Source organism: Tamandua tetradactyla, chromosome 21 (genome assembly GCF_023851605.1).
Source record: "Tamandua tetradactyla isolate mTamTet1 chromosome 21, mTamTet1.pri, whole genome shotgun sequence".
In the NCBI taxonomy this organism is placed as follows: domain Eukaryota; kingdom Metazoa; phylum Chordata; class Mammalia; order Pilosa; family Myrmecophagidae; genus Tamandua; species Tamandua tetradactyla.
In genome coordinates this window covers 11,063,545-11,207,723 of record NC_135347.1, presented here as the reverse complement: position 1 = coordinate 11,207,723, position 144,179 = coordinate 11,063,545, and positions in this window count along the sequence as shown.

Sequence of the window (144,179 nt, the reverse complement as noted above, 5' to 3'; positions counted from 1 at the left end):
CTCACCTCACACTGGTGAAGAGAGACCATCTATACTGTGTGGTTTTTATCCACCTCAGAGCAATGGGGCTCACCACTGAGAATTCCTTTCTGATAAGCATCTATGGCTACTTGAGTTTAAGATCTAGCCAAACAATACTTAAAAGCTCCCCACGGCTTTTCATTACACTTAATAGCTCCCTGTGGTTTTGGGGCAGCACATAATAGAAAAGGAGAGGGGGGATCCGAAGGCCAGAGGATGGCAATTAGTTTGTGTTTGTGACATCCTAGAAACAGAGGCAGGGCTAAGTGAGATCTGGGCAATAGGCATTAAACAGGTGTCCATGATCTGTCTCCCTAATAGTTTTCTGCAGGCCTCAAGGTAGTATCAAGTAAGTCTGCCAGGAAATGTATGCTTTTGACTATCATGGTATCAAACACATCAGTTTTGATTAGATGGCATTCAGTTAAGGCTAGGAGATCCAGATTAGAATATCAAGCTATATACAGGTTCGCTCAAGACTTCAGATTTAACTGGAAAATGCATCACACATACCGCTAATCCAACAAAAACTACACGATACTGTCAGTAAAAGGATTTTTAAAAAGAAAAACCTGAAAGGACAAGGAAAACAGGAGAGGAAAATATCAATACACAATGTTGGAAACCAGAGAACATTTGAATGAATGACTATTGACTTATGAATAGTCACTACAGACCAAAGAAAACAAACCCAGCAGTGGGGGAGGCCAGGCACAGGCACATTTGTGCTATGGAAGCCTGGATATGTTCCAAGTATATCTGATAGTAAAAGCAGGCAATGCTGACAGTGAGTGTTCTGTATGAATGTCCCTCAGATCACACCCCCACCCCTTAGGAGTCGTTTTCTTCCCCTTTCCCCTTGATCACTGGAAATTTACTTTCTAGAGGTTGGCAGAGGTATTTCAACCTCAGGAATGCCAGTTAGAGGTTAGGCAAGGGGATCGTGTTGGAACAGGAGGATTTATTAAAAGACAACATATTAGATGGCGGAGGTCTCTGGCTTCCTTCTTTTACTAGGCTATTTAAATGCTGGCTAATCAAGTTACCTCTAGAGCTAAAGAACACAGAGTGTTCTTGCCTGTTTTTATGATGTTTTGTTGGGGCACAGCCACATACTTCACAATGTCTTAGGCTACTTTTGTGCTACAATTGAAGAGTTGAGCAGTTGTGACAGAGATAATTAAGCCTAAAATATTTATACTGTGTCCTTTTACAGATAAAGTTGACTGACTCCTGGACTAAAGGAGGTTTTTCAGGGAAACTGACTGGGCCAAGAGATAAGATCTACAGATAATTATTATTGGAGTTCCTGAATGAAACAATCCAGCCAGCTCATTTTAAAATAAGGACCATCAATGAACAAGGGTCGTCACTGATGCACTCAAAGTATGCAAACATCTTTGCAATGCTTTCTTTCAAATGTGAAAAAAACAAACAAAAAACAGCCATGGATTAGTAGAAATGTACAGAAAACTTCTAACATGAAATATAAATATTAGACAGAACCAAAAATAAATGAACGAAAAGAAATCAGAGTAAAGAGACTCATAATAGAAAAAAAATGTTCAAAAAGAAGAGACAACAATATTACTATACAACTATATAATTATATATATAGCATACATACACTCATACATATACAATCACATATATGTACACAAACACACACACATATGGAATGCCCTCAGAGAACTAAAATGCATCCATTAAACAAGAACAGGAGTTAAACAAAAAGAACATCAGAATAAAATTTTCTTGAAAATTTAATGCATAATAGCAAATAAAACAATCAAAGAAATTCTGGAAGATAGAGTTAAAAACATAGATAATAGAACAACAAAGAGTAAACTATCAAAGAACTACTTCAAGAGAATTTGCTAAAACTAGAACACAAATATTTCCAGATTGGTCAATGGCGTGCACACCACAATGTAAGAAAAGACTTATACTTGGGGCCTAAATACAATATCCAATTAATAAGCAAGTCTCAGTGTTTGGAACTGGGCAGTGATTATATAGTACAGTTTAGAGAAAAGGCTAATATACATTCCATATAACCAGTTCTTGTTCTATCTGATCATCAAGTCTTATTTATAGCAATTCTCTCAGATTTTCTTTCATAATGATTTCTACATTCCCAGGCTCGAAGCTTCAAATCTACTCTAATGGCTCAACAATTCATGTGACATTTAAGGATGTGCAATGGTAGTAGTACATTCCCTGTGATGGTATAGTTGTTTGGGCCCAAGTAGTCACAGCAATTCTGAAATTTCTAAAAATAATCCAAGAAAGTCCATTTGACCAAAGTAGTAATCTTTTGGGAATATGTCTTTAAGCTTTCATATGAAAATATATGTAAAGTTTATCTTTCTTTTCTGCTTTTTATAACCGACAGGATGAAAATTCAAACCATAATGTTTAGTTGATTTTGTTAGTGTTTATATTTTAGTAGGTAATGGAGAATTTTTCAGAATGAAATTAGAAGTGTGTGTTGTTTGTATGAGAGCTCAGTGCCTGGCTCTTAGAGTGTTATCAATCAGAATTTTTAAATTCAGTAATTGAAAAAAGGGTGGATTATATTCATGACTTTAAATTCAGTGAGAAATGAAACAAAACACTTCATGTGTTCATACTATTTCCACCTCAAACATGGCTTAAAACTGACTTCATGTCTTCCAATTTGTACTTAGATGCATTGCCAACACCACGACCCTCCCATGTCTAAAATTAATTCAACAAATATCTGCTTACACCAGTTCATAGTCCTGACCTGTACCTGACCTTAATGGATCTACCATCTTCACAAACAAAAGCACATTTTAGACATAGTGTGACGGTGGCTCAGTGGCAGAGTTCTCGCCTGCCATGCTGGAGACCCGGGTTCAATTCCCAGTGCCTGCTCATGTGCAGGTGGGGGAAGCACATCTTAGGTTAAATTTGGACTCTCCCTCTAAACTTTTTCTTTGCAACAATTCAAGTTTTAAATCCTGTTGAATTAAAATCTTTTTCATATCTACCTCTTCCTCTCTACTTTTTTGGCACAGCTTGCACAGTAGGATCTTTAAAGTTCTTTGTGTCATGAGCTTCTGCCAAGGATATCTTGTTGGCTAACTGGATAGAGTCACTCCTTTGCTCAAAACCTTTGGGTGCTAATTGTTATGGTGTGCTGTGAAATTTATTGGTTTTTGTATCTATGCTAGTCATCATCATCATCATCATCATCATAATCATCATCATCATAATAACCTTTGGGTATTCCCAGGGCCTTCTGAAAAGTTCAAGCTTTTTACCAGGCTGGACAATAATCATGTGAGCTGACGCTGGTATGTAATTCTAGTTCTGTTGTACATTTAGACATGCACAAACCTGCGTGCACACATATACAGTCAATTAAGAGTCCTTATGTTAGTTGACTTTGCCTTGCTCTTCCATATATCATTTCTTCTTGTAAAAAACTCTTCTCCATTTCTGTTACACTCCTAGCTCTCTTTCAAAGGCTCTGATATAATGTGAAGATTGCACATTGGTAGGCTGCTGTTCAAACGTGGCTTTAGATACATTTTGTTAAACTGATTATACATGCACACATATGTGCACATAATTTATATATATTTTATAGCATCATATATCTCAAATTACACTATCTATATCATATATATATATATATATATATATATATATATATATATATATATACATATAATGGCATAAGTAGTCAGCATTGATTTTTTTGAGAAGGTGGAATAAATAATGAGTCTTCTCTAAAATATATTTTCGATAAACTTAATTTGTTGTTTCCGTCAAAATGAAAAGTATGAAGATATAGTTCAAGTGAGACCACTGACATACACAAGAATCATTTGGAATTGTTGCTAGATGCATATAATGAATATTTCATTTTTTAACCTTCCACAGCTAAATAACTAAACTTGCTGTTCTTCCAACTCTGTATTTGTTAGCCTTATTTGCATGTGTGTTTTCCTCATATTTTCTGAATTTACCTTAATGGAATGTTTATTTGGACCCTCATAGATCCAGGCATATAGAAATACGTTATTATTTGATATAAGTGTCTATCATTGCTTCAGCCTCTCAACACACTTTTTGCTTCAAGGAGCAAAAACCAGACTTCATTAGTGGTAGAGTGATTTTCCCAAAGACAGATAACTATGGAATATCATGGAATCAATCGACTAAACCCAAATTACTTAGAGGATTTTAAATTTGGCAGCATTGCTCTTCTTTTCAAGCTGGATAAAACACATAGTTTAGTCTGATGGACTCTTCTTCTCAGATTTGTTTAAGAACAGTTTAAGCTCCTGGCTCCAGGGAATTAGAAAGAGTGGACAAGTATTCCATAGATTGGCTGACTAAAATATTGCTATTCAAACAGAATAAAAATTGGCTCATGGATTCCTTGAGAATTGAAAGTATAACTCCTGGTAGATTAGAAGCTATTCTTTATTATTTATCTTGGAGAAGAGAAGCGTAAACAACCCCTCTACTCCTTATATTTGCACTTTCCTTTAACCTTCTAAATACTTTTGCTTTTGTTTTGCATACCTCAGCTCTGATGAAATGAATATATTCATCAAGAGAATTAAAGTGTAGTTCTTGCATATTAGTCTAATAAAATTGTCAGGTCTAATTAATAAAAAGAATGTATCATTTACAATCATTCAGTGATCCATTGATAGAAATAGCAAGGCTGTCTTCATTTTTTGAATACCACTTAGTTAAACTGAGAATCTTTCTACGTGTTTTATAATTATTTTACAAACTATTTTAAATTACTGTCATTTTTACCTCTTCAGTAGAGTTCACCTCTGTCATGTCTACATGACTGTGACAAAATCAAATGAAACTAGAAGATTTAATTATATTCACCACTGAATGGCTTTGTCCTTGAAATGTGGTAAATCAGATGGTGTCTTGGTTTGAAGGAAAAGGTATTCTGTATTATTCATTACATGAATGTATTAAATAATTAAAAAGAAGAAATTTTGCCTTATGACAATCAGCAAGGACAGGCAAATATGTTCAATTTGGGGTAAATGCCCCTTTCTACTCCCTTAGACTCCCAAATATTTCTGCTAACCCAGTGAGATGGTGGGGCTAATTTGCTTTCCTGTTTCTAGTCACTTTCTAAAAACTCTAAGCCAAAACCAATCTTCCTTTTACCTCAATTTTCTCCCTGCAGAATAGGAAATCATACAAGTTTCAAGAAAGAAGTAAAAATCAATTACTTTCAAATTGTGGGGAAAATTAAAACAATTAATTTTGATATATCTGTGTATATATATACCTATTCTTTTCACCGTGAATTTTTAAAACATTAAAAGGTTAGTGGTATTATTCCCTTGTTCCTGTGTAAATAAAAATATATAGCTTTGGGTGGGCCATGGTGGCTCAGTGGCAGAGCTCTCACCTGCCATGCAGAAAACCCAGGCTTGATTCCCAGTGCCTGACCCTGTGCAAAAAAAAAAAAAAAAAAAAAAAAGAGGGTGCAACCTCAGTCTCATTAAGCAAGCTACTAATTCATCAACACTTAGCTGTAATTTAATGATGTTTTAATTCATCTACAGTTAGCTTCTTCTAATAACGGTTAGTGGGCATGATTAGTAATCCTCTGTTAGTTTTTCTTTATCTTAGGTAAATTTTTATTGAACAGTAACACACCAATAGAAAGGTACACAAATCATAATTATACATTTGAATATTCAAAGTGAGTGCATCCATATAACCAGTTCCTGAATCAAGAAGTAGAACATTATCAGCAATCTTGACATTCCTTCATGCCCTTCCCAGGCACTATCCTTCCAAAAATAAATACTGCCCCGAATTGTAATGAATCCATTTTTTTCTCAGTATGTTCACATACATTGTGTATAATTGTGTCTTTGGTTTTTATATCACTGCATTCTACTCTCCATGCTATTGTCCAAAGCATTAGTTCTTCCATTCTAATTGGTGTAAAGTGTTACGTTGTATGAATGTTGGGCAAATTATTTGTTTTATTTTTCCTTCAAGGCTACTAGAGGCAGTGTTGCCATAACAGGATTAAAAATGTTTTCCTATTGGGGGTACACCTAGGACCGGGATCACTAAGTCAAATTGCATGCATATATTCAGCTTGGTGGATGCTGCTGATTGGTTTTCCAAAGTGATTTTTGCAACTTTTATTCCACCAAAAATATATGAGAATCCTAGCTGATCCATATCCTTGTCAGCATTTGGCTCTGTCTACCTTTTTTGTTTCAGTCATTCTGGTGGGTATGTATAGGTATCACATTGTGCATTAACTTTGATATATTAATTAAATAAAGCCATAAAACTTCACTTATGGCTAATTAAGTTAAGTACCTTTTCACATATTTATTTACCATTCTTGTTGGTTTTGTAAGAAGTTGAGCAAACCAAATCTCATGCAGATGGGTCCTTTGCAGAGTGTGATCTACACTGAGATCAAAGGATCTTTTTATGAGACTGAGACTGTACTAATGGGCCTGAAGTCTACATACCATGGGGAATAAAACTGTTAAAGAAAAACAATCCTCCCATGCCCCTGAACTCTTTCCATGCCTATCCTCAAATTCTAGAAAAAGCAGATTGCATCAGGATAAGGCAAGGATTGAGTAGATATAAAAGATGTGCAATGGAGCTAAAAAAAATCCTGTCATGGCATTCATAATTTTTCCAGTGGAATTTTCCATGGAAAATATGTTTAACCACAAAAATTCCAATCCAACCAATGACATAAAAAGCAAAGGAACAGCGATCATACTACAACACATCATTCCAAGTGGCAATTAGGAGAAAGAGAAGTGACAGAAAGCATTCTGTGAGCCATGCTGAAGGAAATAACCCACCAAATATATCAGCTAACAATGACTGTGCTAAAAGGAACTCAAACCCAGTGCACATTCAAACTGTTAGGACTTCTGGAAAATAGAAAGGACCCCCAAACAAGAAAAGACTAACACCAGAGACAGATATTTAATAAATGGATAACAGCATCAAAGATTGCAATGAAAAAACAAACAAAAAAAATCTATATTCTTGGGTACATTAGTTCTGGCTCTTTAGAACTTACTTAGCAAAGAGGGTATTTTAGTTTCCTTGGCTGCTCAAGCAAATACTATGAAATAGGTTGGGTTAAACAATGAAAATTTATTAGTTTAAGGTTTTGAGATTAAAAGAAAGTCCAAATCAAATCATCATTAAGACCTTCCTTCCTGAAGCCCAGTATTTTGAGGTCCTTAATTTCTCACATGTTATGTGCATGGTGGCATATCCTTAGCTTATGTGCAAGGTGACATATCCTGGCTTTTTCTTTCTCTTTTGAATTTCATCTTCTTACTTCCAGGGGCTCTCTTTCTGTCTGGCTGAATTTCACTCCACTTACAAAGGACTCTGGTAATAAGATTAAGACCCATCCTGATTGAGGTAGGTCACACATTCTTAACTGAAGAAACTTCATAAAAATTTCCTATTTATAATAGATCCACACCCACAGGAGTGCGCTAAGTTTCAGAGCAGGTTTCAAACCACAACGGAGGATCTAGAAAATCATATCAAGGTAAGCAGTATTTAGGGATTTTATAGACACACAAAAACACATAGTTATATCTTATATTTGAAACAGATTTCATGAATATAAAACCATCTTGAGCATGAGAGGAAAGATATGCAAAATAAAAACCTTGAAATGATTATGTTCTTTAGACAAATCATTTTCACATTATTGTAAATGCAGGTAAACTTCTAAAATGGCCTCACTGAAGATGTAATGAAGGCAGTAAATTAAAGAAGTACAAAGGGAAGAGCGATCGTTGGGTCAGGTAAGTTGAAAAGTGAAGGAAACCGTTCTAAGAAGCCAGTATCCATTGAATATTTTTTTGTGTTCAGCATTAGGAAATAAAGCACATGGATGGAGGAAGTGTGGAGAGGCAAGGGGGAGGAATCAACCAGGCAACAGGGTTTGTACTAAGTACTGGAAGCATCCTGTGCCCAGTGAGGGTCCAGTGATGACATAACGTAAACATGGCTGCTGTGCACTCTCTGCTCTCTGCTTGTCTACCCAGTGATTTCTAGGAAGGCAATGTCAAGAGTTAGAAATGGTTAATAAATGTTAATAAATATTTTAATTAAAAAAGCTGCCTAGTTTTCTTTATTAAACATGACTATACAACCAAATTGCCTATCTTTTTGTCTTCTGAATGGATACCTCTTTTGACATAGTCAATGCTCTGGTTATACCTCTATCATCTCTAATTTGCCATTTTCCCCTCCTTGCCACACCCTTCCCCACTTCTCTTTTTTTAGAGCAGCATGCCCCTCTGCATTTGTTTTCTCCAACCTGGGTGGGTGGGATGGAAGGGCTATTTCCTTATTGGCATGCAGTCAAGCATTTGTGGCATGCCACAGCTGAAACAGTTGATTTTCAAATCGCATGTCAGTCTCATTTAATGTGATTCCTGCATGAAACTGTCCACGCAAAGAGACACATTATATATTTTATTTTATTAATGGGAAATAAAGGGTTTTTGGGCTCTAAAATAACAAATGCCGTGTTGTGGTTGCTCCCTGCCTATTGAATAGTTTATTGAGAGCATAGTTAAATTAACATGAGCTTTGTCACAACACTTTATTTTTGGAGCAGGATTCAGGATTTGGTTGACTTTTTTCTCTTTATTCCTCCCTTAAATGCATTTGCATCTTATTAAGCTCAGCTTAAGTTTAACTCAATTAGTAACTTGGACATGACATAGCACCTTTTTTTTTTATTTATGAAAGAATTCAGGCCTGAGAAATAAATGTTCGGATCCAATGAAAGATTGCATGGTGTTCAATTTGATAACTCTCTGAACACATTATATGAAAGAGAAAAGCTGCCGTGGTCTCCGTGTTTGTGAGAAAGCTGGAATGGCAGGACAGCTCACCTGATCCCTTTTGAAATTGTGTATTGCTTATTACTTCATCATACCACTGGGAACTTCATAACCTCATTCATTTTATATTCTGTCTTGCCAGATAAAAAGGTAGAAAGACAATGAAAATAAATCGATTGAGCCATGAGATATGGTCATCTCTTTAAATTAGGTAAACTATGAAAAACTTAATAAGATAAAGGTTAGTATATCAGGGTATAAAGTAATATAAGCCTATCTTGAATTACTCAACTCTGCCACTTGCTAGTATTAGATGGATGATTTAAAACAAGTTTTTTTTCTTTATAAAATTTATTTTCCAGGCCTATTTTCTCAAATGCACAATGAGAATAATAATAACACTTCTCCTGTGGGTTCGAGGGTAGGAGACTAAAGTGAAAACCATGCATAAAAGATTTTAGAAGAATACTTCACTTAATTTTAAATATTATTCTTATTATTATTGAGGATGTTAGAGATAATAAGGTATCTGTTATTGATAACAATGGGCAGGTTAGCACCTACCATCTGATTAGCTGGGTTCTACCGGGTCAATTCTTCTGTTTAGCTTGATCCATATAAATCACTATTCTATGACATAATGTAATACCCTAAATGTACCTACTAAGATATTTTGGCTTTCTGGGCTCCTTTAAACAGGTAAGTTTAGCTGCACCTCTCTTACTCTTACCTTACTCCTCTAAAAGGAATATTATTAAGCAATAGTTTCTGAGCTACTATGTCTGCTTAGGATGTCAATAAAGACTAGAGATCAATGTACAACATCAAGGCAAAAGTCCAGATTTAATGAATAAATTTCCCAAGCATGAAATTCAAATAGGCTCATCTGGATGCCCCGTAGAAAACTCCCAAATAGAATTGCAGCAAGCAGCTTCAGCAGGAAAATCAAGGTCTGGCAGACACTGCTCTCCATGAGGGGTATCTGACAGCAATCGTGAAGCCTGGAATGAGGACTCATTACAGGAAACTCTGAGTGTTGCCTCAGACATTACCACTCTGGGACCCCAGACGTCCTGAGGGAGAGTCCAAATGAATACATCTGGGATGTAATAAGCCAAACCATGGAGATTCTGTACTAAAATAAATAAATAAATAAAATAAAATAAATGGAATGCAGCAATGCTGGAAGTAAGCCAGAGGTTACCGTAAGGCATGAGCATATCATAGAATATGGGTGTTCTGTATGGAATATGGACGTCCCCATATGATGAATGACATATGGCCAAAACAGAAAACTCACTTCCCCTTTGACATAAAGTTCCAAGCATCTGCACATGGGAGACATTTCTATGAAGGGAAAAGTGCTCAAGATTAGAAAACAAAGCAACTGAGAAGTTGATTTTGATGAAAAGAGGAAATGAGTTAAATAGGTTATAGGCTGCTTATTAAAGACAAAAAGACAGACGAAAATGATGAGAAATCTTGATGTTTTACTTTCCAATATCCCTAATATCTAGAAAAGTTCCTGAAACATAGCATTCCATAAATATCTGATAAGCAAATGAATCGCTTTCAAATACAAACATTACTATAAAGAAGGTATCACTGTTCTCCAGAGGAACATTCGATCCTGAGATATTTTAGTGCTTTTCTTTAGAGACTTGATCAACAATTAAAGAGAACAGACTCGGTTGTTTCCTCTAGGTCTGAGATGAAATTTATGTGCCCTCTTAATACACAAGAGGAAGGTGAACTTCCTTATGATGCTGTTGAGAAATGGCTTCTAGGGGGAGGAGAGTTATAGGCATGTGAACCAGCCCATGTGATTGTGTCAACATTTGTCGTCAGAAGCAGGAGCTTTTCATATAGTAAAGATCATAAGTTCTGCAGAAAGAATTGGAATCTGTAAGCATGCACCCCATCTGCCACTCAGAATGCTGCTGTTGCTCACATTGGGATATTTAAATGAAACTTAATAAGTTACTTCTGTATATATGAGGATTTGGGGCTTTGTCTTGAAGAACTTTAGCAGTAGAATTACAGTGTGGGTCTTGGCTGATTTTTTAATAACCGAAATATATTCACTGAATGGCTGCAAACATTTAATGTGGTATGCGCTTGAACAAAACTTTAACAAATTGCAAGAAAAGATATATGTTTTCCATATGGAAAGTCGGAAATGAAAAAGCAATGTTTACGAACCAATACTGCCATGTTTAAATAGTTGTTTCTGGAAAAATAAATCCAATATTCTAACCCTACAGAAGAGATCAAAGGGAAAACTGTGGAAACTGTTGCTGTCTTTGACAGAGCATCTGCAACTACAATGAAAAAAAAATAACTTTTATCAAAAGATAAGGATGTGTAAATACCAAGGCTCACTGAAGTGTCCATTCAGTGATATTTCTTTTAATAGTCTGAATTCTCTCAGAATGTATACTCACAGAACTTTGGGCCATGATGATGGAGACTATTTTGAAACCACCCTGCATTCTCTTGTCAGAAGTAAGTAGATATAAAATACGGAATAAGTATAAGTAGTTATAAAATAGATGACTGAAAACCAATCTTACTAATGTGTGAATGGGCTGTCATTTTACCAGATGAACTTCTGCTCCTATTTTAGTCACTTAGAATTGCTAGTCCATTAATTTCATGTTTAATTTCAGCTTCTTATTGGTTGAGGCTATTTTTCAATCCAAATCCAAGATGAGCAATAAAAATCATTCATTCCCATTCTGAGTGCTTACTATATGCAACATATTTTCTAAATGTTGGATCAGCATTAAATGCAACTATTAACTTATTGCGATAATATGGAGGGAATGCAGCATGAAAGAGCCAAACACACCAGACCATTTCAAGTTTTACAAATTACATGAAGGTCACATGGGCCTACTATTGGAGCTTTATCTTCCATTCCCTGTCCCACACTGGGCAGGATAGATTCAAGCCACTCGCTCTTCTGCTTCTTTTCTCTTTTAGAAGTTATCAGCATCCTCTTAGTGACAAATCCCTTATTCCTCTTGCTTTCTTGTTGAATTTGTCTATTTGTTCATTACCCTTTTTGTTGATTCCACCATCCTGAATTGCCTTCATTCCCCTCTATTGCTCTGACAATTTCTTTGCTACCTCTTGTTCCTATTCCTTATATTTAATTTAATCTCCCATAAGTTTATTCCTTCAACCAGCCTTTCCTCAATCTTCTTTTGTCTGTCCCACACTTATTCCTTCTTTTAAGGAATCAAACCCAATACCTATGCCTCTCACTCCTCCATTCTTACGGATCAATAGGAATTTTCTCTGTGAATGATCTGTCAGCAACTCAAATCTGACATGAACAAAACTTTATCCTTGCATATGTTAGTCTTCCATTTCTCATCATAATCTCCATTCCTTGAAACTGCTGTCCTAGTCAGACATGCTCAGAGCCTTACTCTTTCCTCCACTAGGTCTGATTACAACTTTAGTGCAACATCTTGCCAGATAGTAAGGAACTAAAATGCACATCCTTACTTTGTTTTACATGTGTCATCTTTCCTTTCTGTTACTACTACTAATAATCTAGTCAAGAGCTATCTTCTCTCTCTCTCATGAACTTTTAAAGTATCAATGGGAGAATTAGTGTGATTCCAATTTCTTCTATGAAACCACATTATCCACAATTGTAAGAAAAATGCTTGTTAAACTACCCATAATCACAGAACTTTCAGTGGTTTTCACATACCTACAGAATAAAGTCAATGTCAAGTTAGGTACAACCATGAAAGGAAGACTAATTCCAAAGCAAAAAAGTATCGGATTAGATGAGAGGGAGGCTGGAGGGGGATCAAAGCTAACAGCAGAATAAGAGGGGCGTAGAGTCAGCAAGAGGATGGGAGCAAGATTTTTTGGGAAATGCCCGGTCAGAAACATTGAAATACAAGCAAAACCTGTCAGAACCAACTTCAGAACTCTGGAAAACTATCAAAAATTAGGCAGAAACTGAGAGAATGCTCTATCAGGAAAAAGAAAATACAAAGTTGGTAGGAAAGCTGCAGGGCACTTTCAATTGTGTTGACTCTGTCACCCCCCACCCCAGCACAGCGTGACAGGCTGTGAAATATCAGTGGCTCAGTGATCTGCCTTCACAGTGCAGAGGTTTGTTTTTCCAGTATAGGTCCCTGGTGCCTGTTTATAGCAGACTTCACGTCCAAATGTGGTGGGGTTGTATATCTGCCCCTCATCGCTGATTGAATCAGAGTGCTCATTTGGACTCACTAATCCAGAATTTACCTGAGGCAGAGCGGTGGTATAGAGAGGAGGTAAAGAAGTGAGAAAACTCACAGGTACTTGTGGCAAAAAAACTGAGGTTGATACAAAGAGTAAGTTATTAAATGAATGAACCTTGAATATGTCATGTTGCGTAAAATAAGCCAGACACCAAAAGAACAAATGTTGTATGGTTTTAATAATACTACAATCTAGAAAAGGCAAATGAATAGAGACAGAAAGTAGATTACAGGTTAATAGGGTCTGGAGTGGGTGGGTGGATATTGAAATTATTGCTTAATGGATATGGTAGTTAGATTCAGGTGTCAACTCAGCCACATGAAGGTGCCCAGCTCTATTGCTGTGGACATGAGCCAATGACATGTCACTGATTACATCTGCAGTCAGCTAGGAGGCGTGCCTGCTGCAATGAATGATGTTTGATTTAATTGGCTGGAAGCTTAAATGAGAGCGCTCAAGGTAGCATAGCCCAAGCAGCTCAGCATACCTCATCTCAGCACTTGCAGCTCAGGCCAGGCCTTTGGAGATGTAGAAAGAAATAACCCTGGGGAAAGTTGTTGGAACCCAAAGGTCCAGAAAGAAGGCCAGCAGAGATTACTCTGTGCCTTCTCATGTAAGAAAGAACCTTAGTGGATAATTAGCTGCCCTTCCTCTGAAGAGCTATACATTTTTAACCAAATAAATCCCCTTTTATTAAAAGCCAATCCATCTCTGGTGTGTTGCATTCCGGCATATTTGGGACCAGAGAAATGGGGTATTGCCACAGTTTGCAAATACCAGACATGTTGGAACAGTTTTTTGGATGGATAAGGGGAAGATTTTTGGAGAAACTGTAAAAAGAATGATGGAGAAGTCCTGGAGTGCTTGAAGAGACTGTTGATGTAAATGGAACCACTGCCAATCTGGACAAAGGGGGACACAAAAGGGACAAATTGGAATTTATAGAGTAAGAAGCATAGAAGCTCAGGTCTGAAGCCAAGAAACCTCATAATAGTGGACCCTCCCATACACATGGAGAGCGTGATTTTGCCCTGAAGGTTGAGGATGAGTCTACCACCTCATGGTAGAAGAGTTGTGCCACCTCAGGCCTTGAGAAAGGTATATCACTCTCTTTAGGGACTTGGGAGAGGCTGGCTGCCACCATATGAAGGAGGTAAGCATGTGCCCTGGAAATGGCAGAGGGCCCAGGTGTGGCCCCAATACTTGGAGATGGTGGAGCTGAAAAAAAAGGTGATCTCCTCAATGTCCCCCAAGGTTGATTTGGAAAGAGGCAGGCCATTGCATTGGCCCTTGGAAAGGGTGGTCTGCCACTTTCTAAAGCTAAAAGACAAATGACTTTCAGACTTAAAAATCCAATGGACTTTGCCCTGAAGGTTTTCAGAACTGTTTGGGTCTTGTGATTCCTGTGTTCCTTCCAATTTCTCCCTATGGAAATGAAAACCTGTATCCTGTGACTGTACTCCTTTGTATATTGTCACCAGATAACTTGTTTTGAGATTCATAGGTCCATAGCCAGAAGAGAATTTTTGCCACCTTAATATCATTTAAGGTGATGTGAATAGTTGCCAAGTTGACAAGGGGTGGACATGTGGTTGTTAGGTTCAGGTCAACTTGGCCAGGTGATGGTGCCTAGTTCTGTTGCTGTGGCTATGAGCCAATGGCATGTGAACCTCATCTGTTGCTGATTATATCTGCAGTCAGCTAGGAGGCATGCCTGCTGCAATGAATGATGTTTGATTTAATTTTCTGGACACTTAATTGAGGGAGCTCAATGTAACACAGCCCAAGCAGATCAGCACTCCTCATCTCAGCACTCGCAGTTTAGCCCAGACCTAAGGAATCACCCCAGGGAAAGTTGTTGGAACCCAGAGGTCTGGAAAGCAGTCCAGCAGAGATCACCCTGTGCCTTCCTGTGTAAGAAAGAACCTTAGTTGAAAGTTAGCTACCTTTCCTCTGAAGAACTATACCTTTTTATCTAAAAAAATCCCCTTTTCTTAAAAGCCAATCCATCGCTGGTTTGTTGCATTCCAACAGCTAGCAAACCAGAACAATGGATAAAGAGTTTTGAGTGATGAAGAAGTTTCAATAATGTCTGGTGATGATGGTAGCAAAATTTTGTGAATGTAACTAACTTCACTAAGTTTTATAATTTAAAGTTGTTAAAAGGGAAATTTTGAGTTATATATATGTTATCACAATAAAAAGTTATAAATAACATAATAGAAAATGTTCTCCTTTAATAATTCATAGTGCTCTAGATATGTGGTAAGGTATCGTCAAATTACATAAAGAATCATGATTTTCTTATTCAGATCACTATTCTCCTCCTAGACAAGTTCTTCTTTGCCCTCTTAATATCATACTATAAATATATTTACGTGCATATGTATTTCAGTTTGCCAAGACTGTCAGAACGCAATATACCAGAAATGAGTTAGCTTTTAACGATGGGGATTATTAACATACAATTTACAGTGCTTCTGTAAAGAAGAAGTCCATGATAATGTCCAACTCAAGGCATCTGTAGGATGATACCTGGACTCTGAAGATAGGCTATAGTTCTCTCAGACACCTCTGTCACATGGGAAGGTATATGGCCAGCATCTACTGGTCCTTCTCTCCTGAGTTTCTTTCTTTCAGCTTCTGACTTCAGTGTCTTCCCCTCTGTTTTCTCTGGATCCTCTCCTAACTTCTCTGGGGCTTATCTCTGTGAGCCTCTCTTAATTTCATCTCTTAGATACTGTTGTGTTTTACTCTTTTATAAAGTATTCCAGCAAAATGATCAAGACCCACCCTGAGTGAGGCAGGTTGCATCTCAGTTGAAATAACCTATTGAAAGGTCCCACTGACAATAAATCTGCACCCACAGGAATAGCTTAATAGAACATGGCCTTTTCTGGGGTACATAACTTCAACCTACCATAATATATATAAATGAATCAACTGCTTATGGACTATAGGATATAATCAATGGTGTGGCTGGGACATGAGACTGGGAGAACAAGTGAAGAGTTTTTGGCTGTATAAGTCTTGGGGTGGCCTCTGAAAGTCTGAGCAGCCCATTCATTGGACCAAGTCATGGTCTCATGTATCTCTAAGTATTACCAGGTGTCTTTTTGTCTTTGACTAGTTGTGACTGCCTGGAAAGGGAAGTAGTGTGATTGAGGGATGCATCACTTCCCAATCAGTCATCAAAGCTACCTACCCCCCAATATAGTCTAAGTTTACTGAGGGCTAGACTGGAACCTCTGAGTTGTTGGAAAGAACATGGAATCTGGTCTCAAAAGATTTTGATTTGAGAATCATCTCTGCCACTTCTGCATTATATAATGCACCTTCAATAACATCTGTTTTAGTTTACTAAAGCTGTCAGAATGCAACATACCAGAGATGGATCAGTTTTCAATAAGGGGATTTATTAAGTTAAAAATTTATAGTTCTTCAGAGGAAAGGCAGCTAACATTTATCTGAGGTTGTCTGTTACATGGGAAGGTACATAGCGATGTCTGCTGGCTTTCTCTCCTGGCTTTTGGGTTCCAGCGGCTTTCCCCTGGGTGATTGCTTTCTGCATCTCCAAACACCTGAGCTGAGCTGTGAATGCTGAGATGAGGTATGCTGAACTGCTTGGGCTGAGTTGTTGAGCTCCCTTCTGACCTATCTCTTTTAAGCCTTCAGTTAATTAAATTAAATCTTACCTACTGTGGAAGGCACTCCCTTTAGGCAACTGCATAGATAAATTTCAAATGCTGATGATTTAAGTACACAGAAACCAAACAATGGGGCATCATCACTTGGACAACTGACACCTGAACCTAACTGTCACATGTCCACCCCTTGTCAACTTGGAAACTATCATCAGTCCTCCACAAAATGCAGTAAATCTTCCCTTATACAAAATGCATTCATTTTATTATAATATCACAAAAGCCTTAAATCATTTCAGTAACAATACAAATACAATACAATGTTAAAACCAGTACAAAAATATCAACAAAGTCAACTATAGCCATAGTCTGTTCTAAGGTAAAATTTCTTTTTTGGCTCTGCACCTGTGAAGCTCAGAACAAGTTACCTGTTGCCAATATACAAGAAGAGACAGTCATAGGATACATGTTGTCATTACCATAGGAAGAAATCTAAAGAAACACAGGGGTAGGTCACTGGAGACAAACAATTTTGAAAACCTGCAGGGCAAACTCCATTGGATTTCAAAGTCTGAGAATCATTTATCCTTGGGACTTTAAAAAGTGGCAATCCTACACTTTCCAAGGGCCTATATGGTGGCTTTGCTTTCTCCAAATGCAACCTTGAAGGACATTGGGGAGACCACCTTTCTCTTGGCTCCACCTTCTCCAAACATCAGGGTGCTCCTGGGCTCTCTGCCATCTCCAGGGCACACACTCAACCCCTCCATATGGTGGCAGCCAGGATCTCACCAATACCCAAGGAATATGCCCCACCCTTTCCAAGGTCTGAGGCGCTTGACTCTTTCACTGCAATGATGTGCAACGTGGTCCATCCTCTGCCTTTGGAGCAAATTCACTGTCTCCAAGTATTTGGATGGGTCTGCTCTCCTGGCCTGAGGTTTCTTGGATTCAGACCTTAGCTTCCATGATTCTGTCTCTGCAAACTCCAGTGTATCCCTTTTTGCCCAGACTGGCAGTAGTTGTGAGAACTTTCTTAATAAGCCTGGAAGTATATTGTGAATGATAATATGCTATACCAATATTACTTATTATGCATATCCTATACTGCACTTTACCCAATGTCTTTAATATATGAGGAAGCACTCAATAAATGCTTGCTGAACCAAATTGAATTTTAAAGCTTTAAGGTGAAATGGAAAATGTTTTAAAACAAAATTTTGAAAATTTTTTATATATAAATGATTCCCAAAATTGAATATCTACTAATAGGAAATTGTATTAGCAGTATCTCAGTATCTGAAAAGTTTTGGGGGTTAACCAAAATATACCTTCATCATTTTTATTTGATTTATCAAGAAAATAGAACATAGGCTTGATAGTATTGCCTTGGGATCCAAAAGATAGGAAGAACAAGTTTATACAACAGACAAATTGAAATCGAATGAGGGAAATGGAAATCACTGAGGAGAGATGGGCAACATATATCTTCAGTCTAATGAAAACTGAGTGCACTTTCCTGCTCTCACATCTGTGGGGCAAGCAAACATCCAAAATATCAAGAAATTGTTTTTGTTTTAGAGAAATGTCAATCTCAATATGAAGCAATAATGCTTTCTGAAATTAGATCAGACCTACTTATACATCGTTTGAAAAGAAAGAATGAGATTAGTTTCAATGTTAGGCAATCCAGATTTAGTCTTTATAGAAACCATAGAATGAAAATACTACTATCCCCCAGAGAAGACTTCCTCATGACACTTAAGAAATAATTTTTAAAGGAACCCAAAGTAATGCTGGCTGATTGCCTAGGAGATTTGTGAGGTATTTAGAGCATAAGATGCGTGTTTCCGTGCAGAGGACCTCTGAATATGTTGGTCATTAGATTTGTGGGTCTCCACCTTATCTATGATTTTCACATTTCAGGGCATGAGAGGCAACCTCATGGTCACAGAAAGCAGTGGTCTCGTGGAGAACTGTGGTGAAGAGTTCTAAACGGCTTCTCAGGAAGCAAATCTTGATGAAAGAGTGAGAAGTAGGGAAGAGCAGGACGGACCTAATAGCAAAAATAATAATGGCTAGAATTTACTAAATGCTTACTATCTGCTAGGCTATTTTCTACCTTCTTTACTCTATTACTCCATTGGATACGCCAAACAAAACCTATGGGCAGGGATTATTAATATCACAATTTTATAAGCCTAAAAGTGGAGGACAGTTAAATATCTGGTCCATGGTTTTTTATAGATCACAGTTTGGTTGGGTCCAAGTACTTTGGTTTTCAGTGAAAAGTCAAGACTTCATGCTGCCCTATGAGGATATGGAGGATGGCAAGCTGTGTATAGACTGGCATGTCAGAAAATAACCTGGGAAAGCCTGTAAATAACATGATGAGTTTGGGTCTGCATGATCAGGTGGAGACATGAGTCTTAATGGACTTCCCCTGTTAAAGAAATGCAAGTCTTCCCTGGCTTTACTAGCCTGGAAGTACAAGTGGAATTATGGTCTCCAGTATATATGGTAGGCACCATAGGGTTCACATTTGGTCCAGCAAATTCTCTTCAATTTTCTGGAATTCATGGGTGGAAAGAAAAAATATGTCTATGTTAACATTTTATTCTAATTTCCTTGCCAGCATCTCATCAAAGCTGCCGTCATGATTATACATCTTGTGGCTTAAACCTTCTCACTTTAGTTTTATTTCTGTCTTCCTATGGTGGAAGAATCATGGATAATTGGATGATCAAAATATGTATCAGGGTGGTGCAATGGTGGCTCAGTGGTAGAGCTCTTCCCTGCCATGCCGGAGACCCAGGTTCAATTTCCAGAGCCTGCCCAGGCCAAAAAGTTATATATATATATATATATATATATATATATATATATATATATATATATATATATATATATATATAACTTAATAACTGATACTCAAAATTTAATAATTTAGCATTTATAAGCTTAAAAATCAGGTGTAGAATCTTTGGAAAGAGTATCACTTAGTTCAGGGTACTGAATTTTGGTAAACAGAACCTCCAAACATATCCATAAATTGAAAGCAGGGGTTTAAAAACATTTGCATCATTATTTTCACTAATTGCTAAGTGAAATTTAGAATTTCCTTGAGTAATTAATGTTATGCAACATGCATGGTATTATTTGCAGTATATATGAATTTGCCACCAAGAAAAGGTACAGATATTCCCCTCAGAGAGGGGAAGGTAGAATAAACAAGGAAGCTGACGAAGACAGGCTGACCTTATAGTGCATCTCTAACCGTTGTTTCCTTATAATATTGTGGGGCCCATCTCTGGTGAAAAATGCAAAGCTGTTAAATATGGAACTATCTTCTCATCACCCCTCACATGTCAAAACCATATTCCCCATCCATGAGTTTTCTCTGCCACCACAGGCATGAAGTAGCCCTAGTCCTTGTAAAAAATTTTCCTGATCCTTTCTTCATACCATGATGCAAATGAGTCATAGTTTGAAGTACTGATTACTAAACTTAACATTTTCAGAGCAACGGACAACTTCAGAATTCTAGTGGTGCTTGTGGAAATCCCTTCTCAGAATGTTCAAAATGCATACAACATTTAAAAATAGAATTCTAAAATAATTTATATTGAAAACACTTATCAAAACCTTAAACAGCAAAGTTGTAATGTAATGTATACCTTAAATGAAGATTCAGTAGTAGAGTCTAATAATTACTGTAATTTCTAAGCTGTGGTAAGGATAAACAATATTTCCCCATGTTTGCAATAGTTGTAAAGGGATAGAAAATATCTGTACCTTTTCTTGGTGGCAAATTCATATATACTGCAAATAATACCATGCATGTTGCATAACATTAATTACTCAAGGAAATTCTAAATTTCATTTAGCAATTAGTGAAAATAATGATGCAAATGTTTTTAAACCCCTGCTTTCAATTTATGGATATGTTTGGAGGTTCTGTTTACCAAAATTCAGTACCCTGAACTAAGTGATACTCTTTCCAAAGATTCTACACCTGATTTTTAAGCTTATAAATGCTAAATTATTAAATTTTGAGTATCAGTTATTAAGTGGGTAAGTACTTGTCGAAGCAATTTCCTTTTTTCCCATTCCTAGGAAGAAACTAGGGTACCTACAGTATTTAAGTAAGAAACTAGGGTACCTACAGTATTAAGTGTATATTCCTGAAATTCCTTTATTTCTCACCATTCCTCAGCAAAGAGGCAGTCAAATTTACAAATGCTATTTACATAGGGTAATGCAACTAAAATTTTATCTCTTGCTCAAATTAATAATATCCAAGTGACTATCTAGTCACGAGCCAGTAAGTGAAAGGAAGACACAGGTCAGCCAATTATGAAGTAGCATTGTCTATGCATAGAGGAACTTATAAGGAGGACATTACAATGCACATGATATTATAGAGTGATCTTTATCGCCATCCATAATTCAGTTCCTTCCCTAAACATGAATATATCATTTGGTGAAAAGAAAAACACATTTTTTTATTGCACATATATTTGGTTTTACTAATTTATTTTTATATCGTATAAACCGTATTTATATAAGTCTTTTTGTCAGGGTGCACAGTCCAGGAATCAAACCCTGGTCTCCCGCATGGAAGGTGAGCATTCTACCACTGAACCACACATGTACCCCTATATATTTTTAACTTTAGTCATCAACAATACATTTTTGATATCATTTCATGTTAGTACATACTTATCTACTTTTCTTATGGTATAGATTTTGCAATCATTCTTTCTTGTGAACGTATTTTTTTTTAATCAATATTTTTACCAGTATGAAAAATGCAGTAGGGAACATCTGTTTGCAAACTTACTTGTGCTCACATGCTAAAATTTCTATAAGATACAGACTGATTAAAAGGTATGCTGTTTTATGATGTATATGTATGTGCATGTGTACGGGTGTGTACCTCCAGTTATTAGAGACACCGACAAATTGCCTTCCAACATCTATAGATTTATACTACTATCAGCAATATATAAGAGTTACAATTTCCCCCATACCCTTACCAACACCTGACTTTATTATATGAAAGGCCTTTATTTCTGTAGTCAAATATTACTGAGATGCAAGGTTAAAATAATTCCCTTGTTACCAAGAATTCCAGGAAGCTCTCTTTCCAGATAGACAGATTCTCTTAAATTCATTCATAAGTGATGACAGAAGCCAGATTCCACCAGTAATAGCAAATATAAACCAGAAATTCAAATATAATATTCTAAACTTCAGTTTTCAGTCTGGAAAGAGAGAGGGTAGGGAGAGACAGAGAGAAAGACCGTGAAAGAAGAACGATGAGAAAGAAGGAAACTAATATCAAGGATATGGAGTTACACATCACATTCTGTGATACATGCTGTGGCAGGTGGATGATGGGGGTACAAATCATCGTCTCTGACTTGAGGAAGGTCCTAGTCTAGGGAGAGAGGATATTGGAAATTTATAATTCAGCATAAGTGCTAGAGTAGTGGTGCTGTAGAAACACGAGAAGGGACGTCTTGCACTCTAGGAATCTTGTTCTCCACAACACAATGAAGAAGGCATGACAGAGGTGCCAACTGACAGCAGCCATACTTGTCGAGGCAGCTACCATATTGACTTAATACCTACAGTGAAATTCTCATACAGCACAGCAGAAAGGCTGTTCTTATAACCCATTCAATGCAACAACCTAATATCTCAGACTATGTCATAATGAGTTCCTTTGGGATTTGGATAGGATTGATAAGGGCCAACGTTCTTATTAATTCTATATGCTAAAAAAGCACTTCAAGGAGAAGGTCCTGATATCTTCAAAACATAGAGAAAGGCAAAACATCTCTGAAAGATTAGTACTAAAATGGCAAAGGAGGCAAATCAGAAATATTTTTCTTTGTCTGTTTGGTGGTGGTGGTGGAAGATGATTCTTAAAATAAGCGAAGAAGGGATATATGCACCTGCCCTGCACCTGCCCTGCTGAGGCTGAATGTGAGCGTGTGGAAGTGGGCTGGGGGGAAGTGGGGAATATACTTTGTAGACATGGTGAAAAGATGACAAGGGAGGAGTAGGATGGATGCGTATGTGCTTATGTATACTCATGTTTATGGAAAACATGTGCCCACTGCCAAAGCCTCTGGGTACATTTGCATAATTAAAAACATTGCCTAATCAACACACTGGAAAAACAGCAATAACTAGATAGAGTCCCAAATATAAACTACTCTGAACATTATCTAGAAAACACAAGTTCCTAGTGAACTCTCTCAGACAATACACTTAGCAGAGTCTTAAGACGTATTCAGTGCCTTGAAGGTCAGAAGACTTTGCTTTTTGACCAGCATAGGTATGGTATTTCATACATATGTATTTCATAATGTGAGAGCTTTCACTAGGATTAGCCTTTCAAATGCAGAACTTTCCCCTAGTGGTCTCTAAATTCAGCAGGGCTCTTAGGAAAATAAGTGGTTTCTCTGGTTGGTAGAATAAACAATACTTTCCAATTGCACCCAGAAGCACTTGGAGAGCATGGCTGCTCTGTTTCCGTAGTGCTTGTGAGGCATCCAAGGCAGGGGGAATTTCAGAGAGCCAGCTGCTGCCACAGACAGCTGGAAACAGTCCTTCTCTCTCTCTCCCTCTCTCTCTCTCCCCTCCTCCTATCTTTTTATCTCTCTCCAGCCTCTCACAGGGGGCTTATGCTCCTCTACTCCAGCTCCACTGTATCTTGTGAAAGGTCACTTCTACTTTCCACTCTATATGCTTTCCCAGTTCCCAAACTCTTAAATGTCTTGGGTTGTTACATGACTCTATTCAAGCACAGGCACTAGTTTAATTCATGAAAGAATTGCTGATGGAGAAGAAGAAAAAGTATTTGTCTATCTTCTCCCACTTGCATATTCTGAGGAGAGAAGTGCAATACAGGGCAAAGAAGGTTCATGCAGTATTTGAGTTGTCTGAGGCAATAATGACCCATTTACTGTCTATCTGGGGATGCTGCCTGTCTTGTTGTGTCCACAATAAATGTATAATTTATGTAGACACAAACCAGGATGCAACAAAAATGCAACAAAATGTATCATGTCACTTCCCCTTTCTTTACTGGTTATGAAGCAGAGTCTGGCACCTGACTGAGTCAGAGTGGAGGAATCTTTCAACATAAAATAAATATGTTATTGAAGTTCCAGATGTATAAGTTAAAATGTAAGGGATCAAAAATTACAACCTTGCTGCTTGCATTTTTTGTTATTTTTGCTTTAGCAAGAATGTATTGGCTCACAGTTTTGGAGGCTATAAATCCAATATCCAAGTGTTAACAATGCCACTGTTGCTCCAAACTTTATAGCATTCTGTTTTTGGCAGTCGTCTATCCCATGACAGTCTCTCCATCTGGCTTCTCCAACTTCTGGCTTCTCCTTCTGTGTAAGTTGCCTTTGCTTATAAGGACATCTATCATATTGGATTAAGGCTGAACTTCATGTAGTTTGGCCACATCTTTATGAATAATATCATCTTTAGGGTTCTATTTACAAATGACTTCACACCCACTGTGGGGGGTTAGAGCTTGAACATATTTGTAGGAGAAACGAGTTAATGCTCAACAACTACGATTTTACCTTGAAACAATTTTATCCTTTAATATATATTTAATTCTTTTCTTTCAGACTCAAGAAAACTTCAAGGAAAGTATTCAAACTCAATTGATATAGTGTTAATCCATTATTTTCATGGTTTCATAAAATTGCATACTTGTGTATGTACCATCATTTAATAAACCATTTGCCAATGGGTTTTGTTTCCAATGTTCAGCCACTGTAACTGAGACTCAATAAACAACCTTGAATGCATGTCCTTACCCAGTGGTGGTAAGGAGTAGACTATGATGTCAAAAGGTATACATACTTTGTAATGGCTTTCTAGGTTGTAGAAATACTGACTATTTTGTTAGTATAAGTTGCTTCTTATTCATGGGGTTGGGTGTATAAAAGGCAGTGATCCCACAGTTTCTGATCAACTCCTATCCACTGGACATCTCTCTGTGTGACGCTGCCAAGTCAATCTCAGGCTTGCATCTGTGACATACAAGGGAGGAAACAGGAAGACATCTATATAGCTTCACCTTTATCTTGTGTTTATTTCTTGCACTGATTGTTAGCCACTTAGGGAGCAAACCAAAGGAAAAGCAATTTTAAACTCAGCCCCAGTTGGCATTCTTACACACACCTGATTTTTTTCTAAGAGAAGTTGCAGGTTTACAGAAAATCATGCATAAAATATAGAGTCGTCATTGTGACAGCATAAAATAAATTATATTTGATGATGCCTCATCCTCCTGCCTGGCTTAGTCAAAAGTTTCACTTTTGAGCAACCACTGTAGCTAGCCCTGCCCTGGGTATACCACAATTAGCAAGGTCTGCACCCCTACGTGGACTGGATGATGAGATCTGCCCCTACTTCTCCAAATAGCCCTTTCCTACTTCTGCCTTGTAGTGCCACATCATTAAATAGCAGAGCAGGGTCTTTTGTATGGCTTGACTGATGAGAAGCTGCTCTCAGCTTCTCCAAACAGCCCTTGTCACTGCTGCTTTTCACATCATATGGTTTGAAACTTGCAATCCCCAGTATCCATGGGAAAACCTTTCCCTATCCTATGTGTCACAATAAGGCAAGAGCCCAGAACCCTCATGTTCTTCTCCTCCTCCACAAGCCCCCTTAGAAAGAGACTAGGTTAGGGAAGCCCAGCAGAATCCTCTGCTGCCCTCAACTTCCCTGTCCTTCTCCAGACCCTTTGATCTAACAAAGCTGTCCTTGCATGCATTCTCGGGTGGTTGGCTATCTCCGTGCTTCATCAGCCAAAGAACTTACAGATAACACCCAACACATCCATGTACCAGCCTATTGTTATATTATGAACACCTGGCATTGGTGTACATTTTTTACAATTGATGAAAGAACATTTGTATAATTGTCCTATTAAGTGTGCACCATCGTTTACATTAGGATCCACTGTTTGTGTTGTACAATCCTATGCTGTTGTTTTTAAATTTTTATTCTGGTAATACACATATAACTTAAAATTTCCACTAAAATTTGACCACATTCGAATATATAATTCAGTGCTCTTAATTACATTCACAATGTTGTACTACCATCACACCATCCATTACCGAAATGCAATTAATTAAAGCTTAATTAAAAACATTGATCGCCACAGAAATATAAGTTGTTCCCCAAGGAAACAGTTTCCTAAGTGGAGCTTTGGACCATGGAAGCATTTGCTGGCTTTGGGTTTTCGGGTCTCTTTAGTCCTGACTGCAGCTGTCTGTGGAATAGCCTACATGCTAAGGAAGACCGAGACCTTGATGTCATATGTACACAGTGCAATAAGCATAGGTACATAAAACTGTAGATTTCAGGAAGATTAAAACTGTGTAAAATATATTAAAGAGAAAAAGGACACTTTCCCACAATTATACCCCATACACTCCTGTTTTCATAGTTTTGTTTTCTCTGCCACTTGCAGGGTAGGAGACTCTGGTCATGGGCTGAATAGCAGGGCATAAATTTACAACTTTAAGTCTGTCAAGTTCAGCTTCAATTCAGCCCTGCCCCATTCTTCTACATTTTCTCATTTACATCCTTTGTGTACATGCCCCTATCATCCATTAAATTTTAAGCTTCTGTGAAAACCTTGATCATATTTATATTCATCTTTGGGTGTCTTCCAACTGAGCCCTTATCACAGTATTTTGTACCCACCAGTTCAATAAATATTTGTCAAAGTTGAAAATAGAGTCAGTGTTTCCCAAAGCAAGCTACAAAACATGATTATGGACTGTCAACAAATTAAACTCTTCATCTTAAAAGTAGTATAATCATTTTTCACTTATATAAAACCATACAACCCACACATCAGTTCTGCAACTTCAGTGTTATTGATTATGACAGGTAAAAATGAGAATAAAGATTTAAAAAATATTAACAATAATATATAAATAGTAAGATGGGTTTTATGTGAAACTGGCAAAATTGTGATAACTGAGCAATATTTGTTGTTATCTGAGTTTTAGTGGTAAAAAAACAACTATTAGAATTGAAGTCAATTCCAGAACAGGGAGCAGAATTCACTCACAAATGATGGGTGCTTGGACCTGCAATTATTCTGAATCTTGACTTCTCCTCAAGAAAAGTAACTGTTAGTGCTAAAGTAGATGGCCTTTCCTGGGCCTATAAATCCAAACATAAGAACCTAGGAGAGTGTTTTCATATGCAAATTTAAAGTGTCATTTCTTGTTGCATTGTTTTGTTTATTCTCTAAGCCACTTCCCTTTGTTCGTTCTGAATTTGTATGGCAGGCTCTGATTCGATTTACTGCTCACCACAATATAATCTGTCTCTTTATTATTTAGGCCTAATGTGGGGATAAACTTAATTTTGGGATCCAGCAAGTCAGATTTTGAGATGCTATGGTTCCCCAGTTAGTAATCCAACCAACTTTCAATGTCCTTCCAATGTATGTGAATGTCAATGCTTTATACAATTTTTCAGCTGTAGAGATTGAAGCTTCAGGTAATACCTTTCTCTTGGTAAATAACACATTTTATATAACCAGTTTATGCTCCCATATATTACTGATAATATCATTCTATTAATGTTTTTGAGCACTTACAGTCTTGTTTCATCAATAAACACAGATTCATATTGCTTCCATGAGTTCTAAAGTAGTATATTAACTCTAAACAAGGCTTATAGTAAGTATAATTGAATTATAAATCAGAATACATATTAGCAGAGACACCACATTACTGGAAGCCCATGCAAAATGCAATCGATGACAATTAATAGTATATTTCCCTTTAGGACAATCTCATCTGTCCGACGGTGAGGTTTTATCTGATCTGCTGCTTTCTTATAAGTAACTTTCGGAAAATGAGATATTTTGAATAAAACTGCATATATTTTTCTTAAATTTGTATCTTGTTTTTCTATCTTTAATTTTTTTAACATGCTACTCTGCAGTGTCTGTTAGTATGGCTGATCATAAAAGTTTCCCTTTATTACATTTCAAGTCTGTTTAAACTATAAAATTAATAGATAATTATACTTCATTTTTTGCATGAAATGACATGAATTAGAAAAGTCTAATATAAAATCTAATTGCTCTAGTACTGCTTGAAACTGGCCTCTGGGAAACGGTATTTGAAGATATCAGTGAGACATAAATTCAGTTGAAATTGGTGTGTCCCTCAGGTCAGCCCCTAACTTACCAATTTTTCTTCAGCGATAGAGTGTGTCACCATGGAAGTATGTTCAGAATCAAATTTATTCTCCTAAGCAGATGAGACAGCAAATATTTTATTCATCTAGGTCAATTGGCATGATCTAAGCAAAATGCCTTATTAGATGAAATGTTCCCAATTACTCAGTGGATTAATACAAATCCGTTTATCTGAATCTACAGCTGGCAGTGTAAACCTTTCTGAGTTCATTGCTAACACTCTAGAAAAGAAGGTCACATTGCTGACGGGGGAAAAAAAGAAGAAGAATGATCAGTGGCACAGTTCTTGCAGACCAACAAGGCACTATGTCAACTAAAAATCCTATATCCCAGAAGGGGTTGGAAGGGTCCTCCTAAACAGCCAGTGACAACTAAGAAAGCATTACTAGGTCATTTGGAAAGACTTTCCTGAGTATCCAAAATATTACATGCTACCTCAAAACTTATAGACCAGCAACTCAGGGTCCCTAAATAGTCATCTTTTAAAAATTAATTTAAGTGCCTTAATTGTCCATTTCACTTTGGTAACAAAAGCACAGTCACAAGAAAAACATAGTTTGTTTAGTGTCTACTGTCAACCAGCCATTGCATTAGGCATAATCACATATATTTTCCAACTGAATCAACCTAATGACCATATGAATAGGGGGCTATTATTCACATTTTTTAGATGAGAACACTGACGCTCACAGAGACTAAGTGATACTTCCCTGGGATACAGAACAAATAAGTAGAATAACTGAGATTCTAACATGGACTCATGTAGCTCCAAATTCCATTGTCTCTTGATTATATTCCTTTTCCCAAAACACCATGAAATTGCTGTTTTTATTAGTCAGAATAAATTGAAGATAGGTAATTTCATATTATTCAGACAAATAAATGTGGAGTAGTCAGACTTTTGGTGATGCAGAGAACCAGATATGAGTTCCTGTGCTTGCATGGCACCTTAAAAAGAGCTTTGAGTTTGGAGGCTCACAAAACCTCAGTTAATAGCTTTGAGGAAATTTTGAGAGATTTAGTAGTATACATTAAACCATGAAATAGGCTAATGCTTCCCCGAATTTTACAACCGATCACCTGGGACTCTTGCTAGCATGCAGTTTCTGATTCTGTAGGTCTGGGGTGAGAGGCCTAAAGTTCTGCATTTCTAGGAACTCTCCAGTTGATGACAAAGTTGCTGGTCGGGGAACCATGCTTTGTGTAGAAGGGAATAAGCAACTATTCTTAAAAATGAGAATTCACTCTTCAAGAATAGCCTGGTACCCTTAATGGCCATTTCCAGTCTGCAAATTTGCTAAGACAAATCTGTGCTATGCCTGGCTTTCCCAAGCACAGAAAGGGGAACTTCACAGGGATAGGAACAAGTTGCTCTGACTCTCTGAAAGAATCATCATAGCACAAACCTTTCCCTATCATAGTCTCTTCCAGGCCTATATAAGTAGGAAATATTTAGAGAAAATCTTCCTTCATCCTTTATAGATACCACTTATGCTGTGATAGATGATGCTAGTTAGAAGCAGTGAGGAAAGAAATTCCAATGATGGTTAAACTAGGCAAATGAATTAATGAGCAAGTAATTTTGGGAAGCTGTGTTATTCACTCAATAATGATAGTAGTGTGAAAATGTAGCCTAATTATGATTATAGTTACTTTGCAAAGACTGTAGATTACTATCTTTCTCATTGGCTTTTGATGAATAACAAAGCACTCTGAAATGCAGTGGCTTAAAATAATAAATAGCCAATATTGCTGAGAATTCATTAGACTGTTTAGGCTGGATAGACTGGGGCTGGGTAGTCTAAGGTGGCCTCACGTCCACGACTGAGACTTGAACTCTGTCATCTCAATGGCAAGGATCATTCTCTATGAGGTCTCTCCCTAGCAAAAGACAAGGGTAGGATTCTTCAAATGGTGGTCCCAGCATTTCTAACAGCAAGAGAGGGCAAGCCAGTGTGAAAGCCCTTTGAAGCCTCTGCTGGTATCATGCTTGCTTATGTTTCATTGACAAAACAAGTCACAAAACCAAGCTGAAATTCAAGGGGAAGAGACATGGACTCTCAAACTTGGTGGAAGAAGTTATAAAATAAGGTGGCCATTTTTCTAGTTTATCCTATTTTGCTCTCTAGCTACATTAGTCCCACTCTGCCCACACATAAAATAAGCTTATACCCATCTCAGGATCCCCAAAAGTCCCATTCAATTATGTCATCAAGTCTGGATGGAGATGAGGCTCTTTGGGTGGAGTTCTTCTTAATCTAGAAATCTAGGAACTAAAATGTCAAGTTATCTACACTCCACACATTCAACAAATAATGTTCAGATAGGGATAGGATAGCTACAATAGAGTATCCTATTCAAAAAATTAGAAAAAGGGGAAGCATATCATTCTCTGCAGTAACAGTAATAGTCACCAATCTAAAGCAATTCTGAAATCCTACCAGGCACACACTATTAGGCCCTGCTATTCTGACGGCAGAGAATATTTCCTGATTAAGACCCAATTATGATTTTTGGAAGTGGCTCCTCAATTCTGCCATTCTGTACTTGTTCTTGGTTCTGGGTTTTTACTTTTCTCAGTTAGAAATCTTTCCTTTTCTGTAAGAAATGGCCTACATTTGCAGATGAGTAATTTTCTTGCTTGTACATAGAAAATTTAATGTCATTGGTTTATTATTTCATTTTGACCCTTAGATCCAAGGTTAGTTTTCCATGAATCTGATTCAGACCCATTCCATACCCCAAAAACCACATTCTCAATTCTTTTTAAGATGAACCATCTTCTACTTTGGGCTAGTTGCCAATCTATAGTACAACATTCTTAGATGCTTAGACCTTAATCTACCTCTAAGTCTTCTAGAGGACTTCAACAATGGATCCAATAATTTGCATTCTTGATTTGGTCTTGCCTCCAAAACAAATTCCACCACAAGAATTTTTTTGATTCCCTTTCAGAATGAGGATGAGAGACAGTTTTCTTTCCCAACTAAAAAATTCCTGCCATTTCCCCATTAAAATACACTTACAACCTGAATTTTATCTTCTTTAGCAGTCATCCTCCATTTTATAATACATTTTATAATAAGCATGACATATGCTTGTACTGACACTTTAAACATTCTGTCTAGAGATTTCTTTAGTCAAAACCCCAAAGTTAATTAGGTATACTTTCTGTCTTCCAAGTTCTTATCGACAGTAGTTTTGCCCATTGTTTCACTACTATTCAGTGTGGGTTGGTTTTTTTGCTGTCCATTCTAGATATTTCCTTGCCATTTCTCCAGACTTCACTAGGAGTTTCCTACCCATTTATCTAGCTTTTAATAACAATTTATCACTGCTTTTCTAGCTGCTGCCTGCTTCTCAGTACCACAGCCAATGCCACATGTTTTAAATTTTCTGTTTAACAGTTCCCTACTTCCAGCTATCAATTTCCTTCTTAGCTTTTGCAGTATTACAAATGACCCCCAAACCTTGCAAATTAACGCAATAAAGATTTTCTTTTAAAAATTCTGTGGATTTTCTATGCAATTATTTTAGTCTTAGATCTCAGCTGGGATGGTTGGGAGGCCCTGAATATATGGGAACTCTTTCCACATGGCTCTCATTCCCAGAAGTCAAGTCTGGGCTTCTATCCATCATGATCTCGGAATTTCCAGCATCAAGACAGAGTAAACCCCAAAGTTTCCAGAAATAAACTCAGCTTGCACCATATTTGCAAATGCACCATTAACCATTTCAAGTCACGTGGCCAAGCAGATATTTCAGGGAGTAGAGAAATAGAGTACCCATCTGATGATTGGAGCTCAAAAATGTTGTGGCATATTTACTTCTTATGAAAGTACCACTCTACTTCCCAAAGTACCATCATTTTAATTTAGTAAGAAATTATTTGGACAAAGAAATAGAATTATTTATTTAAATTGAATATAATATTAGAATTGGCATTTTGTGGAACTCATGCATATACACAATATATACATACTATACACATATATACATACATACAAATATATATATACTCATATATATAAAGTTTGTGCGTCTGTGTGTATTCCTATATCAGATACTTCCCCTCTAAAAAGCGTGAATATCTTATCTTCTTTAATAAACCATTTTGAATTTTTTTCTTCTTCATTCTATTTTGCAGTTATGATAACGCTGTTTGTCTCAACGCATTTTGTTTGACAGAAGGAATGTTAAGATAGAATTTACTAATCAAAACCATACTATTTATTTACATATATAACAAACTCTTTTTTACTTAACAAATTTAACTATGTTTTCTTGTAATAAATAAATAAATTCCTCGGTTGTTTTTAGTACATGGTCACATGTACATTGCAATTTTTACAGTGTTTTTTGTTTTAAGAACATTGTTCCTATCAATGGCACAGTATTTATTTCTGCATGTAAATTTTAATTAGGTACCATGCTAACAAACATGGAATTGAGTTTGTTTCCCCTAGTTACCAGACTTTTTCTTGAGAGGTCCAGTTTTAATTATACCTTAAAAATATTCCAGGAAAACCTAAATGATAATTTTATGTGATTGGGGCTTTTCCACCTAAGAATTTCAGCCAATTGCTTAGAAAGAGTAGAGTGTACATGTAATCGTGAAGTTTATTAAATACTCTGCTTAGGTCTGGAACATTTAAGCATGGAGATAATTTGACAACATAATTAAAAAGTAGTAGCTGCAGTTTTTCCTTTGTTCATAGAAACTCATATTACAATTTTTCTTATATAATAACACTTTAAATAATCCAAAAGTTACTTATCCAGTGATTACAATTATGTTAACTATAATAGAATGTCAGTAAGAAAAGGGGGCTCTAAAATGATGTACCCTAAGACCTTTCTCCAAGTCCTGAATTCCCCTCTAGTACTTATTTGCTCTATTTTTACCAAACAAATTATTCAACAAATAGTTTTCTGATACCCAATCCATATTAAAGGGGGGTTGAGGATAAAATTCGGAAGACTAGAGCCATGACCTTGTCTTCCTTGTCTTCAGTGAACAGCAGAAGAGAAAGACAAGTAAAAAAGACAACACAATGTACTTCGGTTATGATTAGAAGCAATAGAAAAGGTGTCTTTGATCACATAGCATAGGCACTGAGAGACAAGATTGAGGGGTTGCAAAAAGATTTCCACAAAAATCACCTTCTAAGCTCAGCCCTGGAGGATGAGTAAAAATTCAGCAGATTTGGGGTGTGGGATAAGATGGCACGAGGGAAATGAGGTTATTCAGGTGAAGGAACATCACATCCGAAGACCTAGGGGTGATATGGGAAGCTCTCATGGGCTCCTCTCAGTTCTTCCATTGGACCAATGTTCAAACTGGTTGTGGTGGGTGAAAAGCTATGTGTACTCCAGAAAAACATGTTCTTAAGCTTAATCCATTCTTATTTTTAAATAAGACCTTTTGATGAGGTTACTTCAGTTAAGGTTTGGTCCACCTTAATCAGGATGGATCTTAATCCTCTTATTAGGGTGCTTTAAAAAAGAATGAAATTCAGACAGAGGGAGCAGACAGAATCTGAACATCAACAGGACCTGGAAGAGAAGGGAGAGACCCTACCACGTGCATTATCATGTAACAAGGATTGCCAGCAGCCAGCCCCAGAATGCCAGTCTTCAGGAAAGAAACATTGCCTTGGTGATGAATTCATCTGAACTTTCTTCTAACCTCAAAACTCTGAAAAATTAAATTCCCATTGTTTAAGACAGCCCATTGCATGGCATTACTTTGAGCATGTAAGGAAACTAAAACTCTGGTATTCTCCATCTGGAATTTGGCCTCACCAAAAATCATAATTCTTTTAGCTCAAATCACACATAATTCCAATTTTACTCTAATCCCACATATCAGTCCTTCAGGATTGAGTTCACTGACTAGGTGACTTTTTGCATTTGAATGCTTGCCCAGAGCACTGCAATTTGCCTTTGTGACATTTATCACAATTGGTTCAAATAATTAATTAATGAGCTATTTAGGGTCTTTTTTGCCACCATAGAATCAAAGCTCCACAAATGTGAGGGCCGTTCCTATTTCAATAATCTCTGCTTACCCAATATATTTCACACATAATAGACACTAGGAAATTCTCTTGTTAGCTGAATGCAATACAAATGAAAAAGCACCCACAGTTAGTAACCATCATATTATTATTATTATTTGTAATGCTAACTGCACCCAGCAACCGTAGTACAGGTTAATAGAAAGTTGACGGGACTAAAAATCTCCCAAAAAAAGTTTTAAAAAGAAAATGAAAGAAAACAGGAGTAGAGAATGGTCAAAGTAAATTATAGGCATACTCCTCAGAGTTAATATTTCCCAGCAGAATGCTACGGCAGGCCAGGGCCCAGGCCCGCTCCTAAATGGAAATGAAACCCCAAGCACATGCCAGTCCTCTTACCAGAACCAAGGTCAGGAAAGAAAACAATCTCCCTGGAGGGAGAAGAATGTGATCATGGATGTAAAATGGCACTGATTGTATCTTAGCCTTAAACATTAATCTTGGTAAAACATCAGGTCATAAGACTCTTTAATGACTATACCAGAGGCCCAATTTCCTCATACAATATGGAATGTCTTTGCTCTAAAATCATACACATATTGCCCCTTATACTCTTGTCCTTCTACAAAGACTATCCCCCTGGACCGCCCACCACAGAGACTGTCTTCTCTTCCAAGTCCCGGTAAATCTATGCCTGCTTCTGTGCCTGGCGTGTTTTTCAGTTTTGCAGCAGCCCCAGCTCATGCTCTTCACAAACTCTGTCTGGCCCCTAACAAATGCCTTTTGGTTTCAGTTTTAAAATATAAAACCATATCTCTCTCTCAATAGAAAGTGTTTCACCCAATGTTTATATAGGAAAACTTTATGTCCTCGTAACTCAGTATAATATTTAAATCGATTCATGTTTTATATTTCATCTTTTACATTGAAGTGGTATAAGAAGTGAAATAGTTAAAGTCTGGTTTCATGGAGAAGAATCTCACTCTCATCTTTCATTTCCTGCTTTTAGTTACTTAGCTATACATATGCTAACAAAGTTGTGTAAAGATTTTCAGTTTCCAGTATTGCCTATTGATTGCCACTGTGGATAAAGTTGTAGCTCTCTTTCATCCTTTTTATATTTCTATCACACACCTTACCCGTCTTCATTTTCCTGTATTCCCTAATGTTATAATTCAGGTTAGAAGTTTCTTTCTTATAAGAAATTCATAAGCATAGCTCTGGATATATCCTCCCAAAAGACATGCCAGTTACAGATGCACCGCCTTTGGGGAAGTCTGAAGTGACATAAGATTTAGATGTAGTTTATCAGGCATCAGTTTTATCATGAGCAAAGTTACCATTTTACCATTTACATATCAAGTTACCAGAAGAAAGGAGTTAGAAAATTAAAAGAAGTTCAAATTCCCAGGCCCAAAGGGAAAGGTATTTTTGTTTGTTTGTTTTATCCACACAATTTACTTGTATATTGCGATTTTTTTTAAAAGCAGAAGTGATAAAAAGACTGTGGATAGAAACTTGGAGAGGGAGGCAGGATACTGTGGTGCAATGATAAGGCTATTTCTGCCAATTTTTATGCTCTCAAAGAAACATGAGGTACAAATGAAGACAGAGTAAGGACAAGGAATGAGTGCTGGAGATTTTTCCTGGGAGGAGGAGGTGTAGAGAAACCATTGTAGGAAAGTATATGACGAAGATCCCAACTCTTATGAAATATGTTATGTTCAGAAGTTTTTAGGCTTAAAAGTGTCAGTGTATTACTTAGGTTAAGCTAACTGTAATAACAGATGGACTCCAAAATATGTTATGTTCCAAATGCTATGAAATTTGTATATTTCAATCTCATGTAACAGAATTAGGCAGGTAGATAAGGCACAGGGTTGACCCTCTGCTATGGAGCCAATGTGGGATGCAGGTCTGCAGAGCCTCTACCATCTTCCACACTGAGCTTCTAAAGTTCCCAGGGTCCTCTCCATCCCGGCCAGAACTGCAGAACACTTTGCAGTTTGGTTTGAGTTAGGCCTGGAAACCTTTCTATCACTTCTGTTCAAATTCCACTGGCTGGAGTTGTCAGATAACCACACCTCATAGCATGCACGGCTGAGATGTTTAATCCAGTTGTGTATCCCGTATGCTGAGGAGAACACGGATTTTAGTGAGCAGTTAGTGTGGACATTTACATTTTAGAAAGATTTGTTAAATACATAAGCGTACACATTATTTTAGAGTCTATGTATATAGTCATTTGTATTTAAAGGGCTTGTTTGAAAGATCTAATTCTTTAAAAATATCAATTAAAGGTATTTTTAAAAATGGTAGCAATAATTTCAATAGCATCTTATTAAGGGTAGGCATTATATCATTATAATGCAGTAGTGATTTACATGTGTGTATAAATGTATACTCTTCTGTATAAAATATGTACTACGATTTTACAAAACTGCCCCATGGGTCACTTCCCTTTATAGTAAATGAAATATTCATCTTCATTTTTAAAGATACATTTATTTTTAATCTCCATGGTTTATTTTCACAGATATTTACTTCTTTTAATTCAGATACCGCAGTATATTACTCAATTTGTGGTGGCACCAACTTACTGTGTTACATTGGTTATGACATTTTAAGAGATCAAAAGAAACCAGATATGAAGTAGCAATATGCAATTTGCTGAAACACACTGTTACTCTGCCTGATGCAGACTGAGTCTCTACTCTTTGATTATCTTGCTTTCCTTAATAGAGCATGGGACAAGCGAAGTACCTGAACAACACCCATTTTCGCTTTAAGCCATACTTTATGACATTGCAGTGTAACAATAATCTGGGGGAAAATTCTTTAGAATTATATATTAAAAGACTTGAACAGACACCTACCAGAAGAGGAAATACAAATGGCCAAAAGGCACATGAAGAGATGCTCAATGTCCCTGGCCATTAGAGAAATGCAAATCAAAACCACAATGAGATATCATCTCACACCCACCAGAATGGCCATTATCAACAAAACAGAAAATGACAAGTGCTGGAGAGGATGCGGAGAAAGAGGCACACTTATCCACTGTTGGTGAGAATGTCAAATGGTGCAACCACTGTGGAAGGCAGTTTGGCGGTTCCTCAAAAAGCTAAATATAGAATTGCCATACGACCCAGCAATACCATTGCTAGGTATCTACTCAAAGGACTTAAGGGCAAAGACACAAATGGACATTTGCACACCAATGTTTATAGCAGCGTTATTTACAATTGCAAAGAGATGGAAACAGCCAAAATGTCCATCAACAGACGAGTGGCTAAACAAACCGTGGTATATACATACGATGGAATATTATGCAGCTGTAAGACAGGATAAACTTATGAAGCATGTAATAACATGGATGGACCTAGAGAACATTATGCTGAGTGAGTCTAGCCAAAAACTAAAGGACAAATACTGTATGGTCCCACTGATGTGAACGGACATTCGAGAATAAACTTGGAATATGTCATTGGTAACAGAGTCCAGCAGGAGTTAGAAACAGGGTAAGATAATGGGTAATTGGAGTTGAAGGGATACACACTGTGAAACAGGACTAGATACAAAAACTCAAAAATGGACAGCACAATAATATCTAAGTGTAAAGTAATCATGTTAATACACTGAATGAAGCTGCATCTGAGCTATAGGTTTTTTTTGTTTTGTTTTGTTTTTTACTATTATTATTACTTTTATTTCTTTTCTCTATATTAACATTCTATATCTTTTTCTGTTGTGTTGCTAGTTCTTCTAAACCGATGCAAATGTACTAAGAAACGATGATCATGCATCTATGTGATGATGTTAAGAATTACTGATTGCATATGTAGAATGGTATGATTTCTAAATGTTGGGTTAATTTCTTTTTTTCCGTTAATTAATAAAAAAAAATTAAATATAAAGGATTATAGGGCAGGCCAAAGTAGCTCAGTGACAGCATGCTCGCCTATCATACCAGGAACCCGGGTTCATTTCCCGATGCCTGCTCATGTATTAAAAAAAAGATTATAAAAATTATAAAACTGAACTGTTTTAATGTATGTATATATATATAAAATATATGTGTGTGCATATATATATAAAATGAAACTTTTGTTTCACTTACGGAAGTTTAAAACACACCTATATATTTTTCTTCTCAATAATGCAACTTCAAACAAAAAAAAAAAAGAGCAAACTCCCCATTTGACAGCCTTTTTCCATTCATTCACATCTCTCTGTAACATTTATCCTTTTGATCTAATGGGCTTCAGCAAAAGATGAAAGTTTTATTGGTATGAGAGTCAAATTTGCAGTGCTGTTTTTAAGTTACACAAGGATGAAAGGAACATGCTGTCCCTACCCTTTGATTATTTTTGAATATGTGTAACTGAGAAAGTGATTGTAAAGTAAACTTTCCATGAGTCTAGATCACACACACAAAAAGCTTTTCATGGCCAATTTAAAAGGATAAACAACCAAGTTCTAAAAATTTTGAAAATGTACTCTAAAGCATTTCAGATATTTAAACTTGCCATTGATAATAGCCTATCTTCTAAAGAGAGTCACATGTGTGGCATTATCATTCTATATCCAAGTAGAATGGCATCTTTGGAAACTCCCTCTATTACTCCTGGGTTGGGGGCTGGTGGTAAACTACGTAACTAAAGTGATTCTCAATTCCAATGCTACTATTTTGCACAGTGCGTCAATACATCTGTAACGCCAGAACTTAAGGAATGAAGATAACATTTCAAAGGTTAATAAAGTCTAGGGAAGCTGTTCAGACATACTTCCTACACTTAAAAAAAAAGAGGGTGTTTGATTATACAATGAAAATCATCAGGAAATATATTTGTAGCCAGAGATGAACACAGGCAAAATTTTCAATTACCTGATTTTATTTGAGGGAAAGGGAGAAAACTTGTTTTATTTTGAGTAAAATTTGAAGCCCTATAAACATAAGAGCTGGTAAGAATCTTCTTTGACAAATTACACTTTTTGTAACATTATGCTAAAAATAATATTATGAAATAAAAGTGAGTCTAGAGATTAACATGTAAATATGTTTGCCTTTTACTGATGCCTAATGTGAGACAAAATGGCATTATAAATTGAAGGTGATAGAAATCATAGATTGTATTATGAAAAGTGATATCTGGTGTATTATGTCTTGCTGGGTTTTTAATATCATATCATCACAAACAGAATTTGAAAATAATTTTCTTGAAATCACAAACATTATACCAGGATATCTAGATTTCTGCTCACCTTTTTGGTAAGAGCTTCACACTTACGCAACATCGATATTATATTTCTTGAAAACACTGCTCCCTTACATTTTTTTGATGCAGTGATTTCCTGATCTTGTAATTCTTTTGGTTTTGGACATATGAACATGTCCAATAAGCTCTTGGGGTTTTTTTATGATTCAAGCTAACCTATGAAAATGCCACCTAAGGAACCACAAAATTGTTAAAGTCTGCAGTACAAATACAAATGATCCAGTTATTCAATAAAAACATGGTAAGATAGAGAAGACCAATGAAAAATGCCACCTTCCACCAATCTGTCTAGAAAGCCCTCATCCGCCATATACTTCTGCCAGGTATATCTACTTAACATCGTTCATGTCCATTCTTTTCTCTCCATCTTTATTGTTTTCCACTTCACTCAAACTCTCATCATCTTTCATTTGGACTCTTTCTATTATCTCCTAACCATCTTGCTCTATATGGCTGCCAAGATGATTTACCTCAAGTGCAAACCTGACAACACCATTTTCTCTCCCACTTAAATACCAACATTTGTGGTTTTACCGTGACAACAGAATGGATTCCATACTCCTTAACTGGGGACACAGGACCACTGTGTCCTCATCTCTCACCACTACTTAATACTCCCATTCCCCAAGCACCATACAATCAGAAATACCCCAAATATCCATGTAGCTTCATGCCTGCTTTCACAGCTTCCTTCGTTTTGGATACCATACTACCCACCTCTGACCTCCTCTGATATTGTTCATGAACCTCCTCAAATAAACCTCACCGTTTAAAACTGACTGTCCTCTTTTCATTGTACTCAACATATTTCTTTCTTTATACATTCATTTGTCAGTTTTTTATTGAGATATGTATTTTTGTCTGAACATTGGTCTTGGCACTGGGGATAGAACCATGAGTAAACTGATAAAATTTGCCCTCAGCAAGCTTAAATCTCTTGGTAGGAGACTCACAGTGAGAAGAAAATAAATCAATGATTTTAAAGATTATGACAGTGATACTTCCAATAAAGAAAACAAAATGGATCACTATGTGTGGTAGTTAGATTCAGTTGTCAACTTGGCCAGGTGAAGGCACCTAGTTCTGTTGCTGTGGACATGAGCCAATGGTAGGTGAATCTCATCTGTTGCTAATTACATCTGCAGTCAGCTAGGAGGCGTGTCTGCTGCAATGAGTGACATTTGACTTAACTGACTTGTGCTTAAATGGGAGAACACAACGTAGCACAGCCTAAGCAACTCGGCATTCCTCATCTTAGCACTCGCAGCTCAGCCCAGGCCCTTGGAGATGCAGAAAGAAGTCACCCCGGGGAAAGTTGTTGGAACCCAGGGACCTGGAGAGAAAACCAGCAGAGACCATCCTGTGCCTTCCATGTAAGAAAGAACCTCAGTGGAAAGTTAGCTGCCTTTCCTCTGAAGAACCAACAAAATAAATCCCCTTTTATTAAAAGCCAATCCGTCTCTGGTGTGTTGCATTCCGGCAGCTAGCAAACTAGAACACTATGATAGTAATTGGAAAGGACCGTATTTCATAAGATGATCTCAGGGAGAGTTCCTTTGGTGATGAGAATGTGAGAGAGATCTTAAAGGCAGAAGAATTCCACCATGTGAAAACTAGGCAGAGAATGTTTCTAAGGAGAAGGAACAGTCAGTGTAAAAGTTTTGAAGGGAAAATAAGCTCTTATATATTTGAAGGAAAGAAAAAGAGTCCATTTAGATGGAGCCCAGAGAATGAGGATAAGTTTCATGTGAGACAAATTTGGAAAAATGGGCAGGAGGCACTTATAGGCCCCATGATAAGAAATGTGGACTTATTACACTCGAAATAAAAAAAAATCAATACAATGCAGAATTTTCCTTGAGGGCAAAGATAATATCATGAACTCTTTATTTTTGTAGTGCTGATCAAAGTGCCTGGTATATAGTAGACAATTTACAAATATGTGTAGAATAAACATGTAAGTCACATTGGTAGAAGGGACATATTTTAAATGATGGAAGTTGATGCATGTGAATGGTATTTTTAAAAAATAATATCACAGGATCATCTCATATTAAAATATTTGATAATATACATCTTATGAGCGGTGTCGCCAGGTTTTGAATTCTGCATGAGAACAGAAGCAGAGTGTTCTTATTTGGAGTCTTCAGGATAGGATGATAGCTTCTCAACATAAGAATCAAACTTTTCAATCTGACCTAACTGGACTACTCTATTCCAACTCAGATTTCTTGGTAGGGGTCATTTGCATGTATTTTTAGCTTGAAAGAGTTGATTTTCATATTTTCTGCTATAATCCTCATTTTTTTAATCCTAATATTTTAAAAACTATTATCAGAAAGATTTTGCGATGGAGCACATTAAAGCACACATTCCAAAGGCATACACATATATACATCTCAGTGGACTCAAATCAAGTAGGTAGACACACAACAAGATATTTTTATTATTATATAGTTGCACTGGGTTATTCTCCTACCTCAAAACAAAACTACAGGTGGTGAAATTATAGAAATCCAAATGAACCTTAAATCTACATGATGTACATAACCTGTACAGCTGACATTCTGTAGACTACTGTTACCTAGACTTGGCTTTGGCTGGAGAGGAAAATAACTTACTTCAGTCCTCCCACTCTCATTTAATGATTTCTTAAGAGTCATGTTCAATATGCACCCTCAAAATACAGAAGGGGACTTTGAAAGAAAAGTTGACTACCTAGTGTTTGTGCCAGTACAGATATTAACACAGTTAAGCCCCTGATTCATATCCAAACTCACTATTTTCTACACTGAATCATACTTCCTTTTGGAAGTCTTGAGTCCCATTACTATCAACACACAAATATCATCTCTAGAGTTCATTAGACACTTTGGGGGATGCCATTCATTTCAGGCAACTCTGATACCATAGGGAACGTGCTATGCTGCTTAGCAACTGAGTGATAGAGTCCACTGAGTGATATTCAAGTGGATTGAGAGTGAATGAAAGGGATAAGGCTTCAATTCCAAGAAGGAAAAATGTGTTTTGACTATATAAGAGTTGCATATTCTTATTACTGTTGGAAAGAAAGATTTATATTTGGCAGATCTTTTCTATTACATACTATAAAATAAGAAAATGTTTTGTTCATCCTGGCAGGAGCAATACCTTCCCCTTTTAGACTTACTTTTTAAAAAAATTTGCTGATTGAAAAGTCACACAGGTAAATTGTTTTCTACATAAATAATGACATTCCCAGGCTAGCAGGCTTTAGTTCAAAATGCTAAACCAGGCACTGTCTGGAATATTCATTTCCAAACTCTGTGGCAATGGGATCAAACCCTGGCATGGCCCATCTATATTTGAATGAGTAACCCAACCATACTGCTAAAATCAAATCAAATCTGGCAAATCAAAACCCCTTTAGATGCATGAGTTATTTGCTACTGAGTGTTGTTTGATTGTTATTTCCCTGACTACATCCTAAGTTCTGTAAGGGTAAGAAAAGGATCATTTATTATATTCCTTCTTAACTTCTATTCCTTCTTTCATTCATTCAGAGATTATTGAATTCCTATTGTTTTCCATGAGGCATACTGAAGGGTACAAATACAAATACCAGTGGCCCTGGTCTTGTTTTAATCTCCATCAGATATAAAGACAAATAATTATAATGGCCCAGGAAAAGTGGTATAATGTAGGTATGTAAAGAATGTTACAGGATCAGGGAAGCTTCCCAAAGTTTACTTTGCACTTGGCCTTGAAGAGTGAGTGGGACTTAAACTACAGTCAGAAAGAAAAGACCTGTTTTAAGCTAATGACAACAGCCTGGAAACCCAATAGGGCAGAGTACTTGCCCTTGAACTTTTCTGGAAGAACGCACTTTCCCTAGAAATTTTGCTATAATTATATGATTTCTGTAAGAGTGTTAGAAACATAATAAGAATGTAAAATCTGAGCAATAAAATATAGCAGAGGTTTGTGGTTAAAGGGAAGTAATTTGTGTTAAGGGAGCTGAAAATTGAAATGCTGTGTGACTTTGAGCTGTAACCTTCAGTTTCCTGGCATGTAATTTGGGTATGATATTAGTTACTACTTCATAAAAATATCATTCAGATTAAATAAGATGATCCTCATAAAATTCTTGGAAAAGCAATGGGTATGTAAAAAGTCTTCATGAATATTAGCTGCAAATATTTGAATTATTTACATTTTAATGACTTTATTTTAATGACTTTATTCCCCAAATCATGCAATTCACCTATTTAAATTTTTTGGTTAATGTTTTTAGGTAAATTCATAGGGCTTTGCAATCATCACAGACTAATTTTAGAACATTTTATTCTTTCCAAATAGAAACCTCTTACCCATTAGATGTAATTATTTATCTCCTTTCAACCCTCCTCCCAGCTGTAAATAATAACTAATCTATTCTCCTTACCTATAGATTTCTCTATTGTGATGATTAAATTCATATTTCAACCTGGCTAGGTTGTAATGTCCAGTTGTTTGGTCAATCAAACCCTGGTCTGATTGTTACCGTGAAGGTGTTTCATAGAATGATTACATCTGTAATCAATTGACTGCATCTACAGCTGATTGCATCTACAATCAACCAAGAAGAGTGTTCAGCAATGTGGGGAGTCTTCTCATTTAATCAGATCCAGGTCTCAAAATCTAGAACTAAGGATTTCAGAAATCAGAAAAAAAGAATTTATGTTTCTATTTTAGCCAGCCAACTACTCCAGTGGAATTCAACTTCCCCTTCAATGGAATTTACAGCTTGTAGCTCATACTATGGAGTTTGAACTTGCCAATCCCCATAGTCACATTAGTCAATTGCTATAATAAATCTCTGTCATTTATTTTCTTCTGGATAACCATGACTAATAGAACTATTATGGACGTTTCATATAAATAGAATCATGTATGATCTTTGTGCTTGGATTCTTTAATTTAGTATGTTTCAAAAGTGCATCCATGTTGTAGAATGTATCGATTTTTCATTCACTTTTATTGCTGAAAATATTCCAGTGTATGAATATATGATATTTTACTTATAAATTCATCATTTGATGGACATTTTGGTTGCTCTGCTTTGGGGCTATAGTGAATGATATAGCTATGAACAGTCATATAAAAGCTTTTGTGTGGACATATGTTTTCATTCCTCTTTGGTATATGCATAAGAGTGGAATTGGAGGGTCATATGATAATTCTAAATTTTAAATTTAATAAACTGCCAAACTTCTCTCCGAAGCAGCTCATATATACACCCAGCAATATATGAGGTTTCTGATTGCTCTACATCCCCATGAACACTTGTTAATGCTTGACTTTTTATTTTTACTCTCCCACTGCATGTGAAGTTGTGTCTCACTGGGGTCTGACTTGCAATTGTCTAATGTCTAATGATATTGTAGATCTTTTCATTGTATTTTAAAATTTAATTTTCTTTTGATTATTGAATTAAAGATCTTTTTATATATTCTGGATACAATTCCCCTGTCAGACATATGATGAAAGACTTCTCTCATTCTGTGGAGCTGTCTTTTCACTTGATGGTGTTCTTTCAAGTACAAATGCTATTAATTTTGATAATGTACAATTCATATTTTTTCTTTTGTCACAGGTGATTTTGTTGTCGTATCTAAGATATCATTGACTAAAATATACATCTATATAGCTATATATCATCGTCAAATTCTACAATCACAAAGATTTATACCTACCCTTTCTTTTAAGATTTTTATAATTTTGGTTTTACATTTTGAGCTAAGATATAATTTGCCTTAATGTTTGTATATATTTTGTTGTTTTCAATGTACCAGACTTGCACTTCCCTGTTAAATTTATATATAAAGTATGTTTATATTTATGCTATTATAAATGGAATTATTTAGTAGTTTTATTTTTTGATTGTCAATTTCTAGAGTTATAGAAATACATTGTTTTTGTATATTCATATGTATACTGCAATCTTGTTATACTCATTTTAATTTTAATATGCTTTAATTGATCCATTAGGATTTTGCTTCATGTAAGCTGTTGCTTCATGTATTTTGGAGCCATGTTGTTAGTTTCACATACATTTGTATTATACATCTTTTGGATGGATTGATCTTTTTATTATTCCAAGAACATTTCATCTGCAAATGGATAGGTTTAATTCTTCCTTTCAAATCTGGATACATTTAATTACTCTTTCTTTCCTGAATTCCTTGCCTAAGGTCTCCAGTACAAGGTTTATTAAAAATTGTCAGAGCAGGCATTCTTGTCTTGTTCTTCATCGCATGAGTGAAAGAATCAAGGTATCGTTATTCATTATCATGTTACCTGTGTGTTTTTCATAGATGCCCTTTATCAAATTGAGGAAGTTTCCTTCTATTGCTAGTTACTGAGAGTTTTGCTTGCTTTTCTAAAAAAAAAAAAACGTGAAAGTCTAATAGATTTTGTCAAATATTTTTCTACGTCTACCGAGATTGTCATGTTTTCTGTTTGTTTTTATGCTATTCATATTGATGTCTTACATTAATTGATTTTCAAATTGTTAAAGCAACATTGCATTCTTGAGATACATCCCATTTGGTCATGAGGCATACCCATTTTTGTTTACTGGATATGATTTGCTAATATCTTGTTAAGGATTTTTGCATCTATATTCCTCTAAGGAATATTGTTCTACACTTATACAGTTTCCTTTTTTTCTTTAATGCCTTCGGTTTGTGTATCAGGGTAATACTGGCCTCATAGAATGAGTTGAGAAGTGTTTCTTCTACTTTTTGGTAGACTGAAAAATTGGTATTTTCTCTTCTTTGAATGTATGATAGAAATCACAAGTGAGGCTCTCTAGACAAGGACTGTTCTTTGTGGGAAATGTTTAAATTATTAATTCGACCTCTTTTTGTTATACTTCTATTCAGATTTTCAATCTCTTCTTGAATCATACTTGGTAATTTTCATCTTTTGGCTAAGTTTTCCATTTCTTCTAAGTAATATGTTTTTGTATTATTTCTTTCTATCCTAATTATTCCTGTAAACTTAGTAGTAGTATCCTCTTTCATTTCTGACTTCAATGCACTGCATCTTCTTCTTTTTCCCAATACAATCTAGCTAAATATTTCTTAATTTTGTTGATATTTTCCAAGAAACAATTATTTGTTTTGTTGATTTTCTCTATTGTTTTTCTGACTTCCATTTTACTTATTTTCAATCTAATCTTTATCATTCTCTTCTTTATGCTTGCTTTTGGTTTGGTCTGAAACTGAGAAGAATTTATATTCTGCTCCAGTTGAGTGGAGTTTTCCATAAACATTTTTAGGGATATTTGGTTTATATGTTCTTCAAGTCTTCTGTTTCTATGTTGATATTCTGCCTAGTTGTTCTTATCCATTATTTAAATCAAAGTAATGACATGCCCTACTGGTTTGAACTGTCTATTTCTCCCTTTGATTCTGACAGTTGTTGCTTTATGCATTTTGGGATCATGTTATTGGTTGCATATATATTCATAGTTGTTATATATTCCTGATGGGGTGACCCATTTATGATTGTGTGATAGCTCTTTTCATCAATAGTAACTTTTTTGTTTTAAAATATAATTTGCTTGATCTTATTAGAGCTGCTTCAGCTCTTTTATCATTGCTGTTTGTATGATTTATCTTTTTCCATCCTTTCAACTTTTAACCAATTTTTTGTTTGTTTGTTTGAAATGATGTCTCCATGTCTCCTGTAGACACCAAACAATTGGCTCTTGCTATTTTAAAAATTAATATTGGAATTTCTGCCCTTTGACAAAGATTGTATAATCCATTTATTTATAATGTTATTTTAGACTTGGGTGAATTTGAACCTGCAATTTTGCTTTTTTGTGTGTGTCTCATATCTTTTTAGCTCCCAGTTTCCTCCTTTATCACCTTGTTTTCATTAAGTGAGTGTTTTCTAGTGTAGCAGGGTGATTTATTTAATATGTATATCTGTATTTATTATGTATGCATTTTTTAATTATATTGTTAGTGATTGCTCTAGGGATTACAATATAAATCTTACCTTATAATATACTTTAGACATATTCTAAATCCTAGTAACAGAGAAATTTTACTCTTATGTAGCTCCATTCTGTCCCCCCTTTCATGTGTCATTATTTTTATTATGTCTATATGTTACACTGACATTACATATGCATATATTGAAGCTATATATAGCATATATTACATCTCTATATATTACAATACCAAAATACATTGTTGTAATTATTTTCTACAATATTATGCACTTTAAAGAAGCTGAGAAAACAAAGAAAAGGAAGTATACATTTATGGAGTTTGTAATATCAAGATTTTCATTTATCCAAATTCTGTTTCCTTTTCTTTCTTCCCATGGAAGTGAGTTGCCATCTTGTATCATCTCCTTATTGTAGTATAACTTTGTTCTCACTCATTTCCTTACTGATGCTGTTATAAAATATATTACATTTCTACATGTTTTAGACCCCACAAAACAATTATAATACACTGCTTTGTGCATTTGTTTTTAAAATCAATTAACATAAGAAAGGGAGAAGAAAAATTCTATTATAATGTATTATATAATTACCTGCAGAATTACATTTACCAGTGCTATTTGTTATTTCTTACAGATACAAATTGCTATCTGTTTTCTCATACTTTTAGCCTAAAGAAATTCATTTAGTTATTTTCACAAAGCAGGTCTTCTAGTAAAACATTTTCTCAGTTTTTATTTATCTCCAAATCTCTAGTTTTACCTTCATTTTAAAATACACTTACTCTGGATATAACATTGTTAATTGATTTTCTTGTGCTTCAACAATTTCAGTATTTTGTCCCATTGTCTTATGCCTACAATTGTCCTAGTGAGAATTCAGCTGTTATTCTTTGTCTTTGTCAAAATTTGATTATAATAATATTAGGTATGAATCTTTTTGCTGTTATCCTACTTGAAGTTGCTTGAGCCTCTTGGATATTTTTTAATGTTTCTCATCAAATTCATCAAATTTGGGAGGTTCTCAGCCACTATTTCTTCAAATATTTATATTTATTCTTTACCCCTCCCTTTTTTCTTGGTATTCTCATTACTGGTGCATTAACGACACCCCAAACTTCTCTGAGGTTCTAAAAATAGTTTTTATTCTCTTTGCTATTTTCTCTTTGCTCTTAAGTTTGCATTATTTCTACCAATATAATTTCAAATTTACTAATATTTATTCTTCCATTTCAAATCTACTGTTGAGCTCCTGTAATGAATATTAAAAAAATAAAATCAATTATTATATTTTATAGTTTGAGAATTTCCATCTGGCTCCTTCACATAATTTCCATTTCTTCATTGGTATTCTCTATTTGATTGGGAATTCTCATCACATCTTTCTTTAATTATTTAAGCATGATGTACTTCTGTTCTTTGTTCATATTTGCAATAGTTTCTTTGAAGTCTTAATCTATTAAGTCCACTTACCTGGGCCCCTTAAGTCTATGTTCGCTAATGTTTTTCCCTGTATTTTGAATTGGGAAAAAATGATATCCTGTTTCTTTGTTTTTATTGTAATTTTTGTTGAAAAATTTTTGTTGTTTTAAACTTATAGGCTTTATTTTTATTGTGTTAGGATTTTTTTTAAAAATTAGATAGTACAAAGAGTTCCTACGTACCTCTCCCTACATGAATTTCCCCCATTATTAACAACTTGTATTACTGTGGTATATTTTTAAATAATTACTGAACAAATGTTGATACAATTTAACTTAAGTCCATGGTTTTTACATTAAGATTCACTCTTTCTGTTGTACATTTCTGTGGTTTTTGACCAATTCATAACATCATGTATCCACCATTAAATTATCACACGGGAGAGTTCCCAGTCCTCCAACTATTCCATGCCTCTCACAATCTCCTTGAAATATGCTGAACTTGTTACTGTCCATATCATTTTGTCTTTCCCAGTATGTTAGCATTGTCATGAATTTACCATGATTCATTTATTCCTTCACCTGTTGAAGTACAAGTTGTCATATGCTGATTTGACTATTATGAATAAAGCTGCTAAAAACATTCTTGTGGGATTGTTGCATGGAAATAAGTTATAGCTTAATTGAGCAAACAGAAACATGGTTGCTAAATCATATAGTAATACTATATTTATCTTTCTAAAAAACTGCCATACAAACTTTAAATTGGCTGTACCATTTGCATTCCTGCCAGCAATAAGTAAGAGTTCCTGATGTTTTGCATCCTCACCAGAATTTGCTATTGTCAGGAATTTTTTTTTTTTAATTTTAGCCATTCTAATCAGTATGTAGTGGTGTTTCATTGCTGTTTTAATGTATAATTCATATAAAGCTTAATATCTTTTTATACGCTTATTTCTCATTTGTATATCTTCTATGGTGAAGTTTCTGATCACATCTTTGTACATTTTATTTTATAATCGTTGAGTTTGAGTTTTTTTTAATATCTTAGATACAAGTCCTTTATCAGATATGTATTTTGAAGATATTTTCTTCCAGTCTGTGGCTAGTATTTCAATTTGTTTAACAGTGTCATTTATTAAGCAAAAATTTTCAATTTTAATAAAGTTTAACATCAATTTTTTTTTTCATGGAGCATGCTTTTAATGCTGTATCTAAAAACTTATGGTCAAATAACAATGCCTTTTTTTTTTTTCTTTGTATGGGCAGGCATCAGGAATTGAACCTGGGTCTCTGGCATGCCAGGCAAGAATCCTGCCGGTGAGCCACCGTCACACTGCCCTACAATGCATTTTTATTAATTTTTTAATTAGTAAGAGCTGTAAGATCGATGTCTAGATTCATTTTTTCACATAGATATCAAATTATTCCAGCACAATTGTTGAAAAGACATTTCTTTCTCCATTAAATTGTTATCGCCCTTTGTTAAAGATCAGTAGATTGTGTTGGTCTATTTCTGGTCTCTGTGTTCTGCCGATTGACCAATTTGTCTATGCTTCCATAAATATTGCTGTCGCTATTTTTGCAGTTTTAAAGTAAGTTTAAATTTGATTATTTTCAGTCTTCTGACTTTATTCTTTTTCTTCAGTATTGTATTGGCTATTCTGGGTCTTTCAACTTTCCATATATATATGAAAATCAGTTTGCTGGTATCCACAAATAACTTGCTGAATGATATTGTGTTGAATCTATAGATCAAGTTAAGAAGCATTGTTGTATTAGTTAGGGTTCTCTGGAGAAACAGAATCAACAGGGAACACTCGCAAATACAAAATATATAAAAGTGTCTCATGTGACTGCAGGAACGCAGAGTCCAAAATCCACAGGGCAGATTGTGAAGCCAACGATTTTGATGGAGGGTCTGGACGAACTCCACAAGAGAGGCTCACCAGCTGAAACAGGAAGAGCCTGTCTCTTCTGAATCCTCCTTAAAAGGCTCCTCGTGAGTAGATTAATCATCACTCATTGCAGAAGACACTCCCCTTTAGCCTACTACAAATAGAATCAGCTGTGGATACAGCTGATGTCATCATGATCTAATTCTATGAAATGTCCGTATTGCAACAGACAGGTCAGCACTTGCCCAACCAAACAGGTACCACCACTTGGCCAAGTTGACACATGAACGTGACCATGACAATTGGTGTCTTAATCTGAGTCTTCCTATTTAAGAACATATCTCTCTGCTTATTTAAATCTTCTTTTCTTCTTTCATCAAAGATTTGTAACAGAGTTTTCTGCATGTAGATCCTGTACATATTTTGTTAGATTTATTCCTAAGTATTTCTTTTTATCCCTTGAATATTTTCACTTGTATTTTTTGGTAAGCATTGGTCTGTAGTTGTGATGCCTTCTAATAATTCATCTGTTTTTGATATTAGGGTAATGCTGAATTGAAGAATGAGTTAGAAAGTGCTCACCCAGCTTCTATGTTCTAGAAAAGATTATAGATTTGTGGGATGGTTAAACTCATATATCAACTTGGCTAGGTTATACTGTCCGCTTGTTTGGTGAAGCAAACATTGGCTTGATTGGAACTGTGAGGATATTTTGTGGCTTTATATCATTAGCCCATTGATTGCATCAATGGCTGATTATGTTTATGATTAACAGTCGCGATTGCCTTCAGCAATGAGAAAAATCTCATCCTGCGAGTTCAAGGTCTTAAAGGAAGAAATGATGGTATCATCAGCCAGACAGAAGAATTTCTATCTTTATTTTAGCCAGCCAGCTTCTCCTTGGGAGTTCTTTGAAACCTTCATCAGAGTTTCCATCCGGTAGCCTGTTCTAATGAATTTGGGCTTGCCAATCCCCACAGTTGTATGAACGAATTCCTATATAGTCTGTTAGTTCTGTTTTCCTGGAAAATCATAACTAATGTAAGTTAGCATCAGTTCTTTACATCATTCATAGAATTCAGTAATGAAAATGTCTGTCTGGATCTGGTGCCTTCTTTTTGGAAAGATATTAATTAATGATTTTACTTCTTTAATAGTGTTAGGGCTTATTAGATTATCTATTTTTCTTTGTATAAGTTTTGGTTGTTTCGTGTGTTTCAAGAAATTGGTCCATTTCATCCAAGTCATCAAATTTAGGACATATAGTTATTCATATGACTTTAATACCCTTTTAATGCCCATGATATCTGGAGTGATGATTCATGTTTCAATTCTGGTATTGGTACTTTTGTCTTCTTTTTCTTCTTTAGTATGGCCAGACTTTTAAAAATTTTATTGATCTTTTCAAAGAATCAGCTTTTTGTTCCCCTGATTTTCTCATTCATTTCCTGTTTTCAATTTTATTGATATTTACCTAATTTAATAATTTCTACTCCTTGTTTTGTGATTACATTGATCTTTAATTGCCTAGGGTGGAAGCTTGGCTTACTGATTTTAGATATCTCTTATTTTCTAGCTTAAGCATTCAATGCTATAAATCACCCTCTGCGGACCATTTTCACTGGAACCCACAACTTTTGATAAATTATATATATATATTTTTTAACACTTATTAATATTTTTATTTGCTTGTGTTTTTTTAAATTTTTTTATTAATCAAAAAAAAGAAAAGAATTAACACAACATTTAGAAATCATTCCACTCTACAAATGCACTCAGTAATTCTTAGTTTCATCACATAGATGCATGATCATCATTTCCCAGTACATTTGCATCGATTTAGGAAAAGTACTAGCAAAACAGCAGAAAAAGATATAGAATGCCAATATAGAGAATAGAATTAAAATAATAATACTAATAATATATATATATATATAAAGGAAAAAGAAAAAAAACAAAAACAAAAGATACAAACACACAAACAAACAAACAAAAAACCATATTTCAGGTGCAGCTTCATTCAGTGTTCCAACCTAGTTACATTACATTTAGGTATTATTGTGCTGTCCACTTTTGAGTTTTTGTATCTAGTCCTGTTGCACAGTCTGTATCCCTTCAGCTCCAATTACCCATTATCTTACCCTGTTTCTAACTCCTGCTGGTCTCTGTTACCAATGATATATTCCAAGCTGATTCTCGAATGTCGGTTCACATCAGTGGGACCTTACAGTATTTGTCCTTTAGTTTTGGGCTAGACTCACTCAGCATAATGTTCTCTAGGTCCATCCATGTTATTACATGCTTCATAAGTTTAGTCTGTCTTAAAGCTGCATAATATTCCATCGTAGGTATACGCCACAGTTTGTTTAGCCACTCGTCTGTTGATGAACATTTTGGCTGTTTCCATCTCTTTGCAATTGTAGATAATGCTGCTATAAACACTGGTGTGCAAATGTCCGTCTATGTCTTTGCCCTTAAGTCCTTTGAGTAGATACCTAGCAGTGGTATTGCTGGGTCATAATCCATTCTGCCATTCTATGTCTTTTGATTGGGAAATTCAGTCCATTAACTTTTAGTATTATTACTGTTTGGATAATATTTTCCTCTACCATTTTGGCTTTTGTATTATATATATCATATCTGATTTTCCTTCTTTCTACACTTTACTCCATACCTCTCTCTTCTGTCTTTTCGTATCTGACTCTAGTGCTCCCTTTAGTATTTCTTGCAGAGCTGGTCTCTTGGTCACAAATTCTCTCAGTGACTTTTTGTCTATAAATGTTTTAATTTCTCCTTCATTTTTGAAGGACAATTTTGCTGGATATAGGAGTCTTGGTTGGCAGTTTTTCTCTTTTAGTAATTTAAATATATCATCCCACTGTCTTCTAGCTTCCATGGTTTCTGCTGAGAAATCTACACATAGTCTTATTGGGTTTCCCTTGTATGTGACAGATTGTTTTTCTCTTGCTGCTTTCAAGATCCTCTCTTTCTCTTTGACCTCTGACATTCTAACTAGTAAGTGTCTTGGAGAACGCCTATTTGGGTCTATTCTCTTTGGGGTGCGCTGCACTTCTTGGATCTGCAAATTTAGGTCTTTCATAAGAGTTGGGAAATTTTCAGTGATAATTTCTTCCATTAGTTTTTCTCCTCCTTTTCCCTTCTCTTCTCCTTCTGGGACACCCACAACACGTATATTTGTGCGCTTCATATTGTCATTCAGTTCCCTGATCCCTTGCTCAAGTTTTTCCTTTCTTTTCCCTATAGTTTCTGTTTCTTTTTGGAATTCAGATGTTCCATCCTCCAGTTCACTAATTGTAGCTTCTGTCTCTTTAGATCTACCATTGTAGGTATCCATTGTTTTTTCCATTTTTTCTTCTTTGTCCTTCACTCCCATAAGTTCTGTGATTTGTTTTTTCAGATTTTCTATTTCTTCTTTTTGTTCAGCCCATGTCTTCTTCATGTCCTCCCTCAATTTATTGATTTGGTTTTTGAAGAGTTTTTTCATTTCTGTTCGTATATTCAGCATTAGTTGTCTCAGCTCCCGTATCTCATTTGAACTATTGGTTTGTTCCTTTGACTGGGCCATATCTTCAATTTTCTGAGCGTCATCCATTATTTTCTGCTGGTGTCTGGGCATTTGATCAGATTTCCCTGGGTGTGGGACCCAGCTGGTTGAAAGGTTTTTCTGTGAAATCTCTGGGCTCTGTTTTTCTTTTCCTGCCCAGTAGGTGGTGCTCGTGGCGCTCGTCTGTCTGCACGGCAGTCGGCCCGGGAAACCACGCGTGGAGGGGGTTCGCTGGCCGCCGCGGCTTGGGAGAGTGCCGGTCCTAATTGCCCAGCTGGCCCGAAACGCCAAGCGTGACGGGAGGGCCCCCGCTATCCAACATTCCCAGTCAGACCGGGGAGCCACATGCATGGAGGGGACCCCAGTCGCCAGCTGCCCCAGCCGGGAAAACGCGCGCCCCTCGGGTATCTCACCGCAGCAGATTCTCCCTGCCCGTTCAGCTGTTCCAGAATGGGGTACACTGTCTTTTTGGTCTCTGTCGTGACTCCGGGAGCTGTTTCGTATTGTTTCTATTTCTTTAGTTGCTTTTCTGGAGGAGGAACTAAGACCCGCGCGTCTTACTAAGCCGCCATCTTCTCCGGAAGTCCCCCGATAAATTATATTTTAATTTTCATTTATTTAAAAAATATTTTTATTTTCCTTGAGATATATTTGACCCATGTGCTATTTATAAATGTGTTGTTTAATCTCCAAACATTTTGAAATTTTCCAACCAGCTTTCTGTGTTGGTTTATAGTTTAATTCCTTTACAGCTTGAGGACATATTCTGTACAATTTCTATCCTATTTAGTTTCTTAGTGGGTGTTTTATATCGCAGGGTGTGGTCTATCTTGGTCTAAAGCCCCAAGTGAACTTTAGAAAAGTCTATTTTCTGTTGCCATTGGTTGAAATATTCTTTAAACGTCCCTTAGAACCAGTTCATTGATGGGTGCTGTCAGTTCTTCCATACCCTTACTGATTTTCTGTCTTCTGGATCTGTAAATTATAGATAGAGGGCTGCTGATGTCTTCAAATATAAAAATGAATCTGTCCATTTCTCTGCATTTATATCAATTTTTGCCCCAAAGTTAGATGCCATGCTTTTAGCTGCATACATGGTACAGATTATGTCTTTTGGAAAATTGATCTCTTTAGTATCATGTGATATCACTCTATTCTGGATCATTTTCATTGTTCTGAAATCTTTGTCTAATATTCATATAGCTGCTCTAACTCTCTTTTAATTAGTACTAACATGGCATATCTTTCATCATTCCATTATTATTTATTTATTTATTTTGCCTGGGTAGGCTCTGGGAATTTAATCCAGGTCTCCAGCATGGCAGGTAAGAACTCTAATCATTCCTTTACTTTTAATATATTTGTGCCACATATAAAAATGGGTTTATTTTACATGGATATAGTTGAGTCATGTTTTTTTTTTTTTTAACATGGGCAGGCATCGGGAATCGAACCCAGGTCCTCTGACATGGCAGGCAAGCGTCCTTGCCTGCTGAACCACCGCGGCCTGCCCAGATCATGTGTTTTTATTAATCCACTCTGACAGTTTCTGTCTTTGATGTATTTAGACCTTTCACATTTAAAATGATGTAATTGGATTAATATCTTCCATGTTTGTAACAGTTTTCTATTTGTTGTTCTGATTTCTTCCACTTTGTTGTCTTCTTTCATTTTAATTGAGCATTTTTTATGATCCTATTTTCTCTTCTCTTTTAATACATCAATTATGCTTCTTTTTTTTAACTATATAACTAGGCTTTTCATTATATACTTACAACTAATATATGTCTACTTTTATCCTTGTTCTTTTATTCAGGTGTTTCTTCTTTCTAACTTCTTCCAAGATTTTCTGTTTACTTTTTTTTCCATTACAGTTTGGATAAGATATGCCTCAGTGTATATTTGAGCTTGATCCTGCTTAGCGCTCTCTGAACTTCCCAGAGATTTGATTTGACATCCATCATTAATTTGGTGAAGTACTAAGACAGTGTTGCTTCAAATATTTCTAATATTTTCTTCTCTCTTTTCCTTCTGCAATTCTAATAACATGCATATTGCTCCTTGTTTAATTGTCTCACAGTTCTTAGATGTTCCATTCTTTTATTTTTTCTTCATCCTTTTAACTTCTTACATTACGGTTTGGAAAGTTTCGAGGTCACAGATTCTTTCCTCAGCTGTGCTCAATCTGCTGATGGCCCTATAATGGACACTCTTCAATTCGTCACAGAATTTTTTGTTTCTACCATTTCCCTTTGATTCCTTGTTGGATAGTCCACATCTATGTTTAAATTACCCTTCTGTTCTTACATGTTTTCTACTTTTTTCCATTAGAGTCTTTAACACATTGATCATAGTTATTTTAATTTTCCTTTGTTATTATTTCTATCACCGTGTCATAGCTGACGGGTTCTGATGCTTGCTTTGTTTCTTCAGACTGTATTTTCCTTTGTCATTCCACACGACTTGTAATTTTTTGTTGAAAGCTGGGCATGATCCATTCAATATAGGAAACTGAGGTAAAAAGGGCCTTTAGTTTGGGGTTTTATGCTAATCTGACTAGACATTTAATGTTTGCTATAGTTGTAGGTACCAAAGTCTTCTGTTTTGTCTAGTTTTCTTATTTTGTTTTGTTTTTCTTCCCTCTTGTCTTTGGGCTTCCCTAGGAACTCTTTCTTTATATATCATCTATATCTTCCAGCTTTCTCAGTCGTTATCCACTCTTGCTATACTGAAGCTCTGTTTGTTTAGTGGTATGGTTTTGGGGATAGAAAGCATTCTACTAAAATATTATTAAATCTCCAGTTTTTTAATGGGCCTGAGTTGCTAAGCTGTGACCTTCAGAAACATTTCTTAGTCTTCCTTTACATTTTACAAGAAGGTGAAAGAGGTCTAGACTTGTGTAGCTGACTTTCTTCCAAGTCAGAGGTGATTCTAGTAGGTAGTTTACCCTGTGGAAAGGCCTTTTTTTATCAAGAAAGTTCTGGATATATTTCAAAATTGATAGCTTTCCTTCACCTTGCCTGAAGCAAGAGGGGGAATTTTCTCATATTTTTACTCTGATAACCTAGTAAGATTCCTGAGGGTAAGCTCCACAAAATTTGGTTGGAACCCCTTATATTGGGCTCCAGGAGTTTTTAACTCTTAAGCTAGTCCCCACTTAGCCTTTAACAATTCATCAAAGACCATGCAAATGTTCCTATCAGTTACTAGCTCCAGTGGCTTTTGCTTCAGGTAAGTTGATCTTGGTTTTGATTCTCTGTACTTGTCTATCTCTTCAGGTTTAAGGTAGCAGTTTGCTTTTTGACCATGATTCTCTGATGCAACTAAGAAAAGTCACTGATTTTCAGTTTGTCCAGTCTTTTTCTTGTGGTGAATAAGGGAAAGGGAACTCCAAGCTCTTTACATGTTGAAAGTGAAACCATAATCCCCAAAATGTACAATTTAAATAATATAGCAATTCTGGGTACAGATTTCTGCCCTCACCTGGGATTAGTGGTTGTTGTGTGCTTGAAATTTGTTCATTTGTTTGATGACTTGAGTCAACTAATTCTGCAGGGTTTATTTCTCTTACAGCAGTATGCAGCTTCTAGTTCCCCTGCTGAGATTTTTCCCCTTATTTTTATAATCTAACCTGACTACTTAATGCTTGTTCTTTGGGTAGATATAAACCATGTATTGATGAAAGGTTGTGCTTAATTTACCTTTACTAATTAGTTTTTCACTCTTTGCTATTGGATATATGTGTATGTTGAAGGCTGTTATCCAGTTTAGGGATTTTACATATTTTTCCCCATTTTCAGTACAGGACTAGTAGCTTGGATGTTACCTCTGTGATTGTTTTTGGAAGATGCAGCCTTGGGCATGCAATTAGGCTTCAAGACTTCTAAGAATGAGGTGATTTAATTTTTATTCTGGCTTTCCAGGAGTTGTCACTGTGTCATAGCTTGTGTTTAATCCCCCTTATAGCCAGTATTCTGCCCTGTTTTGCTAGGTCTGCGTGTAGCTTGAGGAATGATTTTGAGTATTCACCCTATTTTCTGATCTGAATTCTCCTGAGTGGGTGTATCTTAGCACATGCACACCATATCCCGTCTCTAAGAATTGCCTCTGATCTCCAGACATTACTTCTTGGCTGGTGCTTTCCCTATTTCTCTCTGGTAAAAACTGGCTATTCTTCAACTTTGCTTGTATTATGGATTTACCAGCTTCCTCTTCATTGTTCTCCACCAAGATCTCTTAGGAATGCTGTTCTCCAGGCTCTGTTCCATATAAATTCATTCCCCTTAGTTATTATGGTCTGCCTTTGCCCTGGGCAGAACCCCTGGACCACTGGAGTTTAGGTTAGGCTCCCAATTTTCCCAAGGTGAAATTTCCACTCTAGGATTGGGCACTTAGATGGGGGAGGCTGTGGCAGCTTTTGATCTTATCAGTTTGCTTATCTCCACATGGAAACTCCACCCAGTAAGCACACAGAATGGAGATAATCAGGGTTCTAGTATTTTCAGCCCTGAATGGGGGGTAGGTATGGGAAGCGAGATCTGGCCCTCATGTCCACAGCTGCCTGGAACAGAACATCTGTAACATGTCTTGGAGGGGATGAGGATTCCCAGCAGCACAGACTGCCAGAGGGAAAACTGTGGCTCTAGATTGGGAACTTGGGAGTCTTTTTGTTTGTACTTGGCAGTTGTAGAATATCCAAGGTAAAGCTTCTGTAACACAGAATGGAAGTGAGGAGAGTAAGGAAGTGATTCATGGCTCGAATTCATGGACGTTTTTTTGGTACGTGGTCTGGGAATTGAACCTGGGTTTCCCACAGGGAAGGTGAGCCTTCTATCACTGAAGCATGTGTGCACCTGTCATAGACTTTTTTTTTTTTTTTACTATTTTTATTGTGTAATATAACATATATACAAAGCAAAGAAAGAAAAAAAACAGTTTTCAAAGCACTCTTCAACAAGTAGTTACAGGACAAATCTCAGAGTTTGTCATACCATCATCTCAGATTTTTCCATTCTAGCTGCTCCAGAATATAGGAGGCTAGTAGGAATACATATTTTTTATCAGCACAATTGACTTTTATTTCTTTTTTTTGTGAGAAATAACATATATTCAAAAGATCAATAAATTTCAAAGCTGAGCACAACAATTAGTTGTAGAACAGATCTCAAAGCTGGTATGTGCTACAACTCTACAATTTTAGGTTTTTACTTCTAGCTGCTCTAAAATACTGAATCAATGTAATGATTCAGCAATCATATTCATTTGTTAAACCCTACCTTCTCTGTATAACTCCAATCTCACCTTTGATCTTTCTCCCACTCTTTAGGATATTTGGGCTATGCTCATTCTAACTTTTTCATGTTGGAAGGGTTGTCAATAATGAAGGGTATGGAAATGGAACTAGATAACATTCTGGAAAAGTTCACCCCTCTAGGTTTCAGGATTAACCTAATCCAGGGACCTATCTGGAGGTTGTAGGCTTCTGAAAAGCTACCGTAGTGCATGGAACCATTGTAGAATCTTGTAGATTACCCTAGGTGTTCTTTAGGATTGGCTGGAATGAAAATGGTTGGAGTTTGGCAAGTTGTGATAGGTAGCAATGTCTAACCAACGCTTGTATAAAAGCAACTTCCAGAGTAACCTCTTGACTCTGTTTGAACTGTCTCAGCCACTGGTTCCTTATTTGTTACACTTTTCCCCCTTTTGGTCAGGATGGCATTGTTGATCCCACAGTGCCCAGGATGACTCATACCTGGGAGTCATCTCCCATGCTGCTGGGGATTTTCACCCCTGGTTGTCATGTCCCGCATAGCGGGGAGGTGATGATTTCAATTGCAAAGTTGGACTTAGAGAGAGTGAGGCCACATATGAGCAACAAAAGAGGTCCTCTGGAAGTAACTCTTAGGCATACCTATAGGAAGATTAAGATTCTCTGCTACATGCATAAGCTTCACAAGAGCAAGCCTCAAGATCAAGGGCTTGGTTGATTGATTTGGGTGTCCATAATGTTTGAAACAGTAACAGAAGTTTCCCGGGTGGTAAAATCTAATAGTTTCATATTTTTTCTCCCATATCCCAAGGGACTTTGCCAATATTTTTTACTTATCTGCTTAATATTCTCTGGGATTTATCCAGACATTACATTAAGCTATACAGGATTAAAGGCCCTCATTTTTATTCTAGGCTCCCTGTATTTGGATGTTTAAATGACCTATCCAGACAGGTTGAGTTACAGTATGTGCTAGAGAAAATTTGGGTTCTGAAAAAAACAAACCTTTCTTCCTTTGGTCCCAAAGAGTAGGTGAGGTTCTAAAATATACACAATGTCTTCTTTACCCCTGTGTTCTGAATTATCTTAATCCTGACTTGATCATGTTCATTCTCATCTCTGAATAACCAGGTTATACATATATAAAACAACCTCTAAAAATCCAGAAATAATAATTACCACTCCCAGAAAAAATGTGTTTGCTACAAGAGCTTACTATTTAGACCCCTGTAGCATTTTCTAAATAAGATCATACAATAATTGTTCTTTTGTTTCGGGCTTATTTTACCTCACCAAATGTCCCACAGGTTCATTCACAAAGTTGCATGCCTCACAAAATTGTTCCTTTTTTGTAGCATCACAATATTCGATCATATGTATATAATATCATTCACCATTCTACTTCTCAGTCAGTGCATCCTTCAACCACTTTTACCATTGTCATAAAAGTGGAGTAATAAAGTATCTATTCCTTTGTGTCTGGCTTATTTCACTCAGCATTATGTCCTCAAGGCTCATCCATCTTGTCATGTGTTTCAGGAGATCATTTTGTCTTTCTGATGCACAATATTCAATAAAACATTTTGTTAATCCATTCATCTGTTGATGGGCACTTGGATTGTTTTCATTTCTTGGTGATTGTGAATAATGCTGCTATGAACATCAGTGTGCAAATGTCTGTTTGTGTCACTACTTTCGGCTCTTCTTGGTATATACTGAGGACTGCTATCGCCGGGTCATAAGGTAGTTTAATATTTAGTTTCCTAAGCAACTGCCAAACTGTCTTCCATAGCAGCTGTACCATTATACATTACTGCCAGTGGAGGGTAACTGTCCCAATTTCTCCACATCCTCTCCAACATTTATAGTTTCCTGTTTATTTAATAGTAGCCATTCTTATAGGTGTGAAGTGGTATCTCATTGTAGTCTTGATCTGCATTTCCCTTATAGCTAATGGAAATGAGGATCTCTTCATGTGCCTTTGAGCCATCTGTATTCGCTCTTCAGAAAAATGTTTATTCATATCTTTTGCCCAATTTACAATTGGAATTTTTGTTCTTTTGTTGTTGAGGTGTGTGATTTCTTTATGTATACAGGATATCAAATCTTTGTCTGATGTGTGATTTCCAAACATTTTCTCCCATTGAATTAGCTGCCTCTTCACTTTTTTGTCAAAGTCTTTTGAGGTGCAGCAGCATTTGATTTTGAGGAGTTCCCATTCATCTATTGTTTCTTTGGTTGTGTGTGCTTTGGGTGTAAAGCTTAAGAAGTTATTTTCTATTCCTAGGTATTGAAGATGTTTCCCTACATTTTCTTCTAGAAGCTTTATGGTACTACTTCTTATATTTAGGTGTTTGATCCACTATGAGTTAATTTTTGTACAGGGTGTGAGGTAAGGGTCCTCTTTCATTATTTTGGCTATTGTTATCCAATTCTCCCATACCCATTTATTGTAAAAACTATTTTGTCCCAGTCCAGTGGATTTGGAGGCCTTGTCAAAAATTAGTTGACCATAGAATTGGTGGTCTATTTCTGCACTCTTGACTCAATTCCATTGGTCAATACTTCTTTGTGCCAATACCATGCTATTTTGACCACTATAGCATTATAAATAAGTTTTAAAATCAGGAAGTGTTAATTCTCTCATTTAATCTTCTTTTTAAGGATGTTTTTAGCTAATCAGAGTCTTTTTCCCTTCCAGATGAATTTGGTAGCTAGCTTTTCCAAGTCTTCAAAGTAGGTTGTTGGAATTTTGATTGGTGCCGCATTGAATCTGTAGATTAATTTGGGTAGAATTGACATCTTAACTATATTTAACCTACTTATTCATGAGCAGGGAATGTCTCTCCACCTATTTAGGTCTTCCTTCATTTCTTTTAACAATGTTATGTAATTTTCTGTGTATAAGTCTTTACATCCCTAGCTAAATTCACTCCTGGACACATGATTCTTTAATTGCTATTTTGAATGGAATTTTTTCTTTAACTGACTCCTCAGTTAGCTCATTACTTGTTGAGCTGCTTTGAAAGGATTTATGCACCCTATAAAAGCCATGTTTTAATATTAATCAATCATGTGGGAGCAACTGTTTCTTCTAATCTCTATTCAGGACTATAGGTTTTAAAGTTGATTAGGTTATCTCCACAGAGATGTGACTCAATCATTTGCAGGTATTAAACTTGATTACATGGAAACATGTCCCCAACCATTTTACGTGGGTTTGATTAGCTTATTGAAATCCTATTAAAGAGGAGGCATTTTGGAGAATGAGAAGAGAGATGCAGAAATATGACAGAAGGACGAGGGAACCACAATGTCCACCAGCCAGTGAGCTTTGGAGATGAAGAAGGAAAACACTTCCAAGGAAGTTTCATGAAGCAAGAGGCCAGGAGAGAAATCTAGCAGATGCCACCATGTGTCCTTCTAGCTGAGAGAGAAACGCTGAACATCACAGGCCTTCTTGAAGCAAGGTATCTTTCTCTGGATGCAATTCAAATTTTTCCATCTTTTTTTGCCATTTGCTGTTTTGAGTGTCTGAAATTACTTGTCCTAGTCCTTTAGTTCACTTATTTTTCCTTCTGCCTCTTGAAATATGTTGCTGTGTGTCTAGAGTATATTTTTTATTTGGTCTACAGTATCTTTAATCTCTGTGATATCTGCTATTTTTCTATATATTCTTTCAAATCCCTTTTTATGTTCTTCCATCCCATTTACTTTATTTAGTAGAGTTATATGCAGATCTTTGATTGGTTGTTCCAGAGTCTGTGTCTCCTCCTGTGTTTTAATTTAGTCATCAGGCTGGGCTATATCTGTCTGCATCTTGATATGCTTAGTGATCTTCTGCTGTCTTTGCAGCATGTAAATATCTTGATTGGTTTCCTTTTTAAGTTGATTTCCTTCAGTTGTCAAAAGCTTTCTATTTGCAGGATGAATGTGCTGCAGGATGCTTTGTGTGGGGCATAATAGGGCAGTGATGAATTGCAGCACAGGTATAAGCACTGGTTGGGGGTGATACACTAGTGCCTTTGAGCATGGGGTGTGGGTTATGGGGTTGTAGAGGTGTGGTGCAAGGGCCGTGGGTATGTGGTGCAGCTCATGAAGACCTTGGAGCACAGGAGCTGGATGCAGTATGGGGGACACAGAGGTTGAGTGCTCCTAATCCCAGTCTCTCCATCCATGCACTCCTGAGGGCTCTGGGCTTCCATTTAGAAAGGAGCTTCATAGGCTGTTTGCACCAGCTGGATGGTCTCTGGTTGTCTGTGTCTCAATTCTTCAGCTTTTCTAGCCAGGGCCTCCATATGTGGTGCAAAAGACCCTGCCCAGTCACTTAGACACTGAAATTGCCATCTCAGTCATCTACCCAATTCTTCTCTAGCTGTTTCTTGGAGCAGGTGTGAACTTGACATATCCTATTCTGCCGTCTTCCCAGAACCCTCTATTCTGCCATCTTCTCAGAATCCTGGGTCCAGCCCTTTTCCAATATTCTGTGCTATTCAATTAAAAAAGCCTTGTGTTTTTTTCGTTTGTTTGTTTGTTCTGTCAGCCCTACCCTTTCTCTCTGCCAGGGCAAAAACTCCCAGTACCTTTAATGCTTATTCCAGATTTATCTATGCCAGGGGCCTATTTTTAGTAGTCAGAATTTGACAATTAATTTTGCAAGTGGAATTTGGTTGAACTAAGCTTCTGCTGCAAGTAAAGTCTCTGCTTTCCTCTCGGGGAAGCAGGATGCCTGCTGGAGAGGGATGCCAGCCTTTCCAGCTTAGAGGACTTGTAGTTCAGTGTGGGGTCTCAGCCGGTCTAGCTTGTACAGACTGGTGTATGCTGTGTGTCCAGTCACTGATGTAGTCCTGACAGTTTCTCTGTACTGTTCCTGGCTATTTAGTAGCTGCTCTGGAGGATGAACTAAATTCCACACCTCACTAAGTTATCATATTGTCCCTGTATCCCTTGAATTCCATAGACTTTTGCTGTTCTTATTGAGATATAGTAGATTTTCGTAAATCTTTCTCCATTTGCTGTTTGCCTTTAGGGCAAATTCCAGATACTGTAAATGATATTTTTTAAAATAATTTTTACCATTTGAAGAGTTTCACTGGTGAAAGGATCCACCACCAAGCTCTTACTCTGTCAGTCAAGAAGACTTGCCCTGTTGAATTATTCACTTTTTTTTTTAATTTTATTTTTCCCTATGTGTCCCACGTGTTATAGCTTCCCATCTGAGTCTTCCTTTAAATTAATCACTCTTTCCAGTAAATTCAATTATTCACTCTAATGGTTTATTGGATTTATATTGTCTTACTCTTCCTTTAGTAATTAACCTAGAAGTTGCAGCTTGCCATTTTATATCTTTTTCTTACTCTTCTTTTTTATTTTTGTCATGTATTGAATTTTATCTATGTTTTAATCTGACATTATTTTCTTTTTATGACCAATGCATATGTAAATTTATTCAAAACATTTACTCTTTCTATTGTTGTTCATTCTTTACCACATTTCTGTATTTCTATCTAGTTCTATTTTTCCCTCACTAAAGAATTTCTTCTTGTATTTCTTCTATTGTTAACTTTTTTTCTGGAGACAGCTTAATGTTTTTTGCATGCTGTATTGTGGAGGTCACATTTCACTCTTTTTCTGTGTGCACATCCCATTGTTACAGCACCATTTGTTGAATTTGGGGGGAAGTTGGGGAGAGTGTATGGGCCGGAAGTCAAACTTGGGTCTACTGCATGGCAGAATTCTTCACTGAACTACCCTGGCACCCCAGAAATAGCTAAATTTTGACTTTAATTTTGAAGGAAATTTTTACTGGATATAGAAACCCAGGTTCATGTGTGTGGATGTGTGTGTGTGGATGTGTTTCCCAACAGAAAATATTTTGTGGTCTTCTGGATCTCATTTGTTCTGTTGAGGAATTCACCATCAGTCTTTTTTTTTTTCAACTTAAAAAAAAATTATTGTACACAAAAAACAAGCATACAAACTTTTTTTTTGTTTTTTTGTTTTACCTCTATGTTTTTTTTCTTTCCTTTAACTCTCCTTTGTTGTCTCCAGCTGCTTTTTTTTTTTTAGAAATCATTCCATTCTACATATGCAATCAATAATTCTTAACATCATCACATAGATGCATGATCTTCGTTTCTTAGTACATTTGTATCGGTTTAGAAGAACTAGCAACACAACAGAAAAAGATATAGAATGTTAATATAGAGAAAAAAAATAAAAGTAATAACAATAGTAAAAAAAAGACAACAAACAAAAAAACAAACAAACAAAAAAACCTAGCTCAGATGCAGCTTCATTCAGTGTTTTAACATGATTACTTTACACTTAGGTATTATTGTGCTGTCCATTTTTGAGTTTTTGTATCTAGTCCTGTTGCACAGTCTGTATCCCTTCATCTCCAATTGCCCATTATCTTACCCTGTTTCTAACTCCTGCTGGACTCTTTTACCAATGACATATTCCAAGTTTATTCTCGAATGTCGGTTCACATCAGTGGGACCGTACAGTATTTGTCCTTTAGTTTTTGGCTAGACTCACTCAGCATAATGTTCTCTAGGTCCATCCATGTTATTACATGCTTCATAAGTTTATCCTGTCTTAAAGCTGCACAATATTCCATCGTATGTACATACCACAGTTTGTTTAGCCACTCGTCTGTTTATGGACATTTTGGCTGTTTCCATCTCTTTGCAATTCTAAATAATGCTGCTATAAACATTGGTGTGCAAATGTCCTTTTGTGTCTTTGCCCTTAAGTCCTTTGAGTAGATACCTAGCAATGGTATTGCTGGGTCTTATGGCAATTCTATATTCAGCTTTTTGAGGAACTGCCAAACTGCCTTCCACAGTGGTTGCACCATTTGACATTCCCACCAACAGTGGATAAGTGTGCCTCTTTCTCCGCATCCTCTCCAGCACTTGTCATTTTCTGTTTTGTTGATAATGGCCATTCTGGTGGGTGTGAGATGATATCTCATTGTGGTTTTGATTTGCATTTCTCTAATGGCCAGGGACATTGAGCATCTCTTCATGTGCCTTTTGGCCATTTGTATTTCCTCTTCTGAGAGGTATCTGTTCAAGTCTTTTTCCCATTTTGTAATTGGGTTGGCTGTCTTTTTGTTGTTGAGTTGGACAATCTCTTTATAAATTCTGGATACTAGACCTTTATCTGATATGTCGTTTCCAAATATTGTCTCCCATTGTGTAGGCTGTCTTTCTACTTTCTTGATGAAGTTCTTTGATGCACAAAAGTGTTTAATTTTGAGGAGCTCCCATTTATTTATTTCCTTCTTCAGTGCTCTTGCTTTAGGTTTAAGGTCCATAAAACCGCCTCCACTTGTAAGTTTCATAAGATATCTCCCTACATTTTCCTCTGTTTTATGGTCTTAGACCTAATGTTTAGATCTTTGATCCATTTTGAGTTAACTTTTGTATAGGGTGTGAGATATGGGTCTTCTTTCATTCTTTTGCATATGGATATCCAGTTCTCTAGGCACCATTTATTGAAGAGACTGTTCTGTCCCAGGTGAATTGGCTCGACTGCCTTATCAAAGATCAAATGTCCATAGATGAGAGGGTCTATATCTGAGCACTCTATTCGATTCCATTGGTCGATATATCTATCTTTATGCCAATACCATGCAGTTTTGCCCACTGTGGCTTCATAATATGCCTTAAAGTCTGGCTGCGTGAGACCTCCAGCTTTGTTTTTTTTCCTCAAGATACTTTTAGCAATTCGGGGCACCCTGCCCTTCCAGATAAATTTGCTTATTGGTTTTTCTATTTCTGAAAAATAAGTTGTTGGGATTTTGATTGGTATTGCATTGAATCTGTAAATCAATTTAGGTAGGATTGACATCTTAACTATATTTAGTCTTCCAATCCATGAACACGGTATGCCCTTCCATCTATTTAGGTCTTCCGTGATTTCTTTTAAAAGTTTTTTGTAGTTTTCTTTGTATAGGTCTTTTGTCTCTTTAGTTAAATTTATTCCTAGGTATTTCATTCTTTGAGTTGCAATTGTAAATGGGATTCGTTTCCTGATTTCCCCCTCAGCTTGTTCATTACTAGTGTATAGAAACACTACGGATTTTTGAATGTTGATCTTGTAACCTGCTACTTTGCTGTACTCATTTATTAGCTTAGTAGTTTTGTTGTGGATTTTTCCAGGTTTTCGATGTATAGTATCATATCATCTGCAAACAGTGATAGTTTTACTTCTTCCTTTCCAATTTTGATGCCTTGTATTTCTTTTTCTTGTCTAATTGCTCTGGCTAGAACCTCCAACACAATGTTGAATAATAGTGGTGATAATGGACATCCTTGTCTTGTTCCTGATCTTAGGGGGAAAGTTTTCAATTTTTCCCCATTGAGGATGATATTAGCTGTGGGTTTTTCATATATTCCCTTTATCATTTTAAGGAAGTTCTCTTGTATTCCTATCTTTTGAAGTGTTTTCAACAGGAAAGGATGTTGAATCTTGTCAAATGCCTTCTCTGCATCAATTGAGATGATCATGTGATTTTTCTGCTTTGATTTGTTGATATGGTGTATTACATTAATTGATTTTCTTATGTTGAGCCATCCTTGCATACCTGGGATGAATCCTACTTGGCCATGATGTATAATTCTTTTAATGTGTTGTTAGATTCGATTTGCTAGAGTTTTGTTGAGGATTTTTTCATCTATATTCATTAGAGAGATTGGTCTGTAGTTTTCTTTTTTTGTAATATCTTTGCCTGGTTTTGGTATGAGGGTGATGTTGGCTTCATAGAATGAATTAGGTGCCTTTCCCTCCACTTCAATTTTTTTGAAGACTTTGAGGAGAGCTGGTACTAATTTTTTCTGGAATGTTTGATAAAATTCACTTGTGAAGCCGTCTGGTCCTGGACTTTTCTTTTTAGGAAGCTTTTGAATGACTGATTCAATTTCTTTACTTGTGATTGATTTGTTGAGGTCATCTATTTCTTCTTGAGTCAAAGTTGGTTGTTCGTGTCTTTCCAGGAACCCGTCCATTTCATCTAAATTGTTGTATTTATTAGCGTAAAGCTGTTCATAGTATCCTGTTATTACCTCCTTTATTTCTGTGAGGTCAGTAGTTATGTCTCCTCTTCCATTTCTGATCTTATTTATTTGCATCCTCTCTTTTCTTCTTTTTGTCAGTCTTGCTAAGGGCCCATCAATCTTATTGATTTTTTCATAGAACCAACTTCTGGTCTTATTGATTTTCTCTATTGTTTTCATGTTTTCAATTTCATTTATTTCTGCTCTAATCTTTGTTATTTCTTTCCTTTTGCTTGCTTTGGGATTAGTTTGCTGTTCTTTCTCCAGTTCTTCGAAGTGGACAGTTAATTCTTGCATTTTTGCCTTTTCTTCTTTTCTGATATAGGCATTTAGGGCAATAAATTTCCCTCTTAGCACTGCCTTTGCTGCATCCCATAAGTTTTGATATGTTGTGTTTTCATTTTCATTCGCCTCGAGGTATTTACTAATTTCTCTTACAATTTCTTCTTTGACCCACTCATTGTTTAAGAGTGTGTTGTTGAGCCTCCATGTATTTGTGAATTTTCTGGCACTCTGCCTATTATTGATTTCCAACTTCATTCCTTTATGATCCGAGAAAGTGTTGTGTATGATTTCAATCTTTTTAAATTTGTTAAGACTTGCTTTGTGACCCAGCATATGGTCTATCTTTGAGAATGATCCATGAGCACTTGAGAAAAAGGTGTATCCTGCTGTTGTGGGATGTAATGTCCTATAAATGTCTGTTAAGTCTAGCTCATTTATAGTAATATTCAGATTCTCTATTTCTTTATTGATCCTCTGTCTAGATGTTCTGGAATTATTCACTTTTACCTGTGTGTTATTTCTCCATCTATTACGATGGTTGCATTCATTGCTTAATTCTCCAGTTGTACATAGTGATAATGCCATTTTTTATACAACGCGCCATTTCACTAAGTCTCCTAAGAAAGAGTGTTGTAGTTATATGTTTTAATCTTAGATTCAAATCCCTCAAAATTTTCATTAGACTATTAAACCATCTAAAGAATCTTGCAGGGAAGAAAGAGACTGTTTATCCAGTGTTTCCTGGAGGTGTGACAGTGTAAGTGGATGGTCTGGGGTCAGGACAAGAGAAAACAAAGTTGGTGAACCTTGGATATTGAAAGACATGGTGGAACCAGAGGCATTGGCAGTACCGCCAGGACACATCTAGGACATTGCATAGAAATTTTAATTTCAACAGAGCAGTGGAAAACAGACAGAAATGAACAAGGTTTCTGTCTGCCTTGCTATCATGAAACATGTACTTCCCCACCCATCACTACTAACAAAACTCACATGCTATCCCAGGAAGAGGAGAGCAAGTGAGGAATGAACCCTTCTATCATCGTATATTTACCACCAAAGAGACTGTTCTAAATTAAAAAAATCATTGACTTATCTTGATAATGAAAGATAGTATTTCCCCTACAACTATAAATGAATGAGCCAAGTCAAAAGTCAGTTCAGTTATAGAAACAAAAAAGGAAGTTACATATTTATACACCTGAAATTTGAAATTAGAATTCAGATCTGCTGCACTATCCTGCACTATTCTCATGTAAACACCACTTGAAAAATAATAATAAGCAGAAATAAAAAGTAAGAACAATTCCAATAAAATTACACCGAATGAAGATTTGCCTTCCTGTTCTTAAAACTACTAAGAAATATGGTGATAAAATATTGGAAGTAAGAGGTATGCTTCTATCAACCTTTCATGCATGTGTGCACACACACATCCAACACAGCTCATATATATTTATACTTGAAGTATACAAGGCTCTCAAACTTTCATTACTATTCCACACTAATGTTCACAATGCACTAGCTTTAAATGACTAAAATTGTATATAATAATGCATGGCCATTAGGATCCCATTATATATCATTTATGATCTATTGTTCAAATACTAGACCAAAATTTTCTTCAGCATAATCAGAGGGATGTGTACAATAGCATATAACAAAGAACATTGGGAGATGTTTAAACAACTTAAGAGTACACAAACTCTTGAAGGAGCACCAGCAATTTAGAAGCTTTTATTTATAAAGGAATTGCTGAAAGTTAATGCACAAGCCATTCATATGTATTAAATTAAACAAGTCCCCTAGGGCCATTAAAATGCAACAGTTAGATGAGTTCTACTTACCAATACTCTTTGAAAGACAGGGCAGTCAAAACACAGAATCATGTGTGGCCCCCATATTCAGGGCAAAGCAGATTTTTATTAAAAGCTTGTATTTATTATCCTGTTCTACCAAATTCTCACAACTTGATCTCATGGATTAATGCCTCTTTTTGTTTTGGTTACATTGTTCTTTCACTCTTAAATTTTTCTCAAGATCTCAGTACTTTTGCTTCTCCTTTGTGTATTGTATTCCCATGACCTAGAACACCCTACCTCAATATTAGACTGAATTGAAACTTTCTAGATGAGTAGGACGGGTAAGCCATTTCTCTTCTGGGAATTGTTATTCCCTTCAGTAGGCAGAAGCTTTCTTTTTTCTCTGCTCTATCTGTTTTAACAACATTTGTGCATTAAACAAAGGACTTAAGCATTCTTAGTTTGTGAAATCATATTTTACTAGCCCTGACTACTGCGTACCTTGATACAATGGCATTTATTGGCTTTTAAATGGCCAAGGGACATGTACCCACGTCACAGAGCAGAAGTCTGAATGCAGACTCTTCTATTTCCTCCAAGGGGACCTTCTTACCAGGGTCTTCTCAGAGCAGTGACAGACCTCCCATGCAGTGATTTCATTAGCCTTTCTGATACACACTTAGAAATTAAGACTGCTCATGCTCAAGACTGCTTGCTGGATGATACCAGCCACCTTACAGAAGGGTTCTCAGGAGGCTCATGGCAGGCAGCAGAAGCATCCTGCTCTATGAGCTTTCAATAGTGTGTTATCCTCTGAAGACAACAAATCTGGAAGACAGAATCACACCTATTTCTCTTATACAAATTTGACCTCAAGTAACAATAAATTTTATTCATACATGCCCAAAGTTCACATTATTAATATGAGTTTAGGAATCGTAGAGGAAGGAGTCTTACCATTTAACTGAGGTGCATTTTCTATAACTTTTAGGTATTTAAAGGTTAGGCTGATTTATTTCTGGGAATCATTTCATAGTTCTTGCACTGTAAATGAATTTTCTAGATAAATATGTTTGAGAAGTGTTTCTTAAATATGCATATATTCTTGGCTACTGCCAAATTCTTATAAACCAACTATTCCAAAGTAGGGATGACTTTGTGCATCAGATGGCTAATGTGGTCACCAACATACATAGTGGAATTTCCTCGGTATATGTACTAAACCTCCACAGAGCTGTAAAGAAGTGCTATTCCTGTTACAGATAAGAAATAAATTATATGAATTTTCAATCTCATCCTAATTTAAAATTAGTTTCATATATACTAAATTTCATTTGTTTATTTATGACCTCATACAAAATGTTCTTTCACATTAAAATTCTAACACAAAAAAAGGTTTGAAGTTTTTTGAAAGAATATCTAAGCTCCAATTAGGAGAACATTGATAAAGGAATTCCTGGCACTCAGAAACTTGAATGCCAGACAGTTTCTATTTGCTTGCTGAAGCCCCTGTGGTCTTATCTAGCCTCACCAACTAAACATTGAAACCATTTTGAGGAGAATACAGCATGCACCAAACTTGGAGGCAAGGGTATCTTTGGAAGAATTAATTTTGTACCACTTAAGTGGTGCTATTAAATATTTCATTTTTCAGGCTTTCAGACTAACTTCACAGGATGCTAAGACATCTTGAGCCAGTTTGGAGACACTTAGCCAATCAACATTCTATGCTATGTTAGTGTAGATCAATATGTAGGTTTGGAATGCCCTTAATCAGGATTCAAGAGTTATCAATAGGCCTGTGTCAATGTGCATACATACACACATACTGTGGTGGTTAGGTTCAGGTGTCAACTTGGCCAGATGAAGGTGCCTAGTTCTATTGCTGTGGCCCATGAGCCAAGAGCATGTGAAGCTCATTTATCGTTGATTCCGTCCGCAGTCAGCTGGGAGGCATGCCTGCTGCAGTGAATGATGTTTGATTTAATTGGCTGGTGCTTAAATGAGAGAGCTCCATGTAGCACAGCCCAAGCAGCTCAGCATACCTCGTCTCAGCACTAGCAGCTCAGCCCAGGTTTGGAGATGTGGAAAAGAATCATCCTGGGAAAAGTTGTTGGAACCCAGAGGCCTGGAGAGAAGGCCAGCACAGGGTGCCTTGTGCCTTCCCATGTAAGAAAGAACCTTAGTTGAAAGTTAGCTGTCTTTCCTCTGAAAAACTGTATGTTTTTAACTAAATAAATCCCCTTTCATTAAAAGCCAATCCATCTCTGGTGTATTCTGGCAGCTTTGGTAGACTAAACACCTACATACATACACAGAGCTCCCCCTCATCTGAAACTAAGGAGACCACTTAGAGAAATTTTCTCGTGTCCTCTGAGATTTTTTGGATGTACAGGCTTGAATCTTCTTTTTGGGGGGAGTCAAAAGATGAAATTCTGTGGATGTTTTGTTCAGTCTGTGATGGGACTTGTGGTAGAATGTTAGAGAGGAGACTAGGCTACATTGGGAACAAGTTGCCTTTCTACTGACATTGGGGAAAAGCACATAGTTTTGGTAAGCAAGATGGCCACCCTATAGAAAGGAAGAGTGATGGTTTTAAACTGTAGTCCCAAAATACTTTGATGTTCACCTCCTAACAAAAAGTGAGAGCTATGTTCCCTTCCCTTGAATTTCAGTGGGCTAGGACTCCTTTGATTAAAATAATTTGGCTGGGGGGTGCAAGGGCAGTTCAGTGGTAGAATTCTCACCTGCCATGTGGGACACCCAGATTCAACTCCCAATCCATGCACTTCTCAAAAATAAACAAACAAGCAAAACAAAGAACAGCAAAACAAACAAACCAAAACCCAGCAAGTACTGCTGCAATTATGGGATACTTGCATGGAAAAATAATGAAATGTGACTCCACTGTACAGCATACAAAAATAAAAACTAATTTGGCAGAAGGGAAGTGTTTTTCCAATGCTAGGTTATAAAGGTAGTGAAGCTTCCCAGCTTTCTTCCGAGGGCACTGAATTATCATTATTAGTATCTGAAGCCACAAACGAGAGGCCACAAGGAACAGCCACATGTGGGCAACTTTTTTTTTGGCATGTGCTGGCTCTGGGAATCGAACCCGGTTCTCTGGCATGACAGGCAGGAGTTTACCCTCTGAGCTATTCTCGCACCACCTGGGCACCCTTTCTGACAGCAACAGCTGAGCACTCAGCACACAGCCAGCATTAATTGACAGGCATGTGATTGACATCTCACCCAGTTGAGTCTTGGGATGCTTGCGACCTCAGTCAACATCTGATCATAATCACAGGAGGAACTTGGCAAAACAGGTCCAGCCAAATCCTTCCCAGATTCCTGATATCTAAGGTAGTGAAAAAAATAAAATGGTTGTTTTAAATGCCAACTGTCTAGGTAATTTTTAATGTAGCAATAGTAACTGAAACAAGAGCCAACCAGTAATCTTTTGAAAGTGCAAGACAGCCTTTTTCTAGGGATCAGAAAGGCTCAGTAGAAAGAAATTGGCATGAGTCCTCTGCAGCAGACCCTGGTGGGGCTGGCGGCTAGTTCATCAATGGCTGACTGGAGGAGCCTAGCCCTTCCTAGAAACTACCATTGGAATCCCCAGTAGGGAATCTTTAAGGAATCCATTGGCAAGCCCCACATGTGGAAGACTCAGCATTTATGTGTCTCTCACAGTAAAAGCCACACTGAGATTACAGCTAAATCATTCGAGGAAGATCTTAAGATCTTTCTTTTTTCCCCGTTTCTGACCTTGGAGCATCCTCAAGTAAAAGCAAGCAAGGCAGGAAGAAGGGAGAACATAACAAAAAGAAGACCCAGAAACCTAATTCCTTTTCCCCATTGCAAGTTTTCAAACATAGTTTGAATCTTCTGGATCTTGTGTTAGAAAATGATTTCTTAGTCTTTACACCCAAAGCACAGACAACAAAAGAAAAAAAACTAGATAAATGGACCACATTAAAATTAAGAACTTTTAAGCATCCAAGGACTTTATCAGGAAAATGAAAAAACAACCTACTCAGAGAAGGTATTTCAGGGAACCACATACCCGATAAAGGTTTAATATCCAGAATATATGAAGAAATCCTATAACTCAACAATAAAAACACATAGCAACCTATTTAAAAATAGTTAGACTCTGGATGGGGTAAATAAAAGGTTTTTAAGCGGATGATAATTTGGCACTTTGGGAATATTGCACTAGCCTAGAATAAAAAATAATAATAACCATTAATGTATTATTTGACGATGTCAAGAAAAACAACGTTATCATCTTAGATTTCATTCTGGGAGGAAGAAGAATGAAAAAGTGCAGTTGTAAAAGATGAACTATGTTGTAAAAGATGATTATGTTGGTTCCTCTCAGCATCATCCTGAGTCCACCTGATCTAATAAATCAGATTCCAATGTATATAGAATGCCACCAGTTGCAAGATCACCACTGCCAATGTAAGACCTTGGTGTTGCCTGATAAAGTTGTGAAAGCTTCTATCAAAACACGTTTCTTTCAGAGACATAAAGGAGACATCTTCACACTGTCTCCTTAATCCATTTCTAGTGATTAGTTAATTATCATTGGCTAACAGATAATTGGGTGATTAGTTAACTACCATTGAGTAAGTCATAGATAATTTAAGAAAAGGCAAATCCTTTGGAAGGAGGTATCCAGGTCCAAGAAGCCGGACTCAAGACCCCAAAAAAGATCAGAAGGATGAGAACAGAAAGAATCAGGAGGGAAGAAAAAACACAAATAATGAACAATGTCTTTGCAGTTTTCCAAAGGTGGATTTTTCCATCTCATTTATGTACTAATATTTTCTTATCTTTGAATTATCTTCTGCTGCTTTTCACGTGAAGCCCATTTTCCCTCATCAGTTACGAAGCAATGCGGTCCAAGTTTCCTCTGTGACTGACAGTCTTAGTCTCCATAGCCACGATTAATTTCTGGGATTCTTCCACCAGCATTAGAAAGACTTTAAATGCAACTTCTCTTTTCTCTAAATTAATTTACAGAAAAAAAATTCACTTTTGCCCTAAGTCCCTTCATTTGGCGGGAAGCATAGTAGTCCAAATTCTAAGATGATCCTTCAATGACCCACAGCCTCGCACATTCACCTCCATCTTGCATGTGAGTGGTACCTGTAAATATGTTAGATGTCATTTTTGAGATTGATTTCTTAATGGGAGATTATTCTCAGTGGCTCCAACTCAATCGGGTGAGACCTTAAAAGGGACAAAGCAAGAAAGGGATAAGATATGAGACAGATTCTGTTTCTGCATTTGAAGATGAGGTGGTCACATGGCAGGAATATGAACCGACTCTAAGGTCCTATCCTTTAAGTAACTCCCAGCCAACACAGTGCAAGAAAATGGACACCTCAGACCTACAACCCTAAAGGACTGAATCTATCAACAACCTCAGTAAGTTTGGAAACATCCTCCCCTAAAGCCTCCAGAAAGGAGCACAGTTCTGTTGACTCTCTATTTCATCTAATGAAATTCTGAGCACTCGTTCTTTCTCAGAACCTTTACTTTTAATCTGTGTTGTTTTAGGTACGTATCATAAATTGGGATTTGGGTTTTAAAACAAATTTGATAAACTTTCTGCACAGTATAATATAATACTTCAACAAAGGATTCTGGCTGTTTATATGCATACTTGCCCTATACCAGGAGGTAAGATAAATGCCCTCCTGGCATATCATTGCTAACTCCATGTACAGCAAGGCAGCCGACCTGCCTGTATCCAAGCTGTTTGAGCTGATCTCTGAGAACCATTCCATATCTCAGAAACTGGAAGATTTTCAGGAACAAAATTTCACCTCCATCAGCACAGCTGATGTTAAAATATCTGAGTCTGTTGTAGAATTTTTGGCTTGCCTCCATAGAGAGATGAACTTATTTAAAAAGGAAAAGGAAGGGTTTGGTGTTGAAAGAAGAAAGGAGCTAGGTCTTTGGCCCCTGTATTAAATGACAGAAAGACTTTGCTAAGGTTGTTCTCTCATCCCTAAAAATCATCAGTACCTTTGAAGCTCTTGTCATCATATGAACAATGAATATGAATCCATTGTTTCAGTCATCTTTAGATAACCAAACCACTCCCTATCATGCCTTGGGGATTTTACATACTGGATGATTTTTTCTTTACTCAACACTGCTACTGTGAAAACTGAAAAAAAGAAAAAAGACTACATGAATAATCCATCCAATGAAATGGACTCGTATTTCCTTGACTTTCTCTCTTCAAGTGAGCCTATCTTCCTCTCCATCTTGGCCACCCACGCCCACAGGCATACTTAGGTCTCATTAATATCAATAATTGAAACGACTCCATTATCTTTATTTTTAGAGGTGGGAAACCACCTCTTATGTTTACAACTTGCCATCTAGTGCAGCTGCTACAATACTCTGACGTCTCTGAAACCAGGTGAACTCTAACTCTGACCCATTTCTTGTGCTCCTTTTTCCTCTTACTTTGATTACAATCTCTGTTTCTTCATTAAAATTGTCCCCTCATGCACATCAACAACTCCTTTGCCGTTGAATGTCTCTTCCCTCTGTTCTATTATACTGGGAAAATCCTAGCCATAGTTACATATATTTATCTTCTACTCCTCACCTACTGGCAAAGAGCCAGAAACAAATGAAGAAAATGCAGTTAGGTTGATTTGAACTAAAATTACATCTCTGCCTTCTCTCCAGAAAAAGGAAAACAGGAAAATCAATATTGATCCTATTTTCTTACTTTACAACGTTTGTGTTCTATATTAATTGGAGCATAAGTGTTAATAACTATAATAGTTTACTTTAGAAAGCATCTTTAAATTATATTAAATAGTTGAACACCTACTTTGTTTTTAATATTGCCACAAATCATCTTTTTTTAGATTTGCTTAGTATATCTTTCTCAGAACCTTTACTTTTAATCTGTGTTGTTTTAGGTATGTATCATAAATTGGGATTTGGGTTTTAAAACAAATTTGATAAACTTTCTGCACAGTATAATATAATACTTCAACAAAGGATTCTGGCTGTTTATACGCATACTTGCCCTATACCTGCATCTTGTTTCATAGCTTCTTTGCTTATATCTCTTTGATGGTTTCTCCCCTTTTACAGATGTTTGCTGTGGTTCAGCCTACAAGTTTCCCTTTTTCTATCCTGTAAAATTCGGAAATCAGTTATCCTGATAATAGTCTATTGTTAATTCATTTCTAAAGAAAGTAAATTTATTAATCCATATCACATAAAAAATAAATAGCATGCATTTCGCCATCTTCTAAATCTTGATAAGTAAGGTGTTCTTCCACCCAACTCTCAGCTTTATATTGGCTTTTTAATTTATTTTTACATTTTGTTTTAGCTTGTGTGTCTTACTTTGAATGGTATACTTTCGGCTTACAATTCAGAATCCTATTTATAATATCTATTACTTTTAAATTGATTTTATTTTCATTTTTTGTGTTGCTTAAATTAGAGAAGTTATAGGTTTAAAGAAAAATCGTGTAAAAATTACAGTATTGCCATTATGCGTTATGTTGATACTTAGCATTACTGTGGTACCTTTGTTAACAATTGATGAAAGAATATTAAAATTTATTTATTAACTGTTGTCCATGGTTTAAATTAGGTGTAATTCCCCCGGTATACCACCCTATTATTAACACCTTGTATTAGATTGATACATTTGTTATAATTCAAGAAAGAACATTTTTATATTTCTACTAATAGCTGTAGTTCATCATTTACAATAAGGTCCGCTGTGTTATACAGTCCTATGCTTTACCTTTTTAGCTTTTATTCTCGTAACATGTAAATGACATAAAATTTCCTCTTTTAGCCTCACTCACATATATAATTTAGTACTGGTAATTACACACACAATAATGTGCTACCAGCAGTATCATCTGTATTACAATTACCTTGAATAGAAATTTTGTACTAGTTAAACATTAACTTCCCATTCCCTAACCCCAACCCATGCCCTAGTAACCTATATTCTGATTCTAACCTGTGAGTTTCCTTATTCTAATTATGTCATATCAGTGAGATCATACAATATTTATAGTTTTGTGTCTGGCTTATTTCACTTAGCGTAATGTCTTCAAAGTTCATTCATGTTGTCACAAGTATCAGGATTTCATTCCTTTCAATGGCTAAATGTGGTATGTATATAACACATTTTGCATGTCCATTCGTTGTTTCATGGACGCATGGATTGCTTCCATCTTTGGACAACTGTGACAAATGCTGCTAAGAACATAAAGAGCTCAAATATTTGTTTGAGCCCCTCCTGTCAATTATTTTCCATATTCACAGTATTAGTCAGGCTTCTCTAGAGCTACAGAATCAATAGGAGATATCTGTAAATTGAGATTTATAAGGGTGTCTCACAGAACCAGAAAAATGGAAGAGTTCAAAATCTGTAGGGCAGGCTGTGAAGCTGGCAGCTCTGATGAAGGGTCTGGATGAACTCCACAGGAGAGGCTCACTGGCTGAAGAAGCAGTGAAAGAGTCTCTGTTTTCCCTTAGAAGCCTTCAACTGTTTGGATTATCTCAGCTGGCTGGAAACATGCCTTAGTTGATCACAGATGTGATCAGCCACAGATGCAATCAGTGACTAATGATTTAATACATCAGCCATCTGGTTTATCAACCAGCCATGAAATATCCTTGCAGCAATGGTCAAGCTGATGCTTGCCTGAGGAGACAACTCGGCATGATCCCTTGACCAAGTTGACCCCAGAACCTAATCATCACATATACCTAGTAGAGGCAGTGCCAGTTCATGTGGTAATTCTATACTTGCTTTCTGTATCTTTCACAGTAGATGCACCATTTTACATTCCCATCAGCAATGAATGAGTGTTGCTTTATCTCCACATCCTCTCCAACATTTGTAATTTTTTCTGGTTTTTTTTTAGAAATGACCATTCTAATGGGAGTGAAGTAAAATCCCATTGTGGTTTTGATTTGCATTTCCTAATAGATAGCAATGACGAGCACCTTTTCATGTGCTTTTTGGACAATTCTATAGCCTCTTTGGAGAAATTGCTACTCAAGTCTTTTCCCCATTTTTAAATAGGTTGCTATGTGTTTTTATTGTTGAGTTATAGGATTTCTTCATATATTCTGAATATTAAACCTTTATCGGGTATGTGGTTCCCTGAAATACCTTCTCTGAGTAGGTTGTTTTTTCATTTTCCTGATAAAGTCCTTGGATGCTTAAAAGTTCTTAATTTTAATGTGGTCCATTTATCTAGTTTTTTTTCTTTTGTTGTCTGTGCTTTGGGTGTAAAGACTAAGAAATCATTTTCTAACACAAGATCCAGAAGATTCTTCTCTACATTTTCTTCTAGAGTTTTTATAGTTCTGTTCTTATATTTAGGTCTTTGATCCATTTTGAGTTGATTTTTGTATATGATTTGTGAGTTAGGGGTCCTATTTCATTCTTTTGCATATGGATGACCAGTTCTTCTAGCATCATCTGTTAAAGAGAATATTCTTTCCCAATTGAGTGGACTTTGCAGCTTTGTCAAAAATTGTTTGGCCATAGATAAAGAGGGTCTATTTCTGAACACACAATATGATTACATTGGTTGATATATATATTCTTGTGCCAGTACCATGCTGTTTTGACAACTGCAGATTTGTAATAAGCTTTAAAGTCAGGAGGTGTGAGTCCTCCAACTCTGTTGTTCTTTTTCAAATGATTTAGGCTATTTGGACCCATTTATTCTTCCAAACAAATTTGATCATAGGCTTTTCTTTTTCTGCAAAGTAGGCTGTTGGAATATTGCCTGGGATTGCATTGAATCTGTAAATCATTCTGCATAGAATTGGCATCTTAATTACATTTAGTCTTGCAATTCATGAACGTGGAATGGTTTTCCATCAATTTAAGCCTTCTTCAATTTCTTTTAGCAATATTTTGTCATTTGATGTGTATACATCCTTTGCACATTTGGTTACTTTTTTCCCTAGATATTTGATTCTTTTAGTTGCTACTGTAAATGTATTTTTTTGTTGATTTCCTCCTCACATTGCTAATTATTAATATAGAAACACCTTTATTTTTTGCATATTGATCTCTTACTCTGCCACTTTGCTCAATTTGTTTATTAGCTTAACTTTATTGTAGATAATTTGGGACATATGGGATCATGTCATCTGCAAATAGTGAAAGTTTTAATTCTTCCTTTTCAATTTGCATGCCTTCATTTTTTTTTTTTTCTTGGCTAACTGCTTTGGCTAGAACTTTCAATACAATGTTGAATAAAATTGGTGATAGTGCACATCATTTTCCTGATGCAGATTTTAGAGGGAAAGCTTTCAGTCTTTCATCATTGAATATGATGTTAGTTATGGGTTTTTCATACATGCCCTTTAACATGTTGAGGAGGTTTCTTTCTATACCTATCTTCAGAAGTGCTTTTATCAAGAAAGGATGTGCAATTTTGTCAAATGCCTTTTCTGCATCAATTGGAATGATCATGGTTTTTTTTATAATGTGATTTTTGTTAATTGATTTTCTTATGTTGACCTAACCTTGCATACCTGGGATAAAACTCACTTACACATAGTGCAAATTTTTAATGTGCTGTTGGATTCTATCTGCAAGTATTTCTTGATGATTTAATTTTCTTCTAGTATCTTTATCCAGCTTTTGCATTAAGGTGATGTTAAGCTCTTAGAATGAGTTAGGTAGAGTTTCCTACTGTTCAATTTTTTGGAAGATTCTGAGCAGGATTTGTATTACTTCTTCTTGGAATGTGTTCTAGTTTGCTAGCTTTCTAGTTTGCTAGCTGCTGGAATGTAACACACCAGAGATGGATTGGCTTTTAATAAAAGGAGGTTTATTTCATTAGTTCTTCAGAGGAAAGGCAGCTAACTTTCGACTGAGGTTCTTTCTTATGTGGGAAGGCACAGGGTGATCTCTGCTGGCTTTCTTTCCAGGCCTCTGGATTCCAACAACTTTCCCCAGGGTGATTCCTTTCTGCATCCCCAAAGGCCTGGGCTGCGCTGTGAGTGCTGAGATGGGGTGTGCTGAGCTGCTTGGGCTGTGCTACATTGAGCTCTCTCATTTAAGCACCAGCCAATTAAATCAAACATCATTCATTGCAGCAGGCATGCCTATTAGCCAATTACAGATGTAATCAGCAACTGATGAGGTTCACATGACACTGGATCATGTCCAAAGCAATAGAACTAGATACCTTCACCTAGCCAAGTTGACACCTGAACCAAACTATCACAGAATGTTTGATAGAATTCACCTGTGAAGCAATCTGCTCGTGAACACCTCTTAGTTGGAAGATTTTGATGACTGATTAAATCTTGTAAAATAGTCTATTGAGATCTACTCATTCAGGAGTCAGTATAGGTTGCTCATGTGTTTCTAAGAATTTGTCCAGTTCATCTAGGTTTTCTACTTTGTTGGTATACATTGCTCATAGTATCCTCTTCTGATCCTTTTATTTCTGTGGGTCATTAGTAAGGTCTCCCTTCCCATTTTTGTTCTTATTTCCATCTTCTCACCTTTCTCTTTGTCAGTCTAGCTAAGAGTTTATCGGTTCTATTGATCTTTTCAAAGAACCAAATTTTGTGTTTCTGTTCTCAATTTCATTTATTTCTTCTCTCATCTTTGTTATTTTTTTCCTTCTGCTCACTTTGGGCTTAGTTTGCTGTTGTTTTCTAGTGCCTCCAAGTGTGTCTTTAGGTCTTTCTTTATAGGTCCTTCTCTTTTAATGTAAGTACTTAGGGCAATAAATATCCCTCTCCACTGCCTTCACTGTATTCCATTAGTTTTAACAGATTTATTTCTCATTTTCATTCTTCTGAAGATGTCTTCTGATTTCTCTTGCAATTCCTTCTTTGACCCACTGACTGTTTAAGAGTGTGTTATTTAACTTCTATATGTTTTCGCATTTTCCAGTTCTCTGTCTGTTATTGATTTCCAGCTTCATTCCGTTAAGATTAGTGAAGATGCTTTGTATAATTTTAATCTTTTAAAATTCATTCAGATTTGTTTTGTTACACAACATGTGGTCTATCCTGGAGGATGATTCATGTACTCTTGAGAAGAATGTATTTCCTGCTGTTTGGGGTGCAATGTTCTGCATACGTCTGTTAGGTTTTGTTCATTTACCATATTTTTCAAGTTCTCTGTTTCCTCATTGATCTTCTGTCGACATGTTCTATTGATCAGAGTGTTGTATTGAAGTCTCCAATTACTATTGTAGAAATATTTATTTCTCCCTTCACTATTGCCGGTGTTTGCCTCATGTATTTTGGGACACTGTGGTTCGATGCATAAATGCTTATGATTTTTATTTCTTTTTTGGCTAATTCCCCTTTCTGTTAATATATAATACCCTTCTTTTTCTCTTTTAACAGTTTTGACACAAAGTCTATTTGTCTGATATTATTATAGCTACATCAGCTCTTTTTTTGCTACTATTTTCCTGAAACATCTTTTTCCATCGTTTTCCTTTCAACCTACTGATGCCTTTGGGTCTAAGCTGAGTCTCTTATAAACAATATGTAGTTGAATTGTACTTTGTTTCCATTTTGCCAATCTTTGTCTTTTAATTGCGGGGTTTAGTCCATTAGCATTCAGTATTATTACTATAAAGGCAGTACTTACTTCAGCCATTTTGTCCTGTGGTTTTTATGTGGCATATCTTTGTGTGCGTTTATTTCTTTTGCTTTAATACAAAACTTTTTCTGTATAGTTTATCTTTTGTGATTTGTCTGACTGGGCCCTTTCTTGTTTATGCTTCTGCATATTTTTAAAATGCTTTATTTGTTTACCCCGTGGTTTATATTACACAATCTACATCTATAGCCCACTAATTTGAAAAGATACAACTTAGCTTCAATAGCATACTCATTCTCTGCTCACAAGTCCCTCCATTTCTCCTTTTTATGTTGTTTTCTTCCTCTTTACCACTTTATATTTTGTATGGCCATTATCAGGAAATATGCCCTTTTTTTCTTGTTTAATTGTACTCTGAGTCTATAGGAATTAAAGAAATAACTTGTATATAGAGGATATAAAACTATTGTTTTTTGCATTTATTCTTTTAATTACACTTACTGAACCTCATCATTTCTTCACATTTCTCCAAGCCACTCTCTCCTGTCTTTTTCTTTCAACCAGCTGAACTCTCTTTTAGTAATTCTTTTAGTGTATGTCTTTTCTTTTAATGAAGTCTCTGTTTCTATTTATCCATGAATATTTTAAATTCGCACTCATTTTGGAAGGACAGTTTTGCCAAATAAAGAATTTGGGGCTGGCAGTTTTTCTCTTTCAATATTTAAAATATATCAAACCTCCAGGGTTTCTGATGAGAAATAGGCACTTCATCTTATTTAGGATCCTTTGCGTGTGATAAATCGTCTTCTCTTGCTGTTTCAGAAGGCTCTCTTTATCTTTGGCATTTGATATTCTGATTTGTATGTGTCTTGGAGCAGTTTTATTCAGTTTTATTATTTGGAGTATGTTGCACTTCTTGAGCATATATATTTAAGTCTTTCATAAAGGTTGGAAAATTATCAGCTGTTATTACCTCAAAGATTCCCTCTGCCCCTTTTCATTTCTCTTCTCCTTCTGGGACCAATATTAGATATATTTTCATACTTCAAGCTACCACTCAAATCCCTAAGATACTGGTCAATTTTTTTTCTATTCTTATCTCTGTCTTCTTCTCTGCCTGTTTTTTTTTTTTTCAATTATCCTGGCTTCTAGTTTCCTGACTATTTCTTCTTTCTGTTCAAATATGCTGTTGTATGCCTCTAAGTGTATTTCTAATCTCTATTATAGTGCCTTTCAACCCTGTCATTTCTATTATCTTTCCTTTTATATCTTCAAATTCTTTTTGTGCTCACATATTTTCTTCTTAACATCCTTTAGCTTGTTACCCATACTTTCTTTCATCTCCATGAATTGTTTTAGGAGATTTATTTGAACTTCTTTGATTATTGCAAATTCTCTCTCCTCTGAACTTTTAAATAATTCCTTTTATTGATCCATAGCTTCCTGTTTCCTAAGTTGGCTTGTAAATTTCAGCTGATGAGCATTTGATTACATTGATTAAGTTAACTCTAAAGGTCAGTGTCTCCCTCTTATATAGAGTTTTATTGTTAATTGACTTTGGGTTAAGACTCTTCTTTGACACTTGGTCCCGTCTATTTTAGACCTTCATAGTAGCTCATGTTTATCTGTTCAGATTTGCTCACCTCTTCTCCATCTGATTCTTGCCCTGGATATGACTTACAATTTTCATGTTGCACTTTATGTGTAATTGTTTCATCTCTTATAGAATGCTCTCTCTCTCCTCTGTTCCTTCTCCATGAATTTGGATATGTTCTTTTTGTTTTTGGCAGAGTTTTCCTCAGCTATTATGATTTGTTTAAAATTCCCCTTCACTCAATTCCCCCTTTTCCTTACAGCTTTCAGTTCTGGGACCCTTCTGTCTTATAGCTGTTCAGTTTAAACCTTCAGTTTAAACTCTTCTTTGACACTTTGTCCCATCTATTCTAGACCTTCATAGTAGCTCATGTTTATGAGCTTCCCCCCAGTTTTCTTTCTGTGCCTCCAGTTTTTTCCCCATTATGGTGCCCCTCCCCAGGGAGCCATATGGGGTCACACCAGAAAAAGCCCTTTGCATTAGGTGGTCCAGCCAACAGAAACCAGATTTAGTAAGAGCACCACTTGTCAATAGTTCTGACACAGTCCATCTTCACTCCCACGAGTGGAAGCCCTTTTTTATGCAGCACATCTTAGTGGCTTGTGTTCTGCCCTGGGTCTCTGTGAACTTGGGTCTCTATGGCTGGCTGTGCATGTGATTCTAACTTACAGCTGCAACTCTGTAGTCTGTGTCCACAGCTGGAGGGATCCGGTCACATCACCTTCGCGAGTCTCCTGAGATGTGTGGGGCCAAGTGAGATGGACGTGTTTGGACTGGCATGTCGGGATAGAAATTTTTTTTGTAGATTGTTTTCCTTTTTCTTTGATTCAGCGTGTGTAGAATCCTTTCCTTTTTCAGTCTCTATCATCATTTCAAAATCCTTAGCAAGTGCTATGTTTTTATTAGCTGATTCCGAGGGAAAACTTTTCCAAGGAATGTCTTATGTCACCATGGTGATGACATCACACTTTCTTACATTTGCTTTGCTTGTTTTCTTAAGAGAATAGACAACTTTGAAACATTAAATACAGGAGGAAAGAAGCCGGTTTAAGAGAGAGTAAGGATGCTGCTTTACTCTGAGACCATGTAAATGTCTTGTAGAATTACTGAAGCAAGTAGAAATAAGAAGCCAAAAGAAGAGACATATAGGGTGAGGTCTGAGAGGGACTTAGACACAAGCTTCCAGATCCTTTCCAGGTAGAGGCAAGATCAGTCGTTATCCCAGGAGAGCAATGCATTTTAACAATTGAGGAAGTTCCAATTTGACGTTTACTTGTTGCAATATTTGTATGTCATTTTTAACTGCATTTTCTTCAAAGGAATTGCTTTGATATGTTTCTTGCTAAAGTTTGATACGTCTCCAACTTTTTTTTTTCCAGGAAGACATACATATTTACTCCTCCTTTCCTAAAAGAGAACATCTTTTCATTATCCTTTCATGTGAAAACAAAGTTTCAATGTTTGTGCCATAATCCTTTCAAGTCATAACTATCATCTTTGTGAAAATTAATGGTCCTATACTTCTGATGCCAGCCCAGATGGAATAATCCAACTATAGTCTGTCTCTTTCACTACTATGAACAAAACAAAGACAACAACAATAACTTGCGGACTTTGTAAAGTAAACCATAACGGATACCCTATTAGGGACTGATTTTGATACTTGAATAACAACCCAGAATGGGATTAGCCTCATGAATTATTTTCACCTCATTGTTTCCTCATTTTGATCTCAGGGTAGACACAGGTCAACTGATAGACGTGTGCACCAACAATTCTGAGATAAATTTTTATTTATGGCGACACAGAAATAGGTTATTTTTGCTTATTTTTAATTTTATCTCCTTTTTATCTCTTCTCCCCACCCTAATGACAACTTCAGTTATGGAGAAACACTGCCATTGTGTGTTAGAGCCTCCAAGACAAGACACATCTCATTTTATCTTAGGAATCAGAAAAATGGGCTGATGTTTTCTAAGAAGTATGCATAGATCACTTCTCGACCTTTTGGCGAAGATTAAGTATAAAATGTCTGCAAAGAACTCTCATTTTTGTTTTCTTTTTCCTTATTTCTTTAATGCAACCTTAACACCAGCTTCTAGAAACTCTATGGGAGCATTAGGAGTTAAAACCCGTGAGCAGTTTATTATTCTAATTGGATGAACTGCTGAAAGTGGGCCTTTAAGAGCTGGTGAATGTGGGAGAATTCAGCAGCACTGAGAACTATTATTCTATAAACCAGTATAAATCCTGGGCTCACCACCAAACTGCACATGTGTTATACAGAGGCAAGGAAGCAAAGCAAAGGCTCTGAGGACTGATATAATCCACAGCTCAAGTTCCAGAGTTAACCAGTGAATGTTACATATGCAGGGCAGACTCAAAAAGCTTCGGAAGCACAGCCTAAGGAAAGAGAATCTATTGTCAGAAGCTTGCTGGGTTAACTGCCTGCTAAAACAAACAAAAAAGTTAATATTCCCCTGAGAGTTTTAACAGTACCCAGAGTTTCCTGACATGATATTTTAAATGTCCCGAGAAAATCTAAAATTACTCAGCATACAAAAAACACACAAACCCCAAGAAATCTAAGCAATTCTCAGGATAAAAGAAAATCAATGGTTACCCCAATGACCCAGATGTTGAAATTTTCCAAGAATAACTTTAAAGTTCCTATTTTAATCATCCATCATGAGGTAAAGGTGGATACTCTTTAAATGAATGGAAAAAATAGAGATTATAACAGCAGTGATGTACACACCTGAATATGATGTTAGATTGCTTATACGGTAGTAGAATAAAATGATATATTATTTATATGATAAAGGAATACTTAAAGAAAACATCTATGGAGCTTCAGTATACAAATAGTGAACCCTAAATTAAACCATGGACTATAGTTCATAGTAAAATCAGAAAAATGTGCTATCATCAATTGTAATGAATATTACATGCCAAAGCAAGGTGCCAATGGTCTGGGATATGGGAATCCTTTATTTTAGCATAATTGTCTGTAAACCTACAACCTCTCTAATAAAGAAAAAAACTTTAGATAGAAACTATATAATATATCCAAATCAATAATGAAAGAATGGAAATGACAGGAAAGATTGAGTAAACTTCAAGTTAGATCAGAGGAAATTATATAATCTGAAATAAAGGGATAAAAATTGGAAGAATACAAAGTGCCTCAGGAACCTATGGGGCAAAATCATAGATTCTAACTTTTGTATCATTGAGTCCCTGAAACAGAGAAGAAAGAGATTTGTGAATGCATTATTTGCACAAATAATGGCTGAAAATTTCCCAGATTTTGCAAAAGCTTAAATTTATATAGCCAAGATGCTCAGTAGACCCCAAACAAAACAACTCAAAGAAAAGATAACCAGACTGTTGAAAATCAAGCTTAGAGGAAAACTCTTGAAAGCAGCCAGAGAAAATGGGCATATAAAACAGTAGGGAACAATTATTCCAGTGACTTCAAGTTTCTCATTGGCATTGATGCAGGCCAGAAGATGATGGAGTCACATCTTTAAATTGTGGAAAGAAAATGACTGTAAACCCATAATTCTATTTTCTGTGAAAGTATTCCTCAGGAATGAAGGTAAGAGAAGAACAATCTAAAATGAAGCAAAAACTAAGAGAATTTGTAGTAAAACAAACTGTTCTAGTTTGCTAGCTGCCAGAATGCAACACACCAGAGACGGATTGGCTTTTAATAAAAGGGGATTTATTTTGTTGGTTCTTCAGAGGAAAGGCAGCTAACTTCCCACTGAGGCTCTTTTCTTACGTGGAAGGCACAGGATGGTCTCTGCTGGTCTTCTCTCCAGGCCCCTGGGTTCCAACAACTTTCCCTGGGGTGACTTCTCCAAAGGCCTGGGCTGAGCTGCAAGTGCTGAGATGAGGAATGCCGAGCTGCTAGCAGTGCTACATTGCAATCTCCCATTTAAGCACCAGCCAATTAAGTGAGACGTCACTCATTGCAGCAGACACGCCTCCTAGTTGACTGCAGGTGTAATTAGTAACAGATGAGGTTCACCTACCGTTGGCTTATGTCCGGAGCAACAAGACTAGGTATGCTCACCTGGCCAAGTTGACAACTGAATCTAACTAACACACAGACCTACTATAAAATACATATAAGTGTAACTTCATCAGGCTGATAGGAAGTGATAGCTGGGGGAAAGTTTGAAATTTAGGAATTAAAGGAAGAGAATCATAAAATTGTAAATATTTGTTCACATATAAATCACTGCTTTTCATAATTCTTTATGAATTAATTTATGGCTGCTGAGAGCAAAAGCATAGCATTGTTTTGCATGTCCAATGTGTATAGACATAGTACATATGAAAAAAGGAGAGTAAAGGTGCATCTACATTTTAATAAAAGTGGTAAAATATTAAATTTAAGTGCCCTGGGACATTTAGATAAGAATAATGTAATATCATTATTATGCTACATTATTACATTAACAATAATTAAAGCACATATACAAAGAAATACAGTCAAGAAACAATAGAAAATTAACTAGAATATTAAAAATATTCAAATAATATAAAAGAAGGAAGAAAGTTAAAACCAAAGAAGAACACAGCAAAGAAGACAATTAGAAAACAAATAGTAAAAGGTGGACATAATGACAACCGTGCAAATAATTCCATTTATGTATATGGATAATTAAAAAAGAGGTTGCGAGAATGGATTAAAATAGATACAGTGACTATAGGCTTTTTACAAGAAACACATTTAAAATACAACGATATAGATAGGTTAAAAGTAAAATTATGGAAAAAGATATACATGAAAATGCTAATAAAATGTAATTTGGAGTGGCAACACTGTTATCAGATGAAGTAGACTTCACAATAAGAACATTTTTGAGGATGAAGCAGGTCATTACATAATGATCCAATAGTCAATTCAACAAGAAGACAGTAATCCTAAATGTGCATACACATAACAACAGAGCTTCAAGACAAATAAAGCAAAAACTGATAGAACTGAAAAGAGAAATAGATAAATGTTGGATCATCCAATACTCACACTATCATCTCAGTAACCTACAGAACAAATAGACAGAAAACCAGCAAGGGTATTGAACACCTGAATAACAAAATCAAGCAAAAGGGCAACTAATATTTATAGAACATTCCACCCAACATAATATAAATGCTTTTAAAGAGCACATGGAACACTTATCAAGATAGGTCATATTCCAGGTCATACAATAAGCCTTCAGGAATTGAAAAACTGAAATTATACCAAGCATGATCACTGAATGCTGATAGAATTAATCTAGAAATAAATAACAGAAAGATGTTTGGAAAATCTCCAAATTCAACAACATATTTCTGTATAACACCGATGTCAACGAAAAAAACACTGTCAAGGAAAATTGCAAACTGTTTTTAACCATATTAAATTGAAAAGAAAGCATATAAAAATTTGTGGGCTACAATTAAACATTGTATAGTGGGAAATTTATAGTATTAGATGCTTATATTGGAAACATTTTTTAAAAATCTCAAATCTGTAATTTAAGTTTCCTTCATAAGAAACTGGGGAAAAGAAGAGAAAGTTAGCCTAAAGCAATCAGAAAGAAGGAAAGAATTAAAGATCAGCACAGAACTCAATGAAATTGAGAGCAAAATACAATAGAGAAAATTGAAGAAACCAAAAGCCAGTTCTTTGAAAAGAATAAAGCTGATAAAACTCTAGCCAAGCTGATCGGAAAAAAAAGAGAAAAACAAAATAAACATTTCAAAATTACGAATGAAACAAAGAACTCCACTGCAGACATACAGAATGGATAATAAAAGAATACCACAAACCACAGCCCATAAAAGCCATGACCTGGGTGAAACAAACCAATTTTTTCCAAGACTATACCTATTAAAGCTCTCTTAAGAGTAAACTGCATGGGCCATGGTGGCTCAGCAGGCAGAGTTCTCACCTGCCATTCTGGAGACCCAGGTTCAATTCCCAGTGCCTGCCCATGCAAATAAATAATAATTGGAAAATATGAAGAATATCATACCTATTTAAATGTTGAATTAATAGTTTAAAATCTTCCATAAAGAATGAAATAACATCAGTCTTATACAATATTTTTCAAAAAATAGAAGGAAGAATGCATCCCATCTCATTTTATGAGACCAGTGTTGCCAAGATACCAAAAGCCAAAAATGAAAAAATGGCATTCCCAGAAAAGAAAATTACAAGCCAATATCTCACACAGGCATAGTTGCAAAAAATCTTCAACAAAATATTGTCAAATAGAATCAGCAATATATTAAAATAATCATATTGAATGTTTGAGTAGGATTTATTCTGGAAATGCAAGTGTAGTTCATTACTCTAAAAGTCATCGATGCAATTCACACCCCCCCCCCCGCTTTTTTTTTCTCATGGGCAGGCACTGTAAATTGAACCCGGGTCTCCAGTATGGCAGGTGAGAACCCTGCCTGCTGAGCCACCATGGCCCGCCCACCACTTTTTAAAAGACTACAAAAGAAATATTACATTAAATTCTCAAAAGAGATAGAAAAATCATTTTACAGAATTTAACATCAATTCTCAATAAAAACTCCCACAAACTGGGCAAAAAAAGAACTTGCCTAACTTGATAAATATTCCCATAGTAAACCTTCAGCTAACATCAGATTTAGTAGTTAAAAGACTAAATGCTTTCCTGCTTAGATTGGGAACAAAGCAAGGATGCCCTCTTTCATCATTCCTAGTAGTCAACTAGTTCATACTGGAGAGGTCAGTGCTACAAAACAAAGAGAAGGCATGTAAATTTGGGAGGATGAATTGAGTCTCCAGTCCTGTTGAGTCTGCAATACACAGTGATCCTTGTGTTATGCAGAAACGATACCTTGGTAGAAGTAAAAGCGGCTCTCCAACCACCACCGTGCCCTCTTCCGCCTTCACCGGCTCCTCCGCTACTGTCCTCGAAAGCCTTGCCACCCTCACCTTTCCTCCTCCAGAACAGCAACTAGGGGAGTAGAAATGATACAGAACAGCTCCCAGAGCCAAGACAGAGATAAAAAAGACAGTGTACCCTATCCTGGAATGGCTGACTGTCTGGGAGAACCAGCTCCGGTGAGATCATCGAGGGGAACAGGCTTTCCCGGGCAGGGCGGCAAGCAGCTGGAAGCCCTCCCTTCCTCCTTCCCGGGCCAGCTGGGACAATTGGACAGGCGGTCCCCTCAAGCTGCAGCGGCTGGCGCCCCCAGGACTCGAGGCCCCCTGGACCAACTGAGAGAATTGGATCGGAAATCCCCAGACCACAGAGAACGGTGACCGAGGGGGTCCCTTCCAAACATGTGACTCCCTGGTCCGGCTGGGAATGGTGCACTCTCCCGGGCTGCGGCGGCTGGCGCCCTCCCGCCACGCTTGGTGCCCCAGGCCGACTAGGAAATTCGGACGAGCGATCTCCCGGGCTGCGGCGGCCGGCAACCCTCCCCACGTTCAGACCCCCGGGAGGGCTGACACTCTTCCAAGCCGCTTCGGCTGGTGAACCTGTCCCACGGTGAGAGTTTTCAAAGTTAAAGGTCCCACAGCACCTTTTACTGGTGGGACCCGCAGACAAACGTGTGCCACGAGCGCCACTTACTGGGCAGGATAAGAAAAACAGAACCCAGAGATTTCACAGAAAAATCTTTCAACCTGTTGGGTCCAACACCCAGGGAAATCTGACTAAATGCCCAGACGCCAGCAGAAGATGACGGATCACGCTCAGAAAATTGAAAATATGGCCCAGTCAAAGGAACAAACCAATAGTTCAAATGAGATGCAGGAGCTGAGACAACTAATGCTGAATATACGAACAGAAATGGAAAACCTCTTCAAAAACGAAATCGATAAATTGAGGGAGGACATGAAGAAGACATGGGCTGAACATAAAGAAGAAATAGAAAAATTGAAAAAACAAATCACAGAGCTTATGGAAGTGAAAGATAAAGTAGAAAAGATGGAAAAAAAAATGGATACCTACAATGAAAGACTTAAAGAGACAGAAGATAGAATTAGTGATTTGGAGGATGGAACATCTGAATTCCAAAAACAAACAGAAACTATCGGGAAAAGAATGGAAAAATCTGAACAGGGTATCAGGGAACTCAAGGACAATATGAAGCGCACAAATATACGTGTTGTGGGTGTCCCAGAAGGAGAAGAGAAGGGAAAAGGAGGAGAAAAACTAATGGAAGAAATTATCACTGAAAATTTCCCAACTCTTATGAAAGACCTAAAATTACAGATCCAAGAAGTGCAGCGCACCCCAAAGAGATTAGACCCAAATAGGCGTTCTCCAAGACACCTACTAGTTAGAATGTCAGAGGTCAAAGAGAAAGAGAGGATCTTGAAAGTAGCAAGAGAAAAACAATCCATCACATACAAGGGAAACCCAATAAGACTATGTGTAGATTTCTCAGCAGAAACCATGGAAGCTAGAAGACAGTGGGATGATATATTTAAATTACTAAAAGAGAAAAACTGCCAACCAAGACTCCTATATCCAGCAAAATTGTCCTACAAAAATGAGGGAGAATTTAAAACATTCTCAGACAAAAAGTCACAGAGAATTTGTGACCAAGAGACCAGCTCTGCAAGAAATACTAAAGGGAGCACTAGAGTCAGATATGAAAAGACAGAAGAGAGAGGTATGGAGAAGAGTGTAGAAAGAAGGAAAGTGAGATATGATATATATAATACAAAACGCAAAACGGTAGAGGAAAATATTATCCAAATAGTAATAACACTAAATGTTAATGGACTGAATTCCCCAATCAAAAGACATAGACTGGCAAAATGGATTAAAAAACAGGATCCTTCCATATGCTGTCTACAGGAAACACATCTTAGACCCAAAGATAAACACAGGTTGAAAGTGAAAGGTTGGGAAAAGATATTTCATGCAAATAACAACCAGAAAAGAGCAGGAGTGGCTATACTAATACCCAACAAATTAGACTTCAAATGTAAAACAGTTAAAAGAGACAAAGAAGGACACTATCTACTAATAAAAGGAAGAATTAAACAAGAAGACATAACAATCATAAATATGTATGCACCGTACCAGAATGCCCCAAAATACATGAGGAATACACTGCAAACACTGAAAAGGGAAATAGACACATATACCATAATAGTTGGAGACTTCAATTCATCACTCTCATCAATGGACAGAACATCTAGACAGAGGATCAATAAAGAAATAGAGAATCTGAATATTACTATAAAGGAGCTAGACTTAACAGACATTTATAGGACATTACATCCCACAACAGCAGGATACACCTTTTTCTCAAGTGCTCATGGATCATTCTCAAAGATAGACCATATGCTGGGTCACAAAGCAAGTCTTAACAAATTTATAAAGATTGAAATCATACACAACACTTTCTCGGATCATAAAGGAATGAAGTTGGAAATCAATAATAGGCAAAGTGCCAGAAAATTCACAAATACCTGGAGGCTCAACAACACACTCTTAAACAACGTGTGGGTCAAAGAAGAAATTGTAAGAGAAATTAGTAAATACCTCGAGGCGAATGAAAATGAAAACACAACATATCAAAACTTATGGGATGCAGCAAAGGCAGTGCTAAGAGGGAAATTTATTGCCCTAAATGCCTATATCAGAAAAGAAGAAAAGGCAAAAATGCAAGAATTAACTGTCCACTTCAAAGAACTGGAGAAAGAACAGCAAACTAATCCCAAAGCAAGCAAAAGGAAAGAAATAACAAAGATTAGAGCAGAAATAAATGAAATTGAAAACATGAAAACAATAGAGAAAATCAATAAGACCAGAAGTTGGTTCTATGAGAAAATCAATAAGATTGATGGGCCCTTAGCAAGACTGACAAAAAGAAGAAGAGAGAGGATGCAAATAAATAAGATCAGAAATGGAAGAGGAGACATAACTACTGACCTCACAGAAATAAAGGAGGTAATAACAGGATACTATGAACACCTTTACACTAATAAATGCAACAATTTAGATGAAATGGATGGGTTCCTGGAAAGACATGAACAACCAACTTTGACTCAAGAAGAAATAGATGACCTCAACAAACCAATCACAAGTAAAGAAATTGAATTAGTCATTCAAAAGCTTCCTAAAAAGAAAAGTCCAGGATCAGACGGCTTCACATGTGAATGCTATCAAACATTCCAGAAAGAATTATTACCAACTCTCCTCAAACTCTTAAAAAAAATCGAAGTGGAGGGAAAACTACCTAATTCATTCTATGAAGCCAACATCACCCTCATACGAAAACCAGGCAAAGATATTACAAAAAAAAAAAAAACAAAAAACTACAGACCAATCTCTCTAATGAATATAGATGCAAAAATCCTCAACAAAATTCTAACAAATCATATCCAACAACACATTAAAAGAATTATACATCATGACCAAGTAGGATTCATCCCAGGCATGCAAGGATGGTTCAACATAAGAAAATCAATTAATGTAATACACCATATCAACAAATCAAAGTAGAAAAATCACATGATCATCTCAATTGATGCAGAGAAGGCATTTGACAAGATTCAACATCCTTTCCTGTTGAAAACACTTCAAAAGATAGGAATACAAGGGAACTTCCTTAAAATGATAAAGGGAATATATGTAAAACCCACAGCTAATACCATCCTCAATGGGGAAAAATTGAAAACTTTCCCCCTAAGATCAGGAACAAGACAAGGATGTCCACTATCACCACTATTATTCAACATTGTGTTGGAGGTTCTAGCCAGAGCAATTAGACAAGAAAAAGAAATACAAGGCATCAAAATTGGAAAGGAAGAAGTAAAACTATCACTGTTTGCAGACGATATGATACTATACGTCAAAAACCCAGAAAAATCCACAACAAAACTACTAGAGCTAATAAATGAGTACAGCAAAGTAGTAGGTTACAAGATCAACATTCAAAAATCTGTAGCATTTCTATACACTAGTAATGAACAAGCTGAGGGGGAAATCAAGAAATGAATCCCATTTAAAATTGCAACTAAAAGAATAAAATACCTAGGAATAAATTTAACTAAAGAGACAAAAAACCTATATAAAGAAAACTACAAAAAACTGTTAAAAGAAATCACAGAAGACCTAAATAGATGGAAGGGCATACCGTGTTCATGGATTGGAAGAATAAATATAGTTAAGATGTCAATCCTACCTAAATTGATTTACAGATTCAATGCAATACCAATCAAAATCCCAATAACTTATTTTTCAGAAATAGAAAAACCAATGAGCAAATTTATCTGGAAGGGCAGGGTGCCCTGAATTGCTAAAAACATCTTGAGGAAAAAAAACGAAGCTGGAGGTCCCGCGCTGCCTTCTGTGGCTATGAAGCCACAGTGGTCAAAACAGGATGGTATTGGCATAAAGATAGATATATCGACCAATGGAATCGAATAGAGTGCTCAGATATAGACCCTCTCATCTATGGACATTTGATCTTTGATAAGGCAGTCAAGCCAACTCACCTGGGACAGAACAGTCTCTTCAATAAATGGTGTCTAGAGAACTGGATATCCATATGCAAAAGAATGAAAGAGGACCCGTATCTCACACCCTATACAAAAGTTAACTCAAAATGGATCAAAGATCTAAACATTAGGTCTAAGACCATAAAACAGTTAGAGGAAAATGTAGGGAGATATCTTATGAAACTTACAAGCAGAGGCAGTTTTATGGACCTTATACCTAAAGCAAGAGCACTGAAGAAGGAAATAATAAATGGGAGCTCCTCAAAATTAAACACTTTTGTGCATCAAAGAACTTCATCAAGAAAGTAGAAAGACAGCCTACACAATGGGAAACAATATTTGGAAATGACATATCAGATAAAGGTCTAGTATCCAGAATTTATAAAGAGATTGTCCAACTCAACAACAAAAAGACAGCCAACTCAATTACAAAATGAGAAAAAGACTTGAACAGACATCTACCAGAAGAGGAAATACAAATGGCCAAAAGGCACATGAAGAGATGCTCAATGTCCCTGGCCATTACAGAAATGCAAATCAAAACCACAATGAGATATCATCTCACACCCACCAGAATGGCCATTATCAACAAGACAGAAAATGACAAGTGCTGGAGAGGATGTGGAGAAAGAGGCACACTTATCCACTGTTGGTGGGAATGTCAAATGGTGCAACCACTGTGGAAGGCAGTTTGGCGGTTCCTCAAAAAGCTCAATATAGAATTGCCATACAACCCAGTAATACCATTGCTGGGTATCTACTCAAAGGACTTAAGGGCAAAGACACAAACGGACATTTGTACACCAATGTTTATAGCAGCTTTATTTACAATTGCAAAGAGATGGAAACAGTCAAAATGTTCATCAACAGAAGAGTGGCTAAACAAACTGTGGTACATACATACGATGGAATGTTATGCAGCGTTAAGACAGGATAAACTTATGAAGCATGTAATAACATGGATGGACCTACAGAACATTATGCTGAGTGAGTCTAGCCAAAAACTAAAGGACAAATACTGTATGGTCCCACTGATGTGAGCGGACATTCGAGAATAAACTTGGAATATGTCATTGGTAACAGAGTCCAGCAGGAGTTAGAAACAGGGTAAGATTATGGGTAATTGGAGCTGAAGGGATACAGACTATGCAACAGGACTAGATACAAAAACTCAAAAATGGACAGCACAATAATACCTAATTGTAAAGTAATCATGTTAAAACACTGAATGAAGCTGCATCTGAGCTATAGTTTTTTTTTTACTATTATTATTACTTTTATTTCTTTTCTCTATATTAACATTCTATATCTTTTTCTGTTGTGTTGCTAGTTCTTCTAAACCGATGCAAATGTATTAAGAAACGATGATCATGCATCTATGTGATGATGTTAAGAATTACTGATTGCATATGTAGAATGGTATGATTTCTAAATGTTGGGTTAATTTCTTTTTTTCTGTTAATTAATAAAAAAAATTGGGGAGGATGAAATAAAGCTGTCACGGTTCACTAACAAAACAATTTTCTATGTAAAAAAGTATCCCATGGAATCTACAAAAAAAGCTCCTGGCCTTAAGTATATTTCAATATTCTAGCAATGAACAAATGAAATTCTAAATTCAAAATGTCAGTACCATTTATGATAACACAAAAATACTTAGCTATAAATCAAACAAAATACATTCAGAATCTGTATCTTGAAAAATAGAAAACCCTGCAGAAAAAAAATCAAATAAGATATAATTATAGAGATACAGTACATTAATGGATTGGTAGATTAATTATTGCTAAGATGTCAATTTTCCAAAGATTGATCTCTATTCAATGGAATCCCACTCAAAATCACAAAAAATTTCTTTTTTAGATGTTAACAAGCTAATTCTAAACTGTATGTGGAAAGAGAAATGAAATGGCCAAAATAAATTTGAAAAATAATTACAGGAAATTCTCAAGCTCTCAAGAGAGGCTTTGGATCAAAACAAAACAAATACATACATACACTCACATATAGAACAAAGGAATAGAAAGGAATAGAAAAATGATTTCTGAAATATACTCATAGAAATATGGAGTGTTGGTTTTTGGCAAAGTTTCAAAAATAATTAATTAAATAATTAATGAAGCAATGATAGTGTTTACAAAAATGACGTTAGAGTAACTGGACATTCATATGCAAAAAAAGAGAAAGAGGGGATAAAAAGAATCTTAATCTATACCTCCCAACTTACCCCCAAATTTACTTAAAACTTATTATAGAGCTAAATGTTAAAGGTACAACTCTAACATTTCAGAAGAAAATTTTTGAGTGGTTGGGTTATGTAAATAATTTTTAGGTACAACAAAAAACTGTTTGCTGTTTGGAGGACATGAATGTGAATGAAAATGAGCTAAACACTTGGAGACAGTAAGTACCAATCACATATCTGACCAAGAACTCTCAAAACTAAATAACAAAAGAAAGCAATGCAATAAAAATGGACAAATTTTTAGCAGACAAAACTTCACCCAAGAAGACATACTAATGGCAAATAAGCACATAGAAAGATGCCTGGCATCATTAATCATTTTGGAAATGTGAATTAAAATGCTAATGAAATATCACTGCTGTCCTTTTATAATGGTTAAAATACAAAAACTAATGTTGATAGCAAGTGTGATGAGAATGCAAAGCGTTGACAGTTGTCGTATATAACTAGCAAGAATGCAACACATGATGATTATTTTGTTAAAGAATTTATCAGTTAAACATATACCTACCATGTGAACCAGAAATCTCGCTTGTTGCTATCTACCCAAAGGTAATGAACACTTACATTCACATAAAAACCTGTCTGCAAATATTGACATCAGCTTTATCCATAATTACTCAACATTGGAAACCCCTTTAATGTCCTTCAACTGGTGAGTGAATCAAGTTGTAGCACATCCATAAAACAATGAAAAGGAACAGACTCTTAAGATATGCAATAAGGCGGGTGAACCTCAAAAAAATTATATTTTGTGGAAGGAGTCAAACTCAGAAGGTTGCATATTCTGATTGCACTTATACGACATTTTGGAAAAGGCAAAATTACATGAGTAAGGATTAAGTGTTTTCTAGAGGTTAAAGGTTGGGATGTATTTGACTAAAAATGGGCAGCACAAGGGAGTTCTGGGGGAAAGAAAGAAGAGTTGAATATGGTGATGGTGGTGGTTACACAACTATACGTATTACCTCAAAGAACTTGGTTGTTTTGTTTTAGTATTGTGTATTTGTGTTTTCTTCCTTTGCTTTAGGCTGGATCATAGATTTATTGCACAGCTTTTTGGTTTTCTTGGAATTTCTACTTACCCATTAACATTTTTTACATTTGTGCTTATCTAGAATGGAGGCTATTTTCCATTCATGAATTTTACAGGGTCCACCGACTTCATGTTGTAATTTGCAATAATCATTTTCTTGAACTTCTACATGACAATAATCTTGGAATTTGTTTTCAGTCTAACTTAGTTTAATTGTTTCTTGATCTCCAAGTTACTTCAAACACTTCTTCTTAGAGTCCCTTTTGTAGTTATGCCACAGCCAAAAATTTTAAATTGATCCATGGGAGGTAAAGTTTAAAAAATATAATTATTGATGCATGTTTTTTATTTGATAATGTACGGCTTTACTTATTTGTAGATTCGTAGTTTCCAGTTTATTTCCTTTCAACTGAAGGCATTGATACATTGTCTGCTAGCATCTATTGCTAATTTAATATCTAATAAAAGAAAATTATATTCCTGGGTATAAAATCTGCTTTTTCTTTGTTTTCTATATGTAGCTTTCCGATGTCTTTAAAAATCTCCCCATGATAGGTTTAGATGTGGGTATTTCATTTTTCATTGTGCTAGGCATCCAGTCAGTGTCTTCAAGTGGAAGAAATAAGTTTAATTTTTAGATATAGGAGTTTTTTCAGTTATTTATTTGATCACTGCTTCTCGAACTCATCTTAATTTTTGCTTCTTCCTTGTGGGAACACTACTATAAATGTTAATTTTTGTGTCTTTTATTACATTTCTTGCATGTCTCTCTGATTTTTCATCTTTGAAATCCTGATTTTGATACACAAGCTTGGCCTGAGCTTATTTCCCAGGTCTCCTATTAAACCATTTCATTCTGGCAAGTGCGTATATGATATCCAGGAATCACACTCTCCAATATTCATGGTAACCTTAACACGATGCTTTCTTCAAGCATCATTGATCAATTTGTTTGTCTTGATCTTTATCTTTGTGAGGATTGGCTTTTCTCTATGAAGAGAAAATGTGATCAATTAAAATACGATCTCTATGATTTATCAGCTTTTTTTGTGTGAACAGAGAGTGCTAACTGCCCAATTACACATTTTACTAATTTTTGATTTGGGAATTATTTCAAAGTAATGAAATTTTGTAAAAATAACATTACATGTGGAATCCATATATCCTTTATCCAGATGCACCTATCATTAACATTTTCTTTCATTTGATTTGCTCTATCTATATATGTAAGGATATAGATAGATAGATAGATAGATAGGTAGATAGATAGATAGATAGATATAGATAGATAGATTTTTTTTTCTGATTCATAGTTCTTTACCCTAAATATTTCAGTGTGTTTTCCTAACAATAGGGATAATCTACCACCCCTATTCTAAATATTTCAGTTATTCTAATGATGTCTTTAGAGCATTTTTTCCCTCCAGTATAGGATCCAGTCTAATAAGGTACTGCATTTGTTGCCATGCCCCTTTAGCTTCCTCTATTCTGGAACGTTCCCACAATCATTTCTGTATTATATAAAATTTACATTTATTGAAAATCACACCCCCCCTTTTGATAGCAGTTTCTCATTTTGGATTTGTGTAATGTTTCCTTGCATGTAAATTAAGGTTATGCATTCTCAGCTAACTCATTACATAGGTGAATTTGTCTTCTCAGTGTATCATATTTGGAGGCACAGAATGATAATCTTTCCTTAGTTAGTTATGTTACTTTTGATCACCCTATCAAGATGTTATCAGATTTCTTCACCTTCTTTGCCCCTTGTAACTAATAAGCAGTCTCTGGAGTGATTCTTAAAGAAGATGTAAATATCTTGTTCCTCATCAGAATTTCCCTAGACTTAACATCTATTGCAGGTTCTTGCCTTATCCGATCTTTCTCTTGGTGGTTCCAAAATGATTTTGTGTTTATCAGCCACAGCCTTTTCATTCTATTGTAAGCAAGAGCCTCACATTCTTCTCCATTGATTTGTGTATTCATTCACACATTTATTGATCGTGTTAATATTTGTATGGACTTATGAACTCCTAATTTCCAGTGACTTATAATTTACACTGTACTTTATTATTTGATGGATCAAATTCTCCCAGATTTGGATTGTCAGAGCTTCATTAAACTGGGTCCTATGTCTTTGCGACATTTCTTTCTCTTCTCTCACTTTATGTCTTTCTTTCGTTTGTTTTCTTTCTCTCTTTCCCTCTTTCTCCCTCTCTTCCTCCCTCCTCTTTTACTCCTTCCACCTCCTTCTGACCCTCCCTCCCTCCCATTCTCTCTCTCTCTTGCTCTCTCTTTCCTTCTTCCTTTCAAATATTGGCATATGTTCAAATGCAAAGAAATATACAAAAAGACATACTCAGACAATTGTCACCTCCACCACATTCCTTCCACCATTATTCTCACCACCCAACTTTGTTTGCTGCTTTATCCTTCTTGTGTTTCTCTGAAATAATAAGCAGATATCTATCTATCTATCTATCTGTCATCTCTCTCTCTATCTATCTATCATCTTCTTATATTCTTTTCTTTCTTATACAAAGGCTAGCATCCATATATGGTCTTTCACAATCTACTTTTTTTTTTAGTAATATTTCCTGGTATACATACCATACCACTTCACAGACACCTTCCTCCTTCTCTTTTAGAGCCATATAATGTGCCACTAAGTACATATTTTATACCATTTATTTAGTGTCCTATGCTTAGGTTGTTTCCAATATTTTATCATTAGAAATAATGCCACAATATGTACATATACGTTTTTGCTCAAGATTTTTGATGTTATATCTTCACAGTAAATTCCTAAAAAGCAGGATTGCTGGATAGAAAGGTAAATGCATGTTGTATTTTGTTATATATCAATAAATTTCCTTCAATATGCATTCAACTGTTTTCATTCCCTCTAGCAAGTTATGAGAGTCCCTCTTTCCTCAGAGTGGATTTTGGTAAGCCTAGATCTGAACAGGCAGAGAAGCTGGGCATACCCTCCTTTCCATCGATCCCAACAAATGACACACTTGGGACATTCTATTTTTTTTTTTTTTTTGACATGGGTAGGCTCCAGAAATCGAAAGGACTTTCACTTTTATAAAGATCAGTTTCTTTTTAATCAGGCTCTTGAAAAATTCCAGCCTATAACAATTGTTCTGTGTTTTGAAAAGAGGGAAAAATAGATATTCCTTTCATTGTCTTTAAATTATCCCCTTACAGCCCAGTCCCAATCTTTGTATTCACCCATTCTAAGAAATGACAATATTAGGACATTTTGGCTCTCTGATCTTATATCATTTCATGAGTCAGAAGACCTCTGTCCACTGGAGCCTAAAGAACCTCTAAATTGGCTTCTATTATGAAATAAAGCAAAATGATAGACCCATGTTTAGAAGGCAAAAAAAAAAATCTCTGGGGAATTTTCCTCATATGAATAAAGTGATATTAGCTGATTTTCATGGTAATAGCAGATAATGATACTTTCTCTCACATTCTTTGATGTTTTATACTTATTGATAAATTCATTCAACTCATTTTATTTTTAAGGGAGAAAGGCAACTGTTTGTTAACTTAACTGTTTTTTAGGATCACCAACATGCTTGCGTTGCTATATTTTTCTGGAAGACAAGTACCTGTAAGGCACTCAGAAATGTCTGTCAAATGAATACGTAACTGAAGACAAAACACCATTTGAAATGTAGGAAATAATTTAAGGTCAAGATAAAGTATTTGGAGAAATTGTTTTCAGTTTTATTTGTATATTTTCAGCTCATTACAATAAGAAAAAGATTCATTTTAAGATTTCTTGCATTAAAATACAAGAATGTGCATTTTAGTATTCTAAGCAAAACATAATAGTGGTAATTTGCCTTTCCTTTCTGTTTTTTTTTTTTTTTTAATGGTGACTTATTTATTTAATCGATCTGGCTCCTGTCTATAACCTTCAGAGTATATTGGATGATGAGCATTTTCAAATTACATGGCCTGCAATTTCTGTTTCCACTAATTTGACACCTGCTTCTGAAACCACTGAATTGCATTTGATGAGGCTACTTTTGGTCCAGAATCTTTCTTTGCGCACATAACTGAAAGCGTTCTACCAAATCTGATTCACAGTCTATAGTCACGTCATTCTCTCAGACACTGAGAAATACTGATACAGCCATAGACACTACTTGGGTTCAAATGCCATTTGGTCTGTCTTCTAGGGTGTGGGTTATGTCGAGCCCAACTGTTCAGTGACAGTCCAAAATGACAGGTTTCAAGAAGAACTGAATATCCCAATGGGTGCAATCTCTTGTGTTAGGAGTAAGAGTTCAGAAATAAAATTACTACATAAAAAAAGAATATTAAAAACTAGTCTCAATTCCAAAAACATTTGTCTGATAAAGCTTAAAGTGAACACTTCCATCTTCCCAGTGATTTTATTCTATCACGGACATTGGCTCCCTTTTATTCTACCAGGGACTTTACAGTGCATCGCATCGGATGGCTTAGAGAGTTGCCTAAACAGCCACTAAGTGCAGTTGTCTTGACTACATTTTTTTTTTTTTTTACTCACACACTTAGAAAATGATTGATGTATTTCCTCAGGCAAGCATAGTGCAGTAATGGCCAGCTTCCTTGTTTGTCTTTATTCCACAGCAAAAGCTACTCTTCCTCTAGGCTTTTTTTCAGAAGTACATGTTTGCCCAAAAAGGAAAAATGAAAAAAAAAAAAATTGTTCCTGTTCACTGGAGGAATTAATAACAAAGAGGACATGTTGAAGTGCAGGGCGGAACGTTTGTTTTATTGAGGTTGATGTCAAGGTACACATAAAGAAAAGTAGATTATATTGTTAGAGTGAGTCCAAAGTAAACGAATGAAAAATGGAGATAAGTGGCACAATCTTTAGAACATACCTACCAGGAATGCTAAAGAACTTGTCAACAGACTCCTCTGGTGAAAATATAAGTTCCCGAAAAATATTATTTTTCTTGAGTTTCATTTAGATGAAGAATACCAAGATGCAGCATTATCCTTAACCATGTTAATTGTGTGACTCTAAAAAAAGTCAAGAGAGAATACAGAGTATTCCAAACATGTTATCAGAAAAACTAGGCCAAAGACTCACTGCTTTACCCTCTGTGTGATTTTGGACTTGTTACATAAACTTTTGTTGTACATTTACTTTCTCAAGTGTAAAAGCTAGCAAAACAATAAAAAGCTCTATACCACAACATTTTTAGGATGACCACATTGAGAATACATTTTATGAACTAGAAAGCAATACCTAAACCAAAGTTGTTACTGAAATTGTTATACCCCTTGACGAAGATGAATTTATTCCCTAGGGGTTAGTTGCTCAGTTCCATATCTTCTTATTGTATACTATGCTTCTCTCCAACTCAGACATATAAATAATTTTGACATGATTTGTTATGTTCCCTCTCAACCTGAAGACCATGAGCTAACATGGGGAGGGAAATAGTCTGACTTCTCCCTGTGTCTACAATGCCTAAAACAGTTCATGTCATTTAATGGGAACTCCAAATTTTTGTGATCATTTGATCATTTGGTTGCATGGCCAAGTATAACTAATTTGGATTAAAATATATAGAGAGATTTATTTATATAGAATATGCAATATCAGAAATGTTGAATGGAAAGTTAAACACAGAAACCATAAGGTCATCACATCATCCTTCATTACAATCAAATTTATTTCTTTTATGCCACATAACCATAAAAATACATAATCCATGAAGACCATTGATTGTTATTACTGGGGACACAAGAGGACCTCGTAATATAATCCTGACAAATGGTTTATCTTTGCAAATACTGGGCACAGAAAAAAATTCTGATGTCACTTGCTGGCCAACAAAAGAAAAGTCAAAGAGAAAAGAAGGTGGTCACACATAGAGGGAAGGTACAAAACTTGGAATTGATTTAGGATCAGGAAAATTACATATCTCATTCTCTTATTTTAAGGCTTCAATGAATGAGTCTGTGTTTCCAGAATATTTCAGAGGTAGTATTTTATTCCAGAATATGATAAGATTCCCAATATAGAAGGCCAGGAATTCATGGATGAGGTAGAGAACCCCTTAAGGTTGAGAGAATTTGGTAAAATTCACTAACATAAAATTCATGCTATTTTCTGTTAAATTTCTATTCATATAACCTTGTGAATATATGCTAATGAGAGAAAGATTGACAGAGTTCAGGTCCAGCATTTTCAAGTCTCTGGAATGCATAGAGAGGTGTATATTGGCAAGACAGTATTCTATCCAATTTATTTACCATGAAACTGACAGAAGGGTGCATAGATTCAGATGTTATTTACGATCCAAACTCAATTCTTTAGCAGTTTCTTTTAAACAGTCCCTGACATAATGTTTACCATTTCCTTCAAGATGCTATTGTTTTGATGAATAAATTATCTTCAACTGAAAGAGAATCATTTGCTTAGTCCTTATTTTCATTTTATAATTTTTGCCAACTTTGAGCTCAGATGCAGGATTTGCACCTTTCAAAAATTCATAATATGCCCCTCAGGTTCTTTATTTATTAGTCAATTAAAATACACATGTCTTTTTATCTTTGTTCATGCATACATTTCTCCATTCTTTATATCATTATTTTTCTTTGAACTGTTTCCAGATGTTTGTTGTTTTCACTATTATCACTTCTTACTTTCTGGGACAAAATGATTAAGAATCACTAGAAAAACACCAGTTATTGGTGAATACCTAAATAAAGTGATGAGAAGAGATTCATATTCTTGTTACATTCTATGTTTGTGGAAAAAAAATCCTATGTATTATAAAATTGTTGACTCACTTTAACATTCTCTTTTAAACAACCTCTCAGCTTCTTGGTAATTTATTGAGCTAGAAAAAAAGAATACAGAAATGGGAGTCTAAAAATTTGAGTCTTTGAAACTCTTCAGAATAGGACTTTAGGCACCTTAGAATACTTTTCATTCACTTTTATAAACAAAAAAATACTAATAATATTCAATTGCCTTGTCTTCTATATAGAACTATTTTGAGTTTGAAAAATATAATTGAAATAAACATGACTGGTAAACATATAGTGCATTAAAATTAAAAAGTAAGACTAGTCCTTCCTGCTTTGCACATTGGTTTATATAAATAGTAACACTGCTACTTATTCATGCCATCATTATTGACCGATTTAACTTTCTGATCACGAAGTCACATAAAAACTTAAGACTCTCATGAGTATATATTTCATAGGTGACACTTCAAGCTATTACTAGGAGGAGGGTTGCAGAGGTTACAAATGGCCACATTTAAGTGAGTGAATGACTAAGGATTTGAAAAGAGGAGGAAGAATGTGATTATTTTATTAGAAGAAAGGTGAGAGGTCAGAAATAAAAAAAGAAGAAACAGGAAGCCCTGAAATGGGACAAGAAGAGTCATGGAGTCAATTAGACGCAGAAAGGTTATTCCAGATGGCCAGGGGAGGCGTGGGACAGGAATCTTCTGGGACAAGGACTCAGACAATTGCAACAGACTGTGACTGAGGTTGAACATTGTAAATCAAAGACACTATTTTTTCTTTATTGAGGGAAAATACCACCTATTGACACATTACTCTCTACTGCATGCCACACACTAATTTTAATCTTGCTTTCTTGGAGGTGCTTAAACACACTGTCCTAAATTTAAAAATCTTACAATTACATTAAAAAAGAGCTTCAAGAAATTAAGTCCATCTATAGGATTTCCACTAAAATGATGAAAAATACAAATTGTTTTCAACGCAGCACCCAGATTGAAAATCTTGGCCACACACATTCAAAGACTCCCAGATGATTTAATGTTGTCATAAATTGCATACTCATCATGATATTCCTTCAAAAGAAGCCTTGGCAAGCTTAGTAGGTTGATTTTTAAAATCCTGTTAGGCTTAATATGTTGAGAAGCTTATAAAAAGGAAAGGAAAAAAAAAAGGGGGTTCTGTGTTTGTGGCATCAACAGCATTCAACTAAAGTTCAACTTGTAAAATTCAGTTACCAAGTTATCAATGAATTTCTACCAATTTAGCACCAGCACTGTCTTTCAAATCCTGACTTTCCTCTTTATTCTTGCTGTAGCATTTGAGTCAATTTCGTTCTCTTTTTATGGGAGAGGGGAAGCTGTCATAGCAACCTTCTGGCTAATTTCCTTGCAATTACACTAGACCCATCTCAGTTCCTCCAGATATCTCTCTTTAAAAAGAGACTCTCAGATTTGGGTATTAGGACCCATGTATGCACCTAAAAATTATTTAAGACTCCAAAAACTTTTAAGTGGGTTGTATCAACCAAAATTTATGATAAAAGCAGTTCTCACTTTGTCTATGTTAATTGGAGCTCATACAAAATATTTATTAATTTATTTTAAGATAGCAATAATAAATCCATATGCTGACATAAAATATTTTTTATAAAAACGGACTATATATATCCCCAAAACAAAGATATTACTGGGTAGGCCACTGTGGCTCAGCAGGCAAGAATGCTTGCCTGCCATGCCAGAGGACCCGGGCTTGATTCCCGACACCTGCCCATGTGAAAAAAAAAAAAAAAAGATATTACCAGCTGATATTTCTCTACAGTTTTGCAAATCCCCTTAACAAATAGCTTAACAGACGATTTCTGACTTTTCATATCTGTTTCTTCATTCAGTCTTTTGAGGTATGTTGGTCTGGTTGAAGTGTATGAAGAAAATCTGGCATCAGCAGATACATAGTTGGAAAAGAGAGAAGTATTTTAAAAGTCTGTTCAGATAATTGTGAAAATTCTGTTATTTCAAAACTCTACAAGTGGTAAATTTGTTGCAGAGAAGAAATTAAAAACATACAAATGAATATTTTATACTCTTTTATATTAAAATCTATTGGTTTATTTTGCGTTTTAATGGATTTTAACCATACGTGGTTTTATAACATCATGCAGTTTAGAAAATATTAAATCATTGAGATGTTCCAAATGTTGACACACTTTATTACAAAATATTAAAACAAAGCCTTGTAAAAAAAAAACAAAAGCACCATGTTTGTTAATAACCCTATTGATCTCATCAGGAGAGTCGTTAAATATTAGGAAGCTGTTGTGCTCTCAGAGACAAGTACAATTTCCCAAAGTAAAATTTCCTCTTGAAACCTTAAGTGCCATCATTGGCAACACATACTCTGTTGTTTTCTGTGAAGTCTCACTTCATTTATTTTTGGAGAATAAGCATGGTTTTTCTGTCAGTTCTTTAAAGTAGAAATTATTTCCCATTATAATCAACAGGTGCACAAATATTTCGTCATGATTTTTAAAATTTTTCAATTTGTATTCCCTCATCAATGACATTCTTAAGTGAAACCGGCTTCTTCTTTTTAACTGTGATTTAAAACTGTGATTAACTATGTTGTTAGGAAGGTTTTAAAGACCACTGATACAATATGATGCCACCAATTTGTGCTAAGACACCCAGGGTTTTACCCACAACTGCTTTTGCAGCATCTGTGCAAACAGCAAATCTGTAAAAAAGAGAATAAAGTCAGAAGTATTATGACAATGTTTTAACCTTGAAGACCCTCTGAAAGTGTCTTGGGAAGTTTCAGGAGACTAGAAACCATACCTTGACAGTCACTGCTTTAAAACAAATCTGAACATTCAGGTCCCTGCCAACAAGCTCTGAATTTTACGTACACTATTACGACAGTCTGGACCCCAGACATTCATTTTCCACCTTCCTCTATTCCTGCACATGTACTCATTGCTCCCGTCTATTTGAGATGCTCACTAAGCATCTCAGCCCATACCCTTTCATCACTCTGGACTTTTGCCCTATTATTTGTTAAAGCCCTATATCTTTTTCCCTGGAAAACTCTTCCTTATTCTTTAAAACCCAATTGCAATGTCAGCACCTATGAAAAATCTTTCCTCTCACCTTGTCATAGTCAGGTTCATATGTCAACTTAGTCAAGGGTTGGCAACTGTTTGTCTGTTTGGGCAAGTGCTGGCCTGTCTGTTGTGATGAGGATATTTCATAGAATTAAATCATGATCATGTCAGCTACATCCACAGCTGATTCCATTTGTAATCAGCCAAAGGGGAGTGTCTTCTGCAATGAGTGATGTTTAATCTAATCACTGGAAGCCTTTTAAAGAGGCTTCAGAAGAGACAAGCTCTTCCTGTTTCGGCTGGTGAGCTTCTCCTGTGTAGTTCGTCCAGACCTTCCATCGGAATCGTCGGCTTCACAGCCTGCCCTGAAGATTTTGGACTCTGAGTTTCCGCAGTCACATGAGACACTTTTATAAATTTTACATTTGCGAGTGTTCCCTGTTGATTCTGTTTCTCCAGAGAACCCTAACTAATACACACCCCTAGCCTGCTGAGCACAGTTAGACATTTCTTATCCTGGCCCTCTCTAGGACTTTATATATTCATTCAACACAATTTTGGGATATCTGTACCAAACACTGTTCTTAATGCTGGGAATACATGCATGAGTAAGACACAGAAAAGCACTAATTTAATGTATAAATGAAATATTAAAGATGTGATAGACAAAAATACAAAAAATAATTAAATCCTATGATTTCATTATTTAGTTTCATATATTAGAGCTGCTATGAAAAGCATTATACATGGAAGAAACAATTGATGATAGAGCTTCAAGGAGAAAATGAACTTAGAGTGCTGGACGAAGAGAGAGAGAAGGTGACTATAGTGGAGAGAAACCTGGGGGGAGTATCGGGAGATGAGGTCAGATAGCTAATCAGGGCTGATCAGATGGGACTTTAGAGGTCACGGTAAGGAGTTTGAAGTTTGAGTGGTAAGAAGTCATTGGAGTATTTAAGTTGTGAGGTGAATAATCTGATTTCTGTTTTGGATGATCAGTATGGATGTTTTGTATAGATTAGGCTTTATAAACCCAAGAGTATACTCAGGAGACCAGGTAGGAGGCAAACAGAATAGATGGGTGTGTGTGTTAGTTTGTACGCTGCCAGAATGCACTACGCCAGAATTAGAATGGATTTAAAAAGGGGAGTTTAATAAGCTACAAGTTTACAATTCTAAAGAAGTATAAGTGTCCAAAATTAGGACACCAACAAGAGGTTTACCTTCACTCAAGAAAGACTGATACTGTCCAGAGCAGCTCTGTCAGCTGGAAAGTCCTGTGGCTGGCAACTGCTAGTCCCTTGCTCCTGGGCTCTGATGTCTTCAACCTTTGTTCCTCATTTTGCTTCCCCACGGTTGGCTTTCCTCTCTTGCCTCCCCTTGGCTCTCTCCAGGTTCTGGCTTGATTAACATCTCATGGTATCATCTGCTGGGCTCCAAACATCTCCAAACATCCATGTCTTGTGTTCTCTAAGTTCTGGGATCTGTGGTCAGCTCTGCTCTGAAGTTTCCATTGGCTGTATCATTTCTGACAACTTTGAAGTTTCTCTCCAAAATGTTTCTTCTTTTAAAGGGTTCCACCTGGAACGGATGGAGTCACATCTCCTTCTAATCAAGAGGTCACATCCACAATTGGTGTCACCTCTCTGTAGACAAAATTTAATCAAAAGATTCCAACCTACAGTACTGAATCAGGATTAAAAGAAACGGCTGCTCCCACAAGATTGGATCAGCATTAAAACATGAGCACATAACACTTTCAATATGGCACAGGGTGGAAAACAAGGCTATGCTGCATTGAATTCTGCACCTCAATGTAGACCATGGTCTTGGCCTTGATCCACATTCCTACAGATGGGATCCATTGTAAATGGGATCTCTTAGACATGTTATCCAAGTTAAAGTGTGGCCACCTGAGTGAGGTTGGGGCCTAATTCAGATTGCTGGAATCCTTTATAATTAGATATTCAGATATTGAGAACAAAAGCCACAGAGAGAGCTGGAAGGCAGACGTCAATGGGGCCAGAAAGAGAAAGAAGGGGACATCACTGTGTGATGGGAAAGGCAAGGATCCCAAGGGTTGCCTGCCAGCAAGCCAGACCACTGACTCTGGAGGCAGCAAGCCTTCTTGCCTCTGAAACCATGAGCCAATAAATTCCTATTGTTACGCCAACCCAATATGTGGTATTTCTTTCAGCAGCCTGGTAAACTAAGACAGATGCTAACTTGGATCGGATGATGATAGTGAAAAGTGTTGAGAAGTTGTCAGATTTAGAGTCTTATACAATGTCCAATCAAGTGACCTGCTTTGTGGATTGAAAATGGAGTGTAAATTAGAGAATATTTTTAACTATTTCAAATATTTAAACATTGTTCCAGCTTGAACAATGATAAAATTAGTACTATTTACTGATGTGGCAGAAATTGTGGGAGAAGCATGCTTGAATATTAAAATTCAGCATTTTTTTTCAGACTTATAGACTTGATACATCTAACAGAAAACCAGGTCAAGGAGTGAAGTAGGCAGATGCTGATGAAGTTGAAAGATCACAAAAAAAGGGGGGGGGGCCTAGAGAATTCAGTCTGAAACTGTAGTAGACCCGTGTCAGTGCTTTCAGCTACCTACAGTCTTTGAACATTAGTTGCATAATTGGGGAATTTCCCTCCTCTCTATGCTCTCACATCCCTGCATAGATCACTTTCCTGGTTTATCCTTTAGCAAGGGAGTAGATAATGTGAACTCAACTTTACCAATAATATACACTCACAAAGACTGAATTGGAATCTCATGACAAATAAGTCAGGTGCTGAGTAGTTCTTTTAGTTGAGGGTAGTAATGGAGACATACATTTTCCAGAGACTGTCTGAAAGAAGCTCTGGGAGGGACTTTCAGTGCCCACAGAGATGACAGTGTACACATAGCGTACACAAAACTGCAGGAGTGGTGTGCTTTAAGATATGTGTGCAGCTTCCAAGTCTAGTTCTGTAATCACACTGATGGTTCCATGAATGACTGTATTTTTTAATAAGCCCCTATTCCTCTTAAACTAGCTACTTGTTTTTAACTTGTTTTTATTGCTTGTTACTAAGAACCTTGACTGAGTCCTCACTATATAGACGGAAAACCATGGTGCTGAGGAAATACTCTAAGGAATGAATGTGGAATGAAGGAGCAGAAGGTCCTTCCAGATGGATCAGCTCAGCTAATAACTTCTTTACGGATAGCCCCTTTCGTTCCTCTGATTTGAGATCACTTGTCCTGTTTGCACCTTTTTTCTGAAATGGTGTTATACCTTATATCCTCTGCCTGCCACTTCATCCACTTACCCAACTGTCCCCTCTGTCCCAGTCAGGTCCCAGAAGTTGAGTTCACCTCAGATGGTATGGGTTGTTTTAAGGAAACAAGCATGGGGTGGAGACCCCAAGGAACAAGGGAAAGCAAGAGGCTTTTAGTAACCTGAGTTGAAGGAGCAAGGAAAAGAAACAGGCTTCCAAGGATCCAGTAAGAAATAGAGCTTTGGCACTTGCCACAGATTAGAACTGAATTTGGCAGGGAGTGAGGAAGAAATACTCAGGGTCTTCTGTTCCCTTTCTCATCCTCTCCTTTTACCTCTGAGTACCTCCCAATGGCTCCCATTGGACAAATTGAACTGGAAGCTAGCTGGAAAGTGATTCTACAGGGGTCAGCCTCTTGTTGGACAGAACAGGCTGGCAAAAGGATAGGGAAGCCAAACAGGAAATGAACATATATGTCCAATGTCAGTCATGTCTATTCCTTATTTATCAGTTTTCTTCAGTAATAACTATCATCCTTGTGTCCTTCTTCCTCCTTACCTCCTTACTCCTTCCAGAGTCCCCATTCATTTCTTACTGGGACCGTTTGAATTGGGTACAGTTTCCTTTGTTTCTAAATAATGGCCAATGTATAGAAAGTTTACTGTTTGAATGGCATTGCTGTGAATATTTTTATGTTTTATCTAATTTCATTCTTATTTATCCCTGTTATATTTATACTCATTTTGCTAACAAGGAAATTGAAAGAGTAAGCAGTTTTTCCAGGATGGCAGTTATTAATCGATAAAGTCAGGATTCGAACCCAGTGAATCTGACTCCAGAATCTGGGCTCTGGTCACCAAACAGTATAGCTTGCATCGCTTAATTATGCCTCAACTGGCACCCACCCGGAATTGCTGATCTGTGCCATATTCCCATCCTCTTTTCCTGCCAATTTAACCCTGAAATCAGTGCTCCAAAAAGCCAAGTGTTAGAAAAACTGCTGCCATATTTTATTTTTTTCTATGACTGCCAAATAAATTACCACAAACTTAGCAGTGTAAAAGAATGACGGTTTATTATCTCACAGTTTCTATAGGACTGAATTTCAAGTTCATTATGGCTAGACTGCCTGCCCAGGTCTTACAAGACAGAAATCAAGGAGTCAGCCAGGTTGTGTTCTCTCTGGAATTTGGGGTCTTCTTCCAAGTTCATTCAGATTGTTGGCAGAATTTAGTTATTTGCAGTTGTAGTACTGAGGTTCCTGTTTTCTTGTTGGCTGCTGACGGAGGGTTGTCCTAGCAGCCATGCTCAGGTCCCGGCCGCATGTCCTCAAAATACGGCAGACTAATTCTTCAAAGCCAGCAGGGGAATCTAACCCTTCAGTCTCATATAATGGAGTCTTACAAAATGTAATGGAATTACAATCCTGGGAATGACTCTCTGTGCTTGTTTGAATCTGTTATGTACGCCTGTAAAGTCGATGCTCTTTTAATCCACCCCAATGGGTGCAGACCTTTTGTGGGTGGGACCTTTTGCTTATGTTTGCATGGAGATGGAATCCAGCCCATTCAGGGTGGGTCTTAATCACCTTGCTAGAGTCCTTATTGGAGGTCAAAAGGAAGAGACATTTTGGAAAGAGGTCAGAGAAAGAAAATGCCCCAGGAGAAGAAAAAGACTCACAGGAGCTAAGAAAGTCATTTTGAAACTGGGATCAAGGAGAGAAGAATAGGCAAATGTTGCCATGTGCCCTCACAGCCTTTCCTCAGAGGAGGTACCTCCCTCTTGATGTCTTAATGTGGATATTTTCATCACCTTAGAACTCTAAATATGGGCAGGCCACGGTGGCTGAATAGGCAAAGCTCTCGCCTGCTATGCCAAAGACCCGGGTTCGATTCCCGTTGCCTGCCCATGAGAAAAAAACAAAAGACAAAAACAAAACAAAACCCGAAATTTGTGACCTAGTAAATTGGCTATGTAAAAAAAATCAAATCCATTTCTGGTATATTGCATTCTGGCAGCTTCAGCAAACCAAAGCGCTATTCATTAACTTTGTTACATAATATAACCTAATCTAGAAAGGGATGATCCCATCATATACTTAGGTATCACCTATACTCAAAAGGAGGGGATTAAGCTTGGCATACACTCCAATTGGTCAGAGTCTTGCAGCCCAGCTTAGAATTAGACCTAGAACATATATTCAACCAATCTTCCCTTCATACTTTCTTTCTTTCCTGTCCCTTTTGCTCCTCTGCTCCACTGAATCCTGACACTGGTTTAGTCTTTAAGTTGATCATCTATGCATTCTTTGCAGCTCCTCTATGCATACATCACCTCTGCACACTTCATAACCTTCCGAGGCTACACCGAGAATGCACCATGCCCCAATTGTCCCAAACATCTCTCTATTTCTGCCTTAAGCATCTCTGATTCAGTGGAGAGGAAAGCTGTGTGAAGTTGGCCAGTATGAATGATTTGGAAGTACAATTACCCCATGGATCAAGACTTGAACAGTGGCAGACAAAAGTCAGTGGCTCATGCTTTTCTTTCTCATATCTTCAGCCGACAATTCTGAGATATTTTATAGGGCTTCTCAGAAGATCCTTGCAGGATTGAATCCTGGATGCCAAAAGCAGTAAGCAATTCAAATGCATAACCTTATTTTGTCTTTTACTTATCTACAACATTCCACTCTTGTTCCCGAAGGTCACTTTCCAAGATAAAGTAACTTGTACTTGTCTCAAGCTCTGAGAGAGCCCTTGTTACAGGCTCTGCTTTATGACATGAGGCTAAGATGCAGCATTCGTTCTCAATTCCTCACCTCCCATTCAAGCACCATAAACTAGGATTTACATTCCCTGCCAGAATCCAGACCGTAGGCCCTTTCCCCATCACCACTCATTGGGTTTCTGCCACACTTGACAAGTTGGTCAGTCAATTTCATGCTGAATTTCAAGCTGCTCCATCACACCTGCCTGATGGTGTAGTCTCAAGTGAGTGTTTCAAGATGTGGCTGATTGAGTTACAGACCTCAGAAAGAAACATGTTCTTAACCTTAATCCTATCTCTGTGGGTGTGAGTTCTTTGTAAATAAGACCTCTACAGGATGTTATTTTTGTTAAGGGGGGTACACTGAATTAAGATAGGTCTTAATCTTATTACTGAAGGATTTATAGGAAAAAGCCATGGGACAAGCCAGAAGCTAGAAGTCAGTGGAACCCAGGAGACAAAGGAGAAGACATCGTCATGTGAGAGGAAAGCTAAGAAACCCAAGAATTGCCAGCCAGACAGAAGGGAGGAAACAAGTCTTCTAGTCCCAGAAGTTATGAGTCAGTAAATTTCTGTTGTTAAACCAACCCATTTTGTGGTATTTGTCATAGAGGCTGGGAAACTAAAATATAAGCCTAGAGACTAAGCCTTAGCACTGCTCAGACCTTTCCACTGCCCTTGGATGGACGTTGGCTTTCCCTGACTCCTATACCACTTCCACCATGGTAATTAAGTTTCCGTCTGATCCTGCTTCCCTCTCAGCCTGTGACCTTAGTACCTTTCTCACAGAAGTCTGTCAACTCTGATTTTGAAACAGATCACCCAGACATTGCTCTCAATCTCTCTCTAACTCTCTCTCTCTCTCTCTCTCTTTTTACAGAGTGGCAGCTAAAAAATAAATAAATAAAGTCTAAAGATCCATAATTTATGGGAGCTCCAGGTAGAATGCCTTCAAGGCTCGTAATCGTTGAGTATGTCTTCAGGTAATTACAAGGAAAGGTCAAGGCAAAGCTCCTGCTGAATACTAAAATCGTGTTGAATTAAAAGTGAAAGTTCCTTCAGCCCTGGCAGGATTTGTCCCCACTCACTGAACTAGATTCACTGAGACGATAATCCAAGTGTTTCCTTGCTTTATAAATCAGTCAGTTGACAAATATTTATGTATTATCAGCAGTACCCCAGGAATGCTATGGGTGATAAAATACACCAATAATAGATAAAAATACAATGCAAATGCTGCCCTTGAAAGAATCACACCACACACACACACACACACACACACACACACACACACACATACATACCAATAAATGTTGTTTTCTAATCACTCAGAACAAAGATATGAATTGAAAATAAAGAGGTCCTGAGTCATGGAAGTCATCTTCCTTGGAGCAGAGGGCATTCAGCCTGGCTGGGATTTAGAGTGGATAGGATTTGAAAAGTTGAAGGATCCTGGAAGATACAAACAATGGAGATAAAATTAAACACAGAGATTGACATAGCTAATGTGGAGGTAAATGGAAGACTGCTTGAGGGAAAATAACTTTGGTGATAATGAGAGCTTCAAGTTCCACAAAACTTGAAAATGACACTTGCAGTTCTTTAACCTTCCACAAAATGCAAGGACATATAAATGTTGAAATATTTAAGTAAGTTCTTCAGACAGTTAATTATTTTTAAAATACCAAACCAAAATTTGGTATCTATCAGAACTCATCAGTCCTCTGATCTCTTTACTTTGTGATAATTTGCATTACCAAAAATGGCAGTTATTTCTCTTTCCTGAAAGAAAGTGACAAAACAATGTACTAGGTCATGAGAATTCCTTCACATTTAATAAGAAGCGGAAAAAAAAAATTTATTCTGAACTCCGAGTTCACTCCTGAGCTAAATGACTTTTACTTCTCAAAAAAGAGGTAACAGTATGTACAATAAGACTATGTATCACAATAAGGGGATAAACCCCAAACCCCAAGCAAGCACATGCCATTTCCACTTTCCAGTTTAAGAGCATGGCCTCTGGGCGGGCCACGGTGGCTCAGCAGGAAAGAATGCTTGCCTGCCATGCCTGAGGACCCGGGTTTGATTCCCGGTGCCTGCCCATGTAAAAAAAATAATAATAAAAGCCAATTAGACAGGCTCGTGATCTTGGAACTGGCCCTTATGAAACTAAAAAAAAAAAACAAAACATAGCAAGGCCTCTGAACTAAAATTTCTGTGTGCAAATACTGCTGAGTACTTATTTGCTACAAAGTCTTGTAGCCTTGATTCTGAACTCCTTATTTCTTCATTTCTTCTTTTATAAAATGTGGATGATAACAGTACCTTTCTCATAGATTTAATGTGTGTAAAGAACTTAGAATTTTGTCTGGCATGAGATAAATTCAATAATTTCTAGCTAATAGTCCTCTGCAATGTAAAAACAAACATCATGGACCATATGGGGTAATTTCAACTAATTGACAGGATTGTAAACATAATGGCAAAACCTAAGATTCATGTCAAAGTAAATCTTTGAAAGTTCTTTTAATAAAGATATGGACGAAAATCATGCTTCAAGAAGCTAAAACATTTTGACAACTTTCTTCCATCTTAACGTCCTGAACTTTTGCAAGCATTGTCAGATTTATCAGACCTGGTATACCAATTTATTTTTAGGAAAGTTTCAGAAATTATTTTTTTCCTAATTTCCCTTTCTCATTTATCTTCTTACGAAAGGGAAGAGATCATTTCTTTCTTAGCGATATTCCTTCTCCTCTATGGATTGAATCTCTAGTCTCACATGCTGATAATGTTCAGTTATAACCAACATGCCAATAAAAGTATATATGTGGTTTCCAGTACATCTGCTATTTACCATGTTGCATTTGTAGCTAAGCTGAGCAGTTGTATTTTCAAGGGCTCTGCCGCTTTGCAAGGCATAATGCTGATTTTCTTTTATCAGCGATGCCGCCGTTAGTTATTTTGTAATCTTGATCTTCCTGAATTCTCTTTGTAGAGATTCAAACCAGTGTTTCTTTTGTCCTGATTTTTCTTGATTTTAAAATAGCATTTTGATTAGCATGTTTCAGGTTTATACAACAAAGAAATCTGCAAGCTTTCTTCCTGATGTTGTAATTGACTTATATTCTTTAAAGGGAGATTTCCTTTTAACCCTCCAAAGCTATTATAGAAATCATATGTCTTTCTAGTTCCTAAGCTAACCAGCATTGGCCAATCCAATTATTTAGTAATCTTGACATAACACACTTACTCAATTCAATTATTTACAGAGTCCATTTTAATTCAAAGTTTATGTCTTATTTACATTGATTCTATATAATAACTAATTACTGAACCGGATGAAGATATCTTACCATTCCTGCATCTTTCCAAGCATTTTCAACTCCACATAATCTAGGAAATACAACACACAAAATGGGCAAGTCTGACAGATGTGTTCTAGTTACTTCTGGTTTTGTAGGCATTTTTCTACTCTATCTCCACTTAAAGTTTTCTAGGAAGTCAAAAAAGGTCAAGACCCTGTACTGTGTTTCAGTAAACAGTCCTAATACATCTTACTAGATGGAGAATAACATTACAAACCTCCCTTGGGCTCCAAGATACAGCCAATTGGACACGCTGACCTTTTTAAGAAAAAGGAAATGAAAACATTCAGCACTATATCTCCAACAGGATGCCTCTGATAGATTTAGTTATACAAGGTTACAGCTGTCAATTTGAAATGCCTAGACTATATCAGCTTGGATCACCTCTCTCATTTTTCTTCTGGAAGAAAAAAAGAAGCCTTTGAATTATTCAGGACAATAGAAAAGCTTTCTTCTAAACTAACCAATAAAAGAAGATGACAACTTGTGCAAACTTTCATTTTGCGTTTAGCCACGCATACTTCTGTGAAGCGTTCTGAATGTAAATATCTGTGAAAGATCATGCTATGGGATCCTGAGAGGTAGAAAAAATAATTGTTACCTTGTCTGAAGGAAGTGAACAAGGGTGCTTTCAGCACTTAAAACAGAGCCGTTGATTATATTTTTAAATCCCTGCATGAATAGTATAAATTACAGGTTGGATTATTTTGAAAGGTTCTAATTAGCTTACTCTTAAAACTTATTTTTGATGTCTAAGAAAACTCTGTGGCAGAACTGCACAGCCTTTTTATTATTTTGGCGTTTCTCTTATACCCTTTACAAAATGTGAACAAGATGAATTTCTGAAATTATAAACCAATGAATTTGATTCTAATTACAACAAATTATTTAAAGCCTATGTGAGTCTTTCCATAAAGAATGTATTTTTTTAAATTATGAAATAAGACATGTACACACGTGAAACAATTAGTGAGTCAATAACAATAATATGCATCTGAAGATAGAATAATGTGTTAATAACATGCAGTTCTAATTAGTATTTTTAAGTAAAAAAAAGTATAAGGTAAATATAAAAGTAAAACATCAGATTGAGAGAGGGGCATATATATGCAGGCTGCAGCTTCAAAGAAATTCAGCTGTGTTTAAAGGCACTGCTCTGGGAGAAACCAGTGTGCATTGGGAGTACATAAGAGTGAGTGAGCAACGTGGAGTAAAGGATCTGAGCAGTGAGGAGGGAATAGTCCGGCACCACAATTGAGTGGGATGTGACTGGAGTCTGGAGTCGACCAGGTTTCAGACATAGAAAGAAAAGAGCAAGATGTGCTCAGGAACAAAGAAGTTGTGAGGCAGGCACGGGGACCTGGTAACTGAGGACACTGAGATGTAAACAGATGATAAATACACCATGCAAAAGAGTTTGAACTTTTCCCAGTGCCTGTGCATGCAAAACATAAAAAAATAAAAAATAAATAAAAAGAGTTTGAACTTTATTCTGAGCATATTAGGGGCTCTGTGGTAGGATTTTTGGCAAAGCAGCTTCATGATCAGGTTTGCCTGTTAGGGAATTCTCCCACATTTTCCTGCAGTCAATGAATAGTGGAGCAGGGAAGACAGTATTGCGGTCAGCAGACATTGCTGCAATTGTGAAGGAGATCATAAAGGTCTGAAGTGGTGCAGTTCAGTGAGAGCAGAGTGAGGGGTACAGATTCCAGAGATATATTGACAGATTGGTATGGTGGGTATGGGAAGGAAGAAGACGGGTTTAGAAATAATGCCTGGGTCTCTGCACTGGGCGACTGAGAAGAACATCATGCCAATCTCTGAGAGAGGAGATTTCAAAAAGGAAAACTAATTTGGAAGGTGGAATGGCAGAGATGAAGAGCTCATATTTGGACATGTGAAATAAAATTGCCTTGGATCATCTAAGTGATCTTGGATAAACAGAAATTAGGTTTAGGAGGAGACTGGGTTTGAGCTAGAGACTTGAAATTCATTCTCAAATAAATGTCATTGGAAAGTGGAAATAGGTGGCACCTCTCAAAGGGAATTATGGAGAAAGAAAAGAAAATAATACCAGTGGCAGACTCCTAAGGAACCACTGAAATTTAGAGAGCAAGCCAAGAAAGAGAAAGCTGAAAAGAACATTGTCAGAAAGGTGGAAGGAAAACTATAGAAATCACCATTGTAAAAAGATGTTTTAGCATTGCATGAAGCTAATCTACATTTTAAGTGTTACTATTAAAATGCCTGCAAGTGAATAAAGACAATCAGAACAAATATTGGAGGCAGAAATATCTGAGAAAATTTTTGAAGAATCACACTCATTGATGCATTCAGGAGCTTTCTATTAAGCCCCCAATATGAAGTATTGCAAATGTAAACATAAATCAAACACGGAGACCGGCTTTCAGGAGCTTACGCATTAAAGTAAGAGATGAGATGAGCTTTCATAAATAATTTGAGGTAGACCAGGGCATGTTTCCTAAGGAAAGCACAGTAAATATACTAAAAAAGATCAGAAAAAAAGAATGCACAATGCTGCCAGAGGGTCAGGCGCAATGTAGATTCTCAGCAAATACTTGTTGAATAGATTTGGGCTGTCCATCTGGAGGGGTTAAGAAAGGCTTTTTGAAGCAGTTGTCAAGTAACTTTAACATAGGAGAGTGGTTAAAGAGCCTTGCAATTTAAATACGAGAGAAGGGATATGGATAAATCAGAGACAGGTGCCAGGGTAGTAGCAGCTGGGAGCAGCTTAATGTGGATCAGAGACCTGAATCATGTATTCTGTTAAAAAACATTTTGAGCATTTTTCCATATTAATCTCAAATTATAAGATAAAGAAATACCTACACCTTATTGTTGCAACTGCAGCATTTTCAGTGATCAGGAGCTGAGAATAATAATGATCACATCTAATCAACAAGCCATGGTTTTCAAAACACTTCTGAACACATTTTTATATAATTTTCAACAAGAGCTTTGATGATCAGGACAGTTATTTCTGCACATGGAAACTGAGATCGGGGTAGAAAAATCTAAGAATCTAAGTCTCCATGCTGCCCTACATGTTTTCAGAATGTCTTGGATGTTGTCATGACATTCTCAAGAAAGAAATCTGGGATAATTAAAAATTCATGAAACCATTAAAAAGATATCATAATTCTCTGTTGTATAAGCTGAGAATACAAGTATCTGAAAGCAAGAACAGTGTTTATATCTTGGATTGTTTTCGCATACATGGTGAAGGCTTCAAAATGGAAATGACTGAGTTGGTCTGCATTGAAGGATTTAAGCAAAGATTGTGTGTATAAATAGAGGGATTATTAAAACATACATCAAGGGCAGGCCACAGTGGCTCAGCAGGCAAAAATGCTTGCCTGCCATGCCAGAGGACCCGGGTTTGATTCCCGGTGCCTGCCCATGTTAAAAAAAGAACAAAAACATACATCAAAAAATGTAATTGATCAATAAGACTTGTGTGAGCATTTGGAGCTCTGGTTCCTGGTCCTAGAAGTCTCATCTTTAGTATCTGACTCTTGGGATGATGTTGTAACATCTGGAGGTACGTGGTAGGTTGATGGGGAAATGACAGTAACATCAGCAGACCTATTGGAAACAAACTTCTCAGTCATTGAGAAGATTTGTATGAACTTTACATACCACCAAGGGTCTGTTTATTTACGTTCTCACAGTCTAAGAGCTGTCTGATTCAATTTCAGCTATTTCAGATTTCCACATCTACGTTAATCTCCATGTTATCACACGACCCTTAAAATTCATAATACAACCTCCAAAGAGCAACTTTTTATTTAGCATAATACTCACGAGGGAATCAAATATACAAGTAATTTGTGTTTAATGTATGAAGAAAGCCCACTAGCTTAGGTGTCTGAATTGCAAATTATTGTAGTACACAATTCTTTTTGAGTAAGATTTTGTTGTGCTATTTTCTTAAAATCACATAAAGGAAAGTAGTAAATTTACTGAGTTTCTAATGAACACTCTCACATATATTCAAAAACTGTAATCTGTGTGGACCTCTTATATGCTATCTAACATATGAGGGTTCTTATATTTTATGACTTGCTCAGTATTAATATTCTAAGGTTACATATTTTTCCATTTTTTAAATACCTGCCTTGGATACATATTGTAATCAAATTTAGTCTCCCTAATGAAGATGTAATTTTTCTCTTCAGTGATTTGACAAGGAATAAAACAAGAAGTGTATGTGGTGTCTTTCAAATTGACTCTCTGCTAAATTCCCTTGAATACCAAATGTACGCAATGAGTGCCCAAAGAAGAAGTGATGCAGTGGCTTTGGTTTCTGGTAACTTTTACTATGCTTCTGGAATTTTAGCAATATTAGCTTCTGCCTTTCCTAAGTGTCTTTTCCTAACACATATAAAGTAAAACTTCTTCTAAATCATTAACTGAAGAGTATTCCTTCCAGGAAGTTAGAGGAACATAATATTTTCATTTTATGAGTGTGTAGTAGGGATAGAGAAGAATTAACTGCTGATTCTTATATCCATTTCTGAGTTATTCCTAATTAGGAAACATTTTTTCTATTCGGTTGTTTCTCACATCACCATTCCAAAATCATTGTTGGAATTTCTGAAAATCTTAAACCTCGTTAGGAATTCTACAAGTTTTTAGAATATATTAAAGCAGGATTTTTAAACATTTTCTTTTCTGCCATTTGAACAAACACAAGAATGAGCATTTGTAGATTTACATTCACCTACGTGTTTCTTATGAATAGCAGGCCATGCTGAAGACTTTGTTATATGTATGTGTGTGTGTGTGTGTGTGTGTTTGTATCATATAGGCATCTATATGATAGCATGTATAAAAATACTCTTACACATAAAAATATCAGCAAGAAAATAGAAACCATCCATAAGAAACAGAAACAGTCACATAAGAAAACTGACTACTTAGATTTTGCTGAAGATCACTTATTATCTGGTTGAAAATAAAAAAAGTTTGCAAGAAATAAATCAGGAGGCACAGCCTGTAGCTTTCTAAAGGATGGGCCCATATATTCAACCAAAACCATATCTTCACCAAAGCCCACTGACCTAAAATTAGAAAGTATATTTTACACTCTCAAAGCAGCAAGATCGTAGATCACTTTTAACCCTGGGTCTTTCAGAGCTCAGCAAACAGGTTAATAACATCAAAACCATTGATACTTAGGGAAAAAAAAAGCCCATTAAACTAGAGGCTTCTGGGTTGAGTCCCATTGGCATACAAAAGGGATTAGATTTCAGTATAGTGGCACGAAGCTATTTTGAAATTTGATTAATTCGATGAGAAAAAAAATTATGTTTGCTCTCATCTATTCTTAATTTCTGTTCACAGTACAAAAGGCATGAAATGTCTACCATATACAGCACAAACGGATTCTAACAAACCTAACTGAGTTGAATCTATCCTGTGCTGCATATACAATTCGATTGCACATGTTAGTAGGAAATGCACACTACTTTCTTATATTGGACTAGGATTTTTTCAGACTGACTTTTTAAAAATTTGCTGAATGTTTATATATGCTGTGCTATAGGAAAATAGATAAAAAATTCATTTTAGTGACATCAACCGAAAAGCCGGATGTCACACTGCTTTCTGAAGGTGAATATATAACTTTTTGATGCATCTTTACATGTTTTGGTAAGGATCCAGAATGAAACCCTTCACTGCAAATCAAAATCAAGAACTGTCACAGTAGCCTATGTTTGTGTAGAACAAAAAATAGCTGGAGATTATTTAAACCATCTTGCGATTCATCCCAGAAACTATATGTGGGTTTTTGTTTTTTCAGTGTTTGAGAAGTTATTTAATTAATATTTTGTGATATGTCTGTCTTCTACGTTGTACTGAAAATCAATGAGGATAAGAAATGGGTTTCACTTATTCCTCTACTGCTGGCACTTGGTATGGTATCTGACCTATAGTAGGTTTTCAACAAACACAGCTCCCACCCACCCTTGGCCCTACATTGACCTGAACTTGTCCTTCTTTCTTACTTCTGAGTGATTGATAGTCTTGTCATTGTTGAATGGCCTGCTGGATGTGCTGGAACCAATCTATCAGATACTTCCCATTGGCAACCATACTCTTAAGCCAAAGTTTTTTTCCCAACTATTTCTTGCCACTTTGCAACAAACTTCAGGCAGTTCTCTCACATTCTGCCATTCAAGGCTTTAAATTCTAAATTCAACTTTAAATCAGGAACTTGAGTGATCTTTTTTCAGTGAGAAACCTGCAGTGGTGAATGAATGGAGGGTGAGGTTATAAGTTTCAGTTTATGCCCTTCTTGCTCTATGATGCATGTTTCCTTTTTTCCTGATATGAACTTTACCCCACTTAACTGTAAGCATCACAATTTAATTCATCCTTATCAAAGCATGTTCTCATACATGTGAGATATCAGCAGTGTTTCCTGAGAGTTCTAGGACCTGCTCTGATTATTAAAAAAGGAAAAAGAGACATTTGATTTTATCACCCAAACAATACAATTATAAAGAAATATATATTTAAGTAAACAGGAGACTCAAAAGATTCTCAAAGGCATGTCACTAGGAGCTCAAAATCTAAGAACTTAATTAAATCAGAGCATCGGCCAATACGTTTTCATTGAACATTTCAAAGTCCTAAGCTGAATATGTTTAGTTTTCCTGAATAGACACACGATTCTATTAGTCTTCAAACTTTAGAAATTTGCTGAAGTCTGAGACAGTGTAAAAGGTTTCTGCATTTTGTTAATGGCTGCCTAGGTTATACAGGCTCCCTATCCATCACTGAAACCAACTTAAACCAGGATATGATACATTTTTTAATTCTCAAAAACAAGGGCAACTTGAAAAGATAGTAAAGAACCACTCGGATAAAAAATAAAAGGAAAATGAGAACAGAGAGAGGTGAACAAGTATGAAGGCTGCTTTCAACTGTTTTTGCCTATCCCAGCCAATTTGAATTTTCTTTCATGAGCCTTGTAGGCAAGAAAAACTAAAATCGAACCTTATGCCTAAAAAGTGAAGTCTAATAAAGGACATTTAATGCAATGATCTGGAACCTTCAAAGCCTAAATCCTTTTCTGTGATACCAGAATTTAAAACCTCCATGTACTTTTAAGCCTGGATTTTGGATTTAGAAGGTAAGGAACTAGTACTATGCTCAATCATATAGCTGATACAAGCACAGAATCTCTTTGGAGGAAGAAACCTCAACCTGTCTGATAAGTAGTTTTTCACATACAATCTGACACAATTAAGGACAGCCATGCAAAAAAGAAAACATGGCAACATGAGTGAAAATGAGCAAACATGGACAATAGAAAAAGACTCAAAGTTTTAGGTAATTTCATTATCATACACAATCTATAAATAATATGCTTACTGTACTTAAAGAAATAAAGATAAACATAATATCTGCAAGAAATTATAAAACATAAATCTAGGAAATGTTTTATTTTTCTAGGAAAAAAAGTCATAATAATAAAAATTAAGAGCTCATTGGATGAGTTCAACAGCAAAACAGATAAAAATAGATACAGACATTTAGTTATAGATAAAGGAGAATTAGTGAGATACAAACATGGAAAAGCATAAAGAAGAAAAATACAGGAGAGTATGAAAGTCATAAAGAGTATATTGAAAGGGTTTATATAAGCTGAGTCTGTATTCCAGAAGGAAAACAGAGTGAAAATAAGAATGGGACATTATTCAAAGATATAATGGCTGAGAACATTGCACAGTAAATATCCCTATCCACATACTCATAATTCCAATGAATCACAAGCTAGAGAAATAAATAGAATTCTATCAACAGTCAGACACACCATAATTAAACTAGAGAGAACCAAAAATAAAGGCCACATTTTAAAACATCTAAGAGGAAATGACAGCTCACCTTTAAAGGAGCAAAAATGGAAGTAAAAAGATGTCTTCAATGCATTAAAATAAATAATTATTAACCTAGACTTGCATACCAAGTAAAATTATCTTTCATGGATGACATTAAAAAATAGATATTTTCAGACAAATAAAAGCTAAAAGAGTTTGCCACCAGCTGAACCATGCTAGAAATTTTTTATAATGTGCTCTAAGCAGGAAGAAAACAAAACAACTCGAAAAAGGCCTCACATGGAGAGTATGATATGCAAGAAGAAATAAAGATCAAACATATGTGGGTAAAATTAATTGACATTGGTATATAAAACATGAAACGTGATAACTTTGGAGGTTATAAGATACATGAAACCATTGCAAGTAATGTGGGGGGGAAAGATTCAGTAGAGTCAAACTATTAAAAGGTCATTGTATTACCTGGCAGGGTGAAAGTATTGATCAACTTTATATCTGCATTTTATTTAACAAAATGAACATTCCAAAGCAATCAAAAGAAGAAATGTAATGATTAAAAATAATCAATCTAGGTGTGCAACAAGACTGATGGTAAAAATTCAGAAATGGGCAGCACAATACTACCTGATTGGAGCGCAATTACGTAAGTACACTGAATGAAGCTGAATGTGAGAATGATAGAGGGAGGAGGGCTGGAGGCACATATGAAACAGAAGGAAAGATAGACAATAAAGACTGAAGTGGTATAATCTAAGAATGCCTATAGTGTACAATATAGTGACTAAATGTACAAATTAAAACATGTTTTTGCATGAGGAAGAACAAAGGAATGTCAATATTGCAGGGTGTTGAAAATAGACAGTCATTCATATCTTAAAACTTCAACTTCTGTGTGAGACTAAAGCGAGAAATGTTTATTTGGTACAAAATTTATAGTTTGACTAGTGCACTTACTAATTTAACTTACGTGGACAGTTTAATTGAACACCATAAGTACATGGAACTTTGAATAGGACATGAGACTTTGTAGGCTTAAACAGGTTAGTATGATGCCTTGATAAATCCCAGAGTGGTTTGAGCAGTGAATAAGAAGTATTTTCAAAGTCCCCTTGGGGGAATGGCGAGAAAGGGGGAAAATTCAACTTCCCCATTTGGAGAATTTCTGATATTCTTGCAAGTATTAGGGACAGCCAAATCAATAGGTTGAGCCCTCAATCTTCGGGTTTGTTCCTATGAAACTTATCCCCACAAAGGATAGGCTACGACTACTCAGAATTAGAACTAATAGTTACCCCCAGAGAACTTCTTTTGTTGCTCAGATGTGGCCTATCTTTCTCTCTCAGCCAACATGACAAGCAAACTCACTTCCCTCCACCTGTCTCCATATGGAACATAACTCCCAGGGGTGTAAACGTGGGACAGAAATCCTAGAATGAGCTGGGACTCAGCATTAAGGGATTGAGAAAACCTTCTGGAACAAAACAGGGAAGAGAGAAATGAGATAAAATAAAGTGTCAGTGGCTAAGAGAGTTCAGACAGAGTTGAGTTTATCCTGGAGGTTATTATATAGATATCCCTTTTCAGTTTGTGGTGTATTTGAGTGGCTAAAGGGAAGTACCTGAAAGCATAGAGCTGTTCTCCAGTGGCCTTGTTTCTTGAGGATGATTGTATAAAGATATAACGTTTACAATGTGACTGTGTGATTGTGAAAACCTTGTGCCTGATGTTTCCTTTATCTAGGGTATGGATAGATGAGTAAAAACTATGAATAATAAAATGCAAATAATGAGAGAGCAAAGGGTTAAAATACATTGGGTAGATGGACATACTAGTGTCAATGAGAGGGAGGAGGGAAGGGTATGGTATGTATGAGTTTTTTCTTTTTTTCTTTTTATTTTTTTCTGGAGTGATGCAAATGTTCTAAAAAATGACCATGGTGATAAATGTACTACTGTATGATGATATGGTGGGCCACTGATTGTACACCATGTATGGAATATTTGTATGTTAAGAATATTTGTGTTTCTGTGCTGTTTTGTCAATAAAAATATTTTTTTAAAAAGTCAATCTAGGACTTCTGGTTCCAGGACAAGATGGAATAGACACACTAATTTCTCCTATTAAGTGCAGCTAGAAGACCTGAGCTTTATATATAAAATAAACACAAGAAGATGTGGGTAGACGGGGAGAAGGCAAACTAACTATGGATCCTGGGATCTAAGAAACAACAAGCCCAGCAAACGGGTGTTAGAGAAGCCAACAACCTGGAAACATGAACAAACCTAGAGCAGAAAAGTCTCCAGAAAAGGGGGCAGCTTAGCAAGGCAGAAAACTTTTAGACAGTAACTACCCTGCTCCAGCCAGTAGATGAACTGCAGCCCCACCCAGATCTAGGCTAGTAATGGCCTAGTAGAGTTCTACCCTAGTGCAGCTGTAATGAGATATCCATTCCCCACTGCTATAGGATCAGAGAGGGTCAAGTGGCACGCTGGGACTTTCAGCCTTGCCCAACTCATTGGAGGTCACGAAGGGCACAGGTACGAGGGATTCCTCCCTGTTCCAGGCAGGGTATGTCAATGGAGACCAAGTGTGAAGCTGGAGCTCCCACCCTCCAGTACTGACTGGGGTGTCAATAAAGGCTAAGTGGGAAACCTGCACTTCTATTGTCACATGACAGCAACAGAGTGGTACCCCTCCTCCAAGACAGTACGACATCAGAGGAAGCCTGCTGAAATCAGAACTTATAAATATCCAGATTCTTATAACATAATTAACAAAATTTCATTTGAAAATCACTCATCATATCCAGAACCAGAAAAATAGAAACTTGTATGATAAGTCAACTCTAGGGATGACAGAGATGTTGGAATTATTTGACAAAGAATTTTAAAGCACGCTTCAAGGAACAATTATGAGCACTTCTGAAATTAGTGAAGATTAGATAGTCTTAGCAAAGGAACAGAAAGTCTCAGCAGAGACAGATGAGAAAAAGAAGAAGAAAATAGAAATTTTAAAATTTCAAAATACAATGAAAAATATAAAAATTCAATGGATGGCTTCAAGAACAGAATAGAGAATAAAGGAAAGAATCAATAAAATGAAGATATAACAATAGAAATTACACAATCAGAATAACAGAGGGAGAACAGACTAAACAGAAAGGTGATCAGAGCCTTAGGGACCTGTGGGGATAGAGTAAAACATTTAACATTCATGACATTGGCGCCCTGGAGTGGAAAGGGAGGGCAGGACTGGAAATTATTTGAAGAAGTAGTGGTAGAAAACTTCCCAAATTTGAAAAAACCTACAGATTCAAGAAGCTGAGCAAGTCCGAAATAAATCTGTGACAAAGAGATATCACTGTCAAACTTGCAAACTAAAGACACAGAAAATATCTTGAAAGAATGGAGAAAGAAATGACACCTTGCCCATAAGTGAAACACAACTGGAATACCAGTAGTGGATTTCTCGTCAGAAGAAAAGACACAACTATTTTTGAATGTTGAAAAAAAAATCTGTTAACGCAGAATCTTACATCTTGTAAAATATCCTTCAGGAATGAAAGAGCAACCAAGATACTCTCAGATGAAGGAAAACTAAGAATTTGTCACCAGCAGACATACTCTGAAATGATAGTTAAGTGAGCTCTTTGAAACAGAAGGGAAATGATAAAAGAAAGAATTTAAGAACATCAGGAAAGAAGACAAAACAGTGGTAAGAATGAAACAATTATAAATACAGTACACTTTCTCCTCTGGAGTTTTCTAAATAAGCTTGATGGTTGAAGCAAAAATTACAGCATTGTTCAATACGGTTCATAACGTATGTAGAGAAAATATGTAAGAGAATTGATTATAAATGGAAGGCAGTAAAGGAATTTAAAGGGAGGTAAGGTTTTTACATTTTGCTTAAATTGGTAAAATATCAACACCTGCAGAATCTAGCAAGTTTGTGTATATTATATATATATATATATATATATATATATAAACATACACACACACATATATATACACACACACACTCATCTATAATGTAATACCTAGAACAAATACTAACAAATACACCCATAGGCTACACTCAAAGGCACTTATAAATCAGTCAAAATGGAATTAGTAGTTATATAAGATTCTCAAAGTTAAAAATCATAGATATGGAGAACAGACTAATTATAGTTACAGTGTGGTAGGGAAGGTGGGAAGGAATGGGATGGTATGAGATCTTTGGATCTTTGAATGGAAACGTTTTATGTCTTGATTTTGGTGGTGGTTACATAAATATTCATATGTGACAAAATGGCATAGAATTACGCATGCATATTGTATCAATGTCAATTTCCAGGTTTTGATATTATGGTACAGTTATGCAAGATGTAGTCATTGGGGAGAAAATGGGTGAAAGGTAAACAGGACTTCTCTGCACTGTTTGTGCAACTTCTTGAAAATCTATAGTTATCATAAATAAAAATGATTGTTTAAATTTGTCCCCAACACCATGAGGTCAATATAAGGAAAGATAAGGGGAAAAAAAGAAACATAGATGTGTAGAAGTATATGAAAAGCACAAAACATTTTGTTTTGGTGATTTCATCCAAAATATTTTAGAAATTACGTAAATATAAATGAATTACATCCTTTGGTTAAAAGACAAATATTCGTGTGCAAACTATATTAAAAATCTAACCCTATGGTGATTAAGAGAGCCACATCTAAAATATAAGTGTACAGAAAGCTTGAAGAGAATGGTAAAACATACTATGCAAACACTAATCAGAATAATGTTACAGCCACACCAATATCAGTCAAAATAGACTTTAAGGCAAAAGCATAACCAGAGGTAATTAGGGGAAACTGCTAATAATGAAAGATTGGATTCATTAGCAAGATATAATTATTTGCAAAATTTTTATACTTTTTGCAAAAGTATAAATTCTTACAAGGTTTCCTTTTCCAAAGGATTCATGAAATATGAGTATTACAAATATACTCTCACCTAGACCTTCTCCTAATTCAAGTGTTTATTTCCCTCAAACCTAATTGCAACTTGTAAGAAAAGGTGGTTAGCTTTCAATAAATTGGCCTATGATAAATCTACAGAGCTGACTAGTTCTTAAAAGTAAATCAGAGCTCTCAAAGTGCACTGCAAAAAAATCATGGAGTCATCAGGTGTGTTAATGTACTGAAAGAAAATTTCATGACTTAAAAAGATGATCACAGGATTGTTAGAACTTGCTCAAGTTGTGACACATTATAGTAGAATTGTATAACACTCATGAGAATCACAGTAAGACCAGGAGCTTACATTTGTTCTAATTAAATCAAAAGAAACATACTTCATATCATTGAAGTCTTCAGGGCATATTTCATGCTGTAATATTCATAGTAGAGGCATATAATTAGGATTAGCTCTCAAAAGTATATTAATGAACATCTATTTTTTACTCTTTGACAACAAACTTAAGATGTTGAAAAGAAAAATTTGGAAAACCATTTCATTTTTAATCTCTTAATTTTATTTCTTGCATGGGGATATTTAATGATTCAAAGTTCATTTCCTTTTTGATGCCATAGAAGTAAAGCTTAATGGATACCTTTAGGTCTCAATATCCTTTCCTGTGGAAAATTGAAGCCCTCAGTTTACATGCAAAAGCAATTTAAGCATAAGCAAATCAAAGAATTTTGCAATTAACACTTCATTTTAAGCATGCTTTTCTTATGTTTTTTTTTTTTTAAATATATTCCTACGCTACTACCAAATGAAATGTTAAAGATCATGGTTTTAAAATATTGCACTAGATTTTATCAGAATCATCGTCCTGACCATGTATTGTTTGCACCTGTATCAGTCTGAAAGCACAAGTTAGAGATGCAGGAAGAGGTGCTCTCTTTTGTCCAAACTGTGAGTGTGCTAGTTCGAAGCTATTATGTACCCCAGAAAAGCCAGGTCCTTTAATCTTCATTCAATATTGCTGGGTGGAATCTTGATGGCTGTTTCCATGGAGATGCGACTCAGCTAATTGTGGGTGGAAACTTTTTATTAGATGGTTTCCATGGAGATGCATCTCTGCCTGTTCAAGGTGGGGGTTGCCTCCTGGAGCTCTTTAAAAGGGAATCATTTTGGAAAAAAGCTTTAGAGCAACCAGAACCAACAGAGCCCACATAGCCAGAGATCTTTGGAGATGAAGAAGGAAAACACCCCTGGGAGAGCTTCATGAAACAAGAAGCCGGGAGAGAAAGCCAGCAGACGTCACTGTGGGCCCTCCCAGCTGAGAGAGAAACCCCAAACTTCATCGGCCTTTCTTGAGTGCAGGTGACCTCTAACTGGTGCCTTGATTTGGACATTTTCACAGCCTTAGAACTGTAAACTTTCAACTTAATAAATTCCCGCTTTTAAAAGCCATTTCAGTTTTGGTTTATTGCATTCTGGCAGCTTTCAAACTAAAACAGTGAGCCTCTCTCTCAGGTGTTCTCTCATCTATTTGTAGGGCCCATTTCCCTTTAATTATCCCATATAATTTATCGAAACAGAAAAGAGAACCGTTCTGAACAAATAAGGGTAAGTTATATTCTAAATGACATTAGAGTGAATTCATTGTTATGCCTTTTACTAATATCTTTGTTTAGTTGTTTAAATTGAGCAGAGAAGGCACAGAGGAGAAAAGAAGATATTAATCTTTGAATCAAGGGGAGGAAGCAATATAGTTTAACACATGAAAATATCAAACAATAAAACCTTTTCCGACCACTGAAGTCCACCATGAGGTTCCTCTCTTGACATTCCTGTCTCATCAATAGTTTGTGTCATTTCCACTCCTCTTCATTTGATTGCAAAAAAAAAGCACAGGAAAGTGGATGAGTGTCATCCAGACTAATTGCATCGTAAACGATCAATATGTGTTGATTTATTAAACTTTGATATGGCACTGCAATGGGAACATTTAAATGGAATGAATCACATATTTAAAAATTACTTCTTAATCAGAAACATGGTTTTAGTGTTTTTTTTTCAAACATCTTTCCAACTTCTTTTCCCTTAGGAGAATCTTCTATAGTACCAATAATTAAATGGAGTTCAGTGAAATAAATTCAATTACTTGGATTTCAATTTCAATCAAAATGCAGTTACTGAACATATATAGTCTCTGTGTTTTTAAGTGCCTCAACATTATATGTCCAAACAAAAATACTTTCCTATTAAAATGAACTCCTTTGTAAGAGTTTGGATAAGAAAAACGTGGATTATGTTAGAAATATACCAAAGAAAATAGATCTGCCCAAGATGAAGAGAGTGGCAGTAGTTGCACTAACAAATCGTCTTCTAAATAAAATATATACTTGTTACTAAATGAGACTGCACCTTAAACTGCTAACCGTGACTCTAAGCATAACTAACTAGAAAGTTATTTAAAACATTAATCAGAATTGACTTACATATATTGCAAAACAACCTCAAACACCTTTGTGGTGACTGTGTAATAAACCACCCCAAAATTCAGAAGCTTTAGGCAATTATCTATTATGGTTCAACTGGATGATTCTGTTGCTATATTTTGAGCTTAGCCTTGCATCTGGGGCTGGCTGGAGATCAGTTGCTCTAATCTGGGCTCAGTTGGAAATCGCTCTCATCGATGTGTGTCTCTTTCTCCTCTGGGGACCAATTGCACAAGCACCTTTTCCAAGCATCAGGATCACATCAGCTATCATCTGTGAGAGACCATGAAAGATTTGAGACTTGGGAATTTTCTACTATGAATTTCATATATCGTTGCTCTCTACAGTGCTTCTTCCTTCCTCTATTGTACGTTACATTAGCCCCTAATTGTTCCCCTCCATTCATCTTGATATAATTGTTCCCCTCCAATCTACTCATCCACTAGAACATTCTTTCTATTCCTGATAAAGTTCAGACTGTCCAAACCATGGTTGCTAATTCTCTACAACAATCTCTTTATTCCCACTAGCTGTACTTTGGCCTAAACTCTCCTGCTAAGTCTAGCTTAAATTTAACTGATTCCTTCATTTTAAAGCTCGATAAAGCATTTTGCTTTCCTTCCCTAAGTTAGAATGCACTGAAAGACTTCTCATGGCTGGCATTTTTTAATAAAGTCTTGAATTTCTTAATGCACTCATGGTGGAAAAGCAAGTCACATGGCCAAACTCAAAGTCCAGAAGTTCTATCATAAATATATTCAGAATCCTGATGGGAGGAATAGTGAAATCCATGACAAAAGCAGGGCTAATGGAAAAGTTGACATTCAGCTGTATAGTTGGTTTTAAACCATTAGATTTATTTTGGGGAAAAGATTTTAAAGGCTTATCAATGGCTAGAATCATAGCTACAGATTTGCATCTGCTGAACTCCTCTCCGTTATTTGCTTCTGAGTACTTCCTGGGCAAATATCATCTGACTTAAAAGAGAGTGAGAGAAGAAGAAGAAAAGAGAGAGAGAGAGAGAAAGGGGAGAGGTGGAAAATGTATTGCCAGTTTCTTTTAAATTACCTTGCAATTGTGTTTCTTATCTCAATATCAAACCACAACATTCAAACAAGATGCACTACATAAATGAAAAACATTAATGCTTTAACCAATTTAAGTTTTGGCAGACTATACTAATAAAAACAGATAAATAAAACCCAGGCTATTAGAAAGAAAAATAAGTTTAGAGACAGAAAAGTTGGCACAACAACAAAGAACAAGTAGTATATACCATTTAAAATAGATGCTTTTCTCATTATTGACAAATTAGCCTCCACAAGACATTGAATTATCTAGGCTCAATGCAGGAGAAAAGAGCAACATAAGCTGGAGAGGTTCTTATTTTAGTGCTTGGGATTGCTTCCTTTTGAGTCTAGATCATTCCAGCCTCATTCTCTCTGCCCTTATGCTCACCTGAGTCCTTTAGATATGTTCCCAGAGGAATTATTATTCTTTGAAAAAGAAAGAGACCAATGCAGATGCTTTGCCTAATTTCTTCTTAGTTTATTTTAACTTCGAAATTATTTTAAATGGCTCTTCTCTTCTTAAAGATGCAATGGGCAAAAAGACACAGAATCTTTAGAAAACAAGCCAAAGAGGAGCCTGAAAAAAATCTATTCTCATCTAATATGTTTCCTTTGTAACTCATTTGAGTGTCTAAAAATTGGTAAATTATGAGATATTAAGCTTCCTATCTAAAAGAATGAGTAGTCTCACCTCTACCTATAAAAAAATAGTGACTAAAAATCCTGAAAAATCTCCCTTTATCAAACACTGGGAAACATTGGGATAAAATAACAAACACCCATTTAAACACATAATTGAACACCTAAATAATTAAGGGAAATGTTTGGGGGCCTTTATCAGACAGGTAAAGTGGTGTTAAATTGCAACTGTCCCATGGGGCATCCTCCAGTCTCCATGATTGTAAAACTTGCTACCCCCAGTAGTAAGTCTCAGTGTACTAGAAGAAAAGACAAGAAATCAACTTCTAGAGTTTTCTTTTGCTGGTTGGTTGTTTTATTGTTATTGTTTAAAAGGTATTTGACTACTTTGGTCTGAAATCTGGAGGAGGGGAAAAATGTCTCTTCCAGTAATCATAATAAAAGTCTTTTCCTCATGCAGTTAGGAAATCAAATATACAGTACTAGAATGACCTAGGGTGTTCCAAGACTAGAAAGGAACTTGAGGAGTCACAGTTCGATAATGGTCTAGGTACCTGGTCAAAAGAAAAAAAAATAACATATTGTTGAGAGAACACACTTCCAGATTGAGGCTCATTGGATTTCTCCAAGTTAAAAAATACAATCCAAAATGTAAGTATACATAATACAAGCAGCCACCACGAACAAACCTTCAAGAAAAAGGTCAGAAAGAATTTCATATGGTTGAGGTACTAAACATCAAACCTTTAAAAAGTATGTTAAAAATGATTTCATATAAGGTAACTATTGGGAAGATGGCAGGATAGCTGAGTTCACTCTTGCTCCATGGAACTAGAGAAGTGACAAAAATGACCAAGACCAGGGTACGAGTGACCTGAGAGGGTCTTCTAGAGGACATGGATGAAAAAGTGGAGGAATTGGGATGGAGAGAATGGGGTGAGTGGGCTTCGTCATGACTCCACTGGGGACAAGAGATGGTGCCCAGCAAAATGCTTACCCTGGGAGCTGGCTTGGGAGATCAGCCCCCTCAGCTCTGTAGTCAGAAACTCCCTTCAGGAACCTGGAAGCCAGCAGAATTGCTTTCCCTGCACATAGAGACCATCCAGCTAGTGCACAGAGTCTATCATTCCCCTTTCCATATAGAGCCCAGGTGCACTCAAGAGTATATGGAAAGAGAAGCTGGGAGGAGGATACAAGCCACAGCACTCCTGGCACCCCACACCCTGCACCCCCATGTTTCCATGTGCCATACTCCATGCCCAAATCCATGCCCCATGCCCCACATCCTGCCCTGAACTGCACCTTGCACTCATGCCCTGTGTCCCACACCCTGTGTCCCTGTGTAGTGCATTTGCATGCTCCCATACCCCATATCCAGGAGAGCTGAAAGCAGTGATACAAACAGACATTTTGCACACTGATGTTCATAGCAGCATTATCCACAATTGCCAAGAGATGGAAAAAATCCAAGTGCCCATCAACAGATAAGTGAACAAACAAAATATGGTATACCCATATGATGGAATATTATGCAGCAGTAAGATGAAGTGAGGTCCCAATGCATATAATAACATGGATGAACCTTGAGGCATAATGCTGAGTGAAATAAGCCAGACACAAAAGGATAGGTCCTGCATGACTTTTCTATTACGACTTTGGTAAAGGTAAACTCAGAGGCTTATAATGTAGACTATAGGGGACCTAGAGTTGCACCGAAGTTAAATATTGGTGAACAGTTAGCTCATGAAGTTGAACTTAAATGCAAAGGAATGGATAGAAGTGAATACAGTTCATTAGTGTGTTTATAATTAATATTACCATATTGAAGGTGAACATGATTGAAAGGGGTTGTATAGAGCCATGTATCCCACCAATTAAAGCTACAAATATAAATAAGTACTTGCATGAACTACCTCAAAAGTGTGAATCTTGCACAAAGAGTTTATAATATCAGGGTGTAGGGGGAAAACTACTATGGCATACTATTGGCTATGTTTAACAGGAAGATATTAATAGTATGAGAGCAATACCCGGGTAAATAATAGGGAAGGAGGAAGCTAAGGAGAGGTTTTGATTTTCTATTTGGTAAGGTTGCGTTTATCTATTATTTTTCTCCTTGGAGAAATGAAAATTGTGTAAAATTGAGAGTGTTGATGATTGTACAACTAAGGATAATATGAGACATGGATTATTGACTTTGGACATTACCTGTGATGTCCAATGGATGGAGGTGGCTGAAGGATACCTTGACTGAGAAGCAGATTGGTGAACTGTGGTGTATACATATGATTGAATATTGTGAAGCTACAGAAAGGAGTGAAGTCATGAGGAGTGCAGTGAGGTGAATGAACCTTGGAGATATTAAGTGGTGCAAAATAAGCCAAAAATAAAAAAAGCATATATTGTATAATATCTTTTAGAAAATACTTCTAAGAAAGTTGGGGCCTAGATTGTAAGCTTTTACAGCAGACACATTTAGTCTGGAGCTGTAAATGTTATTTCTAGATTTTGAGATGCTGTCCTTTATATGTATAACCTGATATCTCCCTGGAACTTTGGCTACTTGTGTGACACCTAATACCCAGAGTTGGATTTCTGCAGTTTTGAAAGTCAGGATTACTATATACAACAACTGTTAAAGAAACTGAAAAAGAGATTAGGCTTCAATTAAAGGTAAGAACAAAGCTGATCTGGTCAAGATGAAGGTAAATCAGAATACAGAGTAAAGGATGACATTGTCTATATTTTATAATTTCACCTATTGCATGAGACCAAAGGAAGAAAGTTTTATTTTGCCCCAAATTTAAAATTTCTGTAGCATGTAATCTAACTTGACTTGTCTGGATAGCTTGTAAACAACCCAAACACATGGAGCCCAGAACAGGAATGAGGGCTTGTAATTCTGTATAAATTAATGGGAATACCAAGGCACATCCAAGAGTATGTTAGGTATATCATTATAAAGTATCGGTAAAGTCCCTGAGGGACTGGATAAAAAAAAATTGGAGCTATCGAACATTGCTACTGGTGAAACCCCTGATGCTCTCTCAGAGACTCCCAAGTCAATAGGCCAAGCCCTTGATCTTGAGGCTTGCTCTTATGAAGCTTATTTCTGCAGCAGAGAAGCTAAGCCACCTGTTAAGAGCCACCTGCCTAAAAGTTACTTTCAGAAAATCTCTTTTGCTGCTCAGATATGGGTCCTCTCTTTCTCAGCCCAACTCTGTAAGGAAAATCCTTACTTCCCCCCATAGGTGGAGAATGACATCGGAGGTGGTGGGAGGGGAGTCCAGGCAACGTGGGACATGGCTCACAGGAATATGTCTGGCCCTGGCACCATGAGATCGACAATGACTTCCTTACCAAAAGGGGAAAACGAATATAACAAATTAAGGTATCTGTGGCCAAGAGAGTTTAAATAGAGTTGAGCAGCTATTCTAGAGGCTACTTTTATGCAAGCTTCAGCTTAATATCACAATTAACATGGTTTGCCAAACCTCAACTGACACAATTCCTGTTAACCCTAAAGAACACCTAGGGCTTTATCTGAGATTCTACAAAACTCTCTTGTATTAGGATTATTTTCCAGAAACCTACCATCTCCAGATGGTTCCTAGGCCAAATATGTCCTGAAACTGAGGGAGCCCAGCCTCTCCAGAACATCAGTTAGTTCCATCCCCCATCCCATATTATCGATGCCCCTTTCCAATGTGAAAATGTTAGAATGGGCCTGGCCAAATACCCTTAAATGTTGGGGAAAGGATCAAAGGAGAAGGAGAAATAGGATTCAACAAATGAGTATGACTGCTGAATCATATACTGATATTATACTGATATTTCTTTTAGTCTCCAAATATCATTATATTGCTATTTCTCTTACGTCTTGGACCAGATAGAAGGATAAACCTGAAATTGTGAAACTGTCACCCATACCAAACTCTGAAATCAATTCCATAACTACTTGTTAAAATTACTTAGAAATGTATTGCTTTTTAAATTATATGTTATATTTCACCATAAAAATGTCAAAGCATATTTTATATAAATTATATACATATGTGCTTCAATAGTTTTTTTAAAAAATTGGAAAAGAACATGGAAAGACAAAGACTGAGGGAGGCTAAGAAATGCCTAAAATAGAACTAGGTCTACAGCAAAAGAGAATTTAAAAAAATGGGGGAGAAGCAGCATTCCAAGGGAATTCTTTCTGTATGTCTCTCTCTCAAATTCAGAAAGCCCAACAAATTCCAAACAATATAAATAACAAGAAATATACTCTTAGATATCTAGAAGTGAAATACAAGAGCACAAACTTAAAAAGATTTAAAAGCAACCAGAAGGAAAAGGCAGATTAACTAGAAAATAATATCGTTTAGCCTGACTTTAGACCACTCAAGGGAAACATCAGAAAACAGTGGAAAAGTTTTGTCAATTTCCAGAGGGAAAATATTTGTCAATTTATAAATTTTGCAACAACCAGTCTATATTTCAACAACAAAGAAAAGTTAAGATTATGTTCAAAATATTTTTTAAAAATGAGTTTATTGCCAAGAAGAAGCTTTAACTACTAAAGATGTAATTCAAGGAGAAAAATAACAGTCTGAATAGTGACTGAGATTCAAATAAATAGATAGCCAATAATGAATCTGAACTTATATTGATGTATAAAATAATGCTAATGAAGCAATCATTTTGGAAGTAAGAATTGTGAAACCAAAATCTTGACATCATCTAAGATGAAAAAGGATTTGTTCAGAATCAATACAATTTTACAACCTTGAATTAATAGAAAGGAAGACAGAAATATTGTCTAAGTTTAGATTTTGTTACCTTTGCCTATGATACAAAAGCAAGCAAGAAGTTGGCATAGAGAAAAAATCCAGGAAGAAGAGGAGATTAAAAAAATAAGATTAATAAATGTAAATAAATCCAAATACATTAATTTACAATAGATGTATATATACTGTATACATCTATTGAAGATATTAATATTAAACATATTTTCAAGCAAAATTAAAATAATTTAAACCTTAACTATTAACAAGGCAAACACCAAACACAAGGACATAGAAAGGATATAAGTAAAAGGAAGAAAATGAAAATGCTAGAAAAATTCTAGGCAAAATAAAGCTGAGGTGACTATAATAATATCAGTTTAAATAAACTTGAAGAGAAAAAGTATTATTAAGGATAATGGGATAACTACATAATGAAAAAAAATGTGACACCTACCAGGAAGGAATAATATTTGTAAACTTCTTAGCACCTAGTAAAATAGCCTTCAACCTATAAGAAGCAAAAATTTGATAATAATTCAAGGAAAATCAACAAAACCATCCTAATGGGAGATTCAATGTACTTCTTTCAGTAATTGATAGAACAGACTAAAATAGACAGGATTTAGTACATTTAAGAAGGGCTACTAATGAGATTTACAAACAGAAGCCACATTCCTTAAGAGGGTTGTCAATTTTAACTTCAGTTATCTTTTGCTTTTTATATGTTGAGGCAATGATCTTAGTTCGTAGAAGTTTGGAATTGTAGCTTCCTGAGGACTTGCAGCTATAATAATTACAGGGATCCCTTCTATGGCTTATAATTGCTTGTTTTGAAATCTATATTTTGCATGTGGTATTAACACAGGTATCTCACCTTTCTTTTGCTTAGTATTTGCTTAGTATATTTTTTCTGTTCATTTATTTTAACTGTGCCCTTGTATTTTGATATGTCTATTGCTAACAGTACAAAGTGAGTTTTTCTTTTAAGAATGTATTCTCACAGTCTCTGCCTTTTTTGACAGCTTTATATTTATTATATTTAATGATGAGTTTAGTCTGGTTTTACCATATACTTTCTTCTTTTCCTTCCTGTTTTTTTTTATCCTTCCCCTTCCTCTCTCCCTCTCTTCCTTCCTTTCAGGAGGGGAAAGGGATGTTAAATGCTCTTTTTCTTTTGCATTCTTCTGTCTTTTGTTTTCTCAAATCTTTTATGACATTGCCATTCTCTTTTTATTCTCTTAGCTCATACCCTTGAAATTTTATCATGCTTACTAATAAGTTATAAAGTTAACTTATAGCCTAACAATATCCAGCACATTATAAATACTTTATAGCATTAACCCCTCTGATTTAAGTACTCTGCAGTATTCTGTCTTCACTTATGTAATGCTCTGCTGGACTTTTCTTCTCTTTACTTCCCGATGGAAGCCTTATTCAAATGTCTGCTGAGACACAGCTGCCACTTCCTATTTAAAAGAGTTGCGTGGAAAGCTGTGTGTGCATGTACAGGCCTGTCATGGTTAGGGATATGTGTCAACTTGGCCAAGTTGTGGTAACTGCTTATCTGATTGGGCAAGCGCTGGCCTGTCTGTTGCAATGAGGACATTTCATAGGATTAGGTCATGATCATGTCAGCTGGATCCACAGCTGATTCCATTTGTAATCAGCCAAAGGGGAGTGTCTTCTGCAATTAGTGATGCTAAATCTAATCATGGGAAGCCTTTTAAGGAGGACTCAGAGGAGACAGGCCCCATTCCTGCTTCAGCTGGTGAGCCTCTCCTGTGGAGTTCTTCCAGACCATCCATCACATCCATCGGAGTCGTCGGCTTTGCAGGCTGCCCTGTGGATTTTGGACTCTGCTTTCCTGCAGTCACGTGAGACACTTTTATAAATTTTATATTTGCAAGTATTCCCTGTTGATTCTGTTTCTCTACAGAACCCTAACTAATACATCTTGGTACCAGGAGTGGTTCTTAAGAAACAGAATCTTAAAAATGGGTTTTTATGAATGGTTTTCTACTCTGACTGGACTCAGAGACACTAAGGACTCTGATTCCCATGATCAGAATGACACTCCCAATCCATGGAGTGAGTTGGCAAAGGAAATAGTCAAAATATCATCGTTTGATTCTCCAAATGCTTCGCTTGTACGAAGCCAGACTCTGGGGGATAATGTTTTTGACACCTTTACAGAGTGTTGTAGAAACAAGAGTTATAGAGATGTTGGTTGGTTGTTGTTAGATACACTGGCTACATTAAGGGGTGAAAGGGATGGGCTTAAGGCTTCAAATGAGAAGCTTAAGCCCTGTCTGAAAGATGTAGACGTTTCTATGAGTATCCTGAAGGAAAATCTTATTTCCTGTAGCCGTAGACTTGAGATTTCTGAAAATCAGACTCCGAATCTTATTGTTAGAGTAGCAACTTTACAACGTAAACTGAAATCTCAGTCTTGCATGGTGTCTGCCGGTAAAGTGAGGGCGTTGATTGGAAAGGAGTGGGACTCTGGGAAATGGGATGGTGACGTATGGATTGGTAATGATGTTGGGGATGAGGTTGAAACCCTAGGCCATGCTGAGTCTTCTTTAGATAACCCTGTAATAGTCTGCCCTGAAGACATAACCACCCCACCTCCAGCCTGCCTTGAGGAATTGGCAACCTAGCCTCCTCCTAAAGGGATTACCCCTAGAGTGATTAATCCTGTTTCACCAGATGAAACTGCAAATGAAGGCCCTGAAGCAAATGGCTTGGAAGATATTTCTAATTCTTTTCATGACCCACCCCCACCACCCCTCATTTCTTCCAGACCTATAACTAAAGTCCCAACAGGCCCCTAAAGGTGAGATACAAAGTGTCACACATGAGGAGGTACATTATACTCCAAAAGAACTGTGTGAGTTTTCCAATTTATATAGACAGAAATCAGGGGAATATGTGTGGCAATGGATTTTAAGAGTGTGGGATAATGGTGGGAGCAATATAAGGCTGGATCAGGCTGAATTTATTGATATGGGCCCACTAAGCAGAGATTCGGCATTCAATGTTATAGCTAGAGCAGTTAGAAAAGGTGTTAACAATTTGTTTGGATGGTTGGTTGAAACATGGATCAAAAGGTGGCCAACATTACCTGAAGTTGAAATGCCAGAACTGCCCTGGTATAATGTAGAGGAGGGGATCCAGAGGCTTAGAGAGATTGGAATGTTAGAGTGGGTTTATCATGCAAAACCTGCTCTTACACCCCAAGAATGTCCAGAGGATGCACCTTTTACCAGAACAGTGAGGATTAAATTTGTGAGACTAGCACCATCATCCCTAAAGAGCAGTGGTTGCATTCTCTCTAGGTCAGATATTACTGTAGGAACTGCTGTCACTGAGCTGGAATCCTTAAACACAATGGGGATGACAGGATCC